Genomic DNA, 144,179 nt, shown 5'->3' on the forward strand with positions numbered 1-144,179 from the left:
GTTGTGCTAAAGCAGGTTGGATATAAACTTTGCAGGACGGTGTGTCCCCGGAAGCAGGGTTGAAGACCTCGGCTCTAAGCAGTGGGTAATACAGGAATGGTTAGAATTAAATGCAAAACATCTTCTAAAATGCTGTTTGCCCTCACTCACTAGCAAATATGTACACTTTCAACTACATACTACGACATTTAAAATATCAGAGGACCTTTGAGAATTTTTTCCGCCTTTGGAGCCACGACCCAACCCATCTCACAGTGCGGCATTACAGCTCTGTAACATCTGCAACCCTTGAATATTCAGTGTATTTTCAGATAAGACAGGAAACAAAAGAGGACGAGGGCAGGAATGCAGGGTCAGAGATAAATGTGGATGACGAGACAGGAAGTGGGAGTGTGGAGTGAAGGACAGCAGCAGCAGGTATCAGCCAGCCAGTTTGCTGGCCACCAGAGAGGGTTTCCTCTGCGGCAGGTCCTGAGGGGTGGGGATGTGGTCTCCGGTGATCTCGGCCTTCTCCGTCTGTGCCGCTGGAAGCTGCTTGTTCTTGATCTTGGCCTTCGCCATGTTGTAGTCACCCGAGTCAAAGTACTTTGGCTGGGAAAGAAAGCAGTCGAGGAGAATTTGTTTGCATGAGTGAATTATGGCACAGTATGTGTTTTAAATCTGCTCCAAGATGTTGCTACACTGTAAATATACGCAAACATATTCATGCCACTGAATGGGATTGAAACAATGGTTAGCAAAAACACATTTTAATGTCGTGAGCAACAGGGTAGAGGCCATTTTACTCCCATATCAGAGGCATTGGTCTACAATATCAGTCAAAAGTTCAGAACAATTACAATTTTGAAAGACGTTTCTTATGCTCACCAAGGCTGCATTTACTTAATAAAAAAGAAGAGAGTCAAATCAATAATATTGTGAAATATTATTACCATTTAAAATAACTGTTTTCTATTTGAATACATTTTTAAAATGTAATTTATTCTTGGGAAGCAAAGCTGAATTTTCAGCATCATTACTCCAGTCTTCAGTGTCACACGATCCTTCAGAAATCATTCTAATATGATGATTTGGTGCTCAAGAAACATGTATTATTTTTATCAATGTAGACAACAGTTTTTGCTGCTTGATATTTTTGTGGAAACTATGATATACTACCTTTCAAAAGTTTAGGGTAAGTTTTGTTGTTGTTGTCTTTTTTTTAACGAAATTAATAATTGTATTCGTCAAGGACACATTAAAGTGATCAAAAGTGAGAAAACATTTTACAAAAGATTTATTTTTCAAATAAACTTTCTATTCAACAAAGAATCCTGAAAAAACAATGCATCACATTTTCCACAACAAATATTAAGCTTTCAACTTTGGTAATAAGAACCACTATTAATCATTGAGCAATGATAATTGATAAAAAAATTGAGCACCAAATCAACATAGAATGATTTCTGAAGGATTCTAAGACACTGAAGACTGGAATAATGATACAGAAAATTCAACTTCGCCATCACAGGAATGTTATATTTAGTGCTGTCAATCAATGAAAAAATAAATAAATAATAAATTGCAAATTTTTTCTATAATTAATTTAAGTTTAGAGTTTTTAATATTTTTATATTGTAATAATTTCACAGCTACTCTCCAAATTAATTTAGAAACAACTTAAAGACAACTTATTTTTTTAAATATTTGTGATTTTTATAAACGAAGGCCAGTATCACTGATATTAATACTGGTACTGATGTCTCTATGAAATTGATTTTTTTTAAACATTAAATGATAGACATTCAACATTACAGTATAATTGAAAGCTATACCAATTTCAACATTTATTAGGCTATAAAAACGTTAGGGCTGGTCCGAATACCATTTTTTGAGCTTCGAAGCTGTAATCAACACCGAATATTCGAAGCTTCGGAGGGAGGGGGCTGAACATATTCTTCTCTCTAATAAAGGCAGGAATCTCGACAGGAATCTGGCGAGCTTATATGCTCCAAGAATGGACACTTCACTAGTGATACAAAACACACAGGTCTGTTACGTCCCAGCACAAGCTCCTATATTTCGCAGTAGATTCATTTAGATTGATAATAACGGGTAATTGGCTTGCTGTGATAGTCAGTGTTACCGGTGTTCAGGCATAACACCGGTTACATCACTTGCCCACCGCGGCACCGCGCCCACCGTCGTTTTGATATATTTTAGTAGTAAAAAATAATTTAGTTCAGTTAGAGAATTAAAAACTGAACGTGCAGCGTGAGCCGAACGAGAGTCAGATTTCATTCATCACGAGAGTGAGAAGCTGAATGATAAAATGATTGCCGGAGATTTTGTTTCAAAGCGAAATGTAAAAGCGCCTATTTAAGGGAGTTTGTCATTGAACTGTTTTGTTTCTGTGTTTTTCATTTATTAATAATAGGCTAATGAACCCACCATTTCAAGTAAACCACAGCCGAATTGGCGCTAATTCAAAACCAAAACTAAAATGTGCACGGCCGCATTTTCATTCTTTCACGGCTGCACAGTGCAGCATTGTAATGTGACGGTGAGGAAAAATTCTCTCATCGTCACATCCCTAACGGGTAAAAAGGCTTAATACATTTTGATTCTATTATTCTATTTTCCACAATGTCAAACCAACGCATCTTAACCCAGAATGCAAGCTCAGGCATGCGCTTCTTCCATATAAGCTCGTGTAGTTGTGCGCTCTAGACAGAGAATACTCTTGTTGCAGCCTTTCAGGGAACACTTTGGCTAAGAAGAAACAAATATATTTACTATATACCTAGTAAAACTAGGTTGGATTCTTATTCAACTGTTGGCTAGGCTATAAGATAATTGTAAAAAAAAGAAATATATATAAAAATGAAAATAATTGGAGTAAAACTATGATTATGTGATTGCAAAGTTAATACTATAACTATTATTATTAAAAAAAAACTATTTAGTGTAAATTAAGTGTTTGTATACAATTCAGTACATTTTTACCTTCAATATTATAGTAGGATGTAGTACCGACTAACTCCCATAGTTTACAGCATTAGTTAAGAGATTTGTTTTCCTTGAGAAAATTTGCCATGTATTGTCCCTGATATATAGCCAAAATCGAATCGAATTACAAAATGTATTGTATTTTACTGTATTGTGATCCATTAAATGCAGCCTTGGTGAGCATATGAGACTTCTTTTAAAATATTTAAAAAATCATAATCATTCTAAACTTTTGACTGGTAGAGTATGTCCATGACCAGAACTCCTATTCGTAACACAGTTCTCATGCTATCTGTAGCTCATGACTCATGTCACATGAGGCTGTGATGTTCTACTGTCAGTGTATCTCACCCCCTTCTGCAGTCTTTTTCTGAGCAGATCGGATCCTCCGGGTTTATTACCGAGGTGAGGGTATTTGGCCTTCAGTTTGGCTTCCTCCATTTTTTCTGCACAGATCTTATTCTCCTCATCCTGAGAGAAAACACACACATCACTCACATATTTAGAAACATTTAGGTCATACTGGCAACCATTAATTTTTTTTTTAAATATCTCAATGACTCACAAAAGGTGTAACGTCAATGTGGATCACAAGTTACTTTTCAGCAATTAATAAATCACAATATAAAAACAAATATAGTGAATGTATCCATGTAGGCTATGCTGTACATTATAATCAAATACAAGTTACAAATACAAACAGAAGAACAACTGATTGCTTATTATTTTAAAGCAGAAATTAAAACAAATCAAAAATGATAAACAAAAGCACAAAATGTAAACTTGTACGCCGTATGAAGAACACATTTATTCACTCGTCTGAACATAGTAATTATATGCCATTAATGGGCTATTACAACAGTGCATTTACTGTTACTGCTCTCATAAATATGATTCCTCGTGTTGCATGTAGAATTTTTAAATTAGTTTCTAACAAAACATTTTAGCAAAATGTGTGTTTTAGTCAGAAAGATTGCGCTCCTATTATACTGCGCTCCGTCTGTTAGACGCGCATGTTCGTTTAGCTCTGTGAAGTTTACTAATAAGACTAACTTGTTGTCAGAATATGCTAAATGGAAATACTCGCAGAACTTTCTAACATTAAGAGATAAGGATACAACCGTAAATTGTAAGGAAAACACTTGGCCCTAAAGGTAATGCTTGCTTTTGTTTGAAGAGCTAATAAATATAAATTCTCATGTTTCGGACAACGTGGATCATGTACCATTCCTGCAGCAGCTCACTCGTTGTCCTCTGCTATTTTCCATACGTGTTTTGTTCATTAGAAATGGGTAACTGCTGTAACGCAACATGACTGGCTGATGTTTCCGCGCATAGCGCGCAGACGCAGCTAATCGCCAACCAAATTCCTTGTCGATTATTTTCATCATCGATTATGGATTTTATCGATTAGTTGTGCAGCCCTAATGCAGTTAATTTATCAGTGTAAGGGATTTATTTTGATTAGTAACAACCTAATAGTGTCGTCTTATCTAATTAAAAAAAAAAAAAATTTAAGTTGAAGCATTATAAGATTAGAAAAAAATGCCCTTTAGAAAGGTTTTTAAAAATGCCCTCAGGGCATTTAAAATGTCACAAATATGCAAATTTAAATATGTCAAAGCTGATAGAACACTGATGAGAATATTTCTTTAGGATAAGTTATATTTACGCCCCAAAAAATCAATTTTTTTCTGGACAAGCAACTTTTTACTCGGACAAGTGAATGACCGATTTATTTGTCCAAAGGACAAGCAGCAAGCACGTGACAAGGCTTAATGTCGAGCCTTGAACTACTTAACCTACTAGCTTGGCATAGCACTACATGGTTAAGAAAAAGCTCTTTTGATTAGCTAGAATAAGATATCCATATAATGTGTTAAGTTTTTAAACAGGCATAGAGGAAAAGGATTCTGGGGGTGCAGGGCTCTAGACTAATTTTTCCCACTGGTCGCTCTGGTGCGACTAACTTTCTCAGTTGGTCGCACCGACTTACAATTTGGTCGCACCCTTTTTTTAATATTAATCATAATGACCTTATTGCCATGGGTGTTATTTTGTGAAAGTAATATTTTTCATGACGACGCATGCACTTCACGTGACACACTGCAGCCACAAAAGCGCTGTATGACAGATCCGCTTTTATTTAAATTTTTTCCTTTTTTATTCAAACAATTCACAAACTTGCTGGCTATGTCATCAACTACCTGATATTCCGATACTCAAATACATGCAAGTGACGTGTTTTGTTGTTGAAAAAATATAATGATCATGTTGATGTATAATGCGTGATGGGCGTCGCCATGTTAGTTTGCGCCGCAGTTAAGAGAATCAGATCTGTCAGATTTACAACGTCAATTCATCCACTTTTCCTGAAATACATGAAAGTAAGTGGCCGGTAAAGTGGTAGAAAAATAGAGTAAACTTTATAGTTACTTACACAATGTGTATCTGATATGAATATATCACGATGTTATTGGATTGTTATTGCCTCTTCCATAGACATCACTGTGTATTTTACAAACTATAATGTATTGCAGGGGGCAACTAAATTTGGCATCGGGCCCAAAAAAAAAATTGCCACTAGATGGCGGGCCAGAACATAAGCCGCGTTTCCACCGCAAGAACTTTCCCCGGGAACTAGGAACTTTGGGGTGGTACTTTGTACCGCAGGAACCAGGGTCTAAATGAAGTTCCGGGTAAATATTTCCCCCGCCAAACGGCCCTGTTTGCAAGGTAGTACTTTTTCAAAGTGCAGGAACTTTCGGGAGTGGGACTTGGGCGCTGAACATGCTGATTGGTTGAGTTCACGCTGCATTTTATTTCAACCGGCACTTTTAAAAGTCTTTTGCGAGGTTCGTTCTGCGTTCAGTAAATATCAGTCTTGCTCTTTCTGTCCGATGGCGCAGATTGTCTCAGCGATCGCACGGTCAATGTCCGTAATAGCTGATAATAACATGCGTTGTCTTATTTTAAATCTAGCTTTACAAGCTTTCAGAATACGCTTTAGTATCAGTGCTCATCTCTTTTCTGCCATTTTGTTAATTACCTCTTTAGTAAACCAATACATAACCAGCAAAAGCAGTGCAGCACAGCTTGAATCTCCTCCATACTTGTTATTGTTGCAGACAGTGTTGCACAAAAATGATTACTCTCCTTCGCTGACTGGGAGGAGCAGTCGCGCGCAGTCCTACATCACTGGACTAATTTGCCTAATCTTCACGGTACTTTAGACCGCAGTGGAAATGCAGACAGTAGCCGGTCTGGGGGGAAAAAGTTCCCGGTACAAATTGTTCCGGGTAATTTCGGTGAAAACAGGACTTTAGTCAAGGGATAATTGATTAATTTATGGAAAATGCAACTACAATTGCCTGTTGACATACTGTTACAGTGCCTTTTGTAACTGGTAGTGAGCTACTCTGTAAAAATTGACAAATTAATAAGCAGTAGTGACACGTAACCTAAGTATCTTCATTCACCAACTTGCAACACAGACCACCTTGCTGAACAACACACATATGTGGGAGATGCAGAATGGATAAAAATAACTCAAAAAAATAAAAGAGGACTTCAATAAGCCCATTAATGGCATGTTTGAGTCATGCTCTTAACGAACTATGTTTTATTTCCTCTTTCCATATTGTGAATAATAAATGTGAATTTTAATTTGCTTGTTACACAATGCAGCCTAACTTACTGTAATAATTATTTGACGTAGTCTACTTTTACTCTCAGAATTATTCCTTGTCATCCTCACGTAGTAAACGGCATTTTTTTTATTGTTAGCTAGCCGGTGAGAGAAAATGGTACTATCAAAGAGTCTAAAGAGGAAAGGCAACAGCGAAAATAGGGCATAAAAAGAAGAATGGAAAGACAACTGCGTTCATCCTACCTGGTTTTGTGAACGAAGTTGTTGCTGTTTTATAAAGAATATAATATCAGACAGCACCACGAGACGAAGCATGGCACCTTTTTTTTTGCTGGTTGTCTTGTCAATATTTTTGATAAAAAGGAAGCTGAATTTGAGTTGTTTTTGTTCATGTGTTGGTGCTGATGCCCTGCGTTTAGGCATGTGCCGGTATCAAATTTCAGTGTTGCGTTTAATTGCTGAAGCTTTTATCACGGTATACGGTATTATCACGATATTAAAATTCGTTGCAAAAAAACAGGTTTAATAACTTTCTTATTACAAAAGAACCAAACGTTTAAATACATTAAAGCAATACACACAAATTTATAAAGTAAACAAATATTTAAAACAGATTAAAGAGTTAAAGAATTATAAAGAACAATAGGTAACACTTTACAATAAGGTCTCACTAGTTAATGCATTAACATCAACAAAGAGCGAATAGCTACATTTGAACAGTTATTATTCTTTGATAATGTTAGTTAAAAAAGCAACTGTTAGTCAGTGTTAGCTCAGGTCCATTAAATAATACAGTTACAACTTTTGATATTAATAATGTGTTATTAAATGCTGAAATTTACATTTAATTAAGATTAATACATGTTTTAGAAGTATTTTTCATTGTCAGTTTGTTAATGAATGAACTAATGTTAAATAATGGAGCCTTATTGTAAAGTGTGCGACTGAATAACAATCAGAACATATTCAAACAATATCTAGGGCATGTAATTTAGTCCAGATTAAAATATAAAATGTTTAAGTTTGAAAATGAATAACCTTAAGTCTTTAAGTATTAAGGCCCCATCCCAATTCTGTTTTATACCCCTTCGCCTTCCCCTAGCCTAGGGATGCGCGGTATACCGGTACTGGAAAAATACCGGTATATATTTTATTTCAAACGGTACGATATCATGATTTTGCTCATTTCGGTATATGCTGCTGTTCCGAAGTACACCGCTAGGTGGCAGCGCGCTACCCAAACTGACGTGAAACCGGCAAATGTGGCAACAGAACAAGATGAATACAGCAGTTGAATCTCACTCAACACGCACAAAACTCATTAAAAAAAGAGAGGAGTAGACGTGAAACTTGGAATTACTTTGCTTATAAAACTGCTGAAGAACCATCAAACCTTGCCAAGCATCGGTCACTTAATTCCTGACTTGTAAGACATTATGAGATCGACAGCTGAGTGCATAATTCTAACGATCTAATTTAGACATTTTTCTTTTAACACTGATTAACGCACATACATAAGATCGTATCGTTTAAATATAATGAAATCTCCAGCGTTCGTTTCAACCAGTGACGTTACTTTTGACCTAATATTTGCACGCATACTATTGCACTATTTACATCCGCGAAAGACATAACCAACTCTGTTTATGTGACTACTCACTAAAGATTGACATTTTTGACATAATTTTGTGCGTATTTGACTGAGGAAAAACAATTTAATTTGGAATGCGCGAGCTCTTTAGGCCTGAGCTCTTTAGGCCTGTGTGTGTGTGTGTGTGTGTGTGTGTGTGTGTGTGTGTGTGTGTGTGTTTGTTGTTGGCATGAGCGCAAAGAAAGCTCTCTCTCAAAGAGCTCTCATCCCATATGTATTACGAAATGCTATAAAATCGCTTGCATGTTCAAATTGGCGAGGTTTAAAAAGACGTGAGCAGTGATTTCCGTCAGCTGTCCCGCAACGGAAGCGAAAGTGTTGAATCTGAGCGTGCAGACTGCTTTTATAGTCCATGCATGATGTCTTTTGAAGCCAGAAGCAATTTGCTCATTTTGAGAGAATGGAGACGCGCAGTAATGCTGAAATTACTTACAAAAAAGTTTCCAAATGACTTATTAATGTGATAATCTTAGTTGATTAATTTAATAATAAACATTTGCGGTAATTTCCCGCTTCATAAACCCAAAACTTGCAAGAGTGAGTAAAATTATGCGCAATACCCGCATCAAAATTCAGACCCTGTATGGTATCGATTTAATATTGGTACTTCGGTATTAGATTGTGGTACCGTACCGAAGCCAAAATTGTGGTATCGAGCCATCCCTACCCTAGCCTTACACCTACCTGTTCCCCTTGCCCCTTGAAACAGAGTGCCAAGGCGTAGGGGTGAAAATATTCCCCTAAGAAATGGGACACCACTACTATACCATTACACCTCATCATACCCCGTTTCTTTTATTATAAAATCCTGTGACATTTAACCAGTATGAACAGCAATGAAGTGCGTAGGCTATATCTAACAGAAATCAGGCGCGAGCACGTTTAACAAATTACTCACTCCCAACAGAGTTTTGCGCTGTATTTGGACTTAATAAAATGTTGCTCGTTTTCAGTTCAAAAACATATGAGCCAGAGTTTCCTAAGATGATACAGAATGATACAGAACATACAAGACTAGTGAAGCCGCTTTTCCATTGGACCAAACTGTTCTCTTTGTTTATTAACCGTTCCATTCCGTGCTGATCCGAGCCGGCCGGTACAGAGATGGTTTCGTTATCTACTGATCTTATGTTCATACGTTATACGTCAAGTCAGTCGTTGCCTTGGTAACGCGAGAGTTTACAGATGATATGTATTGTAAATATCGACTGCGTTATGAAGGATGACCAGATATATATATATTTTAACTATTATTAATATGTGTTCAAATCGAGACACCCCTACCCCTTCACGTGAACGCGCAAAACGAAGGGGTAGGGGAAAGAGAAGGGCTAAGGGGTAGAAATGGGATTGGGCCTAAGTATTTGGTTATGTGATGAGATTTGTTTACGAGGATTACAGGGGAAACGGCTGCATTTCTGCTGTTCCGTCAGCGCCCTCTGCTGTCAGAGAGTGAATGTGCGCTTCATTCAGGGCATGTCCTTCACTCCTTCCGCCATGTGCTCGGCTCATGCGCGGTTTGTTTACATCGGTGCGTGTTCCTCTTTGACATATTGTTCATTTTAAACGGTTGATGGGTAAAGTATTCTTAAAATGCGTTCTAAAAATCTGAATAATTCGTAAGAAATAATTATTCACTGTATTTTGAAGTGCCCACGATAACAATATTGTGCATGTTCATTATTGCAGTATATCGTATTACCGTTTACCGGCACATGTCTACCCGCGTTATAAGCAAACGTTTCAATGGTTCACTGTTCGTTTTATCATACCACACATTTCATGACATATTTTAGAGGCGTGTCTAGCGATCCATTCCACAGACTCTTTTGAATGTCTTTCAGAACTTTTCAAATTAAAAGCTCTCAATTCATCCCAAAATAAACACGTTGCTGCAAAAACGTTCTCATACTTTTTTTGAAGGCAAAATCAGCAATTGTTGTTGTAATCTCTCCAATCCGCAAATCCCGCTCCAAGTGGTGTGCGAACCCGGGTCATTCTGCATGGGAGTCGATCGATCTAACAAGGACGCTAAATGCTGCGACCTCTAGTGTTATAGTCCAGGGCTCGACATTAAGCCTGTTCACATGCTTGTCCTTCGGACAAGTAAATCTGTCATTCACTTGTCCGAGAAAAAAATGATCTTGTCCGGATTTCTTTACATTTTTTTTTGTAAATATAATATATTCTGAAGCAATATTGTCACCAGTGTTCAATCAGCTTTGACATATTTAAATATGCACATTTGTGACATGTTTACATTTTTATAAAGGGCATTTTTCCATAATCTTATTAAATATAGGCTATATGCTTCAGCTTTCATTTTATATTTTTAAATTGGATCTATAAATTAAATTAGAATAAGACACTATAGGCTGTTACCGATCAAATTAAATTTACACTGAAAAATTACAACTGCATTAAATAATGTTATGAGATTTTAAATATTTTTGAACATACAAATAAGAAATGTTGGAAAGATGAAACTAAACCACCAGTAGGTGGCAGCAGGTGACGGTCTTAATGAGTGAGTCATTGAGTCGATTCGTTCAAACGGATGATTCATTCAAGAATTAGGCGGTCGTTTACAAATAGGTCATTGAATCTTTGATTCAACCGATTCATTGAAAAACGCTGAATCATTCACTAACACGCTGTTGCTGTGAGATGCGTTACAGTTCTGCTGTGATATTTTGTTTGGAACTATTTTCGCTGCTGAAATAGAACAAAAACAGTCCATATTGCATCTAAAATGTAAGTGACTTAATGTTAATTGTTTATGGAACTGGCATATGAAATCAACGTAATTTTCAGCCGTGATGGTATTCAGGAAAACAACACTCTTGTTTGTGTGATGTTCCTTAACTGTATCATATGTTATAAATATAAAAACTATTTTAGCCATTTTTTAACCGTGTATATTAACAGAGTTTCTTTGTATGAGCGGCGCTCATTCGTTTTCGAGTTTCTCCTCGAGAGGGTGCGCGAGACTCAACAGGACAACCTTGTTAACGTCAGTTTATATTATCCACTATCGATCGCCACTTACACTACACGAATGCAGAATCATTATTGCACTTTGGTGATTCTCTAGTTAGTTTTTGTTTTGACGTTTTAACCAGGATACTTGTCCGTCGGGCAAGTAAAATAATTTTTCACTTGCCCCTTCAAAAAATCCACTTGTCCCGGACAAGCGGACAAGCGTTAATGTCGAGCCCTGTAGTCACAGCAGTGAGATTTACCTGCACAGCTGTCACTAAGTGGCCTCCGTTCCCCTATCATGACAGATCTATTTCAGCACCATCAAAATAATTTGGCTGCGGGCGCGGGACAGAAATTATTGCTGGCGGGCCAATTTTGGCCGCCAGTTGCCGACCACTGATGTATTGTTTTGCTAGTACTTGTGTATTTAAATGTGTCTCTGGCTCAGCGCCAGCCAAAGTACGGAAGCATTGTGCACTCGCACTAGGGATGTGACGGTGAGGACATTTTCCCACCGGTTAATCAAAGGATGACAACAAGGGTAATACCGGAATCACCGGCGGGGGCTTTTAAATCAATAATTCTAAACCGAAAGTAAAATGCGCACGGCTGCTCGGGCATTCATAACGGAGTGGAGCAAAGCAAAGTTAAGCTTCCATAGGAATTAACTGAAAAGGTGCCAGTGGGCACGCACCGTGAATGACAGTGTGCCCGTAAATGTGTGCGTCTGTGAATGAATGACAGTTTGGCCGTCCATATTTTACTTTCGGTTTCTAATTAGCGCCAGAACAGGGGCGGGTTGCTTGAATGGTGGGTTCATTAGCCCCACCATTTTAATGAGAAACACAACAACAAAACAGTAAGATCACAAAAATCACTTAAATAGGCACTTTTACATTTCGCTTTGAAACCAACTCTTTGGCAATCATCTTATCAGCTCCTCACTCTCAAATGAAATCTGATCATTTTGGTCGCAGTCTAGAGCCCTGGGGTGTCACAAACTCGCACAACACCGGTCCACATCTTTTGATTGGCCGAGCAGCGTTTTGAGAGTGCTTATACTCAGTCTAACTCTGGTACTTTCACTGTTTATATCAGTCTGCTTTATTGTACTCAAACAGTTCGAGACGACGTGTAAGGGCTGCACGATTAATCTAAATTGAACCGCAAAATTTGGGTTATGTGCGATTATGAAAGTGCAAAGGCCGTGAATTTAATACAATAAATAAATGCCCAGCGTGTTAGTGAAGAGCGGTAGTAAACGCTGCTCCGTCTGAAAGCACTGCGAATTTGAGTCGCTTATAATGTGCGTTTGAAAAAGCAACACGTGTCAAACATCTTCACAAACTAGTAATATGTTGTTCAACAAAATACAACGTTTATTAACACGTTTTAACTCACTTCATATCGTCAGTCGAGTGTTTGTGAGCTGATGTGGCTTCTCTTCACAGAATGAGGCAGAGGATGCATTATTTTATAGTATTCTATACAGTAATAAAGTCTGTCAATCAGCACAGCATACTTTATTATTATGAAAATACCCAAGAAGGCTTGAAGAACTCAAATACACTAGGGCTGCAATGACGCGTCGGCGGCACATTATTTACGTTCTAGAATGGAACAGAAGATCTAGAATAATGGCAGCTTCTGCTCCCTGGCATAGTGAAAATGATCATTTATCATATAAAGCCAGACCGCGACATTCAAAAGTGTGGGAGTACTTTAAACAGAAGCCGAATAAAACTGTGCTTTGTTCGCTCTGTAACGCCGGTTTCACACTGCGCGCGGTGGCAGAGCAGGAGCTGTGTGTTTGGAGAGCGGGAGCTTTCACACTGCCAATCAGTGTTGCCAAGTCCCGGTTATTTCCGCGGAATTGGGCTACTTCTACACTGTTGCCGCGGGCTGTGTCTCATGTCCGCGGTAGTGTTAATTTTGTCACCTATTTTTAATTTAGTCTTAGTCTTAGTCTTGTGCCAAATGTCCTTGTTAGTTTTAGTCATATTTAGTCATTCACATATCTTTTTTTGTTAGTCAAGTTTTAGTCGACTAAAAGTCTCTTAATTTTAGTCTAGTTTTAGTCAAAAGACAACTCAAGGTATCTTAGTCAAGTTTTAGTCGACCAAAAGTCAAGTCATTTTAGTCTAGCTTTAGTCAAAGGAAAACTCAATGTATTTTGTGGCAAAATAAGTTACATAAAGTACATATAACCTGCATAATGTTTGTGCCACAACACCATAGCTAACTGGTTGATTTACAGCGTAGATCAGCATTAGCTTATGAGACGATGGGCACAAATATCGAGTTCGATCTTGATTCAGTATGAATTCATATGTATATAGCCTACTGTACATAGTATAAGGTAAAATATGTTTTTTTACACTTTTTTGGGGTTATATTATATTTGCTTGCATTCTTTACTATTCACTATTATTAACATTTCAAAATTTCACAAATAAGTAAGCAGTTATGATCTGTGTATGTATTAAAGAGCCATACAGGCACCCAGTGGGTAATGGCATTACAAGTGAATTTTTTTATTTTTCCAGCCACAAAATGACTCTAATTTGCCTCTTTGCAGTGGAATTCTCTATTTTAACCTTAATTAATACACTAATTGTAATATAAATAATAAAAATATTAGAAGAAAAATATTTTAAGTGATCATTAATGGACCATAAGTATTGCACAAATAGTATTTAGTACCAAAAGATCTCCTCAAAATATTCAATAAATATTATTGAATTAAAATATAGGCTATTTATTTTTGAAATAGTTAAGGTGTATGGTCACAATTGACCATCAATGAGTACAAGTGTGACTTAATTAGTAAGGAATACCTGAGGGCTAAATACAAGAAAAACATTAATATTAATGTTAACAATGTTGATCTCTACCACTCTCCATAATAAAATGATACTGTAAATGTGGCTGACGCACACTATGCTGTACTGTTTACCAAAAATTGCTGCAAACACCTGTAAAGTGAAGCTGTTGTGTAACTTACGCGGCTTAAGCCATTCAAATATACTGACACAGCGCTAGAGGTATTGAGCGCTCCGGGAACCACGTGACCACATGCGCGCGGCCGCGAGATGACAGGCGGAGTCTGAGAGAGACCTGTACTCCAGCAACAGCGGGAACTCTTTCTGAATATTTTGAACAGCTGAATATTCATCTCATGATGTAAAAGTAGAGACAATTGTAGACGAAAATGAAGAGAGATTTTATCTTAGTTTTTATTTTATGCAAAACATTTTAGTCTCGTCCTTTTTCATCAACAATAATGCATGTTAATTTAGTCTTAGTCAGTGTTTTTGGACATTGGTGCAGTCTCGTCATCGTCTCGTCTTCGTCATGGAAAAAAAGGTCGTTAACGAACATATTTAGTCTCGTCTCGTCTGACGAAATTAACACTAGTCCGCGGGTTGAAGCGATCCCAACTATGTGATATTTAGCCCCGGGAATTAGAATTTTAGCAGGCATCCCTGCAAAAAAACCCACACATATTTAACCCCCGCGAACGCGATGTTTACCGGAGAACCTCCCCGAAACGCGATTGGGCTTGTTTTGGGCTAGTTTTGAGTAACGAATGGGTGGGTTTTGTTGTGAAAACCTGGCAACCCTGCTGCCAGTGTTCTCTCGCGCAGCTGAACCGTGGCGCGTGTATTGCAACAGACGGTCACATTTTCCGGGGTTCTTCTCCGACCCCAGTACGTCTCGTGCTTTTATTTATTATGGGCTGCATATATCTCCTGTTAATGCGACCTGGTTCCCCTCTGTCCCAAACACATATGCATAATAACATGCTGTATATAGGTAGTTTGCATGATTAAAGTAACATTAAAGTTAAGATATGCCTCTAGCTTTAATCATTTAAATATGTCTTTGAAGTTTGGGCAAAAACTTCTGGCAGCTTTAGTCGTTGTTTATGCACATGTATCTTCAAAATAGACGACTAGTTATACATTAAAACTATGCTGAAAGCTCCTGTATGTGAACCTTTTGCAGATAAATACAAGTGCATTTTCGTTTACTATTGACACAAATCAATAACTAAATCATACTCAACTACTATAGTAAACAACTTTTCCTAATTAGGCCTACTCTGTATACATTTTATGATGAATAGTATCATTATATATTATGTTTAAAAAGCTTCTTGTGTTCATATACATTTCATTATAAAATGGCATACTATGTACACTACCCTTCCTGACATACAATTAATATTGTCATCATTCATTGATTTCATGTTAAAATAATATACAAATTCACTACCCTCTTTGAAATACAATAATCAGTAAAAAAGAATCATAAGATTAATCCGGAAAAATAATCGTTAGATTAGTCGACTAATCAGAAAAATAATCGTTAGATTAGTCGACAGAAAAAATAATCGTTAGTTGCAGCTCTAAAATACACCATATCTTGACGCAGTCATGTTTATTGTCGTCATATTTCATCAAAGCGTTTCGATCTTCTTTTTATTCAGCTCTGCTAACTTACACAGCGCTAGCTTCCCATTATGGATTTCCTAAAAGCTATATTTTTTTTTTTCAACAGGACGAATGTATATAAACATTGATCAGCGACCATAAACAGAAGCTCAACTGAACCTGCTTGACGCGCGAGAACAAACCTCATTGGTTAATGCGAAAGCTTAACATGCTGCGTAACACACGAGAATGAACCTCATTGGTTATCGAATGTCACATCACACAATATATGTGTGAGTTGATGCATGTTTGTATGTGGATAAAAGCCTAAATTCAATCTGTTCATAATATAAAGTGATTGTTTCTCTTTGGAAGATTTGGACTAAACCGCTCAATTCATATGGATTAGTTTTACAATTACTTTAATTAACTTTTTGCAGCGTCAAAGTGGTAGTTGCATAGCTGTCAGCGGAGAGACAGAAAGCTCTCAGATTTCATCAAAAATATCCAAAGATGAACAAAGGTCTTACAGTTTTGGAACAACATGAGGGTAAATAATTTATGACAGAATTTTCATTTTTGGGTGAACTATACCTTTAAGTGTCGAATTATGAGTCACAATTAAAATAAATAAATAAAGTCTACAAAGAAAAAACATATATGCTAAAATGTTAAAACCATTTTCAATTTCATTTCATTTTTAGGACAGCATAAAATTAAATTTTATTAGGAACTTTCTAGAATGTATTCATTATTTACAATGACATGATTGTGCCGTTTTATTCTATCATTCTAAGGTCTTTATGCAAATCCATACGGATCTCCCTTAGCTGATGTATACATCCACAGGCTGTGACAAGATAATGGTAATAAAACACATTAAGTTTAATATATTGAATAGCCTACTGTTCAACAGTTAACTTAGCTTCACATGCTAACCGCTAGCTAACACCATCACAACCCAATCTAGAACAAAACAAACCAACTGTAGCATTATTATGAATCCCATCTCAACATATAGATGTCTGTTTATCTATCAGGTGTTTTAATACTGCTGGTCATTTCTCAAATTCAATCAGAATGTTGGTATTTGATGGTAGAAGGCCTTTATACATCAGTGGAGAGCAGCAGGCTTTAAACAATACTCAAATACACTAACCATATAGAAAATAAAGCATTCATCACATCTATCAACGACATTACAGCAGGTTGTATGCGCTAATCGCCTTTTATTCGATGTCTCTTTAATTCAATCGGACTTATAGGAGTCTGTAAATAATGTTATAGCGAAAAAGCTCTGACTGATTGCAACGGTTTGATTTCCTAATCTAATAATATAAATGATATACTTACTTTCTGCTCCTCCACATTTGTTTCCTCGGGCTTTGTGTCCTCCATTTACTCTGATATAATCGGTCTGTGATGTTTAAAATATCACAATCTGAGCTCCTGATCTGCGGAGTACTCTAGTGTAGCCCGCTCACGATTGTACCAATCCTACAGCATTGAAGGCGGGATCATGAATATTAACCACGCAACGTGACGTTCGCAAGTTGAGGGCTTCTGAATAGTAATTACGTAACGTACATTTTGCTGGGGTAACACACGTGATGTAATTGCATCCGAAAGCTCCAAAAATAGGTGTTTTAGGTTTCATCCTACAAATATAGAAATGTAAATATAAATAACGTTGATATTGTTTTACCTGCACTGCAGTAATATATAAATACATTTGATTTAATGTAAACATGTACATATTTGTATACAGTGTTCAACATTTCATGTAGTCTACACAACATTGTAAAAATCTGTCGGTAAGGCTGTAACAAGTAGCAGAGGTGGCAGCGGTGGGTCTTCTTGAGTAGCCTAATTTTGGCTAAGGTTGTTGCTGCTGGCTGTTGGTATCCTAAGTGAAACTTAGCCCAGAGGGTAATAATATGTTTTACAATTTGTCCAATGAATTGTTTAGTGGAACTGGCCACAACTATTAAAGGGTTAGTTCACCCAAAAATGAAAATTATGTCATTAATTACTTACCCTCATGTCTTTCGACACCCGTCAGACCTCCGTTCATCTTCGGAACAGAAATGAAGATATTTTAGTTGAAATCTGATGGCTCTGAAAGGCCTCCATTGGCACAATGGCACGGTTCACTATCAAGACCCTTAAAAGGTACTAAAGACGTCGTTACAAAGTCCATCTCACTACAGTGGTTCTAAAATAACTTTATGAATCGGCGATAATAGTTTTTGTGCGCAAAAAAACCCTAAATAACGACTTACATAGTGATGACGATTTCAAAACACGGCATCATGAGGCTTCGAAGCATTATGAATCAGCGAGTCGATTCAGCAGTTTGAATCGCCAAATTTCAGCAGTTTGGCGGTTTGACACGCGATCCGAATCATGATTCGGCTCGCTGATTCATAACGCTTCGAAGCTTCATGATGCCTTGTTTTGAAATCGTCATCACTATGTAAGTCGTTATTTAGGGTTTTTTTGCGCACAAAAACTATTATCGCCGATTCAGAAAGTTATTTTAGAACCACTGTAGTGAGATGGACTTTGTAACGACGTCTTTAGTACCTTTCAAGGGTCTTGATAGTGAACCGTGCCATTGTGCCAATGGAGGCCTTTCAGAGCCATCAGATTTCAATTAAAATATCTTCATTTCTGTTCCGAAGATGAACGGAGGTCTTACGGGTGTCCAACGACATGAGGGTAAGTAATTAATGACAGAATTTTCATTTTTGGGTGAACTAACCCTTTAACTCTGAAGGGGTATTACTTTTTTACTATTTTATGTGTAAAATGCAAGACATTCAAATTAAGACTTTAGCATCTAATATAACACATTGAGGAAACTAGGAAAATAAAAGATTGTAAAATCCAAATCAAAGATATTGTATATTTTTCGAAGTGCTATGAAAATGAAAGACTATCCCAGTATTCAGACTCTGTATGGGCAATACATTGAATGGGGTGGTCTGAATGCGTACATAAAAGTGTTGCGATTCAAGATGCTGACCACTGCTCAAATCTTGGAGGTTATAAAACCAAACAAGTGGTTTACAACACTAGATCTCAAAGACGTGTACTTCATGTGTCTGTTCTTGATCCACCCCCTTTTATTGAGGATGCATCGAGAGGTGACTTGAGACAGCCAGGTATCCCAGAATGCATCTCGCACCAACCAGCAAGCGTCAATAGCGGGCGCTCAGCGCTCATTAACCCTGCTGAGAGCAGCCTTACCTAGACTAGTCCTTCTGACGTTTGACCAAGTCTCATCTTTTGGTCAAGGATGCACCACAGAGGAAGTCCGGGATCACATAGCAATACTGGAGAAAAACTGCACAAATCTTGGAAGTTATTAAACCAAACGAGTGGTTTACAACACTAGATCTTAAAGACACGTTCTTTCATGTGCCTTTTCATCCAGATCACAAAAGTTTGAAAGGGGGTATGGCGACTACACCAAGAGGTAATGCATCTGATATGGCCCGGGTTAGGAAGAACCCACACCAACCTGTTTGCATCAGCTGAGACAACCCTTTGTAAGATGTGGTTTTCTCTGAATGGCCAATTGATTCCTCATGTGCTCAAACATGTGGAGCTGGTTCACAGCAGGATCTTACTTATCGCCCTGAAATGGCCAAAGAGACATTGGTTCCCTTCCCACTTCCCTTACGTCTGGTACTGGCCTGTCCTTGGCCGCTACCAATCAGAGCAGACCTTCCCTCTCAAGTGGAGGGTCAGATCTGACACCCAAACCCAGCAACGCTACAACTCTGGGTTTGCCCCTTACTCAGCCCCTCTCTCATGAGCTAGAGGAGGCAGTAGTGAAACGCAAAAACAATGCTAAAGCACCTTCCACTTGGGATAATTACTCAAACAAATGATATGTGTTTTCTAACTGGTGTCAGGACAGAAACCAGGCCCCACTAATTGTGGTCTTGATTCTATTCTATGCCTTCTTTACTCACTTTTACTCTTATCAATAGGTAAACACATGTTAAAACACCCACATCCCCCACGGTTGCGACGCCCCTGGTTCTACAGTCACTGACTAAAGCCCCGTTTGAACCATTGGCCCAGGCAGATCTTATCACTAATGTGGAAAACCGTTTTCTTTCTTGCTATCTGTTCAGCAAAAAAGAGTTGAAGACTTTCATTCTCATTCATTTTCATTCTCTCCTTGTCCGAATCAGGCTTTCCTGCCTAAGGTTCTTAATCAATGCATGATCAATCAAGTTATCAAACTTGCAGCGTCTCAACCTGACCCTGATCACTTATGTACAGGGCTTGATCTCTCTACCTTGTATCCATTTTGAGCACTTCATGCATACATTGAGCGCACACAGTCATTGCGACATTCACACACTCAGCTGTTTGTGTGTTTTGATAAGAAATGTGTCTGACAATCAGCCTTGAATCAGTGCCTATCACATTGGATAGTAGACACTATTGCACAAGTGTATTCCAGCCAGAGCTTACCAGTCCCAGGGAACCTATTAGCTCCTGGGTGACACTAGCCGCGTTTCCATTACAGATTTGCGCAAAACTTTTGCGATATTTTCTAAAAGTCAACAAAAAAATATTGCGAAATGACAGCGTTTCCATTAACTGATGTTATGCGACTAAAACATTTTTTTTCCTCTCGTGATAAATAATTCCAAAAATCATGCTACGTATGTTGTTAGGTTTATGTATATCCCAGCCACCACACGCCATTATTTTTAATGGAAAGAGACGTGCGTGTTATAGCACTGATGGCAAGGAAAGCACCTTATACTTGAGCGGCACATTTTATATTCTATTGTTTTTTTATGAGTTTAATAAAGAACTCGTCTTCTGTCCAAACATACCATCATCTGTAACGAATGATCGACTTTTACATACGCCAGGTTATTGTGACGCATTGCCACATACAGAGACGAGCGAAAAGTTTGAATTTGTATAGTGATAACTCAACGTTTTTTTTTAGCACTTCATTATTTCGGCTCGGAATTTCGTTTTTTAGAAATATAAACTGAATTTAGAAATGCTTTTGAAATGAAATAATGCGTTTAATAAACAAAATATATTTTTGAAATGAAGACTTGTTTGAAGTGGAGTGCAAAATAATCTGTTCCCTGAGTCCACGGCCTTTGCTGTTATCGTGAGTGTACACAAATAAAAGTAGACAGTTTATAGTTTATAATTATGTCTTGCACTTATCTGTATGGCTAAAAATGACGGAGTATTTTAAGTTTCCGCTGAAATAGCCTAAGGAAAAAATTCATCAAAAGGCGACAACGACTTCGTCGGAAAGAGGGTTAAAGGAAACGTAGCCTATTTAGTTTCATATAGTTAGGCTATGTCTAAATATTATAATCTTTTAATTTCATATGATGATTATGAAAAGTGAGCAGCATGAGTAAAGCACATAATCAGATGTGCATATGTCTGGAGACATGGATTTTGAGCACAATTGAATTGTGTTTTCTAGAAAGTCATTCTTTAAAATTAATTTAGTTTTGTATAAATTGTATTTTAATTTTGATCAATGTTTAACAACTATTTGGCCTTAGGCTATATTTAATAAATAAGAAGCAAACCAAGATCGTCGGGAATGGATAGACCTAGTCTTTGAGCAAGGCTGAAACTATAGTGTCTTTCTGTTTTAATACATTTCTTGAATATATGTCATAATTACAGTAGGCCTATAGATAGTTATGATATTTGTGGTTGCACCGGGGTCCGTCATTATAAAGTTACGCAACTTTCCTTATTAGGAGAAAATATATGTCGTTTTACATACTTGAGTGGAAAAAAAATTATATGTAGGCCCTATGTGAGAGCAATGCGTGACCGTACCAGGTGACCTGTAAATGCGAAAAAACTGTTTCCATTGCAGTTTTGCGAAAATTTCCTTTTTCTGTCAGGATCCTGCCCTGACAGTCTTGTCTGTTTTGTCCTTGTTTAGTGTTTCTTTGTTTGTCTTGTGCTTGAGCACATGGCTGTGTCTTTGTTTGTGTGTTCCTCTCGTCCTGCCTCCTTGTTTCCCTTTACCACGCCCCCTTGTTTAGTCATTGTCTAGTCCTTGTTTCACTAATTGTGCTCACCTGATCCTCATGTGCTCTGGTCCCTTTATATTGTGGTACTTTCCCTCATGTCCTTGCTGGTTCGTTGCGTTTGTGTGCATTCGTTGTCTGGCTTATCTTGTCCTTGTGATTGCTGTTACTCTTGCCATAGTTATAGTTATTAGCTTTGTTTTCCCCTAGCTCATGGTCTCCCTGGACTGGTCTCAGTGGTCGTCCTCCCTGCCTGTCATCGTGGTGTCTGTCCCCTGCCCTGCTGTTTGAACTCACACCTTGTCACTTCCTTGTTGTGCCCTGTCTAGAGTCGTGTTAATAAAGTCTTCATTGTTCACCCTGCATCTGGGTCCTAAGTTTCAGAATCCCTGACAGAACGAACCAGCCAGTTTGGACCCAGCAGGATGAGCTTCCGTATTGTTCCTCCAGCAACTGCTCAGGAGAGGGTGGCGCTCCAGCGGGGAGTGGCATCTCTTCGCCAACAGGGCCGGGAGGTGCGGTCCTTTGCCCAGTTCTTCTGGACTATGGCTAAGGGCCTTGAGTACGATGATGCAGCCCTCAAGGATGCTTTTAACATCTGTCTGGATGACCCTCTACCACAGTGGGAAATGGAACAACTTCGGGTCCTGGACTTCTGGAACTTCTCCAATTACCTGCATCATCGCGGGGATTGGCAGATCCTGACACCATCAGAGCCTGTCTGTAGTGATGACCTCACTCTTCCTCCTTCATCGAGTCAAGCCATTGAACCTCTGTTTAATCCTACTGAGAAACGAAGGTTGAGAAGGAGAAGGACGGCTCGGACAGCTGCATCAGTCTCTGTTTCCACCAAGACAGTTCCAGCCGTTCCTGCCAGTTCAGAGCCCGTAGAGTGTGCTGTGGTACATCCTGAGCCCATCAAGTTTGCTACGGTCATTCCGGAGTCAGCTCCTGCCAGTCCAGAGCCAGTCGAGTCAGCTCCTGCCAGTCCAGAGTCCGCTCCTGCCAGTCCAGAGTCCGTCGAGTACAGATTGTCATGCCCTCAGAAGCGGAGGAAAAGGAAGGCTAATGTTGGCAAGTCAGATGCCCTTCTAGAGGCCCCTAACCTGTTGGTCCAGGAGGGCCTGAATCTGTCAGCTCCAGCCCCTGTGCCCAGTCCAGTGTCGGCTCCAGCTCCAGCCCCTGTGCCCAGTCCAGTGTCGGCTCCAGCTCCAGCCCCTGTGCCCAGTCCAGTGTCGGCTCCAGCTCCAGCCCCTGTGCCAAGTCCAGTGTCGGCTCCAGCTCCAGCCCCTGTGCCAAGTCCAGTGTCGGCTCCAGCTCCAGCCCCTGTGCCAAGTCCAGTGTCGGCTCCAGCTCCAGCCCCTGTGCCAAGTCCAGTGTCGGCTCCAGCTCCAGCCCCTGTGCCAAGTCCAGTGTCGGCTCCAGCTCCAGCCCCTGTGCCAAGTCCAGTGTCGGCTCCAGCTCCAGCCCCTGTGCCAAGTCCAGTGTCGGCTCCAGCTTCAGCCCCTGTGCCAAGTCCAGTGTCGGCTCCAGCTCCAGCCCCTGTGCCAAGTCCAGTGTCGGCTCCAGCTCCAGCCCCTGAGCCCAGTCCAGTGTCGCCTCCAACTCCAGTTCCTGAGCCCAGTCCAGTGTCGGCTCCAGCCATTCCTGAGCCCAGTGAGCATGCCAAGCGCTCTACTGCAGTCATCCCAGAACCCGCCAAGCGCTCTACTGCAGTCATCCCAGAACCCGCCAAGCGCTCTACTGCAGTCATCCCAGAACCCGCCAAGCGCTCTACTGCAGTCATCCCAGAACCCACTGCAGTCATCCCAGAGCCGGTCGAGTGCGCTCCTGCAGTCATCCCAGTGCACAGTCCAGTGCGGGCTCCAGCCCACGAGCACGCCAGTGCTGCCCAGGAGGGCGCTCACGAGCCGGTCCCCGTGCACGCCAGTGCTGCCCAGGAGGGCGCTCACGAGCCGGTTCCCGTGCACGCCAGTGCTGCCCAGGAGGGCGCTCACGAGCCGGTCCCCGTGCACGCCAGTGCTGCCCAGGAGGGCGCTCACGAGCCGGTCCCCGAGCACGCCAGTGCTGCCCAGGAGGGCGCACATGAGCCAGTCCCCGAACTCGCCAGTGCAGCCCAGGAGGGCGCTCCCGAGTCAAGTCCCGTGTCTGTCCCTGAAGTCTTGAGGAATGTTAAGTTGTTTCCTGAGTCTGTTCCCCAAGGATCCACCTTCCGTGCCAATGCAGTCATGGTCCCTGAGTTCTTCCCTAAATCTGTCCCCAATCAAGAACTTTTCCCTAAGACTGTTTCTGACACCAAGGTCACTTTCAAACCCCACCCATTAGAGCAAACCCATGTTCCCAGGAGGACCCGTAGTTTTGTCCCTACCCCTCCCATCCCACCCTCCCTTTTACCTGGTCCTTATGGGTTCCCGAAGTCAGCACCTCCCTGGTCAGTCCCTAACTACTCTCCTGGATTATTTTCCTCCCCAGTTCTGCCCCCCGGGTTTCCTGTCTGCCCTGGTACTCCCAGTTTTGTTCCCCGCCCACCCTCCCAATTGTTACCACCTCTTTTTCCTTTGCCCAGTGTGGACGCCAGGAGGCGTCCGTTGGGGGGAGGGTACTGTCAGGATCCTGCCCTGACAGTCTTGTCTGTTTTGTCCTTGTTTAGTGTTTCTTTGTTTGTCTTGTGCTTGGGCACATGGCTGTGTCTTTGTTTGTGTGTTCCTCTCGTCCTGCCTCCTTGTTTCCCTTTACCACGCCCCCTTGTTTAGTCATTGTCTAGTCCTTGTTTCACTAATTGTGCTCACCTGATCCTCATGTGCTCTGGTCCCTTTATATTGTGCTACTTTCCCTCATGTCCTTGCTGGTTCGTTGCGTTTGTGTGCATTCGTTGTCTGGCTTATCTTGTCCTTGTGATTGCTGTTACTCTTGCCATAGTTATAGTTATTAGCTTTGTTTTCCCCTAGCCTTACTTTTTGGTTTTCTCTAGCTTTGGTTTTGTTTTCTCTCTAGTTTAGTGATCTTATTTTTCTTTCTCTAGTTTCCTGCATAGTTGCTGTTTGGTTTTTTACTTTTCTTTGATTCTAGTTCCAGTCTTTCATTTCTAGTATTTATCTAGCTCCTCTTGTTTGTTATAGTTTATTATATCTCTTTTGTTTTCCTTTTTAGATTTCTGATACTTAGTTGCAGTTTCCCTATTCTTAGGTTTTATTTTTCGCTCTTGTTTATCTTTTGTTGTCTTGTCGTGTGTGTGTGTGTGTGTCTTGTGTTGGTTCCTGCCCTGTGTCCTGAGTCTCCCTTGGCCACTGTCGCTTTATCCCGGGCAGTCAAGACTGGAGCTGATTCTGGGAGAGGACATCAAGTCTCAGGTTCCTGGCGTTCCTGTCCGGGTTTTCCCACCATCGCCCTGCCTGGTGTTGCTTCCAAAGCCATCCGCAAGCTCATGGTCTCCCTGGACTGGTCTCAGTGGTCGTCCTCCCTGCCTGTCATCGTGGTGTCTGTCCCCTGCCCTGCTGTTTGAACTCACACCTTGTCACTTCCTTGTTGTGCCCTGTCTAGAGTCGTGTTAATAAAGTCTTCATTGTTCACCCTGCATCTGGGTCCTAAGTTTCAGAATCCCTGACATTTTCGAATTGCCTGAAAAACCACCTCATGCGAGCGTAAAAACTTTTTTGCGATATGTGGGAGTTTTTGCGAAATTGACGCGTTTCCATTGGGCATATTTTCAATTCGCAATTTCAATTTGCGCAATTTGAAGGGTAATGGAAACGCGGCTACTGAAGGGGATGGCACTTTCGGACATATGCACAGCGGCATCATGGAGCTAACCTTGTACCTTTGCCAAGTATTACAGGGTCAGTTTGGCGGACCCAGTTACTAAGCATTGATGTAAGGAAGGAGGGGCTTCTGTCCCTCGTGACCTTGATGGCACTAGTCATCCAAGGTAAGATCATGGTGACGGTCTGAGTGAGGTCAAAATAGATTGTAATTTTTGACTATATAATTTTGTACCTAGGAGACCGAATGATGAATGTCTCTCTTGTCACTCGGGATGAACTGAGGTGTTCCAGGCAAGAGGAATTGTTTGGTTCACATGGATATTATATAGGGAATCAACCACTTAAGGTCAGTCATCTGATTTTGTTTACTTTAGGTCTCGAGGAAAGGCAGTAGAATGGCATAATTGATGGTCATCATTCTGTCTCATAGATCTATAGTTATAGACATAACTTACATTCCCTGAGTAGTTTCCTGAGTAGGGAATGAAACGCTGCATTGCTTGCCATACACCTTTGTGTCTCCTACTTTGTTCGTAGGAAAATCTGAGTTTTCATGATGTGAAATGCTTCGGTTAGCAGTGCTTGCGCTATCAGCCATTTAATTGGTGTGATTCTATATGGGCATAGTGTCAGCTACTGACGCACAGCGTCAGCGTCAGCAACAACTCGTTATCTACTCAGGGACCCAAGGTTATATAGTGTGACAGAATTTTAGTCCTCACCATATCCCTCAAAACTTGACACCAAACATCAAATATTTCCTATAAACTTCTATAAATCCCAAGTATGGTGAAGAATGTAATGCTGGCAATAGAGCTAAACTATATTGGCAGAAGTATTGGGACACCCCTCCAAATCATTGAATTCAGGTGTTCCAATCACTTCCATGGCCAAACGTGTATAAAGCACCTAGGTGTGCAGACTGCTTCTACAAACATTGGTCAAAGAATGGGTCGCTCGCTTAGTGAATTCAAGCGTGGTACCGTGATAGGTTGCCACCTGTGCAATGTCCATTCATGAAATTTTCTCACTACTAAATATTCCACGGTCAACTGTTAGTGATATTAGAACAAAGTGGAAGCAATTGGGAACAACAGCAACTCAGTCACGAAGTGGTAGGCCACGTAAAAACACAGAGTGGTGTCAGCTTGTGCTAGTCATTAGCTCAGAACTCATTAGCTCCAGACCTCTAAACTTTGTAAGGCCTTCAGATTAGCTCAAGAGCAGTGCGTAGAGAGCTTCATGGAATGGGTTTCCATGGCCGAGCAGCTGCATCCAAGCCTTACATCACCAAGTGCAATGCAAAGCATCGGATACAGTGGTGTAAAGCACGCCGCCTGGACATTAAAGCAGTGGAGACGTGTCCTCTGGAGTGACGAATTGCGCCTTGTCTGGCAATCCGATGGACGAGTCTGGGTTTGGCGGTTGCCAGGAGAATGGTACTTGCCTAACGACATTGTATAAACGTGATATTATAATGACTTAAATCATGATGTAAGATTTTGTAAATATTGCCCATCTCTAGACCTCAAGACTAGATTTATTGTAATTCTCTACTGGGTGGTTTCCCTGCATGCTTAATAAACAAACTCCAGAACTGGCACCCTGACAGAGCATGGTTTCTCCAGAAGTTATTTTCCCCCATTCGTCCTGTTGAAAAAAAAAAAAAAAGCATATGCCAAACTTTGTAAAGTTTGGTGTGGGGTTGTTTTTTTCCATGACCAAGTAAGGACCAGCATAAACCAGCTGCATGCTTCAAAACATACCTAACCAGCATATGCTGTTTTTTTTCCCAGGAGGACCTACCTGTCGATTGTAATCATCAATAAGGGAGTGATCCAATATGTCCCTCGCAGGAACCCAACTTCTCTCCTCCGGACCGTAACCCTCCCAGTCCACCAAGTACTGGAATCCGCGTCCCCTCCGTCTTGAGTCCAGAATACGATTAACCGTATAAGTTGGTTCCCCATCTACGAGACGCGGCAGGGGGGGGACCGGGACTGGCGGGTTAATGTGAGAATGAAATACGGGCTTTAATTTAGAAACATGAAACACGGGGTGAATCCTCCCATACGCAGGAGGTAGTTTGAGGCGGACTGCCACCGGACTAAGAATCTTGGTGACAGGAAATGGGCCAATAAATTTGGGAGCCAACTTATTACTTACGGAGCGGAGAGGAATGTTTCTGGATGAAAGCCACACTTTTTGACCCACGACGTAGACGGGAGGCTTAGACCGGTGGCGATCGGCTTGGGCCTTGGTGCGTCTACCCACCTGTGAGACTCTGCTCCATGTGTGACGACACCTCTGGACGAAAGCGTGAGCGGAGGGAACCGCGACTTCGGATTCCAGACTGGGAAACAGTGGTGGCTGGTAACCTAAGCTACACTCAAACGGAGAGAGGCCCGTAGCCGACACTGGTAACAAATTATGTGCATACTCAATCCAAGAGATTTGCTGACTCCAGGACGAAGGATTCTTGGAGACCAAACATCGCAACCATCTCTCAAGATCTTGGTTGGCGCGCTCGGTCTGACCATTACTTTGGGGATGAAACCCCGAAGACAGACTAACCGTCGCCCCCAGCAACTTACAAAATTCACGCCAAAATTTGGAAATAAATTGGGGCCCCCTGTCGGAAACCACATCCATCGGAAGGCCATGTAAACGAAAGACGTGATCCACGACAGCTACCGCTGTCTCCTTAGCAGAAGGTAATTTGGGTAAGGGAATAAAATGAACCATTTTCGAGAACCGGTCCACGACTGTCAAAACGACTGTCTTGCCCTGGGAAGGCGGGAGGGCGGTGATGAAATCTAGCGCAATGTGGGACCATGGTCTCGAAGGAACAGACCGCGGTTGGAGTAACCCATCAGGGGAGCGATTAGACGTCTTACCCATGGCGCAAATCGAACAGGCCAAAACAAAATCCCGGATGTCGCGAGCCATTTTCGGCCACCAGAATCGTTGCTTAACCAAAAACTTAGTTCTGTTAACCCCTGGATGGCAAGCTACATTGGAGCAATGACCCCATCGTATCACGTCGGGCCGAACTCCCTCAGGCACAAATAATCGACTCGGTGGTCCACCGGGCGGAGGCGTTACCCCTTCTAAGGCTGATTTAACCTTCGATTCGACCTCCCATATGAGTGTGGAAACAAAAATACACTCGGGAGAAGCAGGGCGTTCGGAGCGGTCAAAAACGCGCGACAAAGCATCGGGTTTGATGTTCTTAGAACCCGGGCGGTACGATAGAGAAAAGTCAAAACGTCCGAAAAAAAGGGCCCACCGAGCCTGCCTAGAGTTGAGTCTTTTAGCAGATCTGATGTACTCTAGATTCTTATGATCGGTCCAGACAATGAAAGGTACCCCCGATCCCTCTAACCAATGACGCCACTCCTCCAATGCAAGTTTGACTGCCAGCAATTCTCTGTTACCAATGTCGTAATTGCGTTCGGCTGGTGATAGACGATGGGAAAAAAACGCGCAAGGATGCATCTTGTCGTCCGAGGGAAAAGCGCTGGGAAAGAACTGCACCTACCCCCGTCTCTGATGCGTCAACCTCTATCACAAACTGGCTTGATGGATCAGGGGTAATGAGAATGGGAGCCGAAACGAAGCGACTCTTAAGTTTGGAAAATGCAGCCTCGGCTGCACCAGACCACCTGAAAGCCGTTTTGGGAGAGGTCAACGCGGTCAGAGGCGCAGCTAGTTGGCTGAAGTTGCGAATGAAACGCCGATAGAAATTAGCGAACCCCAGAAACCTCTGTAGGGCCTTACGGGAATCCGGGCTTGGCCAATCTATGACAGCCTTAACTTTGTCAGGATCCATGCGCATTCCCTCGGACGAGACGATATACCCTAGGAAAGAAACAGACTGTGCATGAAACGCGCATTTTTCCGCCTTGACAAAAAGCCCATTCTCTAGCAACCTCTGAAGCACTAGTCTGACGTGCTGGACATGCTCCTGGAGAGACGAAGAAAAAATCAATATGTCATCCAGGTAGACATAAAGAAACTGATCAACCATGTCTCCCAGCACGTCGTTGACTAGTGCCTGGAAGACCGCAGGGGAGTTAGAAAGCCCGAAGGGCATAACTAAGTATTCAAAATGGCCCCTGGGGGTGTTAAATGCCGTCTTCCACTCACCCCCCTCCCTAATGCACACCAAATGATAAGCATTGCGTAAATCCAATTTTGTGAATAAGGATGCTCCCTGTAACCTCTCGAAAGCTGAAGACATCAACGGCAAAGGATAAGTATTCTTTACCGTGAAGTTATTCAACCCTCGGTAATCAATACAAGGTCGCAGAGAACCATCCTTCTTACCCACGAAAAAGAACCCCGCCCCCGCTGGAGAAGAGGAAGGGCGGATGAACTCGGAAGCTAGAGAATCAGAAATGTATTTCTCCATGGTCTCCCTCTCAGGTAAAGAAAGAGAGTATAACTTGCCTTTGGGCGGAGACTTGCCTGGCAGTAAATCTATGGCACAGTCATAGGGACGATGAGGAGGAAGAGAAGCAGCCCGGGACTTACTGAACACCTCCTTCAGGTCGAGATACTCCTCGGGCACGTTAGATAAATCCACCGTCTCCTCCTGAAACACAAAACCAGACACAGACGAACGAGCAGAAACAAGACAAGAGGCATGGCACTGATTACTCCACCCAATAACAGAATTGTGTCCCCAGTCAATCCTGGGGTTGTGTTTCAGCAACCAGGGATGACCGAGGACAATGGGAATGAGAGGGGAGTCCGTGATGAAAAACTTGATAGTCTCAGTGTGATTGCCCGATATAACCAGTGAAATATTGTCAGTGGTGTGGGTTATGGTAGGAAGAGTCTGTCCATTAAGGGCGTGCACAGCGATGGGGTTACAGAGGGGAGTGAGAGGAATCTGAAGCTGGGAGGCTAGCTTGCAGTCCAAAAAACTACCCTCGGCTCCGGAGTCCACTAACGCCTGGCAGTGGTGGGATCCGTTTGCCCACTGCAATCTTCCCGGAAGGAGAGTCGCGGACGAGGATTTCCCCAATGCAGCTCCACCCGACAGTAACCCTCGTTTTACTGTCGGGCTCGATCTTTTAATGGACACTGGTTGAGGAAATGCCCCGCCGCGCCGCAATAAAGACAAAGTACTCCAGTCCTCCGACGTTCTCTCTCCTCCCGGGAAAGCCGAGCTCTCCCCACCTGCATGGGCTCGTGATCGTAGGGTGGACTGACCGTGTCTCCGTCCAGAAACTCACGACACTCAGGGGTTCTCCTCGTACGAAAACGTTGATCTCAGTTGTTGAATCTGGGTCGAGAGCTCGGACACCTGCGCCACGAGTGCCTGCACTGCTTGAGCAGTGGCGGTTACCTGTTCATCCTGGCGATCCATTCTCTGATTACTTGTTGTGAGGTACTCTTGCAGTTCTGCGACTCTCGCTGGATCCATTTCACGGTCAGATCGTTCTGTCACGTACTGAAAAAGAGACTGAAAGATCCAATAGCGATAAACTCATTTAATGTCACTTAAACTGCACAACGTTCTTATAGAGTCCGGAGACCATAGAGAAACAACAGAGAGCGATGCAGGCAAAGAGAGAGCGAACAGGAAGTCCAGATGCCCAGGAGAACAGGATCCGGAACAGAGACAAATCTCCCGGGAGACAAAGGAGCGGGCACCAGGAACCGCAGGACAGTCTGTAACGATCTGACAAAGAGGTATGTGAGTGACACGTATAAATAGGCAGAGATAATGAGTGCGGCAGGTGATAGTGATCAGAGCAGCAATCAATAACCACGCCTCCAACACAACCACACAAACACAGAGGGCCCTATCTTGCACCCAGCGCAATTGACTTTGTACACCGACGCATGTGTCATTCCTATTTTGCACCCGCGCAAAGCGCGCTTTTCCCTCCACAGAAGCACGTCGCTAAACTAGTGAATGAACTTGTGCTCCCTGGGCGGTTCAGCGCAAAAAAGGAGGCGTGTTCCGGCGCAAACAATCCCTGGTGCTATTTTGCTGTTCCATTAAACAATTGTGCCACTGACCAGAAAAAACCTAGTCTAAAGTCAGTGGCGCGTTGGGCGTTGTTCATTATGCTATTTTAAGGGCGCATGCTTGACCATAATGTATAGCGTGCACAACGCGCATACACTTTGCTCATGTAATCTACATAGATGCAACAGTTATTTTTGCAAATCATAAATTGTTACACTAAAAAAATATTAACACATGAGATGACGGAAATCATTGTGGTGTGCCACGAAGATGTGAAAAAATAGGCATAAATCTAGCTTACAAATGATTCAGGCTAATTGTAATAATTAAGGATAAGACCTGTTTGCCCAATAGTGGCAAGACATATATGTATATAAGGACATCTGACAAATTGGTTTGTCCGTCAAGAACCAGGAAAAAAAATCGACTGAAAAACTGAAAAAACTGAAAGACTGAAAAAAAAAAAGACTGTGAAATCACCTTTACCATAAAGTACAACATTACAACTTCACTTCTCTGTCTTTCACTGCTCTTACAAGAACATCAGTCTCCTCGGCTGTGAACCGCTCCTGGCGTGCGCCTGGTAAATACGCCATAATAATAGCAATCCATAATGGAACTTGCGCACCTGCTTTTAAAGGGAATGTTGGATGACGCTCGGATTGGTTTATTCACGTTACGCCCAAACCACACCTATGAATAATGAAGCTACTTCAGACCAACCCATTTTAGATTTGCGCCGGGCGCAAGAGCCATTTATCCCGCCGGGAAAATAGCAACAGCGCCGAGACCCGCCCACAAAGTTACTTGCGCTTCGCGCTTTGACACTTGCGTTTCAGATCGTTAAAATAGGGCCCAGAGAGGACGAGACGATGGATTGATGAACCGTGACAGTTTATTGTCGATGAGACTTGCACACCCGCTCAGAATGCAGAGAGAAACCAGCCTACATTTCACTGAAGTCTACACAAGCAAATTGATCAATGTGCTTCCAACGCGACTGCAAAATTCAGTTCACATTCGTGTTTACTAACTTTGCATTCACAACATGTGACAGTTAAAATGCTTAAAATATAATGCAGATTTCAAAGATGCTTCTCTTAGATACTGATTAATCACAAGACATCATTTGGAATTATTTATCATAATATATAATTTTTAATGTAAAATTCCAAAAATAACATTGACTGATAGCCCCAAACACAACTTTTTAACCTTTAAAATGTGTGTCATCATGTGTAAAATTCTTAAACTTAATCAATAAATTGAATTAGAATAATAAGGCACTATAGGGCTGTTACCAGTAAAATAAAATCATGTATCAACAAAAGCCGTCAATGCCCTGCAGATGTGGGGCGTACAAAAGGTGTCTCTGAAGTGGCATTAGGTATATATACACAGACTGTTTAATGGTTTCATTTGAATATTTTACTGTTTTGTATCAATCCAAATGCCACAGCAGAACCGCTGCATTTCTGAGCAACACAATTTCTGTTTTCTTACTAAATGAATCAGTTTCTTTGAACAAATCGGCTGAATGAATGATTGAACTCACTCATTAATGACTTCCAGCCAACTACTGGCTGTTTTTAGTTTCATATTTAAAAGGATTATTTCATTGTTTCCATCATTACATAGGCTATTTCTATATTCAAAATATATTTAAAACATTAATCTCATAAAATTATTAGACCGGAACAAGAGATAATAAACCTATCATGCAATTCTTCTAGCAGGATCATTTTATTAAAATAGCTCAGCATTTACTTATGCATCCAGGTTGAACTCACTCGCTCACTCACTCACCATTATATGTTTGGTCTAAAACGCAACTGCTCTCATGTTTTGCCGCAGGACAGCAAATGAGAGTAAATTCTCTGTCATCTTTGCAGGACTGTGATATAAAGAGAGTGCAAAGTAACATATTTTCAACTGTGTGAAAGTGAATAGCACATAACGCACAATACTGGTATGAATACCTATAGAGTCTGGGAAACTATGTCATTGCGCATTGCATTATGGGTAGTCGCCGCCATGTTTTAGGACATGCTCAGGAGCGTACAATGATAACAAATGCGAATCACCAGAGAAAAAACTTGCTTGCACTCACTTAGAATGAACGGACTATATTTTAATCTCTTACATACATGAGCGCTCAGTTGTGCGGCCAGGACTTTGCACATATTCATCACATTTCATACAATCAGAAATCATACGGCTGCCTTCTATCGCACCACACATTGGTTTGTCTTTTGCAGTTTATTTTTTAATAGCCTAACTAAAAAGTCTGTATCTGATATATAAAATAATAAATACATATAGCTTGATCTCAGCCAGTGAATCATTTATTCAATCAACATATATCATATCGCCCTAATTACTTAACGAAAACGTTAAGGGATAACATGAGATTATGGCTCGTAATGCAGCTTTGAAATGATTTGTATTTGAAAGCGCTTTAGCCTACAGTACTAAAACGTTTTACTGGACTTAAATGGAACATGTACAATATTCCTTCTACTGAGAGAAGCTGAACAATGAGGCATTTACAGATGTGTTACATTATTTATGTTGTGAGCGCACATACAAGCGGTTCAGAAAATATTAATCTGTAATATATCTGTTATAAATAATAAATACAAATTATAAAGACATATTTTGTTTAAGTTTTCGAGTTTTACTTTCACTCTCTCTTGTTATTTCCAAGCTGGTAAACTGAAAAATTGTGTCATTTGAGATTTGTATGCGGCTATGGTAGTTCATAACACAGCAAGCGTTGACCATTCTAATGTGTTTTAACTGTATAATACAAGTTTTAAAGTCTACCTCCACTACTACTCATTCTCTAATGTAGTGTCTATGTCCTAAAGTCCACACATGCATTGCGTTGCTGACGTCACGTTCCCATTCTCTATCGGCGGTACAATATGCATCACTTAACTAAATGACTAAACATGACTAAAAATGTATTTCCACCGCAGGTACCAGGGTCTAAATGAAGTTGTGGGTAAAAATGTTCCCCTCAAAAAGTCCCTGCTTGCGAGGTAGTACCTTTTCAAAGTTCAGGAACTTTTGTGGGTGGGACTTGGGCCTGAACATGCTGATTAATTGGCTCCACGCATCATTTTATTTCAACCACCATTGTTGAATGTCTGTTGCCGTGCCTGCAGTAAGAGTTGTTTGCTATTCAAATCAACAATGGAGATTAAAAAATAAGACAGATGGACCAATGACGAGGTTCAGGTTTTATTAAGCTTATATGCGGACGAAATCCAGGAGGAACTGGAAAGTCGTGCACAGTCACCGAACTAATCTTCACGGTACTTTAGACCACGATGGAAACGCAGACAGTAACAGTTCTGGGAGAAAAAAGTTCCTGGGACAAATTGTTCCGGGTAATTTCGGTGGAAACAGGGCTTATGTGCCTCTCAGCGGTGGCAAAAATAAACACACATGCCAACAGTTACAGCTACTTTCAGCCCACACCCCTTAAACAGTCAAACTTGATGAAGAGATCATCAGTGTTGTTCATTTCACCGGTCACAATGTTATGCTTGATCGGTGTATGTGTGAGTAACATTACTAAAATTGTATTTTAAATTCCTTTTACATTTTTTACTGTCTGCTTGATGAAAAAATAAAATATCCCCATGGACATCCTCATAATCCACTCTCAGAGTCAGAAGACAATATTGTCACCCTTCAGTCTGTCCTACTATCTGGCTATTTTATCCCTTTATATCTACCATACAGTCACGCATACTTTTGGAAAATTATGGCAAACTGTTTTTTTTGTATTTCTCTTATATTTTGCCCTATTTTTATTGTTTAGACTCCACTAACTACCACATTATGCTTGATTCCCTACTTAACTGATATCTTGTTTGACCCTATTATTTGATGACGATCAGCAACTTCATTCTTTTGTGTGACCGACTGAAGTGTGCAAACTGATGCTGTCATCTGAAAAGTGAAAGTGAAAAGTCCCATCCCTCCATGCCCAAAGCAGACAAGGGGGTGGAGCAATAGAGCTGAAGAAGATCTTTGTCTCATCTCCTTCTTTTGACTGAATTTTTTCACACTCAAAATAAGGTCTACCATACGGTTGAGAAATCAGTTAATTAAAGTCTGGACCTTCTTGAATTATTGAACAATTGGTTTTCCCCATGTGTAAAATGTGTTCTGCTAATAATGACAGATAATAGGGAAAAAAATGGCTTTAAGATATAGATATAAGAACATTTTATGTAAAGATAGTTTGGCTTCCCAAATAAAGCAAATAAAAGAGGGAGCATGCCCTGCACTCTCAAAAAAAGAGTAAACAAAATTGTACCTTTCATTCACTGCTATAGGAGCAGACACACACTCACACACTCAAGTGGCTATATATCACTGGGGTGGTTCCCTTAAGGGTACATTTTTGTACCTCTACTTAAAACAATGATATAATTGTACCCCAAGTACCAATTGTGTACCTTTAAATGTATAGTTATGTTTTGTTCCCCAAGGAACAAAATTATACCTCTACTTTTTTTTCTGAGAGTGTGTAACCCCGTAAATGTTCACTTTAAACCCCAAATGTTCAAACAAAAACAGCAACAAAGACACACACACACTCCACCACACTCTGGAGTACTGTACTGCCACTTTGTTTCCCCACAATTTTCCCATTTTAACGGCACTGGTTTCATCACTAAATTTCACTTTCAATTTAACAGGTACTTTCTCACTTTGCTGTAGTTTCCTAAATGTCACATGCTTTACAGAAAAGCAGCAGCCTTCAGATCACATTTAGATAGGCTGAATTGTAGAGAGTTGTAGTCTGGGTAGATGTATTTAAGACCACAGCATAGTGAGCAGCGTTCTTTTATCGGTCAAGTTATTCATGAATCCAAAACACGTTTCTTGTATGATATTCATCAGAGAGCTTTCATTTGCTGTTTGGAATCCGGATTCATTTCAGGTTTGTAAGATTTGACTTTGTTACAGTTAGGGAAGAGTGGGATTATACCCAGAGATATAATTTTTTACAATGTACAGTGCATGTGCAATTCAATTGTTTATAGTTCATGTTAGGTAATAATGCATTAACTAACTAATATTAACATTTACAAGTTTTTATTAAATAATGTATTAGTATTTGTTTAAATTAACATTCATCAACCTTAATGAATGCTTTAGTTTTAGTGTTTGTTAATGTAAATGGATGTAGTACTGGTTGCTGAGATATTATTTTAGATTAGATTAGATTCAACTTTATTGACATTACACAAGTACAGGTACAAGGCAATGAAATGCAGTTTAGGTCTAACAAGAAGTGCAATAGCAGCAAGTGCAGGATATACAACGGTTGCATAAGTGCAGGACATGGATATGTACTGAATATATATAGAAATGGTTATTACTATAAACAGAATTTACAGGTGAATATGTACAATGAATATAATATACAGATGGCTATTACTATGAACAGAATTTACAGGTGAATATGTACTATGAATATAATATAATATACAGATGGCTATTACTATAAACAGAATTTTACAGATAGATGTATACAATGATATGTTAGGCTAAGATGAGCAGTATAGCAGTGGATTAAGGTAGTGCAATAAAGTATGGACCGAAGCTATCCGAAAAAAAGTGTAAAAGTTGCTGGTTCGATCCCAGCGGTCACCACCAGTGTGTCCTTGAGCAAGGCACTTTACTCCATGTTGCTCCAGGGGGATTGTCCCTGTAATAAGGGCACTGTAAGTCGCTTTGGATAAAAGCGTCTGCCGAATATATAAATATAAATAAAAGTGCCATGGAAAGTGATTTTATATTACAGTTAGAAGTATGGTGCAAAATGCATATGTAAACAGTTGCAACAGTTGGCAGTGCAAATGAGCATAATCCAGTTAAGGTATGGATTATGTCCCTTTTAAGATATTTATTTTAAGTTAAATGATTGTTTAAATGATCAGCCCTTGGTGGCGCCCTCAAATTGCAGGGCTCGGGGGAATTGTCTGTATGCTATGCCTCTGGTAACAGGGTGAGTTACAAGGTTATTATAGTTAATCTAAGTGTTTAGTCTATTTGATAAAGTCTTGTTCATGTCACACGTATTGTTTGTAGTTCTTATATGGAGTCCCTAATTTAACTGAAACTGAAAATAAAAATAAAACATAACAAAAAAAAATAAAAATACCATAGAAAAAAAAACTAAAACAAAACAGAAATGATTTTTTTTTTTAAATATTCTTTGGTTTACAGCTTAGTTGTTTTATTTGGACATAGAATAATGGGATAACAAACAAATAGCAGCAGAAATGAAAAGGGATGATGAAGTTTAGCTCAGGGCTGCTCGGAAACACAGAGTGGACACAAACCTTTGGAAATGTTGACAGTAAGCCATGAAAAAGTGGAATGTGTGACTGTGTGTGGGGCCATCGATGCAAGAAGCACTGCTTATATCGCTTAAGACAGGATGAGAATGTTTTTTTTAGTAATAGATTAATACTCAAAAAAAATTATCAGATGTAAACAAGAAAGTTCTTCATAAATATTCTGATAAATATGCATTGATTTCAGGAGCTTGAAATTTGAGATGGCATATTTTTTTGTAAATTTGTCTCTTTAAAGCAGGGTCATTGGCTTGAAAGAAGAAAGAACAACCTTGAAAGAAGGGAGAACAATCCGAAAACCTAATCATTTAAGAAGACCTGAGTCATATACTTGCGATTTAAAATCGAACAACATGGGTAAGAAATGAAATGTATACTATAACAACGATATCCTATACATGCAAGTATATTTGATTTAGTATATTGTGATTTGAGGATGAAAATTCTTTTGTTTATTTTTTATAAAATGTTACATTGGCAGGAAAAGAAGCAGCAGCACCAGCAGCAGAAGAAGAACCGAGGGGAACTCTTCCATCACCACAAACATTGACAGTTGCAACAGTTGTAGTAGTAGTAGTAGGCTATGTATTAATGTCAACAGGAGGTGAATCAGTAGTAGGAGCAGCAGCAGGAGCAGCAGCTGGAGTATGCATTTTAAAATCACTGTGGGAAGAAGAAGAAAGAAAAGAGCCAGTAGCAGTAGCAGTAACAGCAGTAGCAGGAGGTGTAGCAGGAGCAGCAGCAGCAAAGTTACGATCAATGGTATTAGCATACTCGCTAACAGGATCAGCAATAGTTGGAGCGATAGCAGGAGCTGCAATAGTAGCAATAGCAAGAAAGCCATTACAAGAGGTTATAGAAACAATACAGTGGTTAATAGTTATCTTGAAGATCGGTGTAGTTTTTCTAATCACAACGTTAGGAACAATTGTAGTGACAATTGGAGGAATACTATTCATTTTGGCAAAAAATGTAATAAAGTGGGTAACAGATATAATAAAATGGACAGTAGCCAAAGTAAAATCAGCAGTACAATTGATTAAAGAAGCCGCAAAAACATTATTCAACACATTAGCATCAATGGGAGGATCAGGTTTAATAGCAATAGCAGCATCATTAGGATTAGCAGTAGCAGCAGCATCAGGATTAGCAGCAATAGGAACCTCATTAGCAGGATTAGCATCTGGATTATTTGGGGGATTACTTGTGTTAGTAGGCCTACTTGCAGTAGGAGCAACAATTTTTGGATCGCAAGGGATAGGACAATCACAAGGACAATCACAAGCAACAGATGTGGTGTTACCAATTGGTGTTTTGCTTTTTGTTTTAATTTGTTTTCTTGTTACCTCAGTGGGTGTGTGGCGATTTTGCGGTTTGTTGTTTTTCTCGCTTTTCCTATGGTTTCTGCTGCAAAACCGCTCTGACAGGAACTGATCATTTTCACCAAGAAGGCCAGCATAAAAGCCAGTTGATGGCTCAGAAAGAAAGATGAGAGACTCCCTGCAGCAGTGTTACTCATTGCGCGGCTCGCACCAGCTGAATCTGCGGCTCACATGGCTATACATAATACGGTGAAATGATCATTCAGTAAATACATATATTTCATAAAAACAAGCAGGGCTATAACATAACCCATTCAAAACTCAAAGTGTCTGCTCTATTACAAATCATTTATATAAAAAAAAATACCTCAAAACAGCGGCATTACAAGATGGAAATACAGACTAGAAAGGATATTTAAACTTGCTCTGCCCTTACGCCCATGTCTCACTGCGGAGTTGTCAGTTTTGGCTGTTTTTACAGCTTTTAATGGCGAATGTGCTCTTATAGATCAACACGTTCTCATGAAATGCGTTTCTCTAACACTATTTGTATTTATCGTGCAATTTATACGCCAAAATGACTTTTTACGTGCATATGATATTGTCAACTAGGTGTGGGTTAACTCACTCCCAAACATTTACTCTTTGTAATCTTGTACCCGGGAACAATACAGGTCGACACCATTGTGACTAAAAGTTTACTAAAAAGTATTTCCAAGTTCTTCTCTTTTTCTTTCAAGGTTTATTGGCAAAAGACTTACAGTATGAAGTGTGGACTGGAATATCTGTTATTTGTAAAAAAAACATTAGATTCTCCATTGAAATAAGATATTGTAACACTTATCTTTTGACTCCTTATAGTCAAATACATTACAGAATATCCATTAAGTCAATCGGCCCTTTCACACAGCAATCCCGGTAAATTACCGTAAAAGTACCCGAATGGCTTTACCAGCAAATACACAAATATGCTGTTCACACAAGCAACATAGTTCTAGCTTTTTAAGAGATCATTCACACATCAGCACCAAAATACCAGTAAATTCTGTGATGTCAGTCATCAGAAACGATCTCTAAACGAAACGCTGTTTCACTATCTGTCCAGTTTGACGACATTTTCTGACGTCTGAGTGTCAGGCAAAAGGGATAATTAAACAGAACACGTTTTTGCTCTTAAAAACACGAGACGCGCTCAATAGTATCCAACTGCAGAGCTGCAGTGCTGATGAATGGAAAAGAAGGCTGGGTCTCGAGCGTGACACGTTGAAAAAGTTGACATGCCGCAACGGTCAATGACCACCTAGTGCATATTTACATAGAAAAACTATTACAAAGCGTACTGTAAACATCGAGGAGTACTACTGGGAGTTTATTCACACACAGCATCATAACGGTAATTGTCATAACTTCCCATATTTTTGAAAAAGTCCTCTTCACACATGATCTCTTACCGGTAATTTACCAGTAAAGACTGTATGTGTGAAAGGGGTTAATGTATACTTTTAGCTCTCCCAAGTCTTGCGTCAAATGTCTTCTTTTATACAATAGCATATGTTCTATACCGTTTCTTCCTGCTTACAGAAATCACATTTCCCTGTGTTTATCTATTTTGAACAGCAATCTATTTAGTCCAGTGTGTCCAAGCCTATATCTTGATATTATTATCCCGTCTCCCTTTTCTCGCTTCCTCTCTTTGCCGCCATTCCTTCAATCTCTTTTTATTAATGCTCTTGACTTTGCCCTGCTGATGCTAACGGACTAACTGTCATTGTGATTACTTTTAGTAACTTAATTTGCTACCTTGTCTGCCATTTCATTTCCTTTGACCCCAATGTGAATTGTAAACCCATCATTTGTTTTCTGTATAATGTTTCTCGCATCTCTATCAAAATGTCTGGTCTTCTGGTGTAAATGACTGCACTGTAAATGTATTAATGATGAGCTTGAGCCTGAACAAATGATTTCTCTTAGTGGTCTTAAATCCTAGCCTGGTTAAAACCAGACCATTCTCAGTAGTAACTAATCTAACAAATCTAAATTTGCCGGAAGTTGTCTGGGTTTTCCCAGGCTACTTAAATCCTCTATCTACCATACTGCTAACATTATGGCAAGCATTTCTCCTGTGTAAAATGATAATACCTCAATTAAACTTTTCCCCATTTTGATATGAAATTCTGGAACAATAAACACTGAATCTTCTTTGATGCATCTGGGTATGACTGTGAGTTGAAAACAAACTCCTTATCCTTGTCTTTCTTTTCTAATATTGTGAGATCTACTATGGCATTATCCATGGGTGCATTGATTGAAATGGTACTGATAGAATGATGTCGTGTAATTGAAGTATTTCAAAATCTGTCACTTTTTGTTCCACTGTCCACCCAAAGCTTATTGTCTTGTAAATTGACCCAATATCTCAGCGATAGCTGTGTTTTTCTCGCATTTCTACCTGGAGTGCCTTTGTTTGGGTTGTTTTAAATGCTCCTGTACATAACCTTAACGCCTGATATTGTATCATATCTAATTTGTTGAGAGATGTGTCTACCTTTGACACATACACCAAAGTATTTTCTTCAAGTGTAAGGCAGTATTTGACTCAATCCAATAATTTGAAGCCATCCAAATGGTGCAGGTATAATGACAGAACCTGGAAGTCACTGCTGGTTCATTTGAGATTTTCCTATTGGGTTTTATAATGGTGTTTTTCAATTTATGAATAAACATTGATGTTTTGTTCTATGTAGACTGGCACACACATTCACACCCCAAGTTGTCTTATTTAGTGTGTTGTTAGAAAACTGTACATAACTGCTTCAAAATTTGCGTTTTCACTATGGGTGTGTGTAATTTACGTTGTAGAACAAAACGTCAAAGTATAGACAAGTTATGTTTACCACAGGCTTTATTTCACACATAAATCGAAAAACCCCTTTACCCCATAGGAAAATCTTAAAGGAACCAGCTACAAATTCCGGGTTCTGACGTCATACCTATATTCTACACGAGCAGACTGGGAGCGGCCTTGGACATGAACAACCCCAGTGCATTATGAGTGTTGAAATCTTACTACCTTTTTGGAAAAAGAAAAAAATCAAACCGGCCTTTTTCTTTGTTTTCTCTAGTCAGGTAGCACTGATTTCATAACTTTTTTCAACTTTCTACTGCAAAGATAGCCAAGTTTTATTAAAAGCCCTTTTTGCAGGCAGTGAATTACCCAATTAATTGTTGTTTATGTCTTTGAGGCCACATCCACACAAAGCTAGAGCTTTCCCTTTCTAACCTCCCCCCCCCCCCTCGTCTCAAGAAATACACATGAAACGTCTCGGGTTATGACTGTAACCCTTGTTCCCCGAGAAGGGAACGAGACACTGCGTCGTCGAGTGACGACATTTTGGGAACGCCCACAGCGTTGCGCGTCTGAAGTATGAATGAAATCAAGCCAATCTGATTGGTGGTGCGTCGTGACGTAGTAGATGACGGCATACCCGGAAGATACAAAAGGGAAGCTGATGCAAACACATACAAGCACTTGCGATGAAGCGAGCGCTCTAGCCGTGATAGGTGTGGCGACGAGACGCAGTGTCTCGTTCCCTTCTCGGGGAACAAGGGTTACAGTCATAACCCGAGACGTTTCCTTTTCGAGGGAACTCGCACTGCGTCGTCGAGTGATGACACTTTGGGAACTGTAAGGGAAAGCTACAATATGAGTATAAATGAACTAACGAAAACACTTCCTGAATTATACACCCACACTCATGTTAAACGACATCCTAAGATGACGGGGAGAAAAGGAAGGAAGAACCATAAAATATGGAAGAATCTGCAAGAGCCAGCATCGTCTGTACAAGAGTAACTAAGATGACAAGATATCGACACACTTGATTTCCTTTGCAGACAAACTAGACTTCCTCTTTGGAAAGAACCCAGATTGCTTAACATGTAAACAGTTCGGTATAAATACCCCTGTATTTTTTCTGTCGGGGTGCATTCCTTTTCGATTTCTTTTGATTGATGTACCATCATTGAGAATTACTCTCTCTCTGTATTTTTATTTGCATTGCTCTGCTGTATCATTCTGACTTGTATTGCTCGGATGAGAACAAGTTACTTTTTTACATCTATTGCTTGAAACTGCATACAAGGTATTTTAAACCTTTATATTGACCCACTCATTCATGATTGTCTGAGATTGGATAAGCTGAAGTATTATAACCTGTAACCTTTTATTATTTTGCTAATTACTTTTGGATCATTGTTTAACCAGTACTTTTATCTTTTGTATAAATAAATTTTCATTTTATAAAGGAAAAGTATTTTTCAGTTTTTTACCTCAGCTTATAAAGTCAGTTGCATAAAGAATAGATAGAGCATTTTTATCACATCTGACACGGCCAAGGGGTCAAGCAACCATCGTTGAGAAAAACCACCGGGTGGTGAGTATGGTCTCATTACAAGGGTTATTGACTGTTTATTGATTTTGTATTGTTCATTAAGGGACGAGATGTTCATATCACTAGATTAATGGTATGAGATAACGAGCTAGTGTAGGCTTAGACCTAATACTGACCTGACAGCACAAGACTGCTTATCTGCAATTAATATAATTGTATCTTAAGGGTTAATCAGGAACTGGGATAAATACCGGATCCCACTACAGAACGTTAATACCCACTAGGCCACACCGATATCACCCCACGTCCCAGTGTGAAGCTGGAACCCAGGCACACTCAGGACACAAGCACTCGAGCACCAGGCATCACCGGGAGGTGCAGACTGTAAAATCTTATGAAGGTGTGCGGGGTGGCCCACCCGGCCGCCTCGCATACCTCTTGAAGCGAGACGCCAGAAAGGAGGGCCACTGAGGAGGCCATGCTCCTGGTGGAATGGGCCCTCACGGCCATGGGCGGAGGCAAATTGCGCACCCTATAAGCCGCGGCTATAGCCTGGACAATCCAATTACTGATCGTCTGCGTTGACGCAGGCAGCCCCTTCTTGGGTGAGCCAAAGCACACCAACAATTGGTCTGACCTTCTCCAGTGGGAAGACTTCTCCAAATAAATACTTAGAGCTCTGACCGGGCAGAGCAGATGAAGTTTCCCCTCTTCCGCCGTCAGGTGGGGAGGGGGATGGAAAGCCTGAAGAACCAGAGATCGGGCTCCCTGAGATGGAACCTTGGGTATATAACCCGGTCTAGGGTGAAGGATGGCCCTCACTTTGCCAGGGGCAAACTCCAGGCAGTTTGGCGTGACCGCCAAGGCCTGGAGATCTCCCACTCTCCTAAGAGAGGTAATAGCGAGGAGAAAGGCCACCTTCAGGGTCAGGTTATTTGGCTCAGCCAACTCCAGTGGCTCGAAGGGGGCCTCAGCCAGCCGTTCAAGAACCACCGCCAGGTCCCAGGTTGGGACTCGAGCGAGCCGAGACCCACGGAGGAACTGTACAACCAGATGGTGCTTCCCCAAGGGTCCATCACCTAGAGGTGCGTGGAAAGCCCCATGGGCAGCCACGTACACCTTCAGGGAGGACGGGGTAAGACCAGAGGAGAATCGATCTTGGAGGAACTCCAGCACTGAAGCCACTGGGCAGTTAACTGGGTCCACCTCACGCTCTCTACACCAAGTGGAAAATACGTTCCACTTGAGGCTGTACAGTCTCCTTGTGGAAGGAGCCCTGGAGCTGAGTAAGGTCTCGACCACCTCTGCTGACAGGCCCGCTTCTAGGTACCGAGCCCCCTCAGGGGCCAGACCCAGAGGCTCCACAACTCTGGCCAGGGGTGAAATATTGTTCCCCCTGCCTGAGAGAGCAGATCCCTCCTCAGAGGGATCCGCCACGGAGAGCCGTCTAGCAGAGCTATGATGTCCGAGAACCATACTCGAGTGGGCCACCGGGGTGCTACTAAGAGCAGGCTGATGCCCTCCCGGCGGACCCGCTCCAGAACTCCCGGGAGCAGAGCGATCGGGGGAAATGCGTACAGACGTAGCCTCGGCCACGTCTGCATCATGGCGTCCAGCCCTAACGGAGCTGGATGCCTGAGAGAAAACCACAGTGGACAGTGGGACGTCTCTCGAGACGCGAACAGGTCCACTTCCACTGGGCCAAATCTCTCGCACATGGCTTCCACCACCTCTGGGTGGAGTCGCCACTCCCCGGGCCTCAGCTCCTGCCTCGACAGGATGTCTGCTCCCTGATTTTGGTCCCCAGGGATGTACATCACCCTGAGAGACGATAACTTCCCCTGGGACCACAGGAGGATTTGATGCACAGAGGGCGCGACTTCAAACCCCCCTGACGGTTGAGATACGTGACAACCGAGGTGTTGTCTGAGCGTATCAGGACATGGTGGCCGCGGAGGTCCGGGTAAAAGCTCCTCAGAGCTTTGTAGACCGCCAGCATCTCCAGGCAGTTGATGTGCCATGAAGAATGCCGGGTCTCCCACAGACCGCTCGCAAAGCGGCCGTCCATGACTGCGCCCCAGCCAGTGAGGGAAGCATCTGTTGAAACGGCTCTCCGGCAACATGATGCTCCCAGCACTGGTCCTTGGGACAGGAACCAAGAACCTCAGGAACTTCCTGTGACATGGAAGGATGGAAATATGGAAGTATGCGTCCTTTAGATCTATCGTGACGAACCAGTCCTCGGACTGGATCTGACTCACGATGGCTGGAATTGTAAGCATCTTGAACCTGAATCTCCTCAGAGACCGATTCAAGAGCCTGAGATCTATTATCGGACGCAACCCATCATCTTTCTTGGGAACTATGAAGTACCGGCTGTAGAACCCGGATTCCCTGTCTGCCAAAGGAACCCGTTCTATGGCTTCCTTGGCTAACAGGGCTTGTACTTCTTGTTCCATAACCCGAACCTGCTCTGGGCCGACCACAGTCCGGACCACCCCGTTGAACTTCGGGGGAGGAGAACTGAACTGAAGTCTGTAACCCAGCTCTACAGTCTGCAGGACCCATGTAGACACACTCGGAATGCATAACCATGCGCCAAGATAATCTACTAAGGGAACCAGCCTCTCGAGGCTGGCCTCGGGTGTTAACCGAGACTCGTTCCCGACCCCCTGAAGCGCCCGCTGAAGAGCAAAAGCTGGTATGTGTTTGCATCAGCTTCCCTTTTGTATCTTCCGGGTATGCCGTCATCTACTACGTCACGACGCACCACCAATCAGATTGGCTTGATTTCATTTATACTTCAGACTCGCAATGCTGTGGGCGTTCCCAAAGTGTCGTCACTCGACGACGCAGTGCGAGTTCCCTCGAAGGGGAACCACTGAAACTGACTCAAAACGATGTAGTATACATGCCAGACCAGTATGTGGCGCTGTAATTCTTCCACAGAAATGCACTAAAAATGGAGAAGAAGAGTTGTGGCTAGATGGGGTACAGCTATGGTAGGAAGTGAGGCAAAATCTCACAATAAAATAACAATAAATAAATGTGCTATTTACCAGATTATGTTTTATTAACCCCTACACCTACCCCGACCCTAAACCTACCCTTACAATAATGCAAATACAGTAATTAAATGACGCAATATTGATGTGCGTATGCCCAGTGGCCATAACTGTATCCCTTCTAGTCTTTATTGTGCGGGACGTGGAGTGATGACATCACCGTTTCACAAATATGGATTGGCTGTACACATGAAAACGCAAAGGTGTCGGTTTCAGATTTATCCACTCTGGGACCCGGTTTAAAAAAATACCGGTTTCAGGCTCCTAAAACGCTGGATCCGTCTGGACAAAACGCTGATATTATAAACATTTTGACGTATACAGCTAAACGTGTCTCCGTGTGGACGGGGCCTGATTCTATTCCAATACCCACTTGCGATTTCTGCACTTGACCACTTGTCTACTTACATGATGTATTTATTGCATTTTTCCCAAGTGGGTGTGAAGACTGCAAGTGTTTGTAGATCTTTTGATTCCCCAATGGAACACACTCACAACATAAGTGTTGTAAGATTGCAATTATAAAATAGATCATTCTAGGTCTTTATAATATATTGGCTGAGCCATATTCAAATCCATTGTAAAATACTCTAAAGGCAGTTTCATCGGATGCATGCGTGTTACCACGGTCATGTGCCTGGCCCGAAGTTAACTTCAGGTCTGTGTTTGTTTATCGGTTTGGCTAGTGGCTAGTATGCCGCACTTCTCTGTTTTTTATGTTCTATGGTAGAAATGCATTTTTGACGTACTGTTCTTGGATAACATGATATAAATATTAACGATCAAGCAGAGAGAATACTACACCAGCGCAAAAACAGTGTGTGACTCACCAAAAAGCCTAGAAAGCTTCATATGCAGTCTGACTTGTGTCTTCTGTCCAATGTAATTTACTACTAATAAATTACTTTAGTAAAGTAATAATCTAAAGTAGATAATAATCCACTGCGTTTACACTTGGCATAAACATTCGATCACTGGATCATCAGTCAATAAGGACACGGCACATTTACATTTGTTCACATCAAGTTGTCTCTGTATCTGGATAACTGATCGAATTTCTGTTTCCAGCAAAATATTTAAATTAGGTATGTAATAGGCCTTTATCACGGAGTGTAAAACAATGTTCGCTTTATCCTCTATCAATGGCAGTGCTCGTAGAGAAAGTTTTTTTGTGATTTATTCATTTTTTGTGATGTATTCATATACAATCAATCTCAAATAGGGTACTTAATCTACCAGTTTAAGGCCCCGTCCACACGGAGACGCATTTAGGTGTATACGTAATTTTTTTTTTATCATATACGCGTTTCATCCAGACGGATGATTGGAGCCTGAAACCTTTATTTTTTGAGTAGAGTGGACATTTCGTGTGTACAGCCACTCCGTATATTTTGTGAAACGGTGATGTCATCACATGACGTCCCGCTCTGTAAAGACTAGAAGGGATACAGCTACGGACACTGGGTATGCGCACATCAATATTGCGTCATTTAATTACTGTATTTGCATTATTGTAAGGAGGTAGGTGTAGGTGTTAATAAAACACAATCTGGTAAGTAACAAACTTATTTATTGTTATTTTATTGTGAGATTTTTCTAGCCACAACTCTTCTTCTCCATTTTTAGTGTATTTCTGTTGCAGAATTACAGTGCCACATACTGGCCTGGCATGTATACTACATTGTTTTGAGTTGGTTTCAGTGGTTTCGTGTGTACACAGATATTTCTTGAGATGAGGGGAAAAAAAGATCGGGTAGGGAAAGCTCTGGCTTTGTGTGGAAGTGTTTCCCAACATTAATCTTATATGATGAAACAAAGAAACATGTTATTCCGACGCATTGCTTGATAGAAAGGAGAATGCGCAAACATTTATATAGGCTAACGTTTTGCATAAAATGGCATTACACAGTCCTTAAGGGGGGCGTTTTGTGCAGTAACGTTTGATTATGTTGTTGCCATTGAAACCGTCTATAATCATGCACTTGTGACCTTATTACATCAGAATTACTGTACCAGGGCATCTGTGTTGCTTGGCAACCATTCTGTATACGTAGGCAAATCCATAGCCAAAGACTTTTGCCTCAGTTGGTAAAAAAAAATTAACCAAACACCAATGAGTATTTCGGTTAGTGTTGAGAAAAAATACATTGCAGAGGAGGCTAGCCTCATTGTAGATTATGTGATACTATACCATCTACCTTAAAGGAATAGTTCACCCAAAAATGAAAATTCTGTCATTAAATACTCACCCAAACCTGTAAAACTTTTGTTCATTTTCAGAACACAAATTATATTTTTAATCAAATTTGAGAAATTTCTGTCCCTCCATTGACAGCTACCATATCCTTGAGGGATAAAATTAAAGCATTTGCACTGAGCACGTTCCATTGAAGGCACTCATGGTGATACATTCGCAGTAAGAGGCTCTGTTATGGTTTGATTCTCTCTAGGAAGATAAGACTCTAGCACTTGCACAGAGCGATGTGTCCACTGTGGGAAGCTCCACACATGCTTGCCTCTCTCTTGAGGCATGAAAGTCAAGGGTCTGCACTTCGTAGTTCGTGTCCCATGGCCGCGGCAGGGCGGGATGGAGTCTGGGGATTGTAGGCGCAGCATTGGGAAGAACCTAACGAGAGTTTCCCTTTTGGACTTTGATGGTCCCGTTAACACATTCTGTTGACTCTGTTGTACCTATATCTACTAACTCTCACAGAGTGTTAGTAGAGGGTTGGGGATAGAATAAGTTAACTTATAACTTACATGACATGTTACTTATAGTTAGTATATTGTTGAAGAACCATCACAATAAAGAGTTTTATTAAGCAGACAGTCTTACTCTAATGAGAGTTAGTTGCCATGTAGTTGCAAACTTTTAGTTATCAGAATGTTCAAAAGAGACCATCAAAAATAAAGTGTAACCATTGTTTTTATTTTGGTTCAGGAAGCAGCTCTGTGGCCGCTTCCAACCTGACTGATTAATGTGATGTGTCAAATTCTGAGGAATTGATTGCAGAGAGAGTTGAGGCGGGTGCTATTAATAATCTGCCTCCTCCGCTGTATAAGTTTGTGAGCCTTTTATTCCTTCTATTTCTCCACATTGAAGTGTCAAGCTAATGGAGGAATTTATATTCAGCTCGTATAGTCTCTCCCATGTATTCAAATTATTTGCATGTGAAGAGACTGTGTGAGCAACGATGTGTGAGGATGCCCCAGTTGAAAAGCAGCTTGCTATCTCTCCCTTGGTGTTGTATCCTCTTTGAAGGCTCCCGTCTTGCCAATGGAGCGAGCATGTTCAGCTCACAAGGAACCTGAATGTGCTCACTGTGATGGGAAGCAGTGAGGGAGCACTCTTATGGCTTGACATTTTTTTCTTATGGGAAGCAAGTCAGGTGTTTGCGCCTAATAATTTGCGCACAAAAAGTACTCTCAACACTTCATAAAATTAAGGTTCAACCACTGGAGTCACATGGACTATTTTATCAATGTCTTTACTACCTTTATGGGCCTTGAAAGTGTTAATTAAATAGCTGTCTATGGAGGGGTCAGAGAGCTCTCAGATTTCATCAAAAATATCTTAATTTGTGTTCCGAAGATGAACGAAGGTTTTACGGGTTTGGAACGACATGAGGGTGAGTAATTAATGAAGGAAATTTCATTTTTGGGTTAACTAACTCTAACCCTTTAAATTCCTTTTAGGGTTGAGCAGAGTGAACGGAACTATGATGGGCAATTCACAAAAGTCCCTTTTGTTTAATTTAACTAAACTGTTGTTGGGTCTGGAAGAAAGGATATATGCTCCCCTTTGGCGGGGTACTTCTATAGGGATGATCAGTGTTACAACCGATGAGTTGTGGTGTATAGCCGATGGCGTCCCACCTTATCATTGTAACATTCTAAAATTTAACCATAAAATTAAGCTCTAGCGTACGTTCGGCCAGGAAGATTCAATGTTACGTCACTTATTACAATCAGACCTAACCAATCATGTCCTAATACATGATTGGTTAGTACAATTTCTTTCCACTGTTACGCTGATGACATGCATTATAGTTTTTAGCCCCTCTGAATCCAGGACACAAAATAATTTGGATATTGAGCATTTAAATCCTTTTTTATTCTCACAAGTGAGAAATCTGGGTGTGGTAATTGACAACTGCCTAAAATTCGATTAACAAATTAGCTCTGTTGTAGGCTCAAGTTTTTTCTATATTCGTTCACTTTCCAAAATTAAATCTTTTCTTTCTGAAGACTCACTAAAGGTTGCCATCCATGCCCTCATTACATCTCGGCTGGACTATTGCAACTCACTCTATTACGGCATTTCTAAGTCCCAAATTTCTGGGTTGCAACTCGTTCAAAATGCTGCAGCTAGGTTCCTCAAGAGAAAGAATTTTTTTTATCATGTCACGCCACTTCTGAGATCCCTACACTGGTTGCCCATCTAGTTCAGAATTGAGTTAAAAATATAACTATTAGTATACAAATCACTAAACCACCTGGCACCTCTCTATCTGACTAACCTAATAAACCTCTATACTCTGGCGAGAGGACTTAGATCGGATGGCAAATTCCCCAGAGCTCACTTAAAGACAAGGGGAAATAGGGCTTTTGAAGTTATGGAACAATCTTCCGCTCTCAATTAGTACTGTGGCCACTCTATCTGACTTCAAATCTAGTCTAAAAACCCACTTGTTCTCTTTGGCTTTTAACTTATAAGTTGTTTTAAATTTGATCTCTTACATTACTACTATTATAAATATTTTTTTAAAAAATGTTTTTACTTGTTTTCACTTGTATTTTACTGTTGTACAGCACTTTGGTCGGCCTGCGGCCGTTCTTAAACGTGCTATATAAATAAACCTGAACTTGAACTAGTACTCGGAGTATAAAAGATCGGTACACATGTCTGAGTTCGCAGATGCTGACGCCAACATTTACCTCCATCCTCCCCACCACCACCAGGATGGTCCCTGTCTATATCTCCCAGGGGTTCGGCTGAGCCCCTGCCTTCATCTCCAGGCTGGAAATGCAGAGTCCGTTACCCCAGAGACGGGAGCTACAGACGGGGCCTACGCCAAAGAAACTCTAAATTTAATACTTGCTGGTCTGTTAATAAATTTGTTACTTCATTGTACTTCATCTGGTCTCCCGAGTCTTTCTGGTAGAACTATAGTGAGTCCTGGAGAAGTGCTATTCTCCTCTAATCACTCTGGGGTTGTTCAAATGGAGTAGAAGCTCCCCTGTGGTAGGCTGCTCCCTTAGTTGTCAAATACTGGTAAGATATGTTGGGTATTTTCCACTTAGAGCTCTGCTCTTGGGGCCATAAAGGGCTGAGGCTTGTTCCACAAGGGAGGGAGGCAGGTGTAACAGCCGGGACTCCCCTTGCTGTAGAGCAGGGTTCCTCAAATCTTGCCTGAAGGCCAATGCCCTGCAGAGTTTAGCTCCATCCCTGATCAAACACAACTGAGCAAGCTAATCAAGGTCTTCAGGATCTCAAGAAAATCACAGTAAGGCGAGTTTGATCAGGGCTAAACTCTGCAGGGCAGTGGCCCTCCAGGACTGGATTTGAGGAACCCTGCTGTAGACCATAGAAGTTTGGGCATCTCTCCTAGTATATTGGCTTGGGGATGGTCACAAAGGGGTCCTGACTCCGGATTGGTAATTCATAGAGTCAATTTATGTTATGCCTACTCCGTTTGTGCATATTCACAGCCTAGTGAGGCAGGCATTCCCCCAGCATGGCGTTATGGGTATTGGTTCCTCATAGCGTCAATACCAAGATGCTGTGTTGAAGTTCCACTTCAAAAAGGGAACGTCTCAGGTTATGACTGTAAGTCTGTAACTCTGGTTAGCTACTACGCCATGCTGAGGTTTTCATGTTGGGTTGTTTTCATGTTTTTTTTTATACTAAATTGTATATTATATCCCCTACCCATCACAAAAAGCTTCCAGCATTTTTACATTTTCCAAAAATGGGCCGACAAGATAAAAACATTTCTGGTATTACTATCCTTAACACACATTAAGCATTTATCTAAATGGGGACATTGCATATTGTTTTTATATACAGATAATTGTACATTTTTTAACCTAACCTTAACCCACACCCTAAACCTACCCATCATAGAAAACCTTCTGCATTTTTTAATTTTTAACAAACCTTAAATTACTTAATTTTTATACCAGCTTAACTAATGTCCCCAAAGGGAGGTTTTTGTAGATTTTGTCAGGTTTTGCTGTCATTTTACAGGAAACCCTTTGAAGTTACATAAAACACTGCTAAACGTGATAAGCATTTAAGTATATGTTGTCTGAGTAGTAATTTTTTTGGTTATAAATTCATTTTTGAAAGTGTGTAACTTAGGCCCTGTGAGGTCTACACTCTAAAAAAAAAGGTTCTATATGGCACCAAAAATGGTTCTTGGCTCGTAATCATAGGGGAACCTTTTTTAGTGCTATATAGCACCAATTTTGATGCTTCAGTGGTTCTTCAGCGGTTCTTCAGAGGTGCTATATAGCACCTTAGTCAAAGAACCGGTGAAGAACCTCTGAAGAACCGCTGAAGAACCACTGAAGCACCAAAATTGGTGCTATATAGCACTAAAAAAGGTTCCCCTATGATTACGAGCCAAGAACCATTTTTGGTGCCAGATAGAACCTTTTTTTTTTAGAGTGTAGCACCCTGCAGACAGTTTGGGCTGTTTCCATTAGATTCCAGAAAATACTGGAAAAAAGATTTTTGTCTGGATCATGTTCATGTTGTATGCAAGATTTATTCAAATGAATCTGAATGGAAGAATATGAACTCCCTCCAGATCCATTTGAATAAATTTAGCATACAACATGATACAGACAAAATTATTTTTTCCAGTATTTTCTGGAATCTAGTGGAAACACTATATGGGGGGTTATTACATCAAAATTGTGTATTTAGACCACTGTATGTGGGTATGGGAAGCTTTTCAATTTGGGTAGGCCAAATCCAGGCGGAAATCCCAAAAATGGTCCCAGAGCTTAATTTGTTCCAAAAATATGAAGTACTGTAGGTACACACGCACAATGGGTGTTTGCAAGTTTTAAGTAGTCTAAAACAGAGCACAAACATATGCATGCTTAAATTTTTTTTTATAGATACAATATATAATTCTTTTATTTAAGATCTGAATTTGAAAGACAAAAATACATGGTATGATTGAAACATATCTTGCACTACATCATAATGTTTTGCACAACAGGCATCACATGTGCAGTAAATGAAAGTTCAATTTAAATATTAAATAACTGATGACAAAAAAAAAGTAAATATGTAAACACTAAGCTAGTAAGATATTTGTTTTTCTATTGCAACACTTCCGATTAAAGTGGTTTGGTAACAGTACAAAGAAAGAAGTCATAGAACGAAACTCATTTTCTTCCAGTTGTGGTGGAAAAACACAGTGCTCTTCAAACATTTTGCAGTTATTCAGTTACTTGACTTTTGTTTAAAAAAAAAAATGGTCCATGGATTTAGTTTTTCTGCCTCGTGTCTGCTCACGCCATGCCAAACATCTGGAAATAAGCCTAAATCAATTCCCAACCATCTGTTGTTTTAAACCAAAGCACTGACGATTCATTGGTGTGTATTTTTTAGGAAAGGGGCATTAATGTGAACAGTCCTTCTGTTCATATGGGTGTGCGTTAGTAGGCTTCTCTATTTTTAATTCCCATACAAGCAGATGACAGATTTTTTATTTAGTAAGGCCCCTATGCTGGATTAAGATCAGAATAGACTATACTAGATTGAATTAGCATCTGGGAGAGAAAGGTGGGTCGGCAGGTGATTCTGTGAATGACTTGAGCTCATAGGCAGCACCACTGTCCACTTCCATAGATTTACGGGAGAAAAGGAGCCGGATGTCCCGATGGAGGTAGATCTTTCCAGATTTGGAGCTCTGGAACCTGAGAGACAGATGAATAAGAGAAAGAAAGGGCAAACCGTTAATAGAAGTAACTAGTGTCATGCATACAACAACTGATCAGACATATTTTGGTAACAAGTCTTTAAACCACTAGGTGGCAAATACAGCAAGCTAACAACAGTATCTCTGCCTTCCTCAAGAGGGCGTTTGATGGCTAAGAATCCTTGGTGAAGTCTTATCTCAAAAGGGCAATTTTTTTGTGGAGATATTATAGATACTATACTTAATTATTATACTAAAAAGTATCATTGAATGTGTTTATTAAAAGGGTTGGTGCCTGACATACAATTACAAATCTTTAAATAATGGCTAAGTGGCCCTAAGTGCAAAAAGCGATAGATGCTATTTTTACACCAAGTAAAAATTAACAGTATTTTCTATGCACCAAGTATAAATGGTTCATAGATACTATTTGCACCTCAGTGTATAATACAATGGACTCAATCGCCAATTATAACCCTTCCAAAGAAAGGTAGTCTTCAAAACTACAGAACAATCATTCTGATCAGCCACGCTAGTAAAATGATGCACAAGATCATCTTGAACAGACTACAGCCTCAGGTAGAGGCAATTATTGCTGAAGAACAGGTTTCCGCAGAGACAAGTACCACTGAACGAATATTCAACCTCAGAGTCCCGTGTTAAAAAAGTACTCGCAACACCAACAAGACCTGTATCGTGTCTTTATAGATTTCAAAAAGGTGCAAATCTACTTTTGCTAGTTTAACAACACAAAAAACAGTCCAAAAAGGATGTTCCTAGTCTCTTAAAGGCTTAGTTCACCCAAAAATGAAAATATTACTCACCCTCATGTCGTTCGACACCCGTAAGACTTTCGTTCATCTTCGGAACACAAATTAAGATATTTTTGTTGAAAGCTGATGGCTGAGAAAGGCTTCAGATAGGTCTCCATTGGCATTCAGTACATTTACACTCACAAGATCCATAAAAGTCACTTAAAACGTCGTTACAAAGTCCATCTCACCACAGTGGCTCTACAATAATTTTACGATGCGATGACAATAGATTTTGTGCGCAAAAAAAAATCTAAATAACGCCTTTATCCAACTTGTTCTTATCTTCCGTGTAGGCCTCCACGACGCATGCGCGAGAATATTACGCAGATCCGGCGTTCGGACACATGACCCAGAAGCGATTTGTTTACAAGCAGAGGAAGACGTGCGTATCTAAGCTGTTGAATTCTACATTGATCGTGCTTTAGGTCTCGGCGTAGTGCTCAAATGTGACTAAAGTGTGCATTCCATGGATTCCCGAACGCCTGCGCTACGTCATATTCTCGCACATGCGTCGTGGAGGCACACACTGAAGACAAGAAGAGGTTGAATAAAGTCGTTATTTTGATTTTTTTTGCGCACAAAAACTATTGTCGTCGCTTCGTAAAATTATTGTAGAGTCACTGTGGTGAGATGGACTTTGTAACAACGTTTTAAGTGCCTTTTATGGGTCTTGTGAGTGTAAATGTACTGAATGCCAATGGAGGGCTATCTGAAGCCTTTCTCAGCCATCAGCTTTCAACAAAAATATCTTCATTTGTGTTCCGAAGATGAACGGAGGTCTTACGGGTGTCGAACGACATGAGGGTGAGTAATTAATGACAGAATTTTCATTTTTGGGTGAACTAACCCTTTAAAGACCCATGGGTTTGTTTTGGGCGTAACGTGCAATAAACCAATCAGTCTCATCTCCCATTCCCTTTAAAAGCCAGTTGCGCTCGCACCATGGCAGAGTCGCTATTTACATGGTGGAATTTGCGAGCGGATAGACTGAAAGCTGCTACAGACAGGAGTCCTTTTATTTTTAATATTTAAACTTTTAAAAATTCTGCTGCATGTCCCTGTGTGTAATAAGCAGAGTGTACACACGTTATGCACCTGCCTAACGTTATTAACGTGCCCTTTAAATAGCACAAAAAATACTGCACTATTGACTTCAGACCAGGTTTTTGTTGGTCGATGGCGCAGTAGTTTTCAGTTCCTCAAAATAGCAATGCGCCAACAATGCACCTGAACAAACCTCGTTTTCAGACCAGCAAACAGATGGGCAAACAGATGTGCGTGAGTGCATTTGCTATTTAAACAAGTTGGCGCTGGATGTAAAAATTATAATTGTGTCGGGCTGAAACTAGCAAAAAACACTATTAAAATCATTAAACCCTAACCCCTAACTTTATTCATAATATTAAATACCCATTAGACACTTTATTTTCACTTTTCAAATATTTTAAATATCATTTTTATTTAAAATAAACAACTTTCTGATCTGATATGCTATGCTATGCGAATAGGAAGAAACGGGTCGATCGCATCAAAAGTTACCACCAACCACCTTACTCTCCATGCCAATGATCCTGTTATTTGGCGGGTTTATTTTGTTATTTTGTTTGTCCAAACAGTGGTGGGCGGAGTAAATAGCCTCTGCCAACATGGCGGGTTATTTACACTTAGCGTAAATAGACACTCCATTAAAAAAAAATCTTAAAAAGATTCTTATCCAGTAGTCAAAAAGGACTGTCCATCTTATTCAGCACTGAAAAAACGGTATTGCTATTTATGCAGCAGTGGTCTAAATAATAATTGAATTATTAATAATTATAATTAGTTTTAATTATACATACAAAATTAAAGACAACGCCCAGGCTGCCCTTTCCAGGGACAATTTCCACACTAATTTCATGCTAACTTATTCTATTTATATGGTTTAAACATGAGAAATATCAGCATGAGTGATTCTTAGCCCACTAGGCCTAAATCTGAAACCCAAATTTGGAATAACTATGAATTACATTAATATATAGTTACATTATTATTATTACTACATTAAGTTTTTTTTTCAAAAGTGACAACACTATCATTAAATTGTGTGTATGCAGGCTCCAACAATATGTTTTATATTGTTTAAATTAAATGTATCTGTATCCATAGGAAAACTGGTAAAAACTAAAACTCAAAACCGCTTCTCATTTTACATGTACTGTAAATTCAAGCTAGTTTTGGTTAAATACCACCATCAGTCAACCTTTAAATTAAATATAATTATACCCGTTTCATTCAAATGCTTTTTTTCTACATGTAAAATATTTTTGGTTTTGTACATTGCGGTTTGTGTTCAGATAATTTTCTCTTTATGAGATATGACGGATTTTATGAAAGGTAAGCCTGACAAACAGCTTTGGAGCTGTATTGCATTTTCACACCTTATCATGTGACTTCTGGAGGCTAGTTAAAATACAGCTGCAAGAAAAAGTATTTGAACCGCTTGCAAAATCTGTGAAAATGTGAATAATTTGAACAAAATAAGAGAGATCATACAAAATGCAGGTTATTTTTGATTTTGTACTGTCCTGACTAAGATATTTTACGTAATTCTTTTCTTACATATAGTCCACAAGACGAAAAAATAGCTGAATTTATTAAAATGACCCCCTGCAACAGTTTATGAACCATTGATTCTTGTCATTCCCTGAATGATCCACGGCTGTTTTTGTTTTGTTTTGTGATGGTTGTTCTTGAGTCCCTTGTTTGTTCTTTAGAAAAATCCTTCAGGTCCAGCAAATTCTTCAGTTTTCCAGCATCTTCTGCATATTTGAACCCTTTCCAGCAGTGACTGTATGATTTTGAGATCCATCTTTTCACACTGAGGACAATTGAGGAACTCAAACACAACTACTAAAAAAGGTTCAAACATTCACTGTTGCTCCAGAAGGAAACACGCTCACCCCCCAGCTCTTAATGCATTGTGTTTCCTTCTGGAGCATCAGTGAATGTTTGAACCTTTTTTAGTAGTTGTGTTTGAGTTCCTCAATTCATAGTTTTCAGTCACGTGACTACTGTGGAGCCCTGGAGGGCAAAACCGCCATAGAACTGCAGCACAAGCCATTTTCCATCAATTTTCCATCTTTGCCAAACTAAAATATGTGAACAAGATGCAAGTTTTGGGCACTTGTGATCAATATACAGCACCTGCTGCAGTATTTCAATCACGTTTTTAAAACGCTTACCGTGAAAAACACTTATCGGGTGAGTTGCACTAATAAGGATTAAATTAAGCAAAGTTTTAACGCTAATCAAGGATTTGTTGATCTGGGTTTTATTTTAAATCGAGGTGTGTTGCACCACTTCATTTTAAACACAGATTAACCATGTAGAAAGACCGTTAGAATTAAAGGGCTGATCGGGATGAACCGACGGCAGGCTAAATAATTCTTAGTGCAACCCACCCTTAAAGTGCCGTGATAATAAAAGATTAAATTCAGTTTACACCTTTTTGATGATGCATACTATATAGGCGGGTAGATGAGCCAAGAATATGAACGCAACACATTTTCTTTATAATGGTTTTCGATGGGAAAAATATTCTGTGTTCATTTACTTGCCTGTACATGTAACATCAATTAGGTGTATATTGAATTTGGTCTTTTAATATCACAGTCTTACTACATTAAAACATACTACAAACCTGATAAAAATGACTGGCGGGCAATGGAGGAAAGCCTTGTTTGGCGTTCCAATAATGGTGTGACGTCGTGTGAAAACTATGATTTGCCCTCAGTGCGAAAAGATGGATCTCAAAATCATACAGTCACTACTGGAAAGGGTTCAAATATGCAAAAAATGCTGGAAACCTGAAGAATTTGCAGAACCTTGAGGATTTTTCTGAAGACCGTTGGCCAGTTTAAACTGCTAAGGACAAACAAGGGACTCAAGAACAACCATCACAAACAATAAAACAGCCGTGGATCATCCAGGGAACAACACACAGTATTAAAGGGTTAGTTCACCCAAAAATGAAAATTAGCCCATAATTTACTTACCCTCAAGCCATCCTAGGTGTATATGACATTCTTCTTTAAGACGAACACAATCAGAGTTATATTAAAAAATGTCCTGGAGGGAGAGGGACTGTGAGAGGCGTTTCCCTTTTTCCCTAAGTTGAATACGGAAGGCGATTGGCCGGAAGCTAGATAATTTACTTTATAAAGTTTTAAATATGGATTTACACAAACATATCGATTCGCATCAGAAGGCCTTTATTAACCCCCCGGAGCCGTGTGGAGCAGTTGTGATGGATATAGATGCACTTTATGGACTTCAAAAACAGAGCAACATTCACTGCCATTATAAAGCTTTGAAGAGCAAGGACAATTTTTATTATAACTCCGTTGTGTTCGTCTGAAAGAAGAATGTCATATACACCTAGGATGGCTTGAGGGTGAGTAAATCATGGGCTAATTTTCACTTTTGGGTGAACTAACCCTTTAAGAATCAATGGTTCATAAACTTTTGAACAGGGACATTTTAATAAACTCAGCTATTTTTTTGTCTTGTGGACGATATATTTAATTTTTTTTAATGTAAAATATCGTATTCAGGATAGTACTAAATCAAAAATAACATGCTTTTTGTATGATCTCTATTTTGTTAAAATTATTCACATTTTCACAAATTCTGCTTTTCTTGACTCTGTAAGTATACATATTCATAAATAGAGATAATCGAGGACAAGCTCTATGACCATTTGACAGTATACACTGAGCATTTAAGCCCTGTATGCCTGAATGAAAATAAGTGTAAACTCCATGGTACTGACCTCAGATGGACGAGGTAGCGGAGGGTTCGTCCTTGCCCCAGTGGGGATGGCTTTTTGTTGTTCTGTCCATTGAACTCGCGTTTGACTGGGACTGAGAAGGTTCTCTGCCGCAGGAATGTCTGATGGCTGGCGGGCATTTCTCTCAGATCATACATCACCACAAACATCTTCACCACTGTCTTATTGGGGTTAAATAAGGTCTGACATTCAGAGACAAAAGACAAAACATCCGCTGAGCATCAAAGCTACAGAATCCAAAGCAGGAAACATGCATTCAAATCCAGACATATTTACAGTAACAGTCAGTGAGCATGTCATCAGAAACACATGCTAATAATCTGAGTGGGCAGGGAAACCATCAAAACATCTAATAAAAGAACTGTTTTATTTCACTATCCTCCAAAATCATTCATTAAAAACAGTGAATCAGAGTCATTTGTTCATGACTAATGCAAATCAAAGAATTTAAAGGAACATTCCAAGCACAAGTATCGACAACATTTGGGTCATAATGTCAGTTACAATGGAAAAGTCTGTTTCTTTTCATTAAAGATTTACACCAGATATGAAAGGACTCCACTGAAACCGTTAGTAAGGGATTCATTTTTTTACTATTGTTGTTTGCATGTATATGTAATTCCTACAAATTCACCAGTAGAGGGTGCATCTGTAAACAATTTTAATGGTTGAAATTCTCCTTTGTTCTTACAGCACTGTCAGATGGTTATTACACACACTTGTGAGTAGTTATTACTCATTTGCAAACGTGTGTCATTAACTTGACACACAGTGTGTAAGCATGTATGCTTTTAAAATAATTTGATGAATCTTACCACTTGAATGGTTCCTGAAGGAGGTACTCGATATCCCCTCTTACCGAGGGACTCCAAGTTTATGACACCCTGAAGAGAAGCAAGAGAATTCAATCAAGATATAGTATGAGTCTTTTAAACCATTGAAAAATTATTATTGACTCCTTTAAAGATGTTTGTATTACAGTTCTTGCTTTACACAACTATACCAACTTCAAAAAAGGGAGGATGGGGGTGTATTAATGGATTAGTTCACCCAAAAAATTCTGTCATGTCGTTCCCAACCCGTAAGACCTTCATTCATCTTTGGAACACAAATTAAGATATTTTTTGATGAAATCTGAGAGCTCTCTGACCCCTCCATTGACAGCTATTTAAAGGGGGGGGGGGGGTGAAGATTGACAGTCAATCTCATGTAAATCTTGAGTACCTGTAGAGTAGTATTGCGTCTTTCATATCTCCGAAAAGTCGGAGACGCGGCTTATGTCAACAGCCTAGGAGTCTGACACAGACGTGAAGAAATTGTTGAATAAAGTCGTTATTTTTTTGTTTGTTTTTTGCGCACAAAAAGTATTCTCGTAGCTTCATAAAATTAAGGTCAAACCACTGAAATCACATGGACTATTTTAACGTCCAATGTTTTTCAAGGTTCTGGACCTTGAAAGTGTTAATTAAATAGCTGTCTATGGAGGGGTCAGAGAGCTCTCGGATTTCATCAAAAATATCTTCATTTGTATTCCGAAGATGAACGAAGGTCTTAAGGGTTTGGAACGACATGAGGGTGAGTAATTAAGTTACAGAAATTTCAAATACTGCCAAAGAAACTTTACTTCAACATATTCAAAACAAGTACACAAAATATGTAAGAAACTCAGCTTGAGGCATTACCATGTAGGGGGAAGGTGCGTTATCATCAGAGACGCTGTAGAATGTCACATCTACAGGTAAGGTCATGTGACTGGGGCAGAAGGTTCCACTGGCGCCCACCTCTGCTGTGAAACCCTCAATAGTGCCCAATGGCTCCAAACGATAATTCAGAACACACTCCTACACAAAAACACACAGACATACACATCAACACACACAAAGAAGCATCTGTCTATCTTTCTATCCATCCATCAATCCATTAGAGACATATGTTGTGAGGGATAAAGCCAATATTATTAGGCCAAATATAGACAGAGGGTGTTCACTCAAAGGGTTGTTCACTAATTGTGTGTTTGTGTGTGTTCCAGGTATTCCTTTATACAGAATGTCCCGACGGGGATAGTACACCCTGACAGTTTGACTTTGTGGTGACAATACTTTGGTCCTCACGAGGAAAAAGGCTTATAAATCGTACTAAAATGTTGTTTTATTTTTTGAAAATGCTTCAAATCCGCCAATTTATTTTTACATTTAAATCTAGCTTTTGCACAGGTTTCTTGAGAGTTGCGTTTAGAGGTAGGGGTAGAAAATATAATTAACCTGATATAGATGTCTGAGATATCCTGACTAATATAGTGGGGGAAAAACGTGTATTTGTGTATAAATACTTAAGCATATTTTGGGGACAAATTTGTACCCAGAAGTGAGCTAAACCTGGACAAAAATCCCCCAAAAGCGCCTTTTGGGTATGCCCTCATTTGAAAAAAAAAAACGTGTAAAATTAAACAAAATAAAGTTATTTAAATTGAAGAAATGTAGGACGGTTTCTGTTAGGGTTATAGTGTGCGTTAGGTTACACTATTTATAACTAGCTGAGCTGTATATAAAAACAATAGAAGTCTATGCAATGTCCCCATATAGATAGCTAAATAAACGTGTGTGTGTGTGTGTGTGTGTCTTGGTAAAGCCTACATAATGGGGACAAAATCCCCACAAAGATGGCAAAGATGACATTGCAAGTGATTTTTTTTTTTAAATGTAAAAATGCAGAAAGTTTTCTGTGATGGGTAGGTTTAGGCGTAGGGTTAGTGTAAGGGGAGAGAATATACAGTTTGTACAGTATAAAAATGCCTATGAAAACACAACAAGTGTGCGTGTATGTGTGTATTTGTGTGAAATAATAATTCGTTCATTTACCTCAAAGTTTCCCAAAAGGCTGAGGCTGGCGGGTGGAGCACTGGCACTGAGGATCTGCTGCTGAGACTCATCACAGTCGTGTGATCTTTTCAAAACCCTGCAAACACACACACACACACACACACAAATTTCAGTCAGCCATTTTGGGTAGTCTGCAGCTTTAGGGATAACTCTAGTGTATATGTGCACAGCAGATGGCAGTGTATGTAAAAAATGTCAGTGAAATTGGGAACAATGGCACTACAGCAGGAAAAAAAGTGAGGAAAGAAAGTCATACCTCTTATTGGCTGCCCATGGCACACCTCTGTAATGAATCAGAGATGTGTCTAAATCAAAATATCCTGTCTGGCTTTTTCTTTGAGGAACCTGAGGGGCAAAAAGGAGGAAGTCAATGAACACATTTACATCTTTGTTTTGCAAGCTTGTGACCACTTGCAAAGTGTACCTCATATAAATATTTAAAGTGATACAAAACAATGTACATTTAATATAGACAAGAACTTAAAGCTTTTGTATTCCAGAAAATATTGTGTGTGCTATGATATGGCAACAGATGATAATACAGTGGTAAATCGACAACAACAACATTTATTTATAAAGCACATTTACACACAATATAAATTGAGCTGAAGTGCTGTACAATATGATTTAACAGTAGATTTAAAAATGCCCAATAAAGAAGCAGACCTCACATGGAAGGGGGAGACTATTCCAAAGTTTGGAACCAGACAACGCCTTATATACAAAAGCAGTGGAGGGACGCTAGTATAGGGGAAATATGGTCCCATCAGTGATGGTCAGAATATTGAATGTCACAATTCAATCTTTACGCTGTATGGTTATTGCGTATCTTTATCCCTAACCCTAATCGTCAACCACCCATAAAATCCATGGGTAATGATAGGTCGATGGAAACGTTGTCTGTGCATCAATCCCAGATCCAACCTAACCAAGTCTAACTGGTTGATAGGAATATTGTTCCAGGATCAACAAGGACGGCAAAATGAAAGTCAGCATATGTCAAAAAATATCAAAACATAATACTTTTTTATAGGCGTGGTTCTGATCTTTTTTTAGTCTGTTCATGTCTTTGAGAAATTGCTGAACAAAATAGTTCAGTTGTTTAATGAAAAACAAAAGAAAGTGAGAATTACATCTGAGTGGATCTCATCTGAAAGAACAAGAGCACCACTCATCTGGAGTAACAGTACCAAACTCCCACACACAGTGAAGTGCCTGAGTCATATGGCACAATTCAGAACCCAGTCCACGGAGCAAAACTGACATCGGTATGATTAGAAAACACTCATGGCTTAATTTACTAAGAGTATTTGAAAGTATTAATAAAAACTTGAGGAAGTTATTATTATAGGTCTATTCTGGCCCATGAGACTTCATTAGTGTGTCATCTAGGAAGCATATAAACTCTGTGGACAGCTGTGAGACAAACAAGAAGTGATTCAGATGTGAGGCTAGATGAGTCAGACAGACTTTGGGGCCCTTTCAAAAAGATTCCGTGCTATAATCTATGTGTTGGAGGGCAACAGAGGGATCTGCGCTCTTACGGGGCTGGAGAGGAGAGGTAGGCCTGTGCAGGGGTGGAAGGCTTTTGTTGCAGTTCCGTCAATGGAGTGGCGATTTTGTTTCTTCCAGTTACTGCATGGCTTCAGAGGGGACGGGGGGTGTCTCTGTTATTAAAAAGACAAGGAGGATAAATTCAGCAGAGACATTAAATAAAGTAAAATGGCAATGCAAGTGCTCTGATGAGACTGGGTTTCAAAGGACTAGGTTTAAAACTCACTATATTAACGAAAAGCCTATTAACATAGGTTTGACATGGCACGAAAAGGATTTAAAACAAAACAAAACAAATGCAATCTTAAAAACACTTGAACTTAAAAAAATCGAAAACATATCAACTCACTGTATAATTGCTCTGGACAGGGGAATGGGCAGGACTAGAGGTGTTGAAGGTAAGGTTCGCTGGTGTGCTAGAGGGGGACGCCCAGGGCTCCTGGTTCTCATCCTTTTCAGGACAAGTGGACCCATCCCGGACATTCCATTCGGCTCCTTTCTCATGGATTGCCTCTTGGGTCTTGGAGGACTGGAGGTATCCAGTCTGGGTCAGTCCATTCTCCTGAGGAGAGCTTGCATGGCTAGACTTGTTTTTCAAGGAGGTCCAGGACTCTCTACTGGCATAATGTTGGTGATTACTTGCCGTTAAAGGCTGTGATTTTGTGACGCTGTGGTCTTCAAGTTTTGAGCTGCCCACGTTTAGTGGTTTAGGGGAACAGTCTCGCTTACTGCGACTAGAGTCAGGAGATCTGCAACTTTTAAATTTTGTTGCTTGAGACATACTAGGATCTGTGCTTGCCTCACCCTTGGGTGCACTTGAAAACTTCTTATGGCTTGGTGGTGATACGAAGCCATTTGTCTGTGCTCCGTGGTTTGCGCCAACCTGTTCGTTGTGAGAGGTCTTCAATTTATAGGTGCCATTCAGGAGACTGTAGGAATGTTGCAGTCGTTCCTGAATCAACCTTGAAATGTCCTGAACAGCATCTGAAATCAGAGAACCCTCAGCGGACTGGTCACTGAGTACCAGGCGCCTACATGTTGAGAGTTTTGGGGAAGTTTTTGATTCGCGGTCAACTCCATCCAGCCGTGTTCTGCTTCTAGGACTTAAGGGGGTGTCAAAGAGAGAAGACCGGCTCCTCTCAGGGATTTCTGGACTGGTTCCATTGTGGTTTTGAGGCTGGGGGACTGGGAAGAGGGGTTCTTTGGATTTCTTCTTATCCTGTGATGAGTTCCAGGTTGTTTTGTGTCCTGGAGGTTCTTGAGAAGTAAAGAGAGCATCAGGGAGATGAGGAGCTGTAGGGTCGCAGAAATTCAGTCGCTGAGCAATGCGAGCAATGACTTCCTGTCTCTCCTGAAGCAGGGAGCCAATGAGGGGGTTGGTTTCACCTGAGATGGAGCAGGGGCTCGGACTGGGGGTAACTAAAGGGTCAGTGATGGAGAGTGATTTAAAACCACGAATTGGTGACTCCATGCTTGAGGTCTTTGGGCTTTCTGCCCCATTAGTACACAAGTTATATGCCTCTGTTGGCGGGACGTCCACACCGCCATTCAGCCGGGAATACAGCCACTTGACTGCTTTGCCTGGTGGGAGAGGGGACTTAGGGCGAGGGGGGCATTTACGGGTGTTAAGAGGACTATGAGGAGGGGGAGAAGAGCGTAGCGGTCTGGAGAAGAGTGGAGATCCTGGCAGACGGAGGGAACTGCGGTTCTCTCCAGCATGGTTGCCACCCTCGCCACGCTCCAGGCCTCTCTTGCCCAAAAAAGCTAGACCTGAGTGGATACTACATTTGAGTACGGGGTACTTGGGCTGGCGGGGCAAAGACTGAACCCGCACTTTGAGAGCGACACTATGGGACACGTTAGGGACAGGGAAGGCATGTTCAGAGGGTGTTTGTGAGAAGTTCCATATCAGTTCTTCATCAGCTGCACTTATTCTGCAAAATATAGCAAATGGGATTGTCAAAAAAAAACAATGTATGTAAGGTCTTTCTTCCTTTCACTCTTGACTCTCCTGACTTCCTGATCAAAATATTCTCCTGAAAGGCAAATACAAAATCTTCTGGATAGTTTTATGGACTTTTTACATAGTATTTTTATGCTCATGTTTTCATGAGCAAGCCCTATGGAATCACCAACATACACATAGGCAGTGTTCCAAAATATACAGAGAATCCTATAAAATGTATGTTTTATTCAATACCAACAATTATTGATAAACCAGAGCTACATGTCATAAAAACACTTTTTTTGTACATTTTTGTACATTTATCATTATTAGACTATCACAGCTTTACCATAGTAATGTGCTACTAACGTCAAACCTTACTAGAATCAACAGCTCACTGCATTTCAGAACACAGCTATTGTCCACATCAGGAAAATGTCAGCATTCTTTCTCACCCTTGAAAGTAATTGTTTATGTGTAGAGTATGTTACCTGTAAAGGATGTTTCTAGGTACAAGTCCGTGAGAGGCACTGAGCCACGCGCTGAGCTGCGAGAAAAACACGTAGGAACGCACGGCCAACAGCAAGGTTTTCTCCTCAATAAATCGATCTCCACTCCTGCAACAAATACCAAAACCACTTTCTTAATTCTCCCTAGACCTGTGTGAAAGAATGCATATTAGAAGTACTGTAAGTGACGAGCATGTCTTACTGTCTGGGCACTGGCTGTAAAGTCCATCTCTCGAGTAGGAGCGCATCTTGCTTTATTGCTGGGTCATTTAGGTCCGTGCAGTCTGTGGTCGGGCCTTCATCGCTATAGCAACAGTCAGGAAGCAGCATCACCTCGATCATGATGGGGATGTGATTGCGCCATAGTAACATGATCTCTGACCTTGTTCTCCTTGCCTGGCGACACTGTATTGGGGGAAAAAATGTTTTTTGTTTTGTTTTGTTTTCTTTACTACATTACAGGAGATGCTAAATAACCTAAACAGTATGCAGAACCCAACCTAAAGGTGACATGTGCAATTTCCTTGCCACTAGTGGCAAAAAATGGAATTGCGAATATTCTGACTGTTTTCAACCAGGTTTCCAGACATAATGGTTTGTCTGTCCCTGTTAATAAAGAGTTGAAAGTGTAGTATTTCCTGAGATGTACAGCGTTTATACTGAGGACAAGATAATAATTAGATGCATCTTAGCATCTCATATTTTTACTCTTACAAATTGTAAATTGTAACTACTAAATTTACCACATCGGACGGATAAAAAAGGTGTACCCCACCTGTGGTATTTTGTCGCTGCATTCATGTTTGGTGAGGACAGGCATAGCAGACTGGGCGGGTGGGCAGTGAACACCCTCGGTCCGCCCCTTTACGGAACATTCTGGAGTCCGTCCTTCTGTGATCAGGAGTGTCAGGAAAACCAGGAACTCCTCAGCATCATACTCGAAGAACTCCTCCGCTGCGTCTAAAAAGAAGAGAAATGCCATTTAACAATATAAAAAGATAATTTCATATCCTCTCAGAGTAACACTCTCACATCTGGATTATCAGATTGCGCAGTAGGTTTAAATAGCTTTTTTGTTTCTGAGTAGGCAAGATTGTCTTCATGAAATGTTTTTTTTCTGTCCTTGGGGTATAGGAAATACTGTGCGGTTTGTCAGCATTTTACCTCATAGAGTGGCAAAACATTTACTTCCTACTTGCTAATTCTAGCAAGATGGTGTCAGATGATGGAGAGACCTACTCACTCTAAAGAGCATTTTATTGGATAAAAATGTCCCTGTGAACATGATAGTATATCTGCTATAAAGTTTATTTTGTCCAGTTTTAGGAGTGCACTACTGTATATATCTTCAAAGCTATTAGCCTCAAAGCTAATAGACATGGACTACAAATGCTTATTGAAACATTAGGAGTAGCTTTAACTTTTGTTTTCATAAAACCAGACACGCATAGCTAGTTTCACAGCTCCAGAGAAGATAACACTGTTTATCCATAGCAAACCATCTTTGCTCAGCTGTGAAAACTGGGCTAAACAAGCATACACACATCCAGCAGCAAAACATACCTGATCAACAACTTAATAAGAAAGCAGCTGTCTATATTTACATGGAATGTAGAAACACGTGCTAAACGCAACACTCCAGATTCTGAGTCAGAAATTCCAAAACATAGCTGGATTTGACAACAACCTGACGAACCTGTTGAATAGCATGCATTGTGTATATAGTAAGAGTAGAAAAGTAAAACTGATAATAGGTCAAACATTTGCTGTCATAATCATTCCAATTAAAACCTGAACTGCAGGTGAATCCTTATAATTTGATATTGCGCAAATGGAGCAGGCCCACGATGACAACTAAAGTTCAACACAGATTAGTTGTGCTGGAAATTATTCCTTGTTTTGCTGAGAAGCAGATAGAAGTGAGATTCACAAGAGCAGAGTAGGTTTACCCACAGCTTTGAGCTGCAAACAAAGGCGTCTACATGGCAGTTGAGGTCCGTTATAGACGGCCAATGGGCCTATTGTTCTGACAGCGTCAGACTCCTAGGACAACAGGGCCAAAAGAGAGTATGCCATCCTGGACTGGATAGCCCTCTCTCTATCTCTCTCACACACACACTTTATCTCTCTTTTATCATCTAAAGGTGTGTGCTTTCTTAGTCAAAAAAGTTTGTGAACCAAAACAGTACTCCACAGGAATTATATCACATCATTACACAAAAAAACATATTGGTTTTAAATTGGTTTTATTTGAACAGCCTACCATGTCATAATATATTAAACACATTTTATTCACTTTTGTTTGGACAAACTGTTTTAGTTTTTATATTTCCACTCTGTTAGGTTCCACCATGTTATAGGGTTGAAAAAGTGTAACAGAGGGGAAAACACAATTCCAATACAGCTGCAAGCCGACAGTATATACAACCAATACATTCACATGTAACTTTTTTTAATTGGTTACGTCCACTCTGTTATGCCATATTTCATTATAATACATCACATTTCATATGAGCTGATATGTTCCAGAATCCATCTACTACAGCTCAACCCCGAACAACAAACACACATTTCATAAAATATAGATAATTTAACCTTTACATTTTCATTTTGTTAAATTTTAAATGTCTAACAGAGGGAAATATATACTATTACAATGAAGCAGTTTTAATCATCAGTCATTTATTTTCAAGTAAATCATGTTCTAATAAAATATTTTCTTGAAATGTATTTTTGAAGAAATGTTGGTGATACTTCCACCCTGTTATGCCGCATTTTAATATTATTTCAATTCATTCGAATACGATTTTAATTGTTTAACAAAGGAAAAAATTTACTATTACAATGAAAATGTTTTAATTATCAGTCATTAATTGATAATTACATTTCATTAATTAAATTTATTTGTAAATTGTACAAATATAAGTATTTTTGAAGAAATGTTGGTGAAACTCTCACCCTGTTATGCCACATTCGAATATTATTTCTCAAACTATCTAATGAAATTTAGTGTTGTTTTATATCCTTCTTATGATGCAGTGTTAAACGTTCTGATCTTTGAGGTGGAAAGTTCTGAACTTTAGATTAAAAAGGCACAGCATTCACAGAATGATCGATTGGGTGGAGTACACGCAACATGTTGTAATGAGAAAGAGCCTATTGATGCTCTTAGTGCTTGGAAGGGTTGTGTCAAAACAATCCTGATGCATTCAAGTCTATTTCAGGAATCTTTTCATTGCACAAATCTGTCACTGGCTTGGAAACCATATTTTACAACAGGGCTCAAATAGGGTAACTGGCTGAGCATGCATGAATGAACCTTTTTTCCAGTTCCATACTGGTGATAATTTTAGGTGGTGTTCACAAAGTGAATACACATACTATGCTCGCCTTGTGGTTAAATTGATACTATGCAAACCAAATACAATCCAGAAAAACCAATGGGTGGAGACACCGAATGGCTGTTCTAGACAACAACATACTGTGCAGAGCTGTTCTATGACCCACTTGTGTGGAATTAATATGCTCTCTTTTTCTTACATCTGCAAAAAGAAAGAAAGAAACTGCTGTTTGTTCTTGATTTTGAAATTAAAAGCACAGTTTATCGAAAGGTACACAAAAAGTTCATACGACTTGGGCACAATATTCTAGGTCTTCTAAAAACATAAAAACGTTTTGTTTGACAGGCCTATATTCAAGTCGGTATTGAAGGAAAATCTTCTCTCATTTAACAGAAAACAGAAATAAATAACAGACAGCTATTCTGCAGTTTGTGGGAAGCACGTTAAAGTAGGCACATCCATAAGGTTTGAGCTACTGGTGAAGAAAGCTCTGGAAACAAGGATTTTAAAGAAAATTTGCAAATCCGGCTAATGACACAAAAGCGACGTGAAACCAAACTTTCATTATCCTGCAAAGCTCAGGAAATCGTTACAGTCATTTTACAATCACACATTCATTTGTCATGTTCTACATGTGAATGAGTAACGCAATTTCTTCTAGTGTGTACTCAAGTATGCGTGATGCTCATGGTGTTTTCAGCATCTGCCGTTTCACTATATGAGGACAGTCCCCAGGGAGTGTATTACAGGAAGATCTTAACTGAAATTGTCATGGTTACCAAACAGATAAGATAGGATTCTAAAGTTAAGACCTCATTTTAGGACAAAATCTATTACAGAATGACATTTCTTAAGTGCATAATCTTATCTTATCTATGGATAGGAAACAGGTATTACAGAAGCCTCCTAACTCAACAAAAAATCCTTATAGCTGTCTTAACTTTAGGACAACCTCACCGGTGTCCTAACTTTAAACCTATTTGAAATCCAACGGTAAAAGTCACAGTACAAAAGCCTTTTTCAAGAATGGCGTTACATTTATTAATTATACAAGACGAAGAACAGCTACATTTGAAGGTGGAGAGACTTTTGGAGGACCTAGAGGATGTGCTGCGCTTTGATGATAAAATACTCGTAAATAATTACAGACTCCCATGACACATGATTTTACAATTAGTTGACGAATTGCGACCAACATTTCAGAGGCCAACGAGCAGGTCATGGAGCACTACCGGTCATTCTTCAAGTGACTAACTTTTTTTTGTTTGTTTTTTACAAAACAGGCTTATCAAATTTTCAATCTCTGCCGCACTGAAATTAAAAGCATGCCGTTGTTTCTCCATTTTGATTTTAGGTTTACCCATAGACTGTAAAAAATATGGACGTAGTGTCCGTGACGTCACCCATAGGACTCTGATGAGCAGTTTTGAAGCATAAAGTAGGGTCGAGCTGGCCGTCGCCATCTTGGCAGCGCGCCATCGCGCGTCACTCCTGGATAACAGAAAATGGTCAAAAAGGCGGGACGTGGGTGGAGCTGAAGTGACGCAATGACTAACAGACAGCAGATAAATGGCTATCCACCTGTCACTCGAAGTGGCCACGCCCTTAATTATGCAGAACTTTAATGCTTTATATTATGTAAAAACGAATGAGTTATAAAAAAATTCACCCCCCTCACAGTTGTCATGAAGGGCAAAATTAGCCGTATAGACCAAAACCACAATTTGTACCAGACTGTAAACATGTTTTAATCTGCTGTAAAATTGGGCATTTTAACATGGGGCTCAATGAGATTCTGCTCCCTTCTGGAGCCTGTCCCTAGCGGCCAGTCGACGAATTGCAGTTTAAGTCACTTCCGCATTGGCTTCAAGAGAATCTGCGGGAGGTTGCCGCTTGGGTTTACCTCAGAAGCTGTTTGCGTGTTTTTGGTTGCTTGGTAACAGACCTGACAGTTGATTACCGAACTCGATGGAGCGGTTTAAGGTTTCCTAACTACAGATAAGATGAGATTTTGTAAGATAGGATAAGAATCCTAAATCAAGTTAAGATTTGCTTCTGTAATACGAAATTGTGAAAAATCCTAAATTAACTTGTCATATCTCAAGAACATTTCTGTAATACGCCCCCATCTCCAGAGCTGCTCTGAGAGTTCACGTCACAACACACTGAAGCTCAAAGGTCTTTACGACTGCCAAAATAAAAGTTCAGTTTAACTTGAAATTATGACAGAAATATATTACTAGTGTATAGTAAAAATGTACTCTATGATATTACAACCAATATATATTTTTTAATCCATGTTTCATTTTATAGAGAATATAAGTTCTGTTGTGCAGCACTTTATTTGACAAGAAATACAAATGCAATGTTTTGATGTATATTAATTGTGACAATTTAACTACCACAATTTAAAAGGATGATTCAATTCGTTTTATGAATTAATTTCAATCTAGAAAAAAAGAAACCTATTTTTTTTTTTTTTTTAAGGTAGCTTAAGCCATATTTGCACTGGATTAGTATTATCTGGTGACCTTGGGTGATTTACAAATGATCCCCCCATGAATATCATGTGGCGCATTCGCATGGGATTTTACTATGATATGATGTCAATTTATGCTTGGTTTATTTGTAACACATTAACCTCGAATTATGACGTGAACCCCCTCACTTGATTGTGCACTATTTTGGAAATGTCTTGTCGTTATAGGTCTAGGTGTGATATATCATAAACAGAAGAATGTTCCTTTCCGCATGCTGCTATACATGTCATCCATCTCCATCTAATCATTCTTTTTGTTTTCACTTTTCGAAAGATGGATAAAAAGGCGCACATGAAACAAAAACCTTGAAAAAATTATATACCACCCTGCCAAATCCTGGCCAAATCAAAGAGATGTCGATTCGCACGGGACTAATATTATCACAGGACCTCAGGTGTTTGGCGAAATAGGAGAACTGAAGAGAGAACTATTCCTAAAATCTAGAAAATATTTTAAATCTGTTATGGACAATCAATGTCAATATGTTTTGAGCGCTGTGAAAAGCAAGATCTGTTGGAACATGATGTAGGCCCGCTAAATTAATGAGGCTTTTAGAGATATGTGGACATCACTGCACAACAACTCTGCCCTAATCTACGCCCCTGTTGTGCGGGTACAGTCACGCTTGGTGAGTGACTGTAGAGCCAGCAGTGCTGTGCTGTCTTGGAGATGGGATGAGTGCTCCGTGGCACAAACATACAACCCAAAGGAAAACCATAGTCAGTATCTGGCAACAGGTGGCACACACAAGTGCTCTTTTGCTGAAGGTGCCCAACTAGGTAGTCTCAGCCTCAGACATCACGTTGGCTGAAAGTCTGATGCATAAGGCATGGGAAACACTTCAGGAGTTTTGAAGTTGTCATCTGATTAGTTGAACTGTACAGGGTTTGCGGGAACTGTGTGTGTCGTGTTCTTTAACAGACCACCTTGAAACAAAGCTGCCATGACGCCAAAACCTCTCATAGGCCCTGTCCAAGATGGCACACTCCATATGCACGTTCAGTCTTGTGTCTTACAATGGCTGCCGCGTGCGTGTGTCCGTATATCCGTCCGTATATCCACCGATCGGGTAGGCCAAGTAATAAAAAAATAACATTCCAATCAATCGCGAGTGGATGAGAGATAAATCATTGTGTTTGTTTGATAAAGACGTTTTGCGAGCCCTGTGGGACGAATTATTCCGGTTGCCGTTTTCCCACATGCTTCAAAACAATCCCTCACGGTGTACTCGCGGGGAGCCGAAGCTCATTAAATATGCAAATCTTATCCAATCCTAGCCATGGGCGTTTACTTCCAAGTCTTCAGTGCGGCACGGCCATAAAATCTGAGTGTGCAAGAGAGAGCCTCAAAACCAGGGGAGAAAATAGCCTATTACTTATTCATTATGATGTTTTTGAATGTACAAACCACGCAAACGTCATAAGTTGACCTCAGACAACAGTATATATAAAAAAAAGCCAGTTCATTCACCTTTAAAATTAGAATGATTTTTAAAACAACATCTGTATCCTTATCCTATGAATCCTATCTATCCTTATGAACACCATTACAATGACATGTTTAGCACAAATTATGTATTTTTTTGGAGCCCAAATTTTCAAGTTGGAAGATTGTTTTTAAAAAATTAATGCATGCATGATGTATTATTTGGTACGGAGTACGGATCATAATAATGTGCATAAGTACAATAGAATTGTGGGCAGAGCTCCGACAAGTTGTAATAGTGAATGTTGACTGTACAACTTAGTTTTCTAAATTTGTCTTAGTCAGAAATGAAATTACATCTTAAAAATCACAGTATGATTCCAAGTAGGAACTTCTCTTTTTCTCCATTAAAATACTAATCACATTTAAAATACTCATTCAAATGTGTGTCAAATGAAAAACAAAACAAGGCTCTAAGATTTGGAACTCTAGCAAAGAAAGGGACATTGTGTCTTCCTTCATTAAGTTCCATTATGACATCATCCTTCTCTAGTTGTTCTACATTTCCAGCACAAAAACAGCTCTTTGAGTCAATAGGCGAGGCCAAGAACACTTCTGTCCAATCAGCACAATCCAAGCTCCTGCGAATCACAGGAGGCAGCACAGAGGGTGGGGAAAAGCCACATGCAGGGCTAGCGTCACCCCAAGCGAACAGCTGATAGTCAATCTCGCGTGACTTTGTTAAACAAAGAGCCAGATCTCTTCACAGAGTCTACTCTGGAAATACCATGACAGCAGCAGATAATGATGTTTGTTCCTGTTTATTCTTGCCATGTTTACATACAACATCGCCGGTATTCCATAAACACAATCTTACAAGAGCCTGAAGAATCTCAAGTCTTCTTGAGTTATTTAGTGGGAGATGTATTTGTCAAGCCTGTTTTTACCACACTAGCTGGCTGTCGCAGTATGCATTTCCATATGCGTGTGTGTACACACATTCTTACAGGGGACTCCTCCCACGTGCTAACTGCACGTGGAGAAACCGCAGACAACAGAGTGAAAAACAAAGGGGTTCAAGCTGCCAGCTGAAAGGAAGGAGTAAAAAAAAGGGGGGGAGAAAGACAGAGAAAGAATATTTGCCTCATGTAGGTTAAAGGTAAAGTTTCAGCAGGGGAGGAGTGACAGAACCTTGGGTTAAGACAGGGAGGAGGAGCAAACGAGAGGCAGAAAAATACAACACAAAGGAAGAATAAATTACCAGCACCCCATACATTTCTTTCTTGTTATGAACTGCCAGAACTTACTCTCTCACAGGCAATCATAAAAAACTATCTAAAATCAGTCAGACTAATGTGGCTACAAAACAAAACAAAACAAAAACCAAACTAAATCAAACCAAACAAAACAAAACACAAAACAAACCAAACCAACCAAAAAAAACCACGAAAACAAAAAAAACCTAAACAAAACCAAACAAAAAACACATACAACATAACAAAAACATTACAACATAAAGGAAAAACAACAACAACAACAAAAACCATAAAACAAAACAAAAAACACCACCCCCAACAACAAACAAACCAAAAACATAACATAAATATCATTGCATAGTGCTGGACATTCTGGAACACAAACGCTTCTAGCTACGCAATCTTGATTTCACAACTAGCTATTTTCCAAAGTAGCGCAACTCATATTTACATTGGGTGTTATGACATATACTGTATACAGTACAGCAATAGAAGCATGTCAATAAGTAGTGATTTTTACATTTGCAATAAATATATGTGCATGACTAGCATCGCAAAGGTTGTAATTCACTTAAAGGATACTTTTTCCCTTTGAGAGTATATGGTCACTCCTGAGTAATTCAACTATCCAGTCAGTTTTAGACCTTTCCTAACACACACACACACACGCACACACACACACACACACACACACACACACACACACACACACACACACACACACACACACACACACACACACACACACACACACACACACACACACACACACACACACACACACACACACACACACACACACACACACACACACACACACACACACACACACACACACACACACACACACACACACACACACACACACACACACACACACACACACACACACACACACACACACACACACACACACACACACACACACACACACACACACGTTTGAGACCTGGAGGCGTTCTCACATGTGCTTGCTGCATTCCAGCATTTGCATATTTTTACCCTCCACGTGCCACATATTTTGAGTGAGCAGCAGTATGTTTACTGTATGCTATTGTTGGATCTAGGACAGGACAGACCAGTGTTTCTTATATAACATAGAGCTATTTCAGGCACTTGTGTGCTAGGCTAACATTATTAGAGTATGTGTACATGTGCAAATATAAGAAAGTGCAACTGGACACTCACTCACTCACACACACATGTTGGGTGTCCATGTTTTATGGGGACATTCTGTAGACATAATGGTTTTTATACTGTACAAACTGTTTATTCCAGCCCCTAAACCTAACCCTAAATTACCCATCGCAGAAAACGTTCTACTTTTTTACATTTTCAAGAAACATCATTCTGTATGATTTATAAGCTGTTTTCCTCATGGGAACCACAAAAGGATTTCAAATATTGGCATCTTTGTGGGGACACTTTGTCCCAATAACATAGGGTTTACCTAAACCACACACACACACACCAGATGAGCACAAGACAACATGTTCCCATTCTATGTTCAAACCCAAATAGAGACACAGTATTCTTATTCAAGGTTGACTCAGCAAACACAGGGATGTTGTGTAAGGTATAAAGCAGTCATACGGCAGTCATTTTACACAAAAAACAAATCCTTCATTTAGTTGAGCCTTAGAATGAAATGGCTGTTTATGCTAATGTACCTTTAAGATACCTATAAGTAAATGACATCTGTTTTCACTGGATAACTTGTTCTTTCTATGTTAAAAACGAGCACAACACTTCCACCAAGATCCAGAATACTGAATAGGCATTGACTGGCTCTTTGGAATTTTTTTTTTTTACAAAACTCCACTGCAGTTTCCAGCTGAAATAAACACTAGTGGCAGTAAAACACCAACAACTTTTATTTCTTTTCACAAAAATTATTATTACAGGGGCATATTATCGATTAATAAGCATATTTTAATGAACTCAAAACACTTTTACCATGGCACATGATTAGTAAAAAAAAACCCACACATATTCGGATCGATATGCATGGCTTTTGTGATGTGACCTCATACAGCATTGCACTTGTTTGCTTTTGCTTTATGGTTTAGTACAGGTAGTCCGTTATTTTCAAACGTGACAGTCCTCATCATTTTATCGTTACTCACCAGATATTTCATTTCTGAAATGTCGAGATGCATAGATGCACGGTGCCAGATTCACGTACATCTATTTCAGATAAAACTGAACTAGCTTTTAGTTTCACTTACTGGACATTTCACTTTAAAAGATTTGCAATCGCGATTAATCGTTTGACAGGCCTAATTTTCATTTTTGAATGAGCCTGGGTTGCATTGATATTATGTAAACATGGACGGGTATATGTTAATGAACTCATGGTGGTGTCATCATAACAGATACACTGATGGTTACTAAGGAATCATGTTAGCCGTTTAGTTTCAATAAATTGTATGAATGGGCTGGGAATGAATCTTTGAGTTGGGACTGTTCCAGTATTTCCATACATCAATCTTGTTTTCACATAAAAGAGGCAAACCGACAAAACTACAAACTGCACACCACTAATACATGAGAACAGAACACAGAACAGCTGATATATTCAGCTCCTCATATCTTACAAAAACACCAGTCTTGACCCAAATTTACAACAAACTATCCTCGCTGTCTGCATAATCAGACTCCTGGTTTCTCCCGCTGTAGATTAACCCAACACTGCAGGAGAGAGTTAAGCTGTACATTTATATAACCAGTGGCAGCAGAGGAGAAAACAATTTCTGGGAATTTGCTGCTGTACTGAAAATTTCTCTCTACAGCAGCTGGGATCAGAGTGACCAGTGTTCTGTAATTATGAGGACGATTTCATGTTTCATCACCCCTCAGAGCGATTCTGATGACTGACAGAGAGCGAGAGAGGGATTGGGGTTATAATAAAGGTCTATCTTTCTGTCATAAAGAAATGATCGGCTAACATGTGTAATGTGTCCATTACAGGAGACAAAAATTAGCTAAAAACAGTAAATTTAGCAGAAGAAAACAAAACTCCAGGGAGTGAAGCTTTTCTGTGTAAAATTCCATCCACAATGCTCCAAAATACTGGGTGTACGAGTCAAAAGATCCCACTATCCATGTCTCTTATTATATTCTGGTCTCTAAAACAGACTCTCTCTCTCTCTCTCTCTACAGCTTTAGCGTGTTAGCACACTAGCATTAGGTAGGTAACGAAGGTAAATTGGTAAATTGTTGACCATGCATTTTGTGTATGTTCGAATATTTGCATTATGTTTCTTGGCTAAATGTTAATGAGCTCATGGGTGTGACAGCCATGATGATTTAATAATTTGATGTATTAACCATTACTACAAATTATAAAAAATAAAAAAAAATCATAATATAATTAACTTTAAATACACCTCTTCTATGAATAACATGTCTTAATCTCTAAATTCAAATGAATTAACAATTGTCATGATATTTCTTAAAAAATAAAACCTTATTTTGTTTTCATTTATCTTAAATTTATTAGCATATTTTAGTATAATTTCTTTATAATTATATAAAAAAAAATAGTATTGAAACAGTTGCTAAATATCAATATTTAAAATATATGTATATATTTTTAGCGTTTTAGGTTTTAGAAAAGCACATTATGAATAAAGTGTATTATTAGGGGCCAAGCACCGAAGGTGCGGGCACCTATTGAAATCGTTAGATTTCTTATTAGGGGCCAAGCACCGAAGGTGCAGGCACCTATTGTAATCGTTAGATTTCTTATTATTATTATTCCGCCACGAAGTCTATGGCAGCCCATAGAACCGCTTGCGGGAAAGTTGTGAAATTTGGCACACAGATAGAGGACAGTCCCAGCATTAACCACACCAATTTTGGAATCTCTAAAACAATCCCTCTAGCGCCACCACCTGTCCAAAGTTTGACTAATGTTTTTGCTAATAACTTTTGAACCATAAGGGCTAGAAACAAAATTATTTTTTCCTCTAATTCCTTGGCTCAAGCCAATTCGACTGCACCCTATGACGTCATTTTCCGTCATAATAATTTCCCCGGCATTTTTATTTAACCGAATAACCTACTTTTGCGAACTCCTCCTAGGCCGTTGCTCCAATTTGCACGAAAAATGAACCAGATCATCTTCAGACTATGCTGACCAAACCGTATCAGACTCGAGATGATTATTCAAACTATTATTGAATAACGCTCGAACGAAATCGACAAAGTGCCCACAAAAATGAAAGTCAGGCCCTATCTCCGCAACGCTTTAGCATATTCTAACCAAACTTGGTGTGTGTTATGCCAGCCATGACCTGAGGCTGCCTTCAGCGTTTCGGTACAGTGCCACCTAGTGGTCCAGAGATACAAAAATGTGATATTTTTGATTATAACTCAAGAACGCTTTAGCCAAATATCACAAAACTGGTCTCTTTAGAGTCGGGGCATCACGCCGAGCCATGCCATACCCAATTTTCCCATATCAACCATTTTGGGCGTCGGCCATTTTGAATTTTGTCACAAAGTGCTATGTTTTACAAACGCATTGGCGTATTGTTACGAAACTCGGTATGTGTCTTTGTCACCAAGCCCTGAAAGTACACAAAAAGTTTCAAGGCAGCGCCACCTTGTGGACAAAAGTTATAGTGAATTTTCTAAAAATGCTAATAACTTTTGATTAAATTTGACTATTGTCATAAAAATGGTTTCAATATATTCCTTGGGTCATGCCAAGAACATAGATCACAATTTTGCCATATTTGGCCAAACATTCTGTTCGCCATTTTGATTTCCTTCAGAAACCTACTTTTTCGAACTCCTCCTAGACCATTTGCCTGATTTTCACCAAAATCGAATCGTAACATCTTCAGACCATAACAGCAAAAAGTTATTAATTTCGTGTCAACAAACAAAACCGTTTTCATATACTGCAGCGACAAAGTTGAGCCATGATGCCAAAATGACTCTTGAGGCTGTATCTCTGCAATGCTTTGATATAATGACACCAAACTTTGCCTTTGTCATTGTCATCTCACTCTGACCACACCACATCAATTTCGTTACTGCGCCACCTATTGGTCAAAAGTGACAAACCATTAAATCATATTATTAGTGACTGTATATATAATTTTCAGCAATTTTGCCTAAAATCATCTTAAAATGCCTTTAATTGCTCATTGTTGCAGTTGGTCTAACCCTCCCAGCCATGGTGGCATGTCTTGTCTTGTTCTTTGCGCTTGGCCCCGTTAATGGCTGCTCGCAGCTATATTTAGGGGCCAAGCACCGAAGGTGCAGGCACCTATTGTAATCGTTAGATTTCTTATTATTATTATTCCGCCATGAAGTCTATGGCAGCCCATAGAACCGCTTGCGGAAAAGTTGTGAAATTTGGCACACAGATAGAGGACAGTCCCAGCATTAACCACACCAATTTTGGAATCTCTAAAACAATCCCTCTAGCGCCACCACCTGTCCAAAATTTGACTCATATTTGTGCTAATAACTTTTGAACCATAAGGGCTAGAAACAAAATTATTTTTTCCTCTGATTCCTTGGCTCAAGCCAATTCGATTGCACCCTATGACGTCATTTTCCGTCATAATAATTTTCCCGCCATTTTTATTTAACCGAATAACCTACTTTTGCGAACTCCTCCTAGGCCGTTGCTCCAATTTGCACGAAAATTGAACCAAATCATCTTCAGACTATGCTGACCAAACCGTATTAGACTCGAGATGATTAGTCAAATTCTTATTGAATAACGCTCGAACGAAATCGACAAAGTGCCCACAAAAATGAAAGTCAGGCCCTATCTCCGCAACGCTTTAGCATATTCTAACCAAACTTGGTGTGTGTTATGCCAGCCATGACCTGAGGCTGCCTGCAGCGTTTCGGCGCAGTGCCACCTAGTGGTCCAGAGATACAAAAATTTGATATTTTTGATTATAACTTAAGAACGCTTTAGCCAAATATCACAAAACTGGTCTTTTTAGAGTCGGGGCATCACGCCGAGCCATGCCATACCCAATTTTCCCATATCAACCATTTTGGGTGTCGGCCATTTTGAATTTTGTCACAAAGTGCTATGTTTTACAAACGCATTGGCGTATCGTTACGAAACTCGGTGTGTGTCTTTGTCACCAAGCCCTGAAAGTACACAAAAAGTTTCAAGGCAGCGCCACCTTGTGGACAAAAGTTATAGTGAATTTTCCAATAATGCTATTAACTTTTGATTAAATTTGACTATTGTCATAAAAATGGTTTTCCTATATTCCTTGGGTCATGCCAAAAACATAGATTCCAATTTTGCCATATTTGGCCAAACATTCTGTTCGCCATTTTGATTTCCTTCAGAAACCTACTTTTTCGAACTCCTCCTAGACTATTTGCCTGATTTTCACCAAAATCGAATCGTAACATCTTCAGACTATTACAGCAAAAAGTTATTAATTTCGTGTCAACAGACAAAACCGTTTTCGTATACTGCAGCGACAAAGTTGAGCCATGATGCCAAAATGACTCTTGAGGCTGTATCTCTGCAATGCTTTGATATAATGACACCAAACTTTGCCGTTGTCATCGTCATCTCACTCTGACCACACCACATCAATTTCGTTACTGCGCCACCTATTGGTCAAAAGTGACAAACCATTAAATCATATTATTAGTGACTGTATATATGATTTTTCAGCCATTAATGCCTAAAATCATCTTCAAATGCCTTTAATTGCTCATTGTTGCAGTTGGTCTCACCCTCCCAGCCGTGTTGGCATGTTATATTGGCTTATTTGCGCTTGGCCCCGTTAATGGCTGCTCGCAGCTATATTTAGGGGCCAAGCACCGAAGGTGCAGGCACCTATTGTAATCGTTAGATTTATTATTATTATTATTCCGCCACAAAGTCTATGGCAGCCCATAGAACCGCTTGCGGGAAAGTTGTGAAATTTGGCACACAAATAGAGGACAGTCCCAGCATTAACCACACCAATTTTGGAATCTCTAAAACAATCCCTCTAGCGCCACCACCTGTCCAAAGTTTGACTCATGTTTTTGCTAATAACTTTTGAACCATAAGGGCTAGAAAAAAAATTCTTTTTTCCTCTGATTCCTTGGCTCAAGCCGATTCGATTGCACCCTATGACGTCACTTTCCGTCATAATAATTTTCCCGCCATTTTTAATTAACCGAAAAAACTACTTTTGCGAACTCCTCCTAGGCCGTTGCTCCAATTTGCACGAAAATTGAACCAGATCATCTTCAGACTCTGCTGACAAAAGCGTATTAGACTCGAGATGATTAGTCAAACTGTTATTGAACAACGCTCGAATTAAATCAACAAAGTGCTTGCAAAAATGAAAGTCAGGCTTTATCTCCGAAACACTTTAGCATATTCTTACCAAACTTGGTGTGTGTTATGCCAACCATGACCTGAGGCTGCCTGCAGCGTTTCGGCGCAGTGCCACCTAGTGGTCCAGAGATACAGAAATTGGATATTTTGGATTATAACTTAAGAACGCTTTAGCCAAATATCACAAAACTGGTCTCTTTAGAGTCGGGGCATCACGCCGAGTCAAACCATACCCAATTTTCCCATATCAACCATTTTGGGCGTCGGCCATTTTTAATTTTGTCAGAAAGTGCTATGTTTTACAAACGCATTGGCGTATCATTACGAAACTCAGTGTGTGTCTTTGTCACCAAGCCCTGAAAGTACACAAAAAGTTTCAAGGCAGCGCCACCTTGTGGACAAAAGTTATAGTGAATTTTCCAATAATGCTAATAACTTTTGATTAAATTTGACTATTGTCATAAAAATGGTTTCAATATATTCCTTGGGTCATGCCAAGAACATAGATCCCAATTTTGCCATATTTGGCCAAACATTCTGTTCGCCATTTTGATTTCCTTCAGAAACCTACTTTTTCGAACTCCTCCTAGTCTATTTGCCTGATTTTCACCAAAATCGAATCGTAACATCTTCAGACTATTACAGCAAAAAGTTATTAATTTCGTGTCAACAGACAAAACCGTTTTCATATACTGCAGCGACAAAGTTGAGCCATGATGCCAAAATGACTCTTGAGGCTGTATCTCTGCACTGCTTTGACATAATGACACCAAACTTTGCCTTTGTCATTGTCATCTCACTCTGACCACACCACATCAATTTCGTTACTGCGCCACCTATTGGTCAAAAGTGACAAACCATTAAATCATATTATTAGTGACTGTATATATGATTTTTCAGGCATTAAGGCCTAAAATCATCTTAAAATGCCTTTAATTGCTCATTGTTGCAGTTGGTCTCACCCTCCCAGCCGTGTTGGCATGTTATATTGGCTTATTTGCGCTTGGCCCCGTTAATGGCTGCTCGCAGCTATATTTATTATTATTATTCCGCCGAAAGTCTATGGCAGCCCATAGAACCGCTTGCGGGAAAGTTGTGAAATTTGGCACACAGATAGAGGACAGTCCCAGCATTAACCACACCAATTTTGGAATCTCTAAAACAATCCCTCTAGCGCCACCACCTGTCCAAAGTTTGACTCATGTTTTTGCTAATAACTTTTGAACCATAAGGGCTAGAAACAAAATTCTTTTTTCCTCTGATTCCTTGGCTCAAGCCGATTCGATTGCACCCTATGACGTCACTTTCCGTCATAATAATTTTCCCGCCATTTTTAATTAACCGAAAAAACTACTTTTGCGAACTCCTCCTAGGCCGTTGCTCCAATTTGCACGAAAATTGAACCAGATCATCTTCAGACTCTGCTGACAAAAGCGTATTAGACTCGAGATGATTAGTCAAACTGTTATTGAACAACGCTCGATCTAAATCGACAAAGTGCATGCAAAAATGAAAGTCAGGCTTTATCTCCGAAACACTTTAGCATATTCTTACCAAACTTGGTGTGTGTTATGCCAACCATGACCTGAGGCTGCCTGCAGCGTTTCGGCGCAGTGCCACCTAGTGGTCCAGAGATACAGAAATTGGATATTTTGGATTATAACTTAAGAACGCTTTAGCCAAATATCACAAAACTGGTCTCTTTAGAGTCGGGGCATCACGCCGAGTCAAACCATACCCAATTTTCCCATATCAACCATTTTGGGCGTCGGCCATTTTTAATTTTGTCAGAAAGTGCTATGTTTTACAAACGCATTGGCGTATCGTTACGAAACTCGGTGTGTGTCTTTGTCACCAAGCCCTGAAAGTACACAAAAAGTTTCAAGGCAGCGCCACCTTGTGGACAAAAGTTATAGTGAATTTTCCAATAATGCTAATAACTTTTGATTAAATTTGACTATTGTCATAAAAATGGTTTCAATATATTCCTTGGGTCATGCCAAGAACATAGATCCCAATTTTGCCATATTTGGCCAAACATTCTGTTCGCCATTTTGATTTCCTTCAGAAACCTACTTTTTCGAACTCCTCCTAGACTATTTGCCTGATTTTCACCAAAATTTAATCGTAACATCTTCAGACCATGACAGCAAAAAGTTATTAATTTCGTGTCAACAGACAAAACCGTTTTCATATACTGCAGCGACAAAGTTGAGCCATGATGCCAAAATGACTCTTGAGGCTGTATCTCTGCAATGCTTCGACATACTGACACCAAACTTTGCCTTTGTCATTGTCATCTCACTCTGACCGCACCACATCAATTTCGTTACTGCGCTACCTATTGGTCAAAAGTGACAAACCATTAAATCATATTATTAGTGACTGTATATATGATTTTTCAGCCATTTTTGCCTAAAATCATCTTAAAATGCCTTTAATTGCTCATTGTTTCAGTTGGTCTAACCCTCCCAGCCATGGTGGCATGTCTTGTCTTGTTCTTTGCGCTTGGCCCCGTTAATGGCTGCTCGCAGCTATATTTATTATTATTATTATAAAGGGTTAGTTCACCCAAAAATGAAAATTAGCCCATGATTTACTCACCCTCACGTCATCCTAGGTGTATATGACATTCTTCTTTCAGAAGAATAAAATCAGAGTTATATTAAAAAAGTTCTGGCTCTTCCAAGCTTTATAATGGCAGTCAATGGTTGTTTCATTTTTGAAGTCCATAAAGTGCATCTTTCCATCATATAACTTCCGGCGGTCAGCGGTGCGCGAGTTAACTTGCACTAAAAGAGCAACCCTTGACCTTGACGCATGTGTATTGACGAATGCAGAAGCACAGAGGATAGAGCAAACCTAAACGTTTAGCGCAAGTCGACTCGTGTACTGCTGACTGCCGGAAGCTAGTTATTTTAGTCGAAAAAGTTTTAAATATGGATATTTTTCTTACACAAAAATGGCACTTCGCTTCAGAAGGCCTTTATTAACCCCCTGGAGCAGTTATATGATGGAAAGATGCACTTTTATGGACTTAAAAAAAGACAAACATTCACTGCTATTATAAAGCTTGGAAGAGCCAGGATATTTTTTAATATAACTCAGATTTTATTCGTCTGAAAGAAGAATGTCATATACACCTAGGACGACTTGAGGGTGAGTAAATCATGGGCTAATTTTCATTTTTGGGTGAACCTTTAATGTAATATAATTTATATAATTATTTGCAAAATGTCCATAAAATGCCATAAAGCAGGAAATTACATCATAGAGAGGACTCCTGGGGTCTGTGCTCATTCTGCTCAATACGTCCCTTAAATTTCAGACACTTTGACCTTTTTATGATGAGGTACGGTTAGTTCAGGTTGTAAAATGTGTCTCAATCATATTTACAAATTAATAATTCACAATATTTATTCAAATACTTTTTTTTTTTTACCTTGGAAAATATATTTTGAAACAGTATGTTTTTTTACTTACTTTTATTCAGGGTGCAAGAGAAATATGTTTACTTGGTGGTTACACCACATGTCATATTTTGAGTTATTCAATTTAAACAAAAAGTTTTTTTCTAAACCAACATAAATACATGATTAAAATACTTGGGGTCACGGTGCACTGCTGGATGAAGGATTTGATTGTGACAGCTTGTACCTGCACAAGTGTGTATGCAAAAGAGGTTTTATCAGTCCACATGCAGCGCTGGCGCAATAGCAGATTACAGATGACTCCAGCATGGTAAATCTGCTTACGGCCTGCACCAGAGAGAGATCAGTTTAAACACTACAGTTCTAGACCGACACGTTTCTCTGCATGAGGCTATGTGCACTGATAAGGCCTCTGTGGTAGAGAGCCGAGATCAAATTTATATAAAAACTAACCTTTCACTGCACTACACTGAGATATACCTGTAATAGCACGGGGTGACATATCGGATGTTTATGATACATTAATTTAAATTGTAATGTGTTTTACTTGGCCCTCAGTTTCCTAAAGAGTGTGCCAGTAGACACAGTAATTACAAAAATATAACTAATCTTATGATGATGTTAATGCTCTTTTTCTTAAGACTGTGTCAATGCACCAGCTCCACACAAAGTGGCAAAAAAGCATTTATAAATACACACTCATACATGGCCTAAAAGGTCCTTTGTCCATAGATCTATGAAGCACTGCTCACACAAAAATCACTTTCAAACCAAACAGCTTTCTGTCAGCACAGCAATTTCGGGTGACCAAATTGAACATAAGCGAAATCTGCTTGGGGAATTTTTTCGAACTCATTGGAATGACAGGATTTCGCAGAGCAATGGTAAATATCACTAGGAGTCTCAAAGGATCATAGAAATCCAGTTAGTTGAATTGAGGTTAGTTGAGTCTTGGGGTCAGAAACAAATAAATAAATAAAACAGCCCATACATCACCACATTTTGTTTGGGAGCATTTCAAGAAAAATCCTCCTTGCTCTTCCAAAAACAAACTCCAGCATATTCAGATGTCAGACATGACTGGAACTTCAAATGGGAGAGATGAAACTAAAAGCAGCAAACCCACTAGATGGCTTTGGTAAAAACAGAGATAAAAAGTACACCATGCCCACGGTCAAATATACTGCTGGATCTTTAAAGGGGACGGGGGGTTTGAAAGACTCAGTTTCAGTCAATCTCATGTCAATCTTGAGTACCTATAGAGTAGTATTGCCGAAAAGTCTTTAGTTTTATTATATTTATAAAAGAAAGATACACTGTAAAAAAACGAGCGGCTGGAGGCGTATCATGTGGGCGGAGCTAAAGAATGACAAGTGCGCGCAGCTATTGCGTTGAAAGCATCTGAAAGCTGTGACATCCTTAAACGTGGAAAAAACATCCTATATAAACCCTTGAGATCAATCAGATTTAGCCATACATATATGATCCAGAATCAGATCTAGAGGCTGAAATTGAACAGAAGAAGCAGCAACGACGACTACAGCAGGACGTCTCAATGTGTAACTATAATGTATATACTTGCTTAGCGGCTTGCCATGCTCAAGTTTTACAACATTTGTGTGTGTTTACTCATGGGTTATGAGGACATAATTTGGTTTATGGACTATTGTATGCGATTCAATGCTAGCAGTAGCAAACGGAACGGCTTTGCACGTCAGACTAGTGCATGTTTACATAGAAAAACAATGGAATTATGGCTGGGTGATATGGCTAAAAACTGTATCACGATATAAGTGTTTCATATCGGTCGATATCGATAATTATTGCGCATGCGTACAAGGACATTCCACCCTTACTGACATCATATAGACCCATACACAAAAAAAACTTTCCGAAACTTATGAGAAACCGGAAGGAGTATTTTTGGCACAGAAATAATCTATCAAACACCCAACTTTGTCCATGTTTAGCATGGGAATCCAGGTCTTTAACGGTGTAAAAAGCTCAGTATGCATGAAACAGCATTTCACCCCCCCTTTAATGTTGTGGGCCTATATTTTTCATGGAGGTCCTGAAAATCTTGTTCAGATACATGGTATCATGGATACTTTCAGAATATCTAAACCTGACCACCTCTGCTAGAAATCTTATAATGAACTGTGGTTGGATCTTCCATTAGGACAATGATCCAAAACAAACATCAAAATCAACATAAAAATGGGTCACTGAGCACAAAGTGAAGCTTCTGCCATGGCCGTCCCAGTTCCCTGACCTGAACCCTATAGAGAATGAGTGAACTGAAGAGATGTGAATATGAAGGAATGGTCTCTGATCTCTTGTCAGGTGTTCTCCAAACTCATCAGGCATTATAGATCAAGACTCAGAACTGTTATCTTGGCAAAAGGAGTTTGCAAAAAGTATTTAATAAAAGGGCGCTAATAATTGTGGCCAACATGTTTTGGAGAAAAACATTTATTTCATAAAGAGATTTTCCTCACATTTTCAAATATTTTACTTCAATGAAAGGTTAGATTTGTGTGAATTGTTTTCAATAAAAGATCAAAAGCATTAATGCAGATTTATTTTTACAGGATTCTTTGTTCACATTTACCAAGGATGCCAATAATTCTAACCATGACTGTATGTATTGCTTTTTATAACTATGTATTATTATTTTACTGCATCAAATTTAATGTCACTATAACTTTTGCTTATTTTGTGAAAAACAGGCCTTGATTATTTGTAACTAGATTTTACTGCATTTATTTTTTGCTTAAACCTAGTTCACTTAAATTAGCAGCTTTTCTTTAATTGAAAAAAAAAAATTAAAATAAAAGATTAAAGTCCCCCCCCCCCTTTTTTTTCTTTAAAGAAAATACAATATATATATATATATATATATATATATATATATATATATATATATATATATATATATATATATATATATATATATATATATATATATATATATATATATATATATATATATATATATATATATATATATATATATATATATATATATATATATATATATATATATATATATATATATATATATATATATATATATATATATTGTCCAGCTCAAATTTCCACTGAGACATATATAAAAAAAACTAAAACAATGTGACTCAATCTAGGATCCACACACGGCCGGCGCACATGTCCCAGTGACCTAAAAACACCACTCATGTTGCCTAATTAATATAGTCCCACCATTTATTGGTTTTATCCAGTAATGCCTGCAGCAAATTCCATCTCTCTCAGCTGTGAGAGGTTTTACTTCAGTACCTACAATCACACCACAACAAGCACGCCACATATTTTCTCTTGCTACAGACAGATTCGCAATCAGAAGGTCATGAAGATCACTGCAGGTCTCCATGACATCCACTCAGCCAAGGTCTCTCGCAATGCAAGTATGCCGTTCTAAAATTGGGGTGACATTACTCATCAAAGTGCTGTCCTACTGGGGACACAAAGATCCTGACCTTTGCTCTGTTCCTGTCCTGTGTTGGTGGATAGAGTGTCACAAGTAACATGCTTAAGTAATTACATTTTTACTAGTGCAGTCAAATCTATTAATCGTGATTAATCGTATACAAAATAAAAGTTTGTGAATACGTAATATATGTGTGTGTACTGTGTATAATTATTATGCATAATAATTTTTTCTTAACTATATACATGCATGTGTGTGTATTTATATATATACATAATAATTATACACAGTACACACACACATACTGTATATTATCTAAACATTAACGTTTATTTTGGATGCGATTAATCGCAATTAATCACCGATTTGACAGCACTTATTTTTACACATTTGGTAAGTAACAAAGTAATTTAACATGTTCCTTATACACTACCGGTCAAGATGTTTTCATATTTTTTTTATTTCTCAACAAAGCTGCATTTATTTGATTAAAAATACAGTAAAAATGGCAATATTGTGAAATATTACTACAATTTCAAAAAACAAGCGTCATATTAAAATGTCATATTTTCAGCAGCCATTACTCCAGTCTCACATGATCAATCTGAAATCATTCTAATATGCTAATTTAGTTCTCAAGAAATATTTCTCATTATTAATGTAGAAATCATTTTTTTTTGCGGCTTAATATCCATGATTAGAAACCGCAATACACTGGCATTTAAAGTTTGTGGTAAGAATTTTTATTTTACTTTATATTCAGCATGGATGCATTAAACTGTTTAAAAGTAACAGTTAAGGCATTTAATTTTATTTATTTATATTTATTAATTTATTTGAACTTTCTATTCATCAAAGAACCCTAAAAAATTACCATGTTTACCAAAAAAAAAAAAAGATCGTTTTCAACAAAACATTTTTGCTTTTCAAATTTCATTTTCAAAACAAATGTTTTCAACATTGATAATAATAAGTACCATTATTAACTAGAAAGTAAAGTTCGACAAGACAAACTTTTATGTTGACTGGTCCTTTTTAACCATCTTTTAAATGCACAGACATATACATAATACACAAAGACACAAATAAGAACAAAAAACATGCACCCAAATGGTGCCACGTGAACACACAGAGGTGTTGGCTTGTACAGCGGGGGTTTGGGGGGTTAAGAGTCTATATTTGTCTTACAGGACACATTGGTGGGGGTGAAGAGGAGTTCACTGCCTGATTTGCTAACACAAATTGCACACTCTAAACCCACAGCTCTATAAGTCAAGAGTCAACTAGACACAACTACACACCGATGGAGTAGATATGAAATGGATCCCAGGGTAGTTAGATGAGGTACTTTTTTTTTGACTGCCAGTGCCTTTAAAATAACATAAAACAATTTTAAAACTGAAACAAGGTAGAAAAGTCCTTTCAGGGAAGTCATATGAAATAAAAAGCTTTGATCTAGAACACAATAAGATTTGAGACTTTGGTCTCAGCATGTTGTTCTCAAAAAGTAAATCAAACCATCATAGAGATTTGTCTTTCTAAATGTCTCAGTGACCCAAGTGACTTAAGTCAATACTTCATCTGTTGGCCAGAAAAGAAGAACAGAGAGGAATCCATCATGTAGAGAGAAAAAAGGAGGGAGGGAACAGAAGAAGAGGATGATGTCAGTTTAGTGTGAGTGGAGAACAGATGAGCAGTACTGCATTGTGTGTGTGTGTGTGTGTGTGTGTGTGTGTCACCCATGGTGGACGTTAGAGGACGCTGGCACTGATCTGACTGGCATAAAGTGGCATTGCTTTAGACTTCACTGACCTTTAGACATAAAAGAACATTTTAAATGAAGTAATTTATCTGAAGTCCATTGCTAATAAATGTTCTAGATGTACTGAGACGAGTAGTCAGACAGCGGGGGCCTTTTAAGAGTCTGGATGCCAGGGTCCTAAGGGCAATCAGGTTACACAGAAATCATCGCTCCAAAACCCACATCTGTGATGGAAAACTATGGCTATACCATCCAGCCTTAGATGGCCATTTTTACTGTTATAGTACAATGAATGTACAATTTGTGGTATCAGATTGTAATATTATAAAGTTGAGTTTCATATATAAAATGGTACTAAATGATTCTGACAATGTATATGGTATTTACATGGTGGGTGAACTTGTTTTGGATGTGGTGTGTTGGGGGCTGAGTTGTCCAACCCAATTTTAAGGGGAAACAAGGCGGCAAATTCGTATGTTAATTGCATGAAAATGTAAAATTTTTAGAAAATAGTAAGCAAGAAGGTCATAGTTAACCATCACTGCGGCGTAAGCGGATACATATAAATGATATTGAACAAATTCATGTGAATTAGCCACAAATTCGCCAAGACCTAAAATTGTTACGAAATGCTATGCGATTGTGTTCAAACTATCATGAATAGTAATGATACTTCAATTTCAAAGCAAGCTTATTTTGATTTTGGGTGCCATGTGTTTGTGAGATATTGTGGTACATGTCCAAAAAACGTGGTAGTATCATGGTACATTTTGGCTGATGCAGTAGGCAAATGACCAGACAGAAATGGAAAGAGAAAGAGAGCCAAGATGGAAGACAGACAGGTCAACCTCACTGGCTGATCTAAATGCATCCCTATAATTACTTCCTATAACAGGCCATGAATAGAAGCCGACCACACCATGATGTACTTTACAGTAGTCTGAGAGACAGCAGCTCTTTTATAAAGCCTAGTGAGCTGCCTTGCTGTCTACTGCCTACACGCGCTGCTATCTTTAAAGACAGCGTGAACCTCATAAAGCACTGATTTGTAATGCTCTAGTCTACATGGGCAACAACTCTGGGTGCCAAACAAACATCGCTCCTCGTGTGAACTGTGAAGCATGCGGAAAATGATTCCAAGTTTTATGTTAGCATGTTACTAAGCTAACAGCGTGATATTGAGCACACAATTATTACAGGGATAGTTCACCCAACACATATTTCTGTCATTATTTACGCACCCTCAAGTCATTCCAAACCTGTCTGACCTTCTTTCTTCTAGAAAACACAAAAGAAGATATATTGAAGAATGTTGGAAACCAAACCATTTTAGTGTCCATTGTTTTCCCTTGTATGGACACAAAACACTGCTACGTTTCTCAAAATATATTCTATTATATACAGTCTATTAATAAAGAACGTATTACAGTTATTAGTTAGGATGTCATTATTCACGTATTCAGCGTTTATTCAGTTCAGTTCAATAACTCTGTAAAGTGCATCAATTATGAAATAAGTTCATAGACTAGCCTAGAAATCTAGACGCACCCTAGCGGCAGAAAATCTAATTTGAAGCCAGGGTAGTCTAGCAACTCTCCGTTGGCTTGCGAGCTGGAAAACCCAAACTCTGGTCAGGCCAATCACATTGTGTATAGAGTCGGTGGGCGGGCTTAACATAATGACGGCAGAGTTGCGGCAGTTCCGCGTGCTACTTGTAAACAAAGAAGCTGGCGAACAGCAATCTTTCGAATCGGCTTTGGCTGCGACTCTGGAAGACTTGGAGTTAAGCGTTTCTTTGAGAAAAGAACAAAGAACGGCACTGAAGTCATTCTTAAGAAAGGAAGATGTGTTCAGAGTTTTGCCGACCGAATACGGCGAAGGTTTAATCTATCAACTAGCTCCACTTCACCTTCTTCATTGCTCGGGATGGTTGTAGCGCTATATTGCGTGCAGAGGGAATTTGAAAGACAACCGTTTATCCCGCCCCTCGGATTGAGCCCTGCCAACGGTGAGTTTCCAGACCCAACATCTTGATGTGGGTCTGGCTTGTCAGGCTAGCTATAGACACCTCTACAGAAGACAATAATGTTAGCTAAGCAACATGCTAATATAAAACGCCAACATAAAACTATTTCATTAAAACGCTTCTGGATATAAAGGCACAAAATGACTTGTGTACTTACATTATCCCAAATGTTTCCAAGAATGTTTAAATCCAGAGAAATAAGCAATTTTAATCTTGTCCATGTGTCGCCTATCAATGACATCATGCCCACGTTACCCTCGATTTCTGGGTATATAATGTGTTTTATTAGACAGGTGAGCAACTGTTCGGATACATTCATCGACAGAAAACGAATCATTGTTATACAGCTCAACACGTTTAGTCTTATTGTTTAAATCTTGTTTTCTTGATTTACCACGAGTACCATGTTTTACCATGCCTAATATCGATCTAGCTTACTGCAGTGAGCAACAAGTGTCTCACAGTAGCCACCGAGCAAACACACAGAGCAGCATAATAACATAACTTTTAACACACTCAAATAATGTATCTACTATGATAAAACAGCGCTGCTTTACCCCACATACGCATGAGCGGAAGCGTTTGTCTGCGGCATAATAAAAGCTCTGCGAAATCAAGGCGTCATCAAGCTACGTCTTTGTTTTGAATAAGCGACCTCTAGTGGCGAAAAATTACATATTGTGCCTAAAATGAAAGCCATTTGTTCATCCACCATGCTGAATGGGTTCTTTTCAGTGCACTTTGCATTATCGGACTGCTGCTTTGTTTAAAATCTTTGTTCTGTATCTTAGAAGCTAGAATAAATATATGCTAAATTGCTGCCTAGGTAGGCAGCTGAATAGGTTTTGGGACAAAGCTAGTGTGTGTAACGTGGATGTCAGTGTGTTGTAATTGTCAGGGCAGTTTTTCCCATGGGCTGCCATGGCGTCTTTGTTCTCTGTTGTAAATACAAAGAGACTTTATCTATTCAGGCTTCTGCACACTCTTCATGTCTGCTTTTCACTAATTCACCCTGTATGCCGAATGAATCCAACACAAATATCAGAAAACTGGTGATTATTTACTTTGCCATTTTTCTCATGGGAGGTAAAATGTTGTCGTAACTTCTATTTTTGTCTGTGGAACGGCTGCAGTCTGCCACAAAGTTCCTGCCTTGTCCTACTTTTCTGTAAAAAAATCTGAAGTTCTCTTGTTTTTCTTTATAGGAAACAAACACTAAAAGTTACCTTAACACACACATGAGAAACCTTTACCTCACAGATTTACCTCAGCAAACTTTCCTCTCAGAGTTCAGTGGGGGCAGACTCCAAACTCACATAGCAACAAGCCCTGCGCTGTGATTGGACGGTGGCTTCCTGCCAAGCTGTTAATACAGTTTCCTGTCTGTGGGCCAGAGTGTGTCTGTGTGTGAGAGAGAGCAAACACACATTCTGTTTGGGGAAGATGCAGAGGCTTTGTGTAGATGACTGCAACCCAATGGCTTTTCGATGTATACTTTGTGCACATATGTTAAAACTCTTGGGTCTGGGCTAAAGCGAACCATGGGAAAAGCTCCATAAACTCCCACAAACACATCAAAACACATGACTACAAACACACTAAGATTTATTGTACACTTCTAGTGAGCTGAAAACAATTTGTTCTCTAGCATGGCTATTTAACCTGAGCTTTTAATCATGTTCGCAAACAGTCGATAGGGACGTTACGTAAAGGGTTCTGAGGGCTGCACAATTTCATTTACATAATTGAACAATTCTGTGGATCAGAGAACAGCCATTACACAAAATAGAACCTGAAGACTTCCACTTCTATCTTTACCCTTGGGTTATTCTAAACCCATAGAACAATACCATAGTTATACTTTGGAACAATTTTCACTCAGAAATTATCACAAATAATTACTAAGAAGTGCCAAATCACACATTGAATTAAACATGAAATTATGAAGTAGACTGAAATAGTATTTTCTTGTGAGACGTACTCCAATAATCTTTGTTTTAAATGACCAAATTGACAAAAAATTACCATGAAAGTAGTCTAAAAGTAGCTGGTGCTTGACAGGATATGGAAGAAAGCAGCGTAAACATGGTTCAAACCATTTCTTTTTGTGTTCCACAGAAGAAGGAAAGTCACATGAATGTAAGCAAATGATGACAATTTCTTTTTTGGGTGAACTATCCCTTTAAAGACATGTACACAAAAAATGTAAGCACATGTAATGGCCTTTTGCCAGGGCTATAACAGTCTTCACAAAGGCAGGAATCTGAAAAACAACCCTGGACCACAACATGTGATGTGTAACACATGTAAAACACAATCTGACTACATTTTAACTGTATTAACTATTACACTGCTTTTATCTTTGTTCAGAGAGCGTCCTTGAGGCAGTAAGGCCGACTGTGCTGTGCTTTCATGAGAACTTGTTCATTCTTTTAGAGTTTGAGTAGCTGCGTGACCATGTCATGTTAAAAAGAATGCGCGATAGAGTGAAATCGTGAGGTGAGAGAGACACTGGAGACGAGCGTCGCAGTCTAAGGGCTTGTGTGAGATACCACAATGAATCACGTCTTTCATGTGCTGGGTATGTAACAGGATCAACTGACAACACACTTACTGGCAACAACAAAACCCAGACAAAAGAAAATACACAAAAGCTGTGGGTATGAGGCAAAGAGAAGTGCTTGGGGAGAGTGACACAGACATCATTGTGCACAGGGAGTGATGAAACGGTTGATTTCAGTTGAGTTGTTGGGCTTAAGTAACCTAAACCCAAAGACAACACAAGATTTAGAAATTTTCTGAATAAAATATAAGTGGTGATGGCCTGACTCTAGGTGCTTTCTCAGGGCTGAAAAACTTTGAATCACATTCTTGTCACTAAAATATAGTTTGGATCTCTCACAATTAAAGGGATAGTTCACCCAAAAATAAAAATTCGGCTATCATTTACAAACCCTCAAGTCATTCCAAAATCATAAGACAAATGAAGATCTTTTTAATGAAACCTGAGAGATTTCTGTCCTCCATTGCAAGTCCATTCACCCATTCAACCCTCAATCGATATGAATTGAGCTCTTCAATCCAAGTCAGGCAAGACACGATTGCTTTAAATGATGAACAGATTTAAAGGAGTCTTTATTTCACATACAAACACTGATCAACAAACATCCACTATGTTAAACATAAAAACGCTAAACCATTCTTGCGTGGCACGCAAAAAGAAACCTAATTGATTTAGCAAGCACATTTGAGCTTCTATTTACCATATTTAATGAACTCTATATGCATGTACTGTATTTTGATCAATGTTATTGTTCATTTGTGAATAAAAGCAAAATGAACTTCTCCGTTTTAAAGGTGCATTGTGTAAATTTTAGTGGCATCTAGCGGTGAGGTTGCGAATTGCAACCGCCCACCGCTCACCCCTCCACTCAGCACATTGAGAAGCGACGATGGCGACACAGGACAAAGATGTTGTCGTCTGAGACAGCAGAGAGTAGCTAGCGCTCTGTAGAGCAGTTTGTCTACTTAGGGCTACTGTACAAACATGATGGCGAAAAATGGTGACTTCCCTTTAAGGGAACCTGCGGTGTATGTAGATAGAAATGGCTCATTCTAAGGTAATACAAACATAACGGTTCATTATGTAAGGTCTTTATACACCACTGAAAACATAGTTATGTATATTATATTGCATTTCTGTAAATAGATCCTCATAAATATTACACACTGTACCTTTAAGCATATCGTTGTCATGTAAACATACCCTAAAACTTGGAAAACTTTTTGTAATCTTTTGGAGAATTAAAATCATGCATTTATCGCAAGCTGTTGTGATATGTACATTTGCGATATTTCTATATATTGTGCGGTCACTGTGATTTTGTCAAGTGAGACATGTTCCTGGATGAATATATTTTGTTGATCCTGGAACAACACTCCTGTTCGAAAATGTTGTCCTTAGCCTATCCCTACCCCTACCCATAACTTATCCCTAAAATCAGAGGGAAATTATGTAGAAGCACCAAAGCCTAAGCTTGACATAAACTTGTCCCGCAAATCTGATGTTGTTCCAGGATCAACAGACATGTTGATCCAGGAACATGTTGCACTTGGTGAAATCACGTTTACCATATCTTGCAGCCCTACATGAAGCCCTGGAGTATTGCAGGTCAAACATGCCCGAAAAAAGTCTGAGCTCAAAAAGCACCAACTGCCTGAACTCAACCCTCAAAAACAGCCTGCAGGACCCATCGGCCACCTGTCTGCTTACATTGAGCTTTACAGTAGATCACACACACACACACACGCACACACACACCTGTCCCCAGACACATGCTCCTGCAGCTATGTGGCCAGGTTGAGCAATCTTAGTGAAAAACAGAAGCCTGTTTCACCAACATAGTGTCACACAGAGAAGACTGAACATTGACTTTGTGAAATCTGCCCTTAAAGCAACATTAAAAGGAAATCAAAACAAAACGTTAAAAGGTCTTGGCTTTAAAGTCAACATGGAACAGCCTTTGACCTATTTTATTAATATAATTTGATAAAAACAGGATGTTCATAGTGGAAAAAACTAAACCATTTTATCCATTGGGAACTGCTTGGATCATGGAAAGTTTCCACTTTTGAGGAAGCTTTTATTGTTAAACCATTTCAAAATATCTCAATGGTAGTGCTTTTAAAATCTATTGTTGTTTATTAACTATTAATTACTCTAACATTTAAAAAAAAGACTACATTACCCACAAATTTAGCCAATAGCTTGCTTGGCCTACTTGACATCAGCTAAAAAAAACTAACTTGGTTTAGAGGCGGAGCATTTTGATAAAAGATGTTATATTCTTTGGAAAAACATGCACAAATGAATCATTCACAAGACCGAACATTTTAAGAAAGTACATACAATCGCTTCTGATTTCATGTTGACTTTATATGGAGCTGGGTAGAGAAGGACTTCAGGTTAACTAGAACAGTGCATCAAATAATTAACAACCTATCTAATATTAACGCCACGAAGCACTGGGTCAGACAACCATCTTGTACGTGCCAAAAACAGAAAGTACAATCAAAACTATCAACTAAGACACCAGTCCTCAGTTCTGCTTCGTGTCGAAACGTCCTGCCATAACTTGGCATGCTTAAAGTGACCCATTGTCACAAGGGAGCGAGCCTGTGTGTATATTTTCCACAGTCCTTGGTCAGCTGATTTCAGCTGAGTATTTGAGATGCGGACAAACCAGGCCACCGGTGCAACTGATCCCTGTTGTCAGTAGCAACAGAGGAAAATATAAACACTGTGACTGAGCAGAGCCGCGCAGACCTGCTTTTGAGGTATTTTGCAGTACTGACAATCAGAGGAGGATAATTTGTTGGTAATTTGAGGCAGAGGGGACAGATATACACTCAGGCCCACAGTATAAGAGAAAAATAGCTGAAATACACCCAATACATCATCAAGGATGAACGAGATGTGAGCAACAACAACAACAAAAAAACCTGTGGAACAGTGATACTGAAAGGTCACAACTCAAGACAGTGTCCAGTGATGGGACAGGTTAAGAGGTTTAAGCTTTCAGTGAAGCTCAGGGCAGATAATAAAAAGATTGGTCAATTTCTGTTTTAAGCGTTTGTGGAAAAGCACCCCAATGGGCAAAGTATAAGGAAAGTGGGGCCCATACAAGCAATACATTTATCTGCACTCTTAAAAATAAAGGTTATTTATTGGCATTGATGGTTCCATGAAGGACCTTTAACATCCGTGGAACATTTCCATTACACAAAAGATTCTTTATAGTGAAAATAAATTCTTTGGATTATTCAAATGTTCTTCACAACAAGAAAAAAAGGTTATTTTCTGTTCACTAGGGTGTGTTCATACTTGGCAGGGTTGGTCCAATTAAAACAAACTGTGGTCCATCCGAACCCTGGTGCACACCAAACAAGCTTCCAAACAAACTCTGGTGCGGTCTGACTGAAATATGAATGCAACACAGACCAAAGACATCTAAACCAATGGTGTCCAACCCTGTTCCTGGAGCTCTACCTTCCTGCATAGTTCAGCTCCAACCCTGATCAAAAACAACTGAACCAGCTATGGCTGGCCACACACTTGAAGATTTTAAGCCCGATTTGCTCCCCCAAGCGATCGGGGGACGTGGCCCTATTTCATGCTTGTCGCAAACGACTTTATGTCCAAAAAAATCCTCAATTGTGTGGTGACATTATGATTATTATACGGGCGGCAGTGGCTCAGTGGTTCATGTAGGTTGTCTACAAACCGGAAGGTTGGTGGTTTGATCCCCGGTTCCACCTGACCAAGTGTCGAGGTGTCCATGAGCAAGACACCTAACCCCAGCTGCTCCCGACGAGCTGGATGGCGCCTTACATGGCTGACACCGCCGTCGGTGTATGAATGCGTGTGTGAATGGGTGAATGTGAGGCAAAATGTAAAGCGCTTTGGATGGCCGTAGGTCTGTTAAAAGCGCTATATAAATGCAGTCCATTTACCATTATTTTACTGCTCCCGATTGCGTCGGAGCCCACACTACCCCAAACTCTTTATCGGGCTGCCTCTGATGTAATACCCGTGATAGCCAATGAGATCGCGAGCAAGCTTCACCAACCGAATGTTGCGTGCTTCGATAGCTGAAACTTGGCAGCCACAAACATGCCACGAAAGAGGAGTAATCAGAAAGAAGATCACACATATTCTTCTTTTACTCCTTTTTTTTTTCTTCCCGTAAAACAAAACTCACGCCAGGAGAACCAGCTGACGACGTTGGCCGTACTCCATTTGTTTTTCTTCTTAAGTCGAGTTTGATCTTGTGAGTCTCTGTGAGATCTCGTGGAAATGTTACTACAATCGACAGGTGTGTGGTCTCACGGCCTGGACGAATCTTCTAGCGTGTGCTTTCGTGGACTATTATGCTAAAAATCAGTTGAAACTGTCCTTATGTCTGTGTTCTCCCAGTTTTAAAGACTAGTGTGTCCCAGGCCTAATTAAGATATTCAGGAGCACTTGATAATTACAGACAGGTGTGTTGGATAAGGGTTGGATCAGAACTCTGCAAGTAGGGCCCTGTCCCAAATGGCACCCTAAACCCTCACGGTCTTCCTCTGAGTCTGTACTTTCGCGACGTAATGCCGCTTTGACTGCCGGGAAGAAGTCCGCTGCGTAGCTCGCACCAGTGCGGGCTCGGCAGAAGTGCGCATATCGACCTCAAAGGGCCCCGCTCGCGAGCACCCTTCTGAGACCTAAAATGACAAATGGGACACCCTGCGGTCAGCAGCCATTGTAAGTCCACAAGACTAAAAGTGCACATGAAGTGTGCCATTTGGGACAGGGCCTTAGTAGATCTCCAGGAACAGGATTGGGCACCCCTGATCTAACCCAACTAAAAGCAGGACGTGATGTCACAAGATGCAACCCTAAAAAGGACAGACTGTTCATACCTGGCTCTTCTCGTCATAGGAGATACATTCATTACCCATTTTAGTTTGGTACAGGCGTAGGGAACACTGCCTCCTTGCAGGAGATCTTCATTTGTGTGCAATTCCTGGCGCCATTTTGACTCCTTTACAGATTTTATAATCTCTTCACAAGTTCTCAGCTGATAAAAAAAAAATACCATCAAATCATAAAATATTTTTTTGTTGTTGTATGGTTCGGTCTTAAAAATGCTAAGCAAACCAGGACTAAATGCATTTTCTTGTTTTGTCCAGACCAAAAGATTGAAGAGAACTAACGTAAACAACCCTAAAGGTAGGGTGGGCAATTTCCATAGACAGTAAAAGAAATGGATACAGCGACCCCATAGACTTCAACGGAGAGAATTGAAGTCACACTAGGAGCACTTACTTCCTGATGGCTGATGTACTGCGCAGCCTCAGACTGAGCTTGACGACGTAGATGTGACGTGATCAGCCTGTCCGACAGTGGCAGGTCTTCTAGTAGTTGCCTCATAGACAGTAAAAGATTGCCTACGAGCTTCTCCTCGGGTCTATACGGGTTATGGCGCAATCGTTAGCCTATATTTTACAAAAACAGCTTCAACGGGGCGATAGTGTAAGATACAAGGTAATGGAGCCTTTTATACATTGTCGTGTTTGTTTAGAAATAAACAATGGACGAATGGAGTCTTTAAACGCCTCAGATGTAAAGATATTCACTGTCAAAGTGAGGCCAAAATGAATGGGAGTCAATGGGATGCTAACAACAGGTGATGGCTTGGTTAGCAATGGCCGCACCTATGGGTGGTACGCTTTCCGGGGGCTGGGCTACCCCCTTGGCAATTTCGGAGAGGCTATAGTAAAAGCAAGCTAGCTTTGAAAGCATGAGATCCCATCCTCCCTTTAAAGCGCTCTCCAAAGCCACAACGCCTTCAAAATACATGAATGTGCAAAGCGTAACTATGTTTATTAAATGGCGTGAACGCAGCATAAACTCATTGTTTTGGTTCAAGAGGAACTGTAAAAGGTTGCTGCTATTTGTTTGTGGCACTTAGTGACTGTCTACAACTCTGCATTAAGCCTAATGGAATGCGTTGATGACGTGTGATGTCTGTGCGAGCAGGTGCGCAGAGGTATGGAAATACATTTGTTGACAGACAGGTAGGACATCCTATCATTGCAATCGGACCAAACATATTTTGGTCCTGAGACTTCCACAGAAGACATATTTTAATATTTAGACCACTTCTTTTATTGATTGTTATCAGTATGTGAAGAGAGTTTCAACCAGTATAACAAAAAGTGTTTATAAAAAAATAGCTTAGCCTACCTTTAAGCCAGCTGAAAACAATAAGTGCGATTTCGTTCTAGCCAGTGCCAGTTTCTGTTGTAAATAGTGCAGCCCTCTCGAGATCTATGGTAGCTGATGCGGTTCACGTGAGCACCGCGACGCATGCGCTGGAGATGCACTACAATGTGCAGGAGACTGACAGAACGAAATTGTCGAATAAAGTCATTATTTTTGTTTGTTATTCTCGTCGCTTCGTAAAATTAAGGTTGAACCACTGGAGTCACTTGGACTATTTTAAAGGGATAGTTCACCCAAAAACGAAAATGTTATGTTTTTCTGCTTACCCCCAGGGCATCCAAGATGTAGGTGCCTTTGTTTCCTCAGTAGAACACAAATGAAGATTTTTAACTCCAACCGCTACTGTCTGTCAGTCGTATAATGCATGTGAATGGGGTCCAATTCTATTAGAGTAAAAAAAACATGCACAGCAACTTCAAATTAAACCCTGTGGTTCGTGACGACACATTGATGTCTTAAGACACGAAACGATCGGTTTCTGCAAGAAACCGAGCAGTATTTATGCTATTATTTCACCTATTATCTGATGAATAATCAGACGCCATAACTTCCTGTGAATAAGGTCAAAATACCGGCGCAATCATAGAAATATATACGTAGATTCCTCATTCGACCGATCCGAGCAGGCACTAATGAGGCATCTATGTATATATCTATGACCACGCCAGTATTTTGACCTTATTCGCAGGAAGTTAAGGCGGTCAAGAGAGCTGATGACATTCGTCTGATAATAGGTGAAATAATAGCATAAATGCTGCTCGGTTTCTCGCAGAAACTTTGTTTCGTGTCTTAAGACATCAATGTGTCGCCACGAGCCGCAGGGTTTAATTTGAAGTTGCTGTGCATGTTTTTTTTACTCTAATAGAATTTGACCCCATTCACGTGCATTATACAACTGACAGACGGCCACGGTTGGAGTTAAAAATCTTAATTTGTGTTCTACTAAAGAAACAAAGACACCTACATCTTGGATGCCTTGGGGGTAAGCAGAAAAACTACAAATTTTCGTTTTTGGGTGAACTATCCCTTTAACGATGTTTTTAATATCTTTCTGGACCTTGAAATTGTTAGCTATAGCTGTCTATCTATCTTCATTTGTGTTCCGAAGATGCACAAAGGTCTTACGGTTTGGAATGACATGAGGGCGAGTAATTAATGACAGAATTTTAATTTTTGGGTGAACTAACCCTTTAAAGGTTCTTAGAGAACTCAAAATGGTTCTTCTATAGCACTGCTTTGAAAGTCTGACAGACTTATTTAAAGGTGTCATTTAAAACAAAATTGTAATTACATTTTTAATACATTAAAAAGAAAAAAATAACAGCCAATACCTTTTGATGACTGGCTTACTTACTTAAGATGCAGACTATTGCCTTCAGCCTAGGGTTAGAGATTGCTGTCGGACAAAAATCCATGCTAATATCAAGATGATACAATGTCCAAACATCATGGTGATACCATGAAACTGTTTTTTTTTTAATAAATTCTGAAGAGGAATTTAGATTTATAATGTAAAAACAAGAAAAAGAAGAAAAATCTAATAATTGAATACTCAATCGTATCAAAACACTCAACTGCATGATTTATCCTAAAAGATCCAAGTCTCTCTCTGAGATAAAAGCTTATTGATTTTCAAATCATATATTAATGTTACCTCAAAGGAATAGACTGCTGCTGTAGAGTAAGAGCAAATTAATTGTAACTGCACTTGTTTAATGTATTCCGATATGGGTCACCAATTACCAGAGAAATCGAGAGTGAAAAAGTGATGTTACAGGTTGTTAGGCAACTTGCTTTCTCATGCCACTTGCCGTTGTGCAAAGATAACACATAATTCCACTTATGCATGTGTCCCAGAATTACCAGCCCATGAGAAAGAAAGCCCTGTCCCTTCTACTTTAGTTTTCCAGAGTGGCTTTGTGCTTGGAGACATCATAATTAATAGTCGTAAGTAATAAGTGTTATCTAATACCGTCAGATCTAAAGTTTTAAATTCACAGATGCTCATCACAGATGAATTTCAGGATGCTTCAGAGACAACCTCACACTTTTTCTTAATATGCTCCCCCGGCTGCTTCACGCTAGCTTATTTTAAATGAGAGCAACAGAGGCGCAGCAGACGGTGGAAAATCTCATCGTAAACCAAAGATGTTTACCAAAAAGCGCTCACTGAGCTGAAAAATGAACATTAAACTGATTCTCAGCATGGCTTTTCAAAATACTGCTTTATTTAAATGCAGATGGCATGTTCAAGGGTTTTGCCGTGTTTTTCAGAAAAAAACTTTTAGTCCATGTCAATTAGATTAAACACCATCTATATGCTTGTGTTTAGACATGTCAAGACATGTTTAGACATAAGTTGAGACATATGCTTGCAAAATGCACAGTCTTTTTCTTTTGACTAAATGGACCAACAATATTGAAGATCTTGTTTGTAGGGCTGTTTAAGTTTTTGTCCAATCAAATGCTCTCTAGAATAAAAATGTCCTTCAATACATCCTGCCTTTAAATAGAAATAGCAAGTAACAAATCATAGGTCATGACTGTAATGTAAGCTAACACTATATAAAAAAAGACAAGCCATTAAATATGTCCCAGGCCAACTTCCTTTTTATTTGGAAATACATAACCACAGCTCGTAAAAACATTTCATGGGGTCTTTAAGGAGAAAGGTAGTCATACACTGATGCTAAAATATTGCTAAGTTGATGATTATTTTCATGTCCGATAACAGATAAATGGCTGATATTAAAATTCTATACTATGCTGTCTAAATACATCAATCAATAAATCATTTTAGGTCTTTTAGAAGACTGTTTAGGCTATCTATTTGAAATAGCCCACTTAATCTAATCTGTTGAATCAAACAGTCGAATCACATACTGAATGCCACTGAAAAATAGGTCATATACATGCGCTATGCTTGCCTTGGATTGCGATCATCGTCGTACATTAAACGTTTGCATTCGCTTGAAGTCAGTATGACACAGAAGTTGCTCTAGTCTTTTCTTCATTATTTGTGAAGTATATTCGAGAAAAAAAATGTAGGGCGGAAATTGATTTTGTCTATCGGAATTGATTGGATCATTGTGGTTTGCTATTGCTTTGATCTCATTTGAGTGAAAGGTTTTCCCGCCCTCACGCCAATGAGGGCATATGAATTTGATGCATGGGCAAATTATACATAATAAATACAGAAATATTACATATTGAACTTGTTGACTAGCAGCAGCAGTATCATTTAGTCGACTAGTTGACTTGTATCACACATCCCTATTATTGGTGCTTTTAAAAATTTTACTTTAAAGGGATATTTTACCCAAAAATGAAAATTTTGCCATTACAAGTAGTGCCATACCTGTATGAGTTTCTTTCTTCTGTTGAACACAAATTTTTTTTTTTAGAATGTTGGTAACCAGACAGTTAACGCCACCCATTGACTTTCAAAGTAGGAAATAAAATACTATGGAAGTCAATGGGTGGCGTCAACTGTTTGGTTATCAACATTCTAAAAAATGTCTTCTTCTTTAGTATTCAACAGAAGGAAGAAAAAAATCCTCAACGTTTTGGAACAACATGAGGGTGAGTAAATTATTACCATTTTCATTTTTGGGTGAACTATCCCTTTAAGTGAGCATTAGATGATGGTAAAGGATCAATTATATATCCCTCACTGGCAATAACTCATGCATATTTAAAAAAGGTGAATGACAAAGATTAGGGCTGTGTTTTGCTAGCTACACCTTACAGTATGATAATCATGACGCATGTCATGATTCATACTGCAATGCATCATGATATCATAATAGGAGAACCGCACTTGAAACTGCAGCAAATGCACAAAAGTGATCCAGCAAGTCCGACAGAAAGCCAATCGGTGGAATCAGTCACTTTAGTGCGGTTTGTTTCACTCACTGTCCAGTGTGGCGACTCATAAGAGAAATGTACACTGTATGAATGTAGACATGAATAAATAAACATGTTCATTCTTGGATCTGGAAGATTGATGCAATATTGTGAGAAAACGAATCACGGTGTATGATCGTATCTGCACTACACATGCCAGCCAGTTACTAGACAGTGCGGCGAGCAGTCATGTTCTCAAAAAGGGCAAAATTGATGTACTTCATGATGGATCACTGAAAATGCAAACAAGATGACACTGTAAATGCAAATGAGATGCCACTCATTTTTGTTTGCATAGCTGCTCTTCTGTACATACAGGTCCTACTAGCTGTGTGAATAGCACAGTCGAGGTGCTCAGGTGTGGTTGGGTTGTGTTTACGTATGCAGCTTGTACATATTCCAATAATAGAAATGCCCACAGTGAGTGTTTACACCAACAGAGAGAAGAGCTACAGGTCCAGATGGCCCCCTCGCCTCACGCTGGGTCTTCTGTGTGTGCAGCTATTTGGGTTAGAGTGCTGGTCTAGAAACAGTTTCGCCTTTCCTGAACCTGCCCTTCATCATGCTGAACCAAGCCACGGTGGTCGTCACTAAAGATCACAGCCACACAGGAACTGATGTCATCACGCTTGCCTGCCCCCCAGCTGAAAAAGCAAATGGTCATGTGAGAGAGAGGTTACGCAAGTCTCCTGACTGCTTCCACACTCCAAAGACAGAGACTGTGGAGAACAGTAGAAATATGCCACACTTGGGGGAATCTCATAAAACCTGTTAAGGTCATGTTCGAGCAAAATGTCACCCAAAATAAATAAATAAATAAATAAAAAAGATATAAGCATTTAGTTTTTATTTTCTATTTTTGTAATATTATTTTCTAAAAGAAACACAAATTACACTATTACACAATTAATTTGCTACTGTGTGGAAAAAGGTTAAATTGTAAAATATTAGTACTGTTGTACTGCCTTTAATTTATGATCATTTAGAATTTTTAACTATTAAATTCATCTAATAGTAGTCCCGCCCTATAGCCTAGAAATCTAGACGCACCCTAGCGGCAGCAAATGTAATTTGCAGCCAGGGTAGTCTAGCAACTTTCCGTTGGCTTGCGAGCTGGAAAACCCAAACTCTGGTCAGGCCAATCACATTGTGTATAGAGTTGGTGGGCGGGCTTAACATAATGACGGCAGAGTTGCGGCAGTTCCGCGTGCTACTTGTAAACAAAGAAGCTGGCGAACAGCAATCTTTTGAATCGGCTTTGGCCACGACTCTGGAAGACTTGGAGTGAAGCTTTTCTTTGAGAAAAGAACAAAGAACGGCACTGAAGTCATTCTTAAGAAAGGAAGATGTGTTCGGAGTTTTGCCGACCGGATACAGCCAAAGTTTAATCTATCAACTAGCTCCGCTTCACCTTCTTCATTGCTCTGGTTGGTTGTAGCGCTATCCTATTGCTTGCAGAGGGAATTTGAAAGACAACCGTTTATCCCGCCCCTCGGATTGAGCCCTGCCAATGGTGAGTTTCCATACGCAACATCTTGATGTGGGTCTGACTTGTCAGGCTACCCGCCCTATGTCGTGCTGCTCAAATAAAAAGATAACAATTTTACTTTTAAAAAAATAAAATAATGTTTTCAAAATATGATTTTTTTATTATTATTATTATTATTATTGTTTGGAATTAATAAAAAAAGATTGCTAGAATTAGTTATCACAACTTAGAATTCAACATTAGAATAGCAATAATGTGGTGATTCAACTTAAAAAAGTGAGTGGTTTGCACTTGACTTAAAAATTTAAGTTTAGTTAACTTTAGTTTAGTTGGATATTTAAGTTAACTTAAAATTTGTTGAGCTATTATAATTAATTGCAGCAACATTTTTTTTAAAACATGCATAGAATGATCCTAGATTGTGAACATACAATAATTTCGGAAATTTTCCTGTGAACAATTTATAACCATATTTAATTTTTTTTATTAGATTATTAATTTCAGTGACAATTATCACAAAGCAATTTGTGCATTTAATATTATTATTGCATATGTCTATTTATCTTTACATTTTAATAAACAACTATTGGATTTTTTTTAAATTACTGGTATATACAATTAAACCAAATATTATTCAGACACCCAATATATTTTTTTAGTAGTGGGTGCAGGACACTAATTAATTTATGTAAGTGAGGATAGCAAAATAAAGCAAACTGTGACATGTTAATTTATACCCAAAAATTCTTCATACAGTGTCCTACCAATAAAATTGTGTCAAATTTGGGACCAAAATGATTCAGACACTTTGACCTGACCATGTTTTGCTTAAGCATTTTTTCTTTACTTGCTAATGTGATCTTTTACAGCACAGACTGAACAAAATTAAGCATTGCTTGGTAATTGGTTGACCTAAATTGGTATTATCTAATTGTGTACTTAAATTTAACAGCTGATTGGTTGATTGTAATCCATTACATACCTTTCTATCAAAGTTATTTGACATTATCAAGAATTTATTACCATTTTCTAAACAATAGCGAATAAACTGTGATAATGTGAGAAAATGTTGAAGGTGTCGGGATAAATTAAAGTTTGACTTTATGAGTGCATAAAGTTTCATGTCAAGTTTTTGCCTTTTTGTCCCAATTTGTTCCTTAATAACGTAAAATGAATTTGTGGAATTTAGGATTAAACCTGTATGTGCGTTTTATAATTGAGGTCCCAGGACACGTTTTCTAGATTTTAAATTTGTTACATATCCTTTCCGGCAAAACCTGGATATTGCCTATAAACTTTTCAAAGAATGTATGATTCTCTAACGAAGGATTTAAAACCTGTTTGGTGATGGGCTCTTCTATGGTGACAATAGAATCCCTGGTAAAGCAAAACAAAGAAGTAATCTATGTGCAAAATAGCAACCATTAACACACCTAAATTCCCCCTGCATAGGGTGTATATACACATCCTCGCACCACCCAGCTCAAGGGAAACTGTGTCATAACCAACAGCTGTTCGACTTCAAGGCGAGACGCTCCGAACTCTCACAGCTGACTGCAGTAGGCCTGCTCCAACTGGTTATTCCAGAACTCTGACAAAAATATGACATCATTTCTCCACGGAACATGTTTCCACATGGCCTTCACAACTCAAAGTTAGATCTACTCGAAGCTTTCCACCTCATGACATCATGGACAAAGAAAAATGCTCAACTGAATCATTTTTAATGGGTGTACTGTGTGTGCTGCCATTAAGCTCGCATATGAGATGGAATGGATTTTTAATCACGTTCAAGAACCAGTTCTCTCTTTAAAAAAGTGCTTGCAGTTTGAAAATAATACCTCACCCAAGATTGAAAATTCTGTCATCTATTACTAAGAGTAAATGCACTTTCATAGAAGCAGAATGAATAATGATCTGTGAAATGGGAGGACATGGTTGTGAGTAAGTGATAACAGATTTTTTTTTGAGTCAGTTATCCCTTTAGCAATCTATTCTGATCAAAGCAACCAGTGCTGGATCAATAAAGCTGAGCAAAGATTAAAAAAAGAAAACCTGTATGTTTACATGCCAAACAAGAGATGTTTATTGGTGTCAGCTCCAGACGAATTGATTTTCAGCCGCGATAGAGTCCAAAGGAAGCCACATGATCCTGTTACATGTCTGAGTTTATTGCGAGCGTCACCCAAGTGCCAGAAACGAGAGAACCACAGAATCCCTGAGCGAGAGGGATCTCTTGAGATATTCCGAAAAATGTGAAAAGACTTTGATTTTAAGTTCTAGTGTAAAAAGGAAAGAAAGCAAGAGAGAGTGCCGGTAGAAGTGAACAACCGGTCTATTTTCATCAGTGGAACAGTATGTTCCAAATAACAATAGCACAGAAGGGATGTCATATCTAGTCCAAAACAGTCTTTTGGCGGTAATCAGCTCTCACTCGAAGAGCCAAACTGACCAAGAGGTCTCTAATACACGAAGAGAAATCCAATAGAGGGAAATTACTCTGAAGACACCAAAGGAATGCAGCCAGCTCATTCCATTTTAAAGTATATGTAACAAAATTGAGATCCAACCAAAATATATCTAGCTATTCAGGCCTGTTTGTTAGCTTTTGTAAATTGGCAGCTTTGGCTGCGGCAGTAGGGGTAAACCACAGTCACAGGGGCCAAATTACATCCAAACATGACTCCAGCCTGTCCAAACATGGAAGCTTAGAACCAAGAGTACAGCAGTTAAATGGTCCATCATCTAGATATAGGCTAGTAGCTATCAAACAATGTGCTGTTACATTTCAGAACAATTAATTGCGTAGTGAACGCTTTGAGTGCAGTATGCGGTACATGTCTTACAATTTTCTCTGAAAGAAGCGAGACAAAGCCTTGACAAATGCATGGGGGATGGATTGAGGACAGGTAATGTCATGCAAATCTAGGCTGAATGCCTGGTCACTAGTGTAATGCTAGTCACTTTTTCCGCTATTAAAGGGACAGTTCACCCAAAAATGAAAACTCTGTCATTAAGCTCTCTGACCCCTCCATAGACAGCTATTTAATTAACACTTTCAAGGCCCAGCAAAGTAGTAAACACATAGTTAAAATAGTCCATGTGGTTCAACCCTAATTTTACGAAGCGACGAGAATACTTTTTGTGCGCAAAAACAAGCAAAAATAACAATTTTATTCAACAATTTCGTTCTAGTCTGCATCAGTCTTCTACGCAGTTTACACAACAGTGAAGCGTTTTCGAGTTCTACGGCAGCCGATACGGTTCACGTGAGCACCACAATGCATGTGTGTGATGATGACGCAGGAGCTGCACTGTATTTACAAAGTAAACTGCGTAGAACAAATTTGTTGAATAAAGTCTGTATTTTTGTTGGTTTTTGCGCACAAAAAGTATTCTCTTCGCTTCATAAAATTAAGGTTGAACCACTGGAGTCACATGGACTATTTTAATGATTTTTTTTACTACCTTTCCGGAGCTTGAAAGTGTTCATTAAATAGCTGTCTATGGAGGGGTCAGAGAGCTCTCGGATTTCATCCACAATATCTTCATTTGTGTTCCGAAGGAAGAAGGACAAAGGTCTTTACGGGTTTGGAACAGCATGAGGGTGAGTAATTAATGACATGATTTTCATTTCTGGGTGATCCCTTTAATTTCTTCAGGGACTTATTAATTCTTCAGAAAGAAATAACTTGCATAATGTTTGTTTTAAACCCATACCCAACAGAAAACAAACCTAAACCCCCAAAAAACAAATCAACACCAAACTAAAGTAAGCCCATATCGTATATAGCCAACCAACACATGTAGGTCTATCTGGGGGGAAAAAAACCTGACCAAAACAAACCCAACAAAGAGACATACCCATACACAACCAAACCAGCCTGTGCCTAACCAAAACAAAACATAAACACCTAACAGATACATTAACATGTGTGTACACATTAAAGATATTACAGTAACTTGTAAATATAAATCACGCTCTTGTATAACAGAGTGGACAGTTCTGAAGAGTGTGAAGGGTAGTGTGTGTGTGTCAGCGGGGGAAAACACAAACACAACATACAGCAGCGCACACAGCTGATCTAGGACGCTTTGTTCCCTTCGGAAAGCGACGGCTATAGCATTAACAGCGACAGAAAAGACAGAACATTACAGCGTATCATCTGAACATTATCAAAGCACATGCATGAAACAATGAAACAAACACACTGCAGCGCAGTGACGTCACGAGCCACAGACAGATGACATTCAATGTAATCACGCATTTTCTTTCTTCTTGAAATTTTACCTTTGTCAGGTTTCATGTTGGTCACAGACACCGTGATCCCCTCCAGGATGCCTGCGGTCCGTCTTCCGTCTTCAGATCTTTGTTTAGACTTTAAAACTCGTCCTTTAGACATCGGTTAGCTATCGATCTGGCACACAGCCATTCGGATATCAATGATCTGAGCTGTAAGACGCAGATCTATACGACACTGTATGTTAAGAGCCCAGTGGTCTGATGAACTAGTTCACCAAAACACCAGCGTTCAACTTAAATAAGCATGCAATTATCATCTCTCGTCTCTAACTAGCTAAATATCCCAGACATCCGCTGCTGCCAGTCGCCTCATTGCCGATGCCAAACGAGCTCCAGTACCAGTCTCTCCTGTGCCACTGATCTGCTCAAATTAAAGCCATGTGAGACGCATCGGGATCCCCTGGATCATCACCACCACCAACCCCACGGACAGCTAGATCAGACCCAGGACAGGTAGATGAGACACTACTAAGGAATCACCAGCATCATCTCCTCCAGGCTGGAGAAGCGTTAACGTTACGTTGCGGAGATGACTCTGACTTCAGCCAACAAGAAGTGCCTCATAGCTCGAAACCCCCTTCTCGACCACTTGATCATAAGCCCTCCCCATAAAAACAGAACAATACTGATGACGGAGGAGTGAGACAACTAGTTCAACCAACTCTCTATATAAAGCGACTGCTAAAACCCAGCGATGACGAGCCACAAATAGAAGTTTTCGAGCTGTCTAAACGATATCTCGGAGATTAAATGATCAGCAGGGACAAAGCTCATGTTCTCTCTCCCCCCTCTCTCTCTCTCTCTGCTTGTCAAAACAAATGCAGGAGGACAGCCTCTAAGTCATGTGTCCCAACAACAGCTTGTCCCGCCCCCAGGCTGTACGTCACTTCCGCCCCGCGGCACTGGCTTGAACTCGTTGCTGCGGCAACGAGTGAACGTAACCCACTTAACTTAAAGGAATAATTCACCCTGAAATAAAAAGTCTGTCACCATTTACTCGCCCTTGGGTTGTTGCAAACCTGTATGAGTTTCTTCTGCTGAACACAAAATAAGATATTTTAAAGAATGTCGGTATAACCAGACAGTAGACGGTCCCCATAGAGTGGTGCAGGTATGACATCACTTTGTAGTTCAAAACGCGGAAGCGAGTTAGCATTTTAGCACTTCCGGTTCTCTCATACCGAATCAATGGGTTTTTTTAATGGGATTTTGTATAACACTACTCGAATTCTATAACTACTACAATGGCCACAGCGGTCATTCTGACCATCCGTACTAGACAGTGTTAAAGGGTAACTAAACCCTAAACCAACTTTTTTTAGTTAATGATCTGTAATACTGGGGCTTTATTAATGCTGTTCATTGATTTGAGTAAATGTTTTGACATTTGAGTATAAAGTGTTTTAATTCTATAAAATATGGTGTAAAACCGCCAAAGTGCTGCCCTCTTAAGGTTGAACGCTGGCTACTGCAGTTGAATTTTCCTATTGGACGTTGTGGTACATCAGGATGGTACCTTCAACGGCTCACTATCCGCGCCCCTGGCACGAGCTCACCACGCCCTCAGAAATGTTTCCCCCAATCACACGATGAGAACGGCTTCACTCCAGTATGAACTGTCATGTTACATGAAGTAAACATTATGAATGAAACTCACTTGACACTTGCTTTAACATTGTATTGAAGAAAATACGGTTAAATAATGCAGTTGTCAGTACACGTCAGGCTTTTCTTGCGATATTATTGCCGCCCGTCATGTGTACAGATAATTTTCATACATGAGACACGCTTTCAAACCCTGACACGCAAGTGGTTGCCGCGGACGCAGATAGATTAGGTCAGTTCTCTTGCGCGGCTGCTTCACTAGCATCGTCGGCATCGGGAGTTAACGCAGTTTGAGCAGCGGCTCGCATTGATAAGGCTCCGGGTTTGTGTCTGTTACAGACAATCCACCCTCCTCCACTTCAGGTGAAGGTAGGAGAAATGACCGCTCTGTTGCAAAGCTGGCGTCACTCCAGTCATTCTCCATCTTTGCGACTCGCGAGTCTGACAGCTGTCAATCAATCCGTCACTGCGGGTCTCAGGTGCACGCCCTCCGCTCAGCCCCGCCCTCGGTTCGTCCCCTCTGTGTCCGCCGGGCTCTGCCCACTTTTCCAGCATTTTGTGAAAATTGCCAGTGGGTGGAACCAGTTTAAAGAAAACCAGTTTAGGATGACAAAAACTATGACGAAAATCTACTGTCATTTTCGTCAACGAATGAAAACGAGACGAAAATGTTAGGGAGGGACGGTTAGAGAAGAGATCCAGTCAGTACTGATGTCCTGTGTTAGACTGGGTAAACCCAGCCTGATCTGCCGGCAATTTGATTTCGCCCTGCAACTCAGTCTGGAAACCTGTACATTAATTTCTACTGCTTCTGTAACACTTTTGCGGGAACCAATCACAGACTTGCTTATCCACCTGGTGCGCTATTGGCGAGTTTAACACGATGACGGATAGAGAAGCGATGGGTCGATGGATCTAATTTGAACAATGCCTGTTGATAATGCCTCTTGTGGTCTGATTGGTTGAAGGACTATCCAATTGCATACAGAGTCATTTGAATTATGCTCGTTTTTCACGCCTCTTGTGCAGTAGAAAATACAGAGCAGACTCCCCAGACCAATGTTCAATCTTAAATTATGCTTGGTCTGGTGATAGCCAGACAAGTCCAGTGTAATAGATGCGCACATTTAAATTGTAATGTGCTGATCTAACCGTGGGAAAGTGTGGCGCTGTTGCACATTCTACAGGCTCATGTAACAGCGCTTCAGAGCGGTTCAATCAACAAATAGAGCAAATTTATGCCAGGCAATTGTTTATGAACGAAAGCTGATGAATAATGACAATGTTCATTTTACGATGTTCAGTGTTGCCACAGTTACTTTGAAAAAGTAATCTGATTACTGATTACTCCTTTAAAAAATAACTTAGTTACTTTACAGATAACTTGATTTCAAAAGTAACTAAGTTAGATTACAAGTTACTTTATTAGTTACATTCAGCAGTTGCAGACAACACCCCTGCCGCCTCAACATAAAAATGACTACCGTTTTTGCCAACACTCACTTTATTGGAAGTGCATTTTTAACAGTAACGTCAACAATGTATCTCCTGACATTTTAAGTTGAAAAAAAAAAATACTTCCTGAAAAAAAAACATGTTTTAATAAAAAATGTAATAGACAGTCTTTCTTGACTTCACTTAACATAAATACTCTCCCCGACGCAAGAAGAAAGCAAAAATAAATATTTTTACTAAGGAAAATGACAAAAATAGTAACTCACAGTGACTTGGATAAATTACTTTAATCTGATTACTGGTTTGGAAATAATAACGCGATAGATTACTCGTTACTGGAAAAAAAGTAGTCAGATTAGAGTAACGCGTCACTGGCAATACTGACGATGTATAGTAATATGTTTTAGACGGTTGTTACATTGCATATTTAACAAGGCGCAGGCATTTCAAAATTTCGAGCTTGTTTATAATTAAGTCACGCATTTTATATATAAACTATTTAATTTCATTCCCATTTAATTAATAGTCAGGAGGAAAGACTAAGAACAGTATTTGACATATTATTCAATAAAGCATCAGGGTTATAATAGTTAACTAAAACCATTAAAAAAAGATTAATTACTTGAAATTAAATAAATTTGAACTGAAATCTTAAAAATAAATAAACGTAAACTTATTTGAAGCTTTAGCTTAACCTGACATACTAATTAAAATTATAAAAACTATATAGATGTTTTAAAAAAATGATTTTAGCTCTCTTTTTTGTATTTTTGTGCTTGAGCGGTCAAAAATACAATTATGTCAGTTTTGACATGTATTCAAGTAAGTGGGTTATGTAATGCTTAAAAGTACAAGCCGGCTTTTTGGGACTTTAGCTTATTCACCGTATCCCCCAGAGTTAGATAAGTCCATACATACCATTCTCATCTCCATGCGTGCCATAACTCTGTGTGACGCACCCACTGCTAGCCTAGCTTAGCACAAAGACTGGAGGTAAACAGCTCCATTTAGCCTACTGCTCAATAAGTAACAAAAAAACGCCAACATTTCCCTATTTACATGTTGTGATGTGTATAGTTACATCATGTACTAAGACCGACGGAAAATAATAAGTTGCGATTTTCTAGACCGATATGGCTAGGAACTATTCTCTCATTCCTGCGTAATAATCAAGGAACTTTACTGCCGTACCATGGGTGCCAATTATATTACGCATTATTTTTTCACTTATTGAGCAGTAGGCTAGATGGAGCTGTTTACCTCCAGTCTTTGTGCTAAGCTAGGCTAGCAGTGGGTGCGTCAGAGTTATGGCATGCACGAAGATGAGAAAAGTATGTAGCCTATGAACTTATATAACTCTGGGTGATACAGTGAATAAGCTAAAGTCCCAAAAAGTCGGCGTGTTCCTTTAAAAGCTCGACTAAAATCTTATGAAAATTATTCGACTAAAACTAGACTAGAACCAAAAACAATTCAGGTGACTAAAATATGTCTAAAACTAAATGGCATGATTTTAGTCAAAAGACTATGACTACAACTAAATAAAAATTTGCTGTCAAAATTAACACTGGAACTAGACTGCACCAAATGTCAGTTTTGTCACGTCATATTTACATTCAAAGCTTCCATTGATGTTTTAGAATGAAGCTTTATATGTCTATCATCTTATTTTATGACAGCATCACCCAAAAAGTGTCAAAATCCTCAAACAAAATCCCAGGGTTGCCAACTTTTATGATCAGGTTGGAGTGAGATTTTCTTCAGTGAGATCTGACGGTATACGACGGTATATCGATTTCGATTTCAGTATCAATTCATAGCCTACTGTTCATATAAGGAAATAAGGATATGTACGTTATTAACATTTTAAAATTTCACATTTAAAGAAATCTAGTGTTTGATCATATCTAAATATCTATATTTATTAAAATGCAAAACTGCAATGCTTTTTTGAGCAACTAGATTAGATACATGTATATTGATTAAAGAGCCATAAAGGCACCAGTGGGTAATGGCATTACAAATGGAAATTATTATTTTTCGAGCCACAAAATGACTCTAATTTGCCTCTATGAATAAGAATGATCTAATTTAACCTTAATTACTATACTAATTGTAATATAAATAATACAAATATAAGAAGAAAAATATTTTAAGTGGTCATTAATGGACCATAATTATTGCACAAATAGTATTTAGTACCAAAATATCTCAAAATATTCAATAAATATTATTGAACTAAAATATAGAACATTTATTCAATTGAAAAATAGTTAAGGTGTATGGTCACATTTGACCATCAATGAGTATGTGTGTGACCAATTAGAATACCTAAATACAAGAAAAACATTAACTTTAATGTTAACATTGTTGCATCTCCATCACTCTCCATTATAAAACGATCCTGTATGGTTGACGTAATAATCAATGCACACTATGCTGTACTGTTTACCAAAACTTGCTGCAAACACCTGTAAAGTGGAGCTGTTATGTATAAGCCATTCAAATGTTTTGGCACAGCGCTAGAAGTATTGAGAGCACGTGACTGCGCGGGCCACCAGGAGATGAGAGAGCATAGCAACTCCATTTTTCAACACTCTGGCTTTAACTGTTATGCCATATTAGCGCCAAAATGCTATTTATTATTTGAAATTCGCATTAAAACTTAAAAAAATGAATTAGACATTGTTTAATATCAAAAGCAGGTTTGGCAATTTGGCGTGAGATTAAGTTGGGCAGCGTGAGAGCGTGAGACAGAGCCTGAAATCGTGAGTATCACGCCAAATGCGTAAGAGTTGGCAACCCTGAAATCCTCAATTTGAATAAAATCGAACAATATGGATTAAATGAGGCACAGAGCCCCAAGCGAAACCAGATAGGTCTACATAATTACAATCTTTTTTGTAATATGTTTGTGTAAGATCTAGATCGCGCCCGAAGGTGCGTGCCTCGCTTTGTGTGTGAAGTGAAAATGTGAAAATGGAAGTGAATCGCAGTCTGTAATGCGTAGGCTACGATCAATTTGACCGTAATGGCCATAAGGGAGAAATACTCAGAACTCTTTTGTGTTTTGTATTTTTTTTCATAAAATAACAATATGGGTTTAATTTCAACATTACATTGCAAAATTGAAGTGGCTAATGGGACTACAGTAGACTGGGTAAACCCAGCCTGATCTGCCGGCGATTTGATTTCGCCCTGCAACTCAGTCTGGAAACCCGTACATTCATTTCTACTGTTTCTGTTACACTTTTGCGGGAACCAATCACAGACTGGCTTATCCAACTGGCTCGCTATTGGCGAGTTAACACAATGACGGCCGGTCGTTATGGACCACAAAAGGAGAATTAAAAAAAACTTGCGCTCGTCCATATAACGGCAGTGAATAGCTTTTTAAAAAACGTATCACAGAATGATCCCATGCAAAACATGTTATATATTCCAAGTGTTCTGGGGGTATATGATATAACATTTGATGTATTATTTAACAGAATTCACTGCCATTATATGGACGAGCGCAAGCTCACCTTTTGTGGTGCATAAAAGAAAGAAGGGCATGCCGTATTAGAAAAACACCAGGGTGAGCAAATTATGACTTATTTTTCATTTTACACTGAACACTGAAGTAGTCACATAACTTGTTGCCCTATGTGGGTTTGATACCTCTATTGTTCTCCTCATTTTTAATTCACTTTGGATAAAAGCATCTGCTAAATGATTAAATATAAGTACACTTAAAAGTATACTTTTATAAACCAAAAAGTTGGCCATTTTACTCAACTACTAGTGCATTGATATTAGTAGGCTATACTTACTACATAAAGTAAACTTGGAAAATAGGGGCAAATTTAGAATTCAGAAATTTATTAGCGACACTGGTGGCCGTAAAGTGAACTGCAGCCAGCAACTTGCTCGTGCCTTTAGCCCTATTCAGACGGTAATTGTTCCTCATGTTTAATTTAAAAAAAAAATTAGCATGCCACCTCTGTGATAAAACTTGTGCAGTCGGATGGCGATTAATCCACATGGTGGAGGAGCGAGTTTTATGATTCTACAAACCTGGGAACGCACTGCTCACGTGGTCAGTCGAACGAGTGTCTGCTGTAAATAAAAGGACGGCTTGGAATAATAAGAATAAATTAATATTTAATGAAACTGTGCTGAGAGCGACGTTTAGATGTAAATATGTGCTGCGCAAAATAAACGCAACAAAATGACACCGGGGAGAAAGCAGGTAAGTAGCTAACACAAATACGTGACTGTTACGTAGCTGCAACGTAATCTCCTGACTAAACTTTCGTTGTGGTGACGTAACTAGTTACGTTGTGGCAACTGGAAAAGTGAAATTCCCGGATACGTTGTCACAACGTAACTTTGTAACGTTGCCAGTTAGTAACTGCAACGTAGTGGCAACGTCACGGATCAATAGTTGTGTGTTGGTAATTTTTATAATTATTTATTTTTCATAATGCTGTAGTTTATCCTAATTTATGTCCTCATTTGCCCAAACTAATTTAAAGGCTATTTCAATAGCTGTGAATGACGAATACAGACTCAAAGTGACTTCAGTTCATTTATTTTGAAAAACACAAAAACGAACTATAAAACACACCCAAATTATTAAACAAAAACATAGGACATACTAGAACAAAAACAGCGGAACAACGTTGTCCGTTGGTAAATCATGAAATTACCAAAAAATCCGAATAAATTACGTAACTGTTACGTCGTGTGTTAGCTGGGAGGCCATTTGATTTTGCGATGTGAATATGTTTGCACAAGCTCTGCAATTCACCGGCATCATGTCGACAGATGAGGTCAGGGGCGCCGCTAGCAATTTTGGGCCCTGTGAAAGAATATGATGTTGGGCCCTCTACCGCAGCAACCTAGATATCCCAAATCTTTGTCTGCAATTTAATAATACTGACCAATTAAGCTCTGCTCGCTCAACCCAGAATGCCCCAATTGGCTGATGAAACATTGATTAAAATTAAGATACAATTTATACAAAAATTTACTTTAAAGAAAGGCTTTCTACAAAACAAAACTTAATGAAGTGATATATAAATGTAAAACTAAATACCTTTTCTTAATGGCTACAAGAAGTATATTAGCCTACAATACAGAGCAATTTCATGTCGGAGTGGGATTTGAGCAAATGTCGTTTTACCCATGAGCATGAGCGGTTGCTGGATTTTGCCGGAAATGCCGGAATAAGCCATAATTTTGTTGTATTTGTAACTCTTTTGTAGATTATACATTTATAATTTCTATTACATTACTACTAGTACTGTTACTACTAATAAAACCAATCTCTGGGGGCCCCAAAAGTGCGTGGGCCCTTAGAATCGTCCTAACTTTCCCCCCCCTTAGCAGTGCCCATGGAGGTATACCACCTATTAAACAAACATAGTTTATAAAGTGTAGGCTATGTTTTATTTATTCACCATTTACTAGACTATATCTGGTTAGCCTATGTGAGACTTTTCTTTGATGACACATTGACATTACAGTACAGAATAGCTCTTTCGGCATCCGGAACATTTTCCTTAAACAGAAAGAGGATCTGGGAGTCCAGGAAGCGCACGTAAACGTCACATTCTTTTGATTTTCCCGGTAAAAACGTCCCGAGTCCTTCACATAAAAATCAGTCTACAGGCTTTCACAGACAACTTAGAAAGTCGGGAAAGTCTCCTTTTAAAGTTTGGCTACAAGCTGTTAACACATTGGTAATAAATAATAATAGTAATAATAATACAAAACGATTAATACATGAAAATATTGCCCCTTTAATTACTAAAATGAACTTGAAGCATATTTTTTTTTGTGTTGAAGCTGTTCCATCCCAAAAGTGATTAATTACTATACAATTGATCATATAGTTGGCCTATGTAAATCATATTCTGGAGTATTACCTCTAAGAAGCCAATGTGTTAAGAAAAGTATTATAGGCTCCTCTCAAAAATGCACAATTACAAGCCAACTAGGCCTACATAGAATTCTTTATTAAACCATTATAACCATATCTATCAAAATATTAAGTAAATGTAAGCCAATTAGCCTGTACTTATATTTTTGCTTAGAGGCCCATGGAGAAAAAAATATGCAATTTGGGGAAGATCTTGTATTTATATGGACACAAAGCATGTTTCTGATGGCTTGTAATGTGAATCGAAGGGATTTTTATAACAAACTGCTTAAATAAATCACACGTGAGATGATAAATAAGGGCTTATTTTTATGACAAAAGCTTTTCAGTTTAAAGTGTGTGTGTGTGTGTGTGTGTGTGTGTGTGTGTGTGTGTGTGTGTGTGTGTGTGTGTGTGTGTGTGTGTGTGTGTGTGTGTGTGTGTGTTGAGGGGTGGGTGCAAGTAAACAATAAGCATCAAATACTATGATGACTGAGTTGTTTCATATTTCATACATAGGCTCATTGCATGATTTTTCTTAAAAAAGGATATATGGATAATCACATAAACCTAAGCTTCTTCAGTCCAGTAAATGCTCATCTTTAATAAATAAAATATTAATATTTAATGATATTTAATATTACCAACAATATAAAAGTTATTCTTATTAAAAGACACATGTACAACTTGAAGGCGGACATTTTTAGAATTACACTAAAATGAGATTAAATATCTGTATACATTTAATGTTATATGAATAAGCATATAAGCGGGGTCCAAAAGTCAGAGACCGCTTTGAGAATCTGGAATTCAAAAGATTTAAAACATTCGTGAAATATTTTGAAATATAAGATTATGCACTATTATACACACAAGCAAAAGTGTGACATTGGCCATGTGAACTCAGATTTTCTTGCTTCCATTGAAACACAAGACACTCTTTGGAATCAAATCATCGTGAACAACATGATAATCAGATTTTGTCCATGAACACCAAATTCTTGGATGTAAATTTTTCAACAATCTGGTCACCTAATTCTTTCCACACTATACTAGTGTTTAGTAAGGAATATAGTACAAGTGCATTATAATACACGCGAATGTCAGCCGAATGTTACCATGTGTAATCTATTAAATTTAATCTGTCCCAGGGGTTCAGTCCTCATTAAAATCTCTCGACTGTCCTTCCCTGTTATTAGATAATAGCACACAGGTCATAGGTGATTGATGGAATAGAGATTTCATGCATAAAAGAACAAATGAAAACTCTGAGGATCAAACTGACCTTCATTTTCCTCTTTTTTTTCACTGACAGATATTAAGCATAAATCATATAATGATATAGGCTATTGATTCACACACTCACTTTAACACGCTCTCTCGTGATAAAAATATTACCTTAGTAAGAGCCCTCAGCCCACCAATCAAATAATGATATTTAACATAATGTGACTGGATTTCTATTCACAAATAATGGTGTAGGACTACTAACAAGAAGTAGTACATGTTGAGATCCAACCTGCTAAGCTAAATAAGATCAGAGTCTCTTTGTTTGACACAAGGGACACAGGTTCAATAATAGCAGTCGTGTTGTGCCATCTAGTGGTCTTTATGTAGAATTACAGCTTAGAGAGGTTGAAAAAAATATACAGTTTTCTATATAATGCAGAAAATCCATGTAATTGTTTCAGAGAATAGCAAACCTTGTTTAAAACCTTATCAAATATTCAGTGTTAGGTTTTTCCTAATAGATCAGATAACATAAGTTAGTTGCAAATATAATTTATTACGTGAATGTTGCAGCAAACAAGCCCAACTTAACCAAAACAAAGCAGAGGACAGACAAAAAAATAAAAATCATTGCAAAATAAAACTTAAATGTAAAATGTATAAATCTGACCAATAACTATAGTCACAAATTGTAAAGTCTTGACTACAAAAAAGCTATTGAACATTTCTCCCTTTATTGCCAAAAGACATTACATTGATTTAACAAAAGTTTGACCCTCTGCTTTGATATTTTTTGTCAATTTTTACATTTTTGCTGTTGTTTTGAGTTTCATATAACGTACCCAAAAGCATTAAACTGATTGGTCTGTTGTACCAGCGTGTTGTGATTGGTCCACCACTTTGAGCATGTTTCGAAATTTGACTGACAACAGTTACATTTTAAAGTGTGCATAGTTATTAAGCACATGTTATTAATTTTGCTGAACATCTTTATTATTACTTTATCAGCTCTTTGAATCAATAACCGTTTATTGAAACCTGTCGACTGACAGTCCCATAGATACAGTATATGTTTTTATTTAAGTCTATACAGTCCCACCTACTGGCCGGAACTGATAATGAGGGCTTCAAAACTGCAGTGAACTAATGCATGGAAAATAGCAGTGTCAAAACATGTTTAACTTCTAACGTAAAGGCACAATATGTAAGATATTTGGATTAAAATATCCCAAACCCACTAGAACAGTGTTATATTTTTTGTTCACTTGTGTACTTACATCATCCCAGATGTTTCCAAAATGTTTAAATCCAAGCCTTTTTTTTTTTACCAGGACATGGACCGTGTCCCTGCATCGCTTATCAATGACATCATACCTGTGTTACCCTGGATTTCCGCACATGATTTCGGATCATTATTTCTGCACATTGAACATGATTTCTGCCCGAGTCCCATCCTGATTCTTTTACACCAGCTGTGAGGTGAAGACGACATCTCCCATGAATGTGCGCTCAATCTCGGCATCATCAAGCTACGCCATTGTTTTGAATAGGCTACCTCTAGCGGCGAAAAACTACATTTTGTGCCTTTAACATAAAATCGGCATGAGAAACTGAAAAAGACGAGGCCAAGTCTAATGCATTACGTTTAGATCGAAAACACACTTTTCTCTTTTTTATCACTAGGCTAGGGTGAACAACAGGCAAGAATTAATATTAAAATGTATATTATTTGACATTTATAACGTAAGTGAAAGATCAGGGGCTTAAGCCACCAAAGTAGCTACTCACAAATTGCAGATTACAAGAGGACATCATAGCTGTTGTTATACTTTGAGTGTGTCTGGAGTCTGTGGTCTTTTGCTTCATATTTAAGTTGGCTAATCACTAATGCGCGCAGTACCTGAGTGACCATGGCCTAATTGACCCCCCCGCCCCCCATCAAGACCATTGTACATATAGGCACATTAAAATATTTATTAAAGGGGTGATGAATTGAGAAATCAACTTTCCTTTGAGCCTTTGATATATAAAAGTTCAAACTGAAAGCTGAAAACTTCCTTGTTAGTCAAAGAAAAGCTTTTATTGACACCAGGCCCAGCAAACGAGAGATCTCAGAATATGTCGACCACTGACGTCATAGAATGCAGAAGCACCGCCTCAAACCCGCCCACCGACTCGTGGAGCTAAACGGGTCGCGCTACCGAGCAATAAACATGCCGGTTCCAGCGCACGTAAGACATTGCGCGTTTGTTCGCTTCATTTCACTGCAGAATCGATTGTAAACAAGATACAGGTCGAGACTGGCTTTGCAGACACTTAGAGATTAAAACACAATGCTGTGCCTTCTATATTGGATCCGACAGGAACGGTGCAACACACTTATATACATGTGTTAGTATTGCATTGTTACAGAGTTGGAGGCTGGAGAATCCTTTATTTGAGGTGTTATTGGTTCATTCGTGATCAGACTCGGACTTGTAACACCAGGGCTCGCAAAGTGTGTGTGTGTGTACGGTTTGCGGTTATATTCACTGATTGGGCCGACCAAGTAATACAAAAATAACATTCCTTTCTTGTGCGCGTGCGTGTGTACGGGTTGCGGTTATTCACTGATCGGGCCGACCAAGTAATACAAAAATAACATTCCTTTCTGGCTCACGTGCGTGTGTACGGGTCGCGTTATTAACTGATCGGGCCGACCAAGTTATACAAAAATAACATTCCTTTCGCACGCGAGTGTACAGTTCGCGGATATATTCACATCAGGTCGGCTAAGTAATACAAAAATAACATTCCAATCAATCGCGGGTGGATGAGAGATAAATCATTGTGTCTGTTTGATGAGCCCTGTGAGCGATTCCCCAGACGATTCGCACATGTACTGAGGGGAGCTGAAGCTCATTAAATATGCAAATCTTATCCAACCCTAGCCATGGGCGTTTAATTCCAAGTCTTCAGTGCGGCACGCCCATCAAAACCGAGCGTTTTTCAGAGAGCCTCAAAACCATAATAGACCGGCGTGCATCTATAAATGAATAATTCAAGAACGTTGTTCAAGATCACGATTTTTTCCGGTAGCTTTACAGCACGTGTGTTTTAGCGCTGTTTGCTGGTAGAGCAGGGTTATTCAAATCTTACCCTGGAGGGCCAATGCGCTGCAGAGTTAGCTCCAACCCTGATCAAACTCACCTACCTGTGATTTTCTTTTGAACCTGAAGACATTGATTAGCATGTTCAGGTGTGTTTGATTAGGGTTGGAGCTAAACTCTGCAGCGCATTGGCCCTCCAGGGCAAGATTTGAATAACCCTGTGGTAGAGTGTTAGGACCCAGAAAACAGTGACACCTGATGTCAGATTTTACAAGCAGATACCTGGGCAAGCTATCCATTAGAATTCCTGTTCATCTGAAGGCCAGTTGCTCGGCTGGCGCAGGATCCACTGGAATCCATCTTTCCTCATGGCATGTTGAATCAAACAATGCATCATACATTGTAGCGCAGTGTAGCATACACATATGTTCACATAAAAATAGGTCTATGGGAAAAGTAGTGTACAGTGATGATGACCAAATACAGTAATGACCAAAAGTTTGCAAGCAACCTGAGTTTTGCGTGCTTTTTGATACTGTTGAACATCCTGTTTTAAAGGGTAAATTAGAAACACAGTTTCTGCCAATCTTATGTTAATCTTGAGTACCTATAGAGTAGCATTGCATCCTTCATATCTCCAAAGAGTCTTTAGTTTTATCATATTTATAAAAGACACATACGCTGTACCGATTCTTTCCGAAAACACCCGAGCTTGTGCAGGCATGCAGTGGGCAGAGTTAAAGAGTCATGAGCGCACACACACACACACACACACACACACACACACACAAGCACGCACGCACGCACGCACGCACACACACACACACACACACACACACACACACACACACACACACACACACACACACACACACACACAGGCGTAATGGTTTTTATACCGTACAAACCGTATTTTCTATCCCCATACACTGCCCCTGCCCCTAAACCTACCCCTCACAGGAGACTGTGCAGTTCACTTTCTGTGAAAAAAAAACTTGTTCTGTGTGATTTATAAGCATTTTGAAAACTGAGGACATGGGGAACGTCCTCATATTTCACCCTCTTTTTGTAATACCTATGTCATACCCATGTCATTCACAAAAACATGCCACACACACACACACACACACACACACACACACACACACACACACACACACACACACACACACACACACACACACACACACACACACACACACACACACACACACACACACACACACACACACACACACACACACACACACACACACACACACACACACACACAATACATCATTGCATTATCCCTGGCTAACTTTAGATTCATTATATGTTCATGTTGTTTACATTAAATGCACTTATGCGCAGTGTTGGGGAAAATTACTTTGAAAACCAATGCGTTAATATTGCGTTACTTTTTTGAATTTATCCTTCAGATAAAGGTTGGATTGTGAAAAGTTATGTAGTGTGTTATGTACACCAGATTGGAGCCAAAATGAATGCAAATGATTATTTTTAATATAATTATAAAGTAAAAATGATAATGAACATACATTTATAAAGTAAAAATATTCCATTTTGATTTCCTGTTGACTTTAAGGATATAACATAGCCATATTTGTAACCACATTGTGTTGAATATCATTGAGAAGTTGAATAAAAGACAAGCAAGTCAAGAAGTCTGGTTGTGATGCGCTGGAAAACCCAACCTTTTTATTTTCTACATTTTTGTGACTACAGAAATGCTGAAACATTTTAACACTGAAAAAAGCATGGTGACATCATTACTTGCATCTTTTTTGTCTATTTTTTTTCTTGCTTAGCAAACACAGAAGATGATATTGCACGGCATATAGAGAACAGTAGCTAACAGGAAAGAAGAAAGAAAGAAAAAACAAAACAATGGGATAGATTAGAATTTAAAATGAAAAGCATGACGCATTACAACCTGAGAGTAATACCTACTGCATTCCTCCACTGAAACAGACACAACATACAGAGAAAACAGGCCGAGAGAAAGAGAGAAGAAAAAGAAACGTGTAAAAACAGAACCAGCTTGATACAAGATGCACTGTTCGAAATTGAAACAAGCACTACTTTTGCGAAAGAAAATGTCAGCAAGTTTATTTTTCAGTTTATCAAAACCTTCCTCCTTCTTTATAATAATCATCGCTGGAAGTAGTCCCTCTTGGACCTACAAAAAAATAAATATAAAAAAAATGAAAAACATGATTTTGTTTTCCAGCTGATTGTCTTAGGCGCTCTCAGTATTATACGGCACACAGAGCCAAGCCTTCTATCAAATAGGAACTCCTTTTCCACGACAACCAACTGGGATAGGAATTAATGATTAGAGCAATCCCAACATTCACATACATCGAGCTATCTAAGCTAGACACTACATTAGAGGAGTGGGTCGGGACGGAGCGTAGGGTTTGGGAAGGGAAGGGGTGAGTATTCTGATGCAGACAGCTGCTGTGACGCTGCGGGCGAACACTTCTGGGTCTTTGACTGTGTTGTGGGCAGAGAGGATCTTGACTCACAGTTGGGCTTGATTTTTGCCACTCTTCGTTTCGTACAAAACAAATCTTAAACGCTGCACCTGGATCATCTATCTGATATCCCTCATGTGATGTAGGAAACCCATGGCCAGCAAACCTAATGCAACAAATGAAACAATTCTGATTGTACAGCATAGTGAGACGAAACGCGCTGCTATCATGGGCTTTCTCTTCAGTCCCGCTAATATAAGGGACATCGTTCTGCATCGTTCTTTTCATGATGTTTCCAAGTGGTGTCCTCACTCCTAAGCAGATGCACACAATGCATCCAATTGTTAAGGTGAACTGTACAAAATCGTGTGTCCGAACCACTAGCAGAATCAAACAGAATTGAAAACTGCCGAAATATCAATACAGGCTCAACCAATGCTGTGAGTTTGAGGGGTCCCAGTTCGGCTTGTTGGCTTTTACAGTTTACCATTAGGGCAGGCACAACGCATTTGTCTATTTAAGAGTTGCCATGTATTCTGACAACACACAATAACCAGTTTTTGGGGGTATATTAACGTTAATACGGACCGTTCTATCCCAATCGGACGCTAATCCAAACTTTGTAAGACTGTTTGAAAGTAGTTTGAAAGCAATTCTCTGTTTGGTGCCACTAGTGGAGCAGACATTACGTCACCTTCAACATACAACATTAGACACACACTTCCGCCCTCCCCATACACGCACACACCAATTCCTGTTTTCTTTGCAGATTTATTAGACTTTGCTCATTGTCAGTACACACGTTCGAACCAAAATTGACATATCAGATGGATCTAGGCAGCAGTGCCACGTCAATTACAAATCAACCCCGCCCCCGGCAGACCTGCTGCCCCGCCCACGCTCCACCCTCTCAGTGTCCGACACAGCAAAGTGAGCAGGACTTGTAGCCCTCCGTCCCAAAAGCCACAGATTGTACTGTTTAGCAGTATATGCCCCAATAAGTTGAACTAAGCTTGTCTACATTGTCCCACTATGCCCTGGCTCGTACCCGTGCAGACGGCAAATAACCTCACAAAAGCCAGTGCTTATGCAAAAATTACACTACTTTCTTTCGTCCCCCCTCCCTCCCCCCTCCCACTTTTTGGTTTGGTTAGAAAATCTTTGGATGTGCAGCAATACCCATAAAACAATGATTTGAAGTACAAAGGACAAAATCATTCTGGACATTTAAATAACATAAAAAGAAATCAACTAAAAACATTATACACTGCTTTTTTTTCGGCCGCGACGAGGTCAGTCCTCCGCGGCTCTCTGTCTGGCAGTGTATTAATACAAGGGCCAAAGTGCCATCTAACATACAAACACAGAGGAATGGAAATTCATCGATATATCTACACTTCAGACATAAGGCTGTAAAATAAAATGAATGTCCGTTTTTTTGTGTTTTGTTTTTGTTTTTTCCAAAAAACCTACTATGTACAAATCTATATTTTCTACAAATACATAAATTAAAACAGAGGTTAAGCGATACAAAAATGCAATTAAATTAACGGAAATCACAACACCGTAGTAGAAGAAAGTGAACGAATAGACACAGAATCACAGCAGTTGGTTTTACCCTGTAAAAAAGAATAGTCAAACATCCTTAGAGTATCAGAACAACACAAGGCTTTTAAAAAAAATAAGCTTCTTTTTCTTTCTGCAAGTTTCGGTCTGCTATCACGGAAACTCGCCTTTGGTGACCAAAACTGAGCACTTTAGCCAAAACCGTCAAAATAAATACTCATAAAGCTTTTTTTCCCGAAGTAACATCGACGATTACCAAACTAGTTCGTTCTGCCTTAATCACATAAACTCTCTATACAACAGAACTGTGAAAATTTATTACTATGAGGTATTCAGATATTGGTAAAGACGTGCACGGCCTAATCGGTGGACACACCCACTGGTGACGTGGCGAGGGGGGGTGGGGGGCTGGGGGCAAGCGGCAGATTTGGCAGGGAGGTGGCAGGAGCTTTGGTTTGTCAGCGAGAGTTGGAGAAAGCAAGAGAAATTCCTTTGGTATGTTTTCATTGCATGGTTGCGCTGGCAAAAGCACCACGGTGAGAGAGAAGAAATATTCCATTTTTTCTTCGTCAGTGGCCCTTCCACAGGCTGAGGTATTCCGAGAGTTAAAAGGTGGGTGTCGAGAGGTCAACGGCGGTTTAACACTTTGGTTCAAGCAAGGCACTCGTCCTGTGAGTTTAAAACATGTCTGCCGAGGGCGCTGTTATGAGCACGGATGAGTGATAGAGAGCATTAGAGCGAAGGAGAGGAGGAGGCAGGGAGGGGAAAGACTGGAAACACACCATCTATTCATCCACCTTATCATTCATTTAGGCCGTGCAAAGAGAACAAATCTTTGGTATTCTTTGGTATCATTACTTTGATAGAAATCACGAATGGAAACGGACTGAGGTAGCATCTTTGGTTCACACTATAAATATCAGCAGGTTTTTTTTTTTTTGGTCATTTTTTCTGCTTTTCTACATGAGGAAGCAGCGCTCTTTTATATATGCTTGGATGTTGTAATAGTCGTAAATACCAAATATATTTTAAAGCTAAAACACACCACAAGAGACAACAAGGCCAGATATCTTGTGAGTTTGAGTGAGTCTATTATATATGAAGCGATCGCATCACCCTGCTTCAGTCTCAATAATGCTTTCTTCCTAGTTGTGAAATGCATAGAATGCGCTCCCTCTCTCTCTTACTGGGGTATTGGGTTCGGGCCCGGATGGGGACACTGCGGCGGTGTTGATGGTCGATGCCGTGAAAATGATGCATTAGACAATGAAATAGCCTTCTATTGCGAAATAAAAACAGCATCTAACTGAGCTTAATGGCAAATGAAAGCGATGAATCTAATATGACGGCGCATGACTTATGGGTTTGTGAAAGCATGCTGACAGCCTACATTAACATTCTAAGGGTGAGAAAGTCTGTGAAAAGTTTCAAATGAAATGTAACGCAAAGCCTGCTTTTCCTCCTGCTTCCTCTAATGACAATTAACATGTGCATGCGTTCGCTCCAGACAAAGCTAATTGTGATAAATGACAAAATTTGAGTTCTTTCACCCAGACGTCTCTTCAACCTCATTAAATGAGAGTCTGCGGAACTCGTATCTCCTTATAAGCTGTGTTTGACTGATGGGTGTGGGTATGAAACGGTGACAGGTGCTAGTTAGCGTATCTTTATCTTTGGTTTTCAGCAACTGGCATTGAAACATTTCAAATACAGGTAAAAAAGGCAGGTTAAAGCTAGCAAAAATCTCCCTGAAATAATCACAAGAAAGGACTTAGGCAGGAATGGGGTGCGGGCACAGATGTGTCCTCACAGAGACATGCTTGACTACTACTAGTTTGTTCATTAGGACAAATAAGAGACTTAATTATATGTTAAATGGCTACAGGAGTCACCTGAATGAAACTGTCACAGGTGTCTTGATAAGAGGATTCAACATAGTTTTGCCTGATTTCAAAAGTGATAATGATAAATACACATGTTTCTTTGGTTCTACCATCCGTGATTGATAAGAAGATGGCAAGTTCACGTGTACTTTTAGGTTCCCTATGTAGCTTTTCCAACAATTAGGAAGAAAGCACTATCCTGAGGGTGACATTCAGGCAACCTTTGTCAAGATTCTACACCACCTGATCATATGAAAACACAGAGGTGAGCCTGTGACGTCGGGCATTACACCTAAGATGTCACGAAAACTGGAATCTGACATCGGAGTGAATAACAATCACTCCACATTTGAGATGATCACTGATGAGAAAAAGTCCTTGAAAGCAACCGATCACATGAAAAAAAAGAAAGACTTTGAGGGGAGTGTGTTGAGACGGGGACCGGCCAGTGATTGGAGTGTAACATCTTTTTTCTTTTTTCTTTTTTGCAGAATGTCAGACATAAACGAACAAAGTCCTAAATGGGGGTCGAGCAGTCTTTGGTGTTTTTCTTTGGATATTATAAATATCGGTACTGTACAAGTTTTAAGGGCAAACGCTGTCTAAAATTGTCTCTTTGTTTAAAGCTTTTCCACCGAAGTTTTTTTTTTCTTTTTCCCATAATGCAGCCATTACTCCATCATGCTTTGGTACAAGTGCTGGAGGAGGAGGAGTTGGCCGAGTTGGAGCTGCCGTCGTCCAGCCACTTATCAAGGCTCCGTCGACGCGCGTTCATGAAGAAGTTGCTGACGGTGGCGAGCTCCAGGCCCAGCTGCTGAGAGATGGTGATTTGTAACTCTTTGGACGGGCGCTTGTTCTCTTTGAATATTGCATGTAAAGTCCGACGCTGGACATCAGTGAAGACCAGCCGGGGCTTCTTGGAGATGCTCCCCCGCTCGCCTTTACCGTGCTCCTGCTCCTTTCTCTTGCACGCTGAAAGAACAAAAGGTCGACACGCAAAAGTCAGACATAATTGGCAAACACGTAAAAGAAACGACAGACATTCTGAAGCAGGCTTATTTTGTGACCCCGGAACGCAAAACCAGTCATAAGTCGCACGGGTATATCTGTGGCAATAGCAACTATATGTTAGTATGGGTCAAAGATATCGATTTTTCTTTTATGCCAAAAATCATTAGGACATTAAGTAAAGATCATGTTCCATGAAGATATCTTGAACATTTTCTACTGTATATATATTAAAAATGTATTATTAGTAGTAATATGCTGCTGAAGAACTAATGAAGAACTTCATTTGGACGACTTTAAAGGCGATATTCTCAATATTTCAAGATTTTCAAATAGTTGTATCTCGGCCAAATATTGTCCTATCCTAAACCATACATCAACAGAAAGCTTATTTATTTAGCTTTCATATGTTGTATATTATATATATATATATATGTAAATTGACCCTTATAACTGGTTTTGTGGTCACATTTGTCATGACAGTACCGAGTTTTTCTAAAATGGTTCTTAACGCAAATCAGTCAAAAACACGGAATAGACAAAACAACACAGAAACACTACTGCTTTTTGGAGGGTTTTGTATGGCCATTTCATGTACACTATAAATAAAGTCTCTGGAACTGTCCGTGGTGCTTAAATCTAGCCACGTGCATGGCAGATACACTATCACAACCAATATGTATATGTAACCAATAATGTATCACTTACTGCCTGCCAATAATGAAAGAAAAAACGCGTATTAACCCACACTAAGCAGTCATTTTGAATAAAGAAGCCTACTGGTGTGTTCCCTCTTTGTGCGCGTAAATTCCCAGTTGACGGCATAACTGTTTAGTTTTAACAAACCACAAGGCGGCGCTAGAAGACGGTGCGAAACCGCTTAAAGCAGGCATTTACTTGAACCATCACACACATACACTTGATTCGTCAGAGGCAGTCTGTTTTCTTAAACAAATAACCGCCTCAACTCATTAATATGTAAAACGCAAATTTGCATCTCAGGTCCTTATTGTTCATTCTAAGCACATTTCATATTTACGTAAAAGTTTAGACAAGCAATAGGCATAGGGCCTTCCCTCATTTGAATATTTAACATTCGAATATATTAACAGTAAATATTAATAGTAGCCTAGTTAAATCAATTTTGTAATATTTAATAAAACTATAAGTATCCTTGGAGTTTAGGCTATAGGCTATAATATATTTTCGTAAGAGGTATACATTGAATTATCCTTTAATGCACATTCTAGTCGTGCATGTAAAAAAAGAACGGAACTATGCACAAGGAAAGCAGTTTGAAACTTTGGGTAAATATTAACAAAAAGCAAATGAGCTCGCTATCAAGTGTCATAAATCAAAAGTGTGTCCATGCACAAGGCCACTGTGACGAGACCCAAGCAGATTCCCAGGGAAATAACTGCGAACCTCTTTATCCTTCAGCACATTTGATCATCACATATAGGTACTGTTTGTCTGCAAATCATTAGACAGGCGCCAGATAAGCGCGCACACGAGGGCGAGGGCGCGCCCACGGTCACTCATTTCACAGTGGCTCCATGCAACAAAACAAAACTCCAGCCTACTATTACGCTCAGGCCTAATGAGTCGATATTATATCATATCTCATGTGTAATTTTATAGGCCTATATATTAACAGAGCAGAAGTTCAGTTATGGGCTATATATATAAACTATTGGTCTGTTACGCATGTTATGATTTAATAATACGTATGAATTATTATTACAGTTTTTGATTTAAAGTTAGTTGAGGTTTTAGCGAAGCCGCGTGCACATTTGGGTTCAGACATTCATAGTTTAAATAGACTGAATAAAATGGCTCGTGGCTTTTTACATAGCTTTTTACGTAGATGTAAATGTGCACAAAATGCAATACATTATTTGATACATTTTATTATTGTGGCAACTTTTTTTTATAATAGGTAGGCTATTACAATAATATATTTCATGCAAGGTGCCTGCATTTTCTTCAGTTTTTCATTTTCTTCCTATTTATTCCCAAATAATATCGAATGCAAAATGATTAAAGATTATCATCTTAAATAATGGTGTTTGTTAAAATCAAATGTATTGTCATTTATTACCTTTTAAACAAAATACGCAAATGCAAATTATTTAATCTAGGTTATAATGAGAACACTGAATTTTTTTTCTAATAAAATTAGACCAGGATGACCTTTTAAAAATAATAAAACGGTAATTCCTCATAATAAACAACCATATGCTAAAATGTTAATATTAAGGGCTGAGGCAAAATGCAGTTGAATATAGAAGCGAGAAACGACAGATTCACAGCATAAAAACCCCGCGTGTGAAAAAGGTGTAAAAGCAGTGATGTGAAAGACTGCTGAGTGGCCTACTGTCTTAAATTACTAAGGAAAAGGAGAAGGAAACTGAATTTGAATAATCAATATACCAATTCTATATTTACCTCTCAGTAGGCCGATCACATACCCTCAACCATGTGTACTCGATCAATAATATACATCACTGTGTCTGGAACCTTTACTAATTTCAATATCATTTAAAGGAATATGAAAATAATCTCGCTAAACCAAAATAAACTGAATCTAACTGACATGTAATTACGTTCAGTAGTTTATTATTATTATTTAATAATAATGCTCATGCAAAATCAGATGCAAAAGATCCAACAATTTCTGGATTTCTAAGCTTATCGACCCAAGAAAAACAAAAACACCCAGCATATGAAAATACATTACGTAAACGTAAACATATAATCCTGTACAGAAACGTGTAAATAAAATGGTATGATGTAAATTCATATTTTACTACGAATGTGGGGCAAAAATCCATTGCAAAGCAAGGCCGAATCAGAATCAAACAAAACCAAACAAACATCAGCCCAACCTCAGTTTGCATAATACCCTCACATTGATATTTATAAAACCGAAATTTCAAGAGAAAGAAAATAATTCAATTAAAATACAAGACTGATGGTGTTTTCGCCCAAGACTAAGATAATGACACACACACAAAGAGAGAGCGTATTTAAAACCGACAACCTATCCTCATACTTTTTTCTTTGCAATGAAAGGTATTTTCTTTTTCTTTTTTTCTCCAATGTAGCTTTTTCTCAGATGCATAAATGAAATACTCTAATAACTGCAATGACAGTTATGATGGAGTGGTGGAGGGACACTCGTATTTAAGATGCTCTCTCTTTTTCCCCCTCACTGCTGGCTTTGAACGGATCAGTGGCCCCCAAAGCCGCCCGCCAATTGATTCTAATTCTCGTGAGGCAAATTAATGGAGCCCCAATCAGTTAATTAAGAAAACCGACAACACGTCACTGGAGCTGGACAATAGATGAAGAGATCCAACCAGAAGAAGAAAAACAAGTCCTTTTTCTTGCCAACCCAAATACACACACACACACTGCGACACGCATTCAGAGCCCGTTTCAGTAGTGCGCACAGAGAAACAGTAACATATTTACGCACACCAGTTCAAAAACGAAACATATTCACGATGCAATGCATGTTGTTTCACCACAAAACTAAATATGTAGATGAGTGGTTATTAACGTGTTGCAAAGACAAGTGGACACATTGCATCCATTTTCACATAGAGACAATGGGATGGAGGCCACCGAGGCGTCCAGACGCGCATTTCTGATCAAACTATTTCTATTGACCCGTCCATTATCTGCATGCAACTCAGTCTGAGGACTATAGGCTAGCTCAAAACAAACACGAAAGCCAAAACAACCCCATTGGACGGGATCACTTTACCTATAGGCGGTCTATTTTCTACATCGAGAGCACAACCTCAAGTTTGAAGGTATTGAAGTACAAATCAAGGTGGCACAACAAGCACATAATACAATCGCAAAACCTAAAAAGTAAGCTTTGTATGAAACCTCCAAAAAGCGTCGCAAAGACGATGAATGCTGGCCAGTCGTGAAATGCATTTGAAGGAAATGAAATGAGAGTGATAGACCGTGGAGGAGAAGAGAAGAAGTGTGTATTACCTATTGTTCTCTCACCTGCGAGCCTGAGCGCTGACATCCTCTGGAACTCAGGCTCCTGCAACCATTTCCACATCCTGCGGAAGGTTTCCCGACCGGACTTGAGCTTGCTCCAGGGCTTAGGGTTCCGGAGCAGGTCCGAAAGCGTCCCTTGCGAGCGGCACAGCACCCTCTGGGCGAAGATGGCTTGCGGAATGCTGTATCTTTTCAGTTCCGTGGTGATCCTTTGGGCCACTTCTTTGGTATTGACCTCTTCCATCTGGCCCGAATTGCTGCCGTTGTTGAGCTGCGATCCGGGCGCGGAGGAGTGGTTCTGCTCCCGTGTGGAGCCCAGCACCTGCCCGTGGCCCTGGGCGTTGAGATGGGCGTGCGGGTGATGGTGGATGCCGTTGATCGGCACCATGCTCGCCGAAGACGCGCTCATGTGCTGCTCCCCGTGTCGAGCCAACATCGCGGGGTGGTGTGCCTCGAATCCGTTAGGTGTGAGCATCTTCTCGGCGGGCATGGTGGCCCCGGGGTGCGCGTAGGGCGGCAGCCCCTGCTGGGAGTTGTGAATGCCGCTCAGTCCGGATCCAGAGAGAGGCGACAGGCTCTGTCCCATGCTGGCCACGTCCTTGTGGTAGGGAGAGTAGAGGTTGTTCATCGGGGCTAGACCCCTATCGTCCCTCATCAAGGTGAAGCTCCCGCTGACGTTCCCCGGGATCCTTTGGTGCGGGTGATGATGATGATGGGGATGGTGGTGGTGATGATGGTGGTGGTGCGGGAATTTGTCGGAGACGGTGGAGATGGGCGGTAAGGGCTGCAGCGGGGTGAGAGTGGTGTAGGTGCTGCTCATGCTCATCCCGGGGGGAGCCTCGCACGCCATGCTCATGGCCGGGTGCAGGTGCGTGGCGAGCCCGGGGTGCTCCGGGGGCCGGTGGTGATGATAGTCGCCGCTGTCCAGGATTGATGCCATGCCCATGGAGCGCGCATGGGCTGACAGGCTGCGATGGCTCCTGTGATGAGCGCTGTCTCCGGTCATGAGATCCGCCGCGCTGGGGACCGGTTCATGGCTCACTCCGTGCAGATCGCCAATGCTCTCCATCGACAGCTGGGCGTTCATTATACGTGCAAGCGTGTGGACAAATCATCTATCTGATATAGCGGAGCAGTGTCCTCAGAAGTGCTCTCATTGGAAAAGTTCTGTTCTTATCTTGAATATTTTTTTTCTCCTTTGCTTTCTTTTCTGATTTTTTTCCTTCGCTTTTTCTCTGTTTTATAAAGTTTTGTAATTTTTTTTAAATGTTAAGGCCCCCGTCCCTTCAGCAGTGCATGGTGTCGGTGTGCTCGCGTCCCTCGCCATCTCTTGCCATGTCTGCTGTTGTTTCGCGCACTGCTCCGTGCTGCGGCTGCCGCTCCGCTTTCCCGCGCATGCGCGCTGATCTCGGCTCCTTTGACGTCACTTATTAAGGAAGATGCACCCCATTGCTATTAAATAGGAAAGCCTCCTGCTGGATGTATAGCGTGATCAGCCTCACACTGTTATATCGAATAATAATAATAATATTTCAAGTCAGTGGAATGGAAGGGAATGAAGTGTTATGACAATTATGCTCTATATGAAAAATCAGATGACCCTACGAAGTCGCAGTATAGGCTACGCGTGAATAATGCATGAATAAAGGTAATTGTTTGGCAGAACCTCCTTAATGCGATGGGCGCAGAAAACACACTTCCGGGTTCACCTGGGGGCCTCAGCTTGCATTAATATGCATATTCATTAGTTGCTGCTCCAAACTTCAGAGAAATCTTTACATGCATTCACATATGACTACAGATATGATCAATATTGTATATATAGCATATAAATCGTCGTGCCATTCAGCTGAAATAAGAAAGTATCCACACTGACACAAAATATAATGTTTTTTTTTTTATTGCAGAAAATTGTGCAAATATAAAGATTGCTGAATGTAAGTCTTCCTGTACCATGCAGAGTCGGACTGTTTTGGGGATCAAGGACAGACGGATTGGTAATAGGCAGAGAAAGGCTGGACAGATGTTTCTATTGTTGTGCTATTAAGAGTAACGAACCAAGCCATCAGGAGTGTGTCCCGCTTCCGTGGCCTGGCAGTATAATGACACAGCACATTACGTTTCATGGATGAACTTCATTCTGCACACAAATGAATAGGCAAAACGCACTTTTTTACCAAATCAATGTTACAAAAGTATACGCCCCTTCCCCCGCGTATAAGTTAATGGTCTTACACAACTCACGTGTTGAAAAAGGCGTAATCTTTTTTTTTTATTACAAGACTTTGCAAAATATAGTTAACAAATAGGCTATATCTAAAAAAATATATAGCTATATACAGACAATCAATGCAGATTGTGTAAAAGACAGATCAAAGAAGACAGATGAAAATGTAATACCATAAATCTGACATGCTGAAGTTTTTGAAAGGTGGCAGAACCAAGGCAGTTATAAGCCCCTTAATAGACCCCCCCCCCCCCAACACACACACACACACATTACAGAGATATCACTTTGCACGACTTCACATTGTTTATAGTTAAAATCGACTCCAAAAAGTCAGTTTCATAACCAGTCAAGCGAAAGAAAGGGATAACTGGACAGTTGGAGCCCGGCGAAAGCGTCCAAGCCCGGGTGGGGTGACAGCTTGCAGTGGTCAGTCCTGGGGCCCCCAGCTCTGGGCCCCGCTCGTGCGCATAGGGGACATGTCAAAGGTGACGCTTCAAGACTCCTGAAGCTAACAGCTGCGGGGGAGGGAGAGAGATTAACTTTTTTAGACTTTTCCTTGTTTCTTAGGGACCTGCTTATAGTGACAAAACACATACATCTGTCAGGGTCAAGAACAATGCCATCCAGATTAACGAGTTAAGAAGAACAGACAAAAATGAACAATGTAAATTACGACAAATTAGAAGTCAACTCGGATCATTCGTGAGGATTTGACAAGTGGTTAACGTAACAAGAGTTTGATAATAACAACAGCAACAACAATAAAAATAAATGTATTATTATTATTATTATTATTAATAATAACAACAACGACTGAAGCAATTGCAATTAAAGAACAACAATGTCAGCTGAAATATAACAACAAATAAATGCAAAAAAATATATAAATATATTTTAGGCCCCCGCTTTTTAGGAATTTACAGTGGTAACAAACTCTCTGGCTCACGATATCATTTATTTTCCACATAAACAAAAATGGAAAGCCATACAGTGCAGGTCACAGACTTTGCATTATCACCATCGACCATTAATTTGATGAAAAAGATCGTATTCAAGCACGAAATTTAGCAGCCAGCCACATCTGCGCACATTCTCATAGTGGTCGATATTTTTCATTCGCACTCGTGTCTCCGTGACGTGCGCAGCGGTGTGTGTGTGTGTCTGTGGGGGTGATGGAGGTTTTTTTTTTTCTGTTGAGGCCTACCTAGGCGTCTCTCCTTGCATCTGAAACCAGAGTTTGTAAATATTTTAACTGTATACAGCAGTGGTGGAAAGATCAGTTTGGATATTATTAGAAGAGTAGCCTAACGCGTCTTAGAGAAATCAATATCACAAAAACGGCGCAGGCCAAAAAAATGTAATATCAAATTATATTTTCCTATTATTGTTTTATCTAGAATTATATGTGAAACTGATAATATTTAATAGAATTATAAACTGTGGCTATGCATGAGAGTCTTCAAAATAAAAATAAGTGCAGTCATTAATATTCTCAAAGATAGTTTTATTTTCACAGCGAGACAATAAAAAAGACTGAAAGGCAGTGCCAGTGAAACACATATATTGATGATAAAAAAAGATTTTCCGCTTAACATTTCTTAATGGGGTATAGGTGCATTCACTCATAAAGAATAATCAATTATTTAAAGACTTTTGCCCTTGAACTTTTCCTCAAATCGTTATAAGTGGAGAACATTTAGAGCCCCTTTACTTTAAATGTGAATTCAAGCCAAACCTGAGCACTAATGCCCCTATATGAAACAAACAGAAGCACAGATCAATACAGAGTCAAATATTAACACGACATGGGGATGCTCATTTATAAATAAGCAGAATTACAGTTTGTTTTTCAACGACATAAATGTTCAGTAATAAACCGGCAATTTAAATGTTTATCCAAATAACATAAGAAGAAAAAAAAAAGAAAAAAAATCTGGGATCAGGTGTAAGGTTTTAAATGAACCAATAGGCCTACTGTAAACTATGAATAACATAAATCACATGTTTATATGCTCTTATTTCCTGTAAGAATATATCTTAAATTGTGATATTTAATTTTCAATTTTGGAGATATTCGTTGCTTTAAAAACGCAACTGTTAAAAAAAACCCCGTTAAATATTATTTTCTTGTGAAATGTCTATTATTATTATTAGGCATATTATTATTATTATTATTATTATTAATAACCTATTAGCCTATTTCAGTATAATAATGTCCCAATTCCAGATATCTCAAACTGGATCTTTTATGATAGTGTAGCCTATTACTATTGTTTTATGATAATAGATTAATGTATGTTTAATAGCCTATAATGTATGACCCTATACATTAAAAGACAAATTAAATAGGAAACGAATTGTTGTATTTTAGGATCTCAGAAGCAAATCTCAGAAAAATCTCTGAGATATTCTAAGAAATACAGATTATTGTTATCTTTAAGACTCCCGATCTCAGAGCGGTCTGGACAGGGGATGATTGAAATATGCAACAATCGATTGTGGATTACATTAGCGGATCAGTTTCTTCCAATTGAAAGAAGAGTGAAAAGATACAATTTCAACAACACTCAGGATGGAAGAAGTAACTGAAAGTGTTAATTGATTGTTTTAAGAGGATCAGTTGGAGATCATTTGTGTGTCCACCAAAGCAGTAACAAATTCAGCATGCCGATTTTAATTTAAGATATTTTTGATTTGTTCATTTCTGCACGTGCGGAATCAATAAATCGATTACAAATGTTTATCCCGTTTACAATTGTTTCGTCCAGTACAACAGGAAGTGGAGATGTTGCATAGGCTTTAACGCATTTTGGCACACGTTCTATATGACCTAATAAAAAATAAAAAGTGTATTACCTATAAATAAATAAAACCGATTAAAGTCAGTTTATTTTTTAAAAGCCAAATAGTCCGATAAAATTCAACGTTATTGCATTTTTCATGGCACTGTCTTCAGGGTTAAATATGATTCAAATCTGATTCAAAACACGGCCCTGCAAGTGCACTTGCTTGAGCATTTCTAAAATAAATGAATAATTATTTTCATCCATCAGAGAGTAGTTATACTTCATGATTGTATAAGAAGTCAATTAAATCAACTTGCCAGCTGATGCAACAAGTTTCTATCAATCTGGATATATTTCAGGTTCACGTAGAGAAAAATTGGAGAAAACAGTGTTGCAGGTAAATATTCATATATTTAAATATAGCCTATATATCTTTTAAATTCCAAAACTATTGTAAAATTCTAAATATGCAAAAACGTATATTTTATTTGTAGGACTAGTCTAAGTATCTTTATTTGAAATAAAACAATTCTGATGAAATACGCGCGAGTGTGTGTTTTAGAGGGACGAGTGTGATACGAAGTTACGAACACACACATTATGTTAATTAAAAGTATCCTATAGGTCGTAGAAAGATCTGTCGTGATATATTTTGTTCGACAATATGTGGCACGTAAATCAGCATGTTAGATTTAGAAAGCATAAACTGGAATGAAGATCAGCAACACAATCTGTCTCAACATTTCCAAATACTTTCACCTTATATTTCCCATCATTTTTTCCTCAGTGTACTCTACTTTATGAAACTTACAGTAAGGTAGTACCATGATTATAGTGTAAAATGGGCGGGCGAGGCAGCCCTGAATCCAATCAGCTATAGCTACATAAACACACGAGCCTTCACTTGATAATGAATTATCATAATTAATGAGTATAACAGGTGACCTTCAGTGCGCCAGATATTTTGAGGGCACCATCATGCCGTTTGATCTAATTATAATGAGGCAGTGAAACATAAACCTCATATTAAAGCTCAGATATATGTGCAAGACACACCCTAATTCAAGTAACACAATTCAACGCATGAATGCAGTGCTGACATGATTATACTGTGATTATTTTGAATCAGGTTTATGGGAATCATGGCATGGCGTATGATTTACAGCGCTGGAGCAATTTGACAGTGCATAAAAGTGACCCCTGACTTTAACCTTGTTTTCAAGTTCAGGAAACTCCGCAGGACGCCAAATGTCACTGCATCCAGTAAAACAACATATACACTCATCATGCAGCGATTCTTTCCTTTCTCTCTCTCTCTCTATCTCTCTCTCACCCTCTCTCCACACACACACACCTTCCCATGCTTACCGACACGACGCGCTCTTTATATTATATACCAGTCCCATCGCGAAAGATATTATCATTGCCAAACCATGCACAGACATGTACCTGTAAGTTTTGTGTATTATCCACAGTTTGTCGTGGAAAGCAGTCATTTTGTTTAAGTGCGTAATATGCTCGGTGTGCTCCGTAGTTAGGGCGCTTTCGGCATCCATCCGGCGGGTCTTGTCCAGCAGGATAATCGCTTTTCCACCATTTCCATGATCGAATCACAGCATCCACGGGCAAAAACTCCGTTTCGGTTGGTGTTGTTTGCTTGTCTCTCGGCTCTTGATTCTGTCTTATCCGTGCATTTAAAGATGCGCGTGCATTTGAATAGCCGCGCGAGCAGTTATGGATCCGGCGCGGGCTGAAAGGGAATCAGTATGCAAATTATTTCAGTAACAATCGAAATGTTCGATCTGTGATCTGCGCACTCGCCTCTCACTCGCTCTCCCTCTCTCTCTCTTTCACATTCATAGCCCTTTTAAAAGCCATTTCTCTAAACACAAAAGTGTGATTTTTTTTTTTTTAAATATTAGATGTATATTATAAAAAAAAAAAATTATTTCAAAGAAATGCTGGTCTTTAGAATTTGAACAAAACAGAATGTGTTTAAAATATTTGAAAACACTATTAAATCATAAACATTATTCAACATATTTTTAAATAAGGAGCCTTGAAGCAAAGATCCAATAAGAATATGCAAATTGATTACTGTAAAACAGTGCACGTACATGAACACAAAACAATAAACTTAGACTAACCTTGTTTAGAATGATACAATATCCTGTATTCCTAATATCGTAATTATCTATTTTTGAATTTTCGGTTAAAATCGCCATAAAACAAACTTTGAACCACACAAAACATACTATTATCCGCATGGGCTATTCATTTAAAATGACAGGATTCGCGGAAAAATATATATTTTCACTATTTGATTAGAGTTATATCTATATTCCTGAAGCAGTCATCTGCCCCATATAATCAATACCGCGTGAGTCATGTCTATCTGCTCATCCAGCTTCTTTATTAACAGGAAAATGTGATTGTAATGCATGCATTTGATGCATTTTAACATATTCACATAATATATATACAATTCCTTAAGCTACATGAAAAAAAATAAAACTGCTGTGCCTCTGGCCATGATCCATAATGTGCCTCATACGTTTATACTTCTGTAATAAATGATTGGCAGTACTTTTTCTGTTTGTTTACGTGTTTATTTTTTTGGTGCATGTACCTGCATTTGATGACTGATATGGCAACAGCACATCCAGAGTAACAATCGCAGAAAGAGACAAACCTAATA

General features: G+C 39.5%; 4 protein-coding genes across 10 annotated transcripts in view; 1 reads left to right on the plus strand and 3 right to left on the minus strand.

The window, feature by feature from the left end:
* Positions 1–17,213, minus strand: part of arpp19a (cAMP-regulated phosphoprotein 19a) — a 19,014-nt gene extending 1,801 nt beyond the window's left edge. Inside the window, exons 1-3 of one of the 4 annotated variants that reach the window (XR_013817186.1) lie at positions 17,060–17,210; positions 3,340–3,459; positions 74–591 (exon numbers count right to left, since the gene is read on the minus strand). Coding sequence is in view for 1 of the 4 variants with exons in the window: in XM_079825335.1 (XP_079681461.1) it covers positions 421–591; positions 3,340–3,459; positions 17,060–17,104 (336 nt within the window). In the remaining 3 variants the exon portion in view is untranslated. Of the gene's footprint in view, positions 592–3,339; positions 3,460–17,059 lie in introns of all 4 variants that reach the window. The other 3 variants (XR_013817187.1, XR_013817188.1, XM_079825335.1) reach the window with 3 other exon arrangements.
* A 19,080-nt stretch (positions 17,214–36,293) lies between these two features.
* Positions 36,294–41,418, plus strand: LOC307132067 (uncharacterized protein). 3 transcript variants are annotated; one of them, XR_013817252.1, is made up of 3 exons: positions 36,294–36,469; positions 38,131–38,249; positions 38,374–41,418. XR_013817252.1 is itself a non-coding variant. In XM_079826214.1 (2 exons), exons 1-2 carry the CDS (start codon positions 38,246–38,248, stop codon positions 39,324–39,326), a joined length of 957 nt encoding a protein of 318 aa, XP_079682340.1. In that variant the 5' UTR covers positions 38,149–38,245; the 3' UTR covers positions 39,327–41,418. The 3 variants fall into 3 exon arrangements, 1 of the variants encoding a protein (XP_079682340.1); XR_013817253.1 differs by having other exon boundaries at positions 38,134–38,249; XM_079826214.1 differs by lacking the exon at positions 36,294–36,469 and having other exon boundaries at positions 38,149–38,249.
* Positions 41,419–53,778: 12,360 nt separating this feature from the next.
* Positions 53,779–113,032, minus strand: atosa (atos homolog A). Its single transcript, XM_079826076.1, has 12 exons — positions 112,210–113,032; positions 67,916–68,100; positions 67,343–67,545; positions 67,123–67,248; positions 65,036–66,620; positions 64,677–64,799; positions 63,389–63,477; positions 63,112–63,208; positions 61,936–62,094; positions 61,069–61,137; positions 60,236–60,435; positions 53,779–54,608 (listed from the first exon to the last, which is right to left on the minus strand). The coding sequence occupies exons 1-12, from the start codon at positions 112,319–112,321 to the stop codon at positions 54,455–54,457; spliced, it is 3,102 nt and encodes a 1,033-aa protein (XP_079682202.1). The 5' UTR covers positions 112,322–113,032; the 3' UTR covers positions 53,779–54,454.
* A 17,459-nt stretch (positions 113,033–130,491) lies between these two features.
* On the minus strand, positions 130,492–137,806 carry onecut1 (one cut homeobox 1). 2 transcript variants are annotated; one of them, XM_079824748.1, is made up of 2 exons: positions 136,454–137,806; positions 130,492–132,406 (listed from the first exon to the last, which is right to left on the minus strand). In XM_079824748.1, the coding sequence occupies exons 1-2, from the start codon at positions 137,550–137,552 to the stop codon at positions 132,114–132,116; spliced, it is 1,392 nt and encodes a 463-aa protein (XP_079680874.1). In that variant the 5' UTR covers positions 137,553–137,806; the 3' UTR covers positions 130,492–132,113. The 2 variants fall into 2 exon arrangements, with proteins under 2 accessions (XP_079680874.1, XP_079680875.1); XM_079824749.1 differs by having other exon boundaries at positions 131,922–132,406; positions 136,469–137,806.
* Positions 137,807–144,179: the final 6,373 nt, after the last annotated feature.

This window comes from Gobio gobio (genome assembly GCF_949357685.1).
Source record: "Gobio gobio genome assembly, chromosome: 9".
Taxonomy (NCBI): Eukaryota; Metazoa; Chordata; class Actinopteri; order Cypriniformes; family Gobionidae; genus Gobio; species Gobio gobio.

Coding starts and splice junctions, on each gene's coding strand:
- atosa (XM_079826076.1), bottom strand. CDS start 112,321: ATGTCTAAAGGACGAGTTTTAAAGTCTAAACAAAGATCTGAAGACGGA. Junction 64,800..65,035: donor CTGTCCAGAGCAATTATACA/GTGAGTTGATAT, acceptor TTTTAATAACAG/AGACACCCCCCGTCCCCTCT. Junction 54,609..60,235: donor CGCTACCTCGTCCATCTGAG/GTCAGTACCATG, acceptor TCTGTCTCTCAG/GTTCCAGAGCTCCAAATCTG.
- onecut1 (XM_079824748.1), bottom strand. CDS start 137,552: ATGAACGCCCAGCTGTCGATGGAGAGCATTGGCGATCTGCACGGAGTG. Junction 132,407..136,453: donor CGCAGGTGAGAGAACAATAG/GTAATACACACT, acceptor TTGTTCTTTCAG/CGTGCAAGAGAAAGGAGCAG.